The sequence below is a fragment of the Vitis vinifera genome, chromosome 18 (assembly GCF_030704535.1).
Source record: "Vitis vinifera cultivar Pinot Noir 40024 chromosome 18, ASM3070453v1".
In the NCBI taxonomy this organism is placed as follows: Eukaryota; Viridiplantae; Streptophyta; class Magnoliopsida; order Vitales; family Vitaceae; genus Vitis; species Vitis vinifera.
This window is the reverse complement of record NC_081822.1, coordinates 13,584,929-13,703,794: the sequence shown is the minus strand read 5'-3', so window position 1 is coordinate 13,703,794 and position 118,866 is coordinate 13,584,929. Positions and strand designations below refer to the sequence as shown.

The following is a 118,866-nucleotide window of genomic DNA, read 5'->3' as shown; positions in this document are numbered from 1 at the left end:
CTCTATCCAATAATTGGAATCAAAGCCAAGGTCATGAGTTTGAGCTTGCAGGATTGTTGGGAGCAACAATATTGTTCTTAAGCCCAATGGATGGTTCACCAAAATGATGGTGATCAAATGTCATAAAAGGCTTAGCCTACTATAGACCCACATTTTTCACATGTATCCCCACTTGACGACGAGACTCGCTTCTTACTATAAAAAATTAATTTTTGAAAAAAGTTAGAATCACCATGTATTTTTTCTATTTCTAAAAGAAAAAACAAAATAAGAAATAAAACTTTAAATGACTCATTTTGAAAAGAAAGGTATGTCTATGAAAATCGAGTCCAATTTCGAGGAGGAGGGTCAAGTTACTTATTAGAAAGGTACCATAGAATAATACCCCTCTAAGCCTTAAAAAGGTTTTTATTAAACAAGTATAGGAAATTAAGACAATTGCTTAATAAACCAATGGATATCAAGAAACAACAAAATGAATATAATCAACTAGGTAAGGTGAAAAACACTCAAAGTATGACATACATATCAAAGAAATCAAGTAAACAAGGAAGAAATGGAGCATACCACAAAAATGCCTAAAATAAGGCAATATGCTTACATAAGGAAAAAAAGGTTAGTTCACAAGCAAGATAAAAGATATGGTATCAAAACAAAGGCCTCCCAACATATACAACATATATACAAGTCAAATCAATGAATCAAAGATGACTAAACTAGGATCAAAATAAAGTAATATACACTAATCATGCACAAGGATCAAAACAAGTCCACAAACAGGTACACACAAAATAAATCCAAATAAAATAGTTAGAGGATGATCATGATATAGAGGAAGGCTTGGCTAACATGTAAAAGATTTTTATAATGGAAATCAAGAATCAAAGAAGGCTAGAAGTATGAAAAAGGAGGCTAAATTAGCAAGTTTATTTAAGAGATACGAAAGTTGGACGACAAACAAGTACTTATAAAATAAATCAAAATAAAATAGTTAACGATTAGATAAAATTAAAAAAAAAAATTACAATATGTTCAAAGCATCTAAAATACAATCCAAAATCCTAAAGTGCCTAAACATACACCAATTAATCCAAATTCAGCCAACCATAATGCTGCTTAAAAATAGGGTAAAACAACAAGTCATGCAAAGATTGAATTATTTGACAACCATAGAAGTAAGATAAAATAAAAATAAAAAAATTCACAACATATTAAAAGTGTTTAGATCCATGAAAAAATTTTATGAAGCTCAAACATGAACCAATTATCCTAGATTTCAAATAACAACTCACAACTCCAAATTCAAGTCAGCACAATAAGCAATGAAAGATAGAATTAATGTTCAAGCTTGGAAAATGATTTTTGAATGAAATCATAGTCCAAACCCTTATCTAAGAAGTCTAGTATACAAGTAAAATATAAAAAATAATTAAAAACCCACGAGCTAATACATATTTACAAAAACATTATAGAGGTTACAAAAAGGGTAGAATATGAACACTTGGAAAAACTTATTTATTCAACAAGCTTGGAGAAGGCTTTTTCAACAAACCAAAAATTCTTTGATATATGTGAGAAGTCTAAAACATCATCCAAGCCTCAAATATATTTTAGAATAAGATAAAATGTCCAAATTTAGAAAAACAATTTAGGGGTTAAAAACAAGTCAAGAAGTGAATGAATTTTAAAAATCAAAGAATGTGGGCATTACCAAAGTCCAAATTAATTTCCATGGATTAATCCACATCTTTAACCCTTTAATGATCATGGAAGGAAGCTCAAGAGGGTTGGAGATAATCCCTTTAAATTAATATTTGTAAGATTAGTTTATGTTTCTCATAAGTTAGAAAAATGGGTCATGTAGGCCAAAGGAGTGAGCCATGGACCAATCCACAGGGCATTCAATCCTCAACCCCTAAATAAGTATGGATTGAGCTCATAAGAGGCATGAAGGACCAAGTTAACACTCACACATGAAAATGAGAGCTAAAATGCATAAAGAACACCTAGAAATAAAGATGTTCTAATGTGAAAATCATGCATTGTGTACCAATGAACATGGTAGCCATTAATGACCAAAATCTCTAACCCTAATTAACCATGAAGAGAGGTTCAAAAGGGCTGACAATGGCTCATTAAGAATTAATTTGGAAAAAACATTTCAAAATCACATAAATCAAGAAAGCAACTATCTATTTTATCATGCATAAATGTAAAATCAAAGCCTATGATGAGAGACTTGATATTTGGCCACCAAAATGACCATTAAAGAATGCTTGAAATCTCAATCAAAGAGGGTTTGGAAATGGATTTTACAATCAAATTTGAAAAGAAAATCAAAAGATGCCAAAAATGGCCTCAAAATATATATTTTTTTAATGAAAAATCATTGGCAAATAAACAAACACTTGTGGCTCTCAAATTTTATTTCAAAATCAATCAAAAATATTTTCAAAATTGAATGAAATAAAGGGAAAAGTGAAATCCCTAAAAGAGAAAAATCAAAAGAAAACTAAGATTTCAAATCATAACAAAACCTTATCTCATGAGTGATTAATGGGCTTAAAAATTGGGAAAAATACCCAAAATATATTAAAATCAAATTACACAAAGCTCAAAAACCATTATACATCAAAATAAACTGATGATCAAGCAATCAATATGAATCAAAGAAAAAAAAAAAAGAATAACCATAGATCATGAACAACGAACCAATAATCAAATGTGTGGTCTCCAATATCCACACTGAATAAGCAAATAATCTTAAGATACAATTAAAGAAAAAGGATAAACAGTGAATGAGGATAAGACAATGCAATCAAAGTTACTTACCAAGTTATCTCTACACAAGTGAGTCACTTGCATTCTTGCAATCTCCAAATCTTCTTCCAAGGTAAGCCTTTTTTTTTTCTCTCTCTCCTTCTCCTTCTCTCTATAATTGGTAGAGTTTCTCCTCCTAAAATCCTTAGAGAATTCTTCAAAATCAAGCTCCCAAGGTTCTTTTTTTATAGGGTAAGGGATGGTGGAGATTAGACATTTGTCTTCGTCTCTTCCAAAGCTCAAAACATCTAAAACCTTCTTAAACTAAATTGAAGGGACCTCTAATCCCAAGCAAAGGTTCACAAAAACTAACCTAAAGCACTCTTGAGAACCTTAACAGACCAACAAAAAAGCGAGGTTCGAAAAGGATTCAAAATAGACCTAAAACACGCAAAACCCGATCAATCGATTGAACCAATTAACCTCAATCAATTTTATCCCAAAAAGATCCCAGGTCTCACAAAATAGTCTCAAACAAGCTCCAATAGCATCGAAAGTTTGAGGAAACCTAGGATGCCACTAAAGTTATGTGACGGATCCAAAAACTCCCTCCAAATAGAGCCTAAGAGGTAGTACCCAAGTCAAATACGTAACAAGTAGACCATTAAGGAGCGCAATGAATAGCTAAATAGAAGGAGATCCTATGCGCATACTATAAGAAAGCACAAGGTAAGGGTAATAAGTATGATGAATAACATATGTTGTGAGGACAAAATGGAGGGTCTACACCTACCCTTATTGGACATTAATTTGGCTTCAGGTGAGATGGTCAAAGTTCGATCCAAGAAACTACTTTATAGTAAAAAACTATACAAGAGATTTAGTTGTATAACCAAAAATTATGTGATAATATAATTTTTATTCTTGTTGTAATTATTATAGTTTATCAATTGTTTTATGTTTACATGATCACTTAAATTTAATTATTCATAATTTGAAATTATATAGAAAAATTAATAAATTAATAAATGTTAAAACTCATATAACTAAAAGTTATATAGAAAATGTTTTATTATAAACTTAAATTATATATACCCAAAGTTATATAATTATTATGTCCATAACCAAAGATTGTGAAGACAAAAATAATAATAATAATAATATTTGCAATATAGTCAAAAGATATGTCAAAGTTGTTCATATATATTTTCTTATAACTAAAAACTATAAAGAATAAATATAACCAAAAGTTATTAGAAAAATATTTTATAACTTAAAGCATATGCAATTATTATTTTTACATTTTGTTGTAATTATATAAAAATAGTTTATAGTTTGAAGTTATGCTAATAAACATGTAGATATTATTTACAATAAACATGTAGATAATATTTACACATTATCAAAGATGAGCATTTTGAATATCGAACTTTACCAAATAGGTAAGTGATTGATAATTTTTTTAATTCTTATAATTAGAAGTTATATAAAGTCACTAGTAGAAATGTTTGCACATAGAAGTTAAATTTGGATTACATGAAGGCATGATCTTTATACTTAGAACTCTTGTTTTAGAGTGATATTTAAATATTTATATTTTTAGTTGTTTAATATACAAGAATATTTTTATATTATATAACAATTAAAATTAATTTCAATCTTTTTTTTCCAATATTTGAGAGGATATGACAATGAAATATGTTTTCTATTCATATAGAAAGTTGGAATTTATGAATATTATGTATATTTATATAGTGAAAATTCTTGATAATATCTTGTTATTTGTATGTACACAATTTCAATTTTCAAATATTCTAAAAGCATGTATAAAAATTTCTCTTATGTTGAAAAAGTTTTAGGTTATATGTTGAGAATTTAATGCAAAAAATTCTATGTTGTAAATGTTGGAAACGATATGAAAAAAAAATAGTTTTCCTAACACATAATTTATTATAATAATTTTTTTTTATGGATCTTGTTTATCAAGAGTAGAAATAAATACTATATTTATATGGATATATTTTAAATTTTGTTTTATTTTTAAATACGTATTCATATTTTTTTTTTTACTTATTTAAAACTTGAACATATTTACTTGAATATAGAAATATATCCCTTGAATATCTTAGAAAATATGTGATATTTCATAAGATTTTATACATGAATATCAATGTTGAAATATTTCAAAATTTTTGGACATTTGAGATTGATAGAATAATATTATTTTTATGACTTGCAGCTATGAAGAATTTTTAAAACATAATGTATGTATTTTAATACCATGTTTGTTGAAAAATAAATATTTTGTTTTGATGTATTCAAAATATATGAAAACTTATATAAATATGTATAAAGTATATATTTGATTTATAATTGATTTTCTAGAGACATTTTTAAAATTTTTTATTATATAAATTTTCTATTTTGGATGTATATGATGTATTGATCTGAGTTTGATTTAGAGTTAGTTAATTTTTTTTTATTCTCTTGATAAAGATTAACAACTTGATTTAATGAAGGATTGGCAGTAGTGGAGTTTGTGTTCTTTTAGGAAACAAGCTAGCAACTTAGTTATGTGCTTGAGTAGGTGGTTGTAAATTTAATAGTTGGTGACTAATTTTCATTTGCTACCTTGAATTTCTTCCTAAAAGGGTTCATTAAAGGTGCAAGAAATTGGTTAAGTAAAGGACACTAAGATTGTTTTAATATTAAATGCCTGATAGTTTTAGTAAAATCAAAATGTGTGCACAACAAGACTTTCTTTGAAGAGGAAACTAAAGTTAAACTTACCAAATTGTTATTGAAAATATTGATTTAATTCCTTGTTTAAAGTTTGAGCTAATGTATTTGATATACTTGGTAATTGAAACAAGTTGTGATATACTCTATGTTGGTTGAAACATGCATTGTTCTTGTTGAAACTAACTTGTTGCAACTTTAGTAATATGGAAAAGTGTTAAAAGCATTAGTATAATTTAGGGAAAAGACACCAATAAGGGTGGCCTAAAAGAAAGCTAAAAGCACATGGGGCAATGGTCCCTTAGTGCAAATCCCTAAAGGAAGAAAGATAGAGAACCTTGGGATGAGATCCAAAACATCCCTAAGAGCCCCAAAATACTTTATGTACTACAATAATTGTTACAAGTTATGAAAATAAGTTCAAAAAAGGTATATGGTGTGATATCTATTGTTGGATGTGATTAACTTTGCATGTAAAGTGAAAATATGTGTTTATATAAATTGTTAATATGAGTTGTACAAGGTATTTTAAACAATCATATTATAAACTCTTTTATTTTATTAAACCATTTTCTATTGAGTTGTAGCTCTCCATCTTTTTTACTTAAAATCATTTTTTTTTCTAGACCAAGCTAAAAGGGTTAAGCATGAAGGAGGAGATGACTTTCGATGTTGCTAATAAGAGACCTTAAATGATGTGCTTTTGGAAGTATAGTTGTTTTTGTTAGCATTTTTTCTATAATATGTAGTCATTTATGATTATATTTGTATAATGGATTGATATATATTATTTAAGAATATCAATTGATAGGTAGGTAAATCAATTGATTCGACATCCAAGAGTCTTATGTATAGAAGACTACAATTATAAATGAAGAGTTAGAAAATTTCATTTCTATGAAAATATTATTACAACTTTTATAACCTCAATATTATGTGATTTAATTTTGTACATAAAGTTTTTGAGTAATGGATGAAGATGGAAAAATGTAACCTATGCAATTACATGAATGCATTCAAGTTGGTAACCCTTCATTATCCATGAATTTGTACATAACATTTGTAAATAATAAGTATAACTCTCATGTAGTCTTTAATGGGAAGATTAAGAGTTATAAATCTTTTTTATAAGATTAAGGTCCCAAGACACACTTTCATGCTTATTCTTGTAATCGTTTCACTTATAACAACATATACCACACAAGTGACCTATTCACTAGATGAGAGTAGTGAGTTGAAGATCTTGACCTAACAATTCATAAGGTGATTCAGGCTTATATCAGAAGTGTTATCAATATCATGGATCAAGGTAAGAATACAATCATTATTTTGTAATTTCTTTATTCCTTTTGTCTTTTATGTTTTATGCAACCAAATTGATTTTTTAAAATAATTATTTCGGCATAAGGTTTAGTTAACAATTTGTATCAGAGCCAACCAATTTTGGATCATAAAACATATTTTTAAATTTTGATTATTGTTTAATCTTATGGATAACTAAAATATATATGATGTGATGTATATGAATGATGTATTAACATACATTTTCAATGTTTCATAATTTTAATCATATCTATTACATAATTTTATGAAAGTTGCAAAAATATGATTAGTAATTTAAACATGTGATTATGGAGATCTTAAGAGATAGTTTTATCTAGTATGTATATTTACTTGTTTGTTTGTGGTTGAGCATGCTATATGTTGTTCAACTTATGAAACAAGTGTTAATCAACCCAACGGAGGATCATCACTATGCTTGATTATATGATAAGAGCTCAATAATAAAAGGTTAATTAAGTTTTCCCCCAATGGTATTAAACTTCTTTAGGTTTTAATACTTTTATTTTAATAGTTATGTCATATTTATATAATTTATAAATTATTATAATTCAACCTAATGGAAGGATTATAGTAATATACTTTTCGTATTATGTTATTGTAGTTCAGTCCAATGAAAGATTATGATATGATTAATGTGATATCAACTACTTTTTTTGTTATAGTTATATTATTGTAAAGTGTGGTGTTAAATATCGTCATGACATAGAAATAATTTTCTTTTTGAATTAAATTTTATTTTGCAACGATGAATCCTACTACTATTACAAGCTATTTGTCTGGTAATGAACAATAAATTGGGGATAACTTTAAAAATGGAAAGAACATATTAGAATTGTTCTTGGTTGTATGGATTTAGACTATGCTTTCAGAGAACCTACACCCATAAAGCCTATTTTTGAAAGTACTAATGAATAAAAGGTTTTCTATGAAAAGTGAAAGCACCTTAATTGCATGAGTCTAATGATTATGAAAAGTTCAATCATTCCTACAATTCATGAAACAATCCCAAATTTAGATAATGTAATGAACTATACTAAATTAGTTGAAGAACAATTCTAAGGAACCTCCAAGTACTCTTATGATCAAAATAATAACAATGAAATACGATAGTCATAGTAGTGTTCGTGAGCATATAATGAAAGTGAGTGATATGACTTCTCAATTTAAAGGAATAGACATGAAAATTTTTGAAGGTTTTCTTATTCAATTCATAATAATTTCCCTTCCTTCACAATTTATTCATTTCAAAATTAATTATAATATTGAAAAGCATAAGTGGAAAATGAATAAACTAATTTCCATGGGTATTCAAGAAGAAGGGAGGCTTAAAGTGGAAAAACATGATATGGCTCATCTCACTATTGTGAGTTCAAGTAAAAAGTCCTTTAAGACAAGTAAAGGTAAGAAAAGAAGCAAGGTAATGATGCATCTTATAATGGGCAAAAGGATGAAAATAATATACAATGTCATTTTTACCACAACAAAGGTCACAAAAGAAGAGATTGTTCTTGTTTTAAGGCTTGGTTGGAAAAGAAGGGTAAAACTCAATGCTTAGTTCTTATGAACCCTATGTAGTTGATATACCACCAAACTCTTAGTGGATTAATACCGGTGCAAGCATTCACATAATGAATTCATTACATGAATACCTTACAAGCAAAAGACTGAGTAAAGAAGAGCAAACCATTACTTTAAGAAATGGAATAAAAGTGGAAATTGAGGCTATTGACACTCTACATTTAATTTTAGATATAGTTTCATTATGGATATAGTAGACACAGTTTATGTTCCTACTTTTACTAAAAACCTAATTTCAGTTCCAAGACTTGATTTTTATGGTTATGAATTAAAGTTTAGAAATAATGGAGTTTCCTTATTCTATAATTCTTGTTTGGTTAGCTTTAACACTTTAATGGTAATCTTTATTCATTGAATTTAGATTGCAAATATTCAGTCTCTTTTATCTTATTGTGAACCCATATTTTTCACGTTCATTTCCACTCGATAGTAAGACTCGTTTTTTTAGTAAAAAAACTAATTTTTGTAAAAATTGGAGTCACCACTTATTTTTCTTTATTTTTTTAAAGGGAAAATAAACTAAAAAATAAAACCCTAAAAAAATGACTCTTTATTTGGAAAAACATATCTTTAAAAATCGAGTCAAAGTCCAAGGTTTAGGTTACCTATCGAGAAGGTACCATAAGGTTACCCCTCTAGTCCTAAATAAAGGTCTTTACTAATCAAGTTGAGGTAATTATGATAATTGATTTATAAATTAGTAAATACTACGAACAAGAATAGGGCAAAGGTGATAATAACAAAAGTATAGAAAAATACTACACTCACACAAAACATGCATATCAAGTGGAATCAAGCATATAAGAAAAGAGAAGGAACGTATCTCAATTGCAATTCAAAGCACTTCCATAAAATAATAGGGCTAGTTCAACAAGTATAACATAGCAAATGTCCCCTATAATACACATGACATGCATTCCACTCAAATCAAGAATCTAAGAAGTGATCAAGGCATAATAAGATGTAATCAAGCATGAGAATATATAAAAACAAGGCATACATGTCCATAAAATTAAGTAAACATGGGATAAAGAAAGCGTACCTTGATAGCATATAGAGCGTTTTCATAAGATCAATGGTGTTAGCGTAATCAATGAAATAGTGAATAAAATACCATAGACAAGGTCTCATATCATATACAATCAAATCCAAATTAAAGAACAAAGAAGTGAAGTAAATGAAATAATACACAACAATTAGATTTAAGAATTCAACCTAGATTCATTCAAAAATTAATTCCAAATAGTATGTCAAAAGAGGGATAGGGATATGAAAGAGAACTCATGTAATATATATATATATATATATATATATATATATATATATATAGCATATCTATTATGTATAACAAAAGTCAAAGTAACCTAAAAGAATGTCTAAGGAAGCTAAATTAAGAACAACAAACAAGACTTTCAACAACATGATAGAATATAGCATCCACAAAATATATCCTAAAAAAAAAATCTAAAAAATGAATTTCTTCATGAAATAAATTGAAAAATATCTCTTGTGTCTAGATTACAACCCAAAATGTCAAATTATTTAATTAGGTGTCAATCAATACCAAATTAATTCATACTTAGGACACTTTACAGAATAATCAATATACGACTAGAATAGATGAACTTGCAACACAAATCCTAAAAAATATATTTTAAAAAGGAATTTCATTATGAAAAAAAATCGGATAACATCCCCTATGATGTATTACAACCCAAAAGATCAAATTATTTAATTATGTCTTATTTAATACCAAATTTATTCATAATCACATTCGTCAGAAACAAAACAAATTTCAATAATATATCAAAATGAATTTATTTGACAAAAATAGAAGCATGATAAAATAAAAAATAAAAAATAAAATTATATAATACATTAAATATGTCTTTATGATAGAAAAAATGACAACATGTTAAATTATATAAAGAGCATATTTAAATTAAGCCAAATAGTCCCTAACTATAGAATAGGTTCAATATAGTAGGTATAGAAAGACAATTTTTTTTCTTCCACTTAAGGAATTGATTTTCAACAAAACAAGATTCTAAAATTAACTTTGAGAAGTGTAGATTAAGAAGAAAAAATGCCAAATAAAATTAAAGAACCTAAAAAATAATTTCATTATGCAAAATCAATTAGGGTATGTAGAAAATGGTCAAAATTGGACTTGTATAAAAACTTATTTAAATCTCACAATTGAAAAATGGACCCAAATTAAATTTATTTGACAAGTTTAGGAAGGTAGAAACATCATGAAAATATCAAAATATTTTATAAAAACTCTAAATGTCTTTATTTTGATTTTTCATCACAAAAGTCAGTGAGTCAAGCAAACTAGGAAAACTAAGAAAAATAATGAGTAAAATAAATCTTAAGCATTAATAATCAATCATCTTCAACAATCATCCAACCAATGAATGCCAACAATTTGTGTAACCTATGCATTCACACCAACCAAAGATACTTCTCATAACTAGACAAGATGGATGGAAAAAAGAGAGATAAAGAGATGATCATAATCAAGATAAACAGAAAATGAAAGAGAACATACCTTTCTTCCAAAAAAAAAAAATGAAAACTTGTTTATCCTTCTTACTTTCCTATGTCATGTTTCACATTCTTACCTCTCAAGACTTCAACTTTTTCTTTCAAGACTTCACATTTTCTCTCAAGACTTCATTTTTTTTAGGACTTCACTTTTTTTCCCTCAAGACTTCATATTTTCTTCTCTCTCAATTAGTGTCAATCATGTTCTCCCTTTTCAGTGGTGTCTATGGTAGTCATGCCCTCCCAAAAAAAAAATCCTCTATTCCTCAAAATTCCAAAACCACGAAATAAAGATGTCTCTTCTATCTCTCTATGGCAACCACAAATCTTCCTCAAAAAGAGTCCTATCCTCCTCAAAAAATCTCTAAGTCGTGCACCCAATCTTATTGGCAACCATGTCTATATCTAAGAATCCTCTTTAATCTCAAAAAAATTTCTTATGTTGTGTATCTCCAAATTCTCAATGATCCCTATGTGTGAATCCTTTTGAGACAAAAGTCAATATCATGAGTCTTTCTTTCTAAAGAGAATGTCATTTCCTATCTCTGACTCTCCAAAACCATGTACACCTACCTTTCAATCTCAATATGGCATGAATCCTCTCTCAAATCTCTTTTTTCTCTCAGGCTTCAATTTTTAGTTATTTTTTATATATTTAGTGGCAATCATATTCTTCCAATTTTCCTATCCAAGTCATGTGTATCAAAGAACCTTACCTTTCCAAATCTTCTCTCATTCTCCAAGATGTGTATACCAAAGAATCCTACATTTCCAAATCTCCCATCAATCTCCAAGTTGTGTATAGCCTAAAAAGATTGTTAGCATTTTTTTTTCCATAATGTGTGGTCATTCAGAATTATATTTGTGAAATTGATTGATATATATTATTTAAGAGTATCAATTGATATATAGGTGAATCAATTGATTGGGCATCCAAGAATCTTGTGTATAAAAGGCTAAAATTATAAATGGGAAGTTAGAGTTTTCATTTATATGAATATGGTGTTATAACTTTTGCAGCCTCATCATTATGTGATTTAATTTGTACGTAAAGTTGATGAGGTTCCATGAAACATAATTTTAACGTAAGATATGTCATTTTTGAGAAATTGCTATGGTCATATTATATTTTAATCTATTACAAATATAATTATGTAGGCCAAGTAAGAGATTGTAATTAGCATTTATATATATATATATATATATATATATATATATATATATATATATATATATATATATATATATGTATGTATGGTCTTTTATAATTTTATTTGTGTAATGGATTGATATATATGATTTAAGAGTATCAATTGATAAGTAGGTGAATTAATTGATTGGGCATTTAAGAGTCTTGTATATAGAAGAGTAAAATTATAAATGGGAAGTTAAAAAATTTTCATTTATATGAATATGATGTTACAACTTTTGTAGCCCTATCATTATGTGATTTAATTTGCATATAAAGTTTAATCAATGGAAGAAGATGAAAGAATGTAACTTATGTAATTACATGAAAGCATTCACATTGGTAACCCACCATTATCCATTAATTTTTGCATAATGTTTGTAAATAATGAGTATAACTCTCATATAATCCTTAATTGGAACACTAAGAGTTAAATTATTATTTTTTTATAAGGTTAAGGTCCCAAGCTACACTCTCATTCTTATGTTTTTAGTTGTTTTTCTTATAACAACGTCATACACCACACAAGTGACCCATCCACTATATGAGAGTAGTGTATTAAAGACCTTGACCTAATAATTCATAAGGTGACTTAGGCTTACATCAAAAGTAATATTAGTATTATGGATCAAGGCAAGAATATAATCATTATTTTTTCCTCTTTTATTCGTTACATCTATCATGCTTTATGCATCCAAATTCATTTTTGAAAATAATTATTTTTGCATAAAGTGTAGTTAACAATTTGATGTTAGAGAGTTTTGTAATATTAATAGAACCAAAAAACTAGAGTTGTATGTAATAGTTGTGCTTGTATATAAAAATTTAAATGGAATGTATAGGACTTTAACAGAATAAATAAGGTGTATATTTGATATTATAGGTTGAGATGGTTTGATGTTGTTTAAGTTTTTCTATCAATTGATTATGTTTCATGATTTTTCATTTTTGTAGAAAAATTCTCACGTGTTTATGGTTCTTTAATGGAGAGAAAAGATAACTTATTGTTAGAAAATTGGGTTAGTCTAACCTAAGATAATCACCTTAGGGGTAGGTGAATAGAGTGATGGTCTCTTTTTGCAAATTTAAATTATGTGAATGCAAGAGACAATTATACGTAAATATATAATAAAACAATATAAAGATAACATATAAAGTCAAAGAGTAGGGAAAAGAGAATGCAAACACAAGATTTTTATAGTGGTTCAACGTAACCCGACCTATGTCCACTCTCCTCTAGCTTCAATCCCAAGCTTGAGGTTCCACTAATTCAATGCTTCCAAACCAAGCCTTCAAGCAATACGATTGGATTATGGTTCCAATCCACTCTTTTGGACTTTAGGCTCCAAGCACCATTTGCAATCTTTAAGAGATACCTCACTCTTGAGAATCCCAAAGTGATACCTCACACTTAGACTTTTCTTCTCAAAGATTCATAAATGATGATAAGAAATATTCTCACAAAATCCTAGTATAAAACTTTAGGCTCAAATGTACAAGAAAACTAGGATTGAAATGTGCACTAATGATATGCAATTTTAGAATAATGGTGCACTAAAAAACACTCTGCCAAGGCTCAAATATATTGAAGAAAGGATTAGGAAAGTTAAGATTTAGAAACAATGAAGATTAAAGCTTTTTTATAAAGGAAATATGCTAAACTAGTCATTAAGGATTCATCTGGTCGAGCTTCGATTTGATCGGTACACTAGCTATTAGCATTTAATGCGTGATAGGTGACTGTTGGATCTCAACCGCCCATCAATCTGTTGAACAAGCATTTTGGAAGAAAAAGAACGTTTTTGCACCACTCGACCATTTGAGCTAAACTAGTCAACCGATTCCTCATTTGGTTCAATCGGTTGAGTCATTTTTGGCTCAACAACCATATTTTTCAACTTAAAACCTTTTAAACAAGTTTGAAAAACATTTAATACAAGGTTTTAGTTGAAAACATGAAATCATCCAATTTTAAAGGATTTAAAACAAAATTTACTTTTGGATGATTTTGGTGCATAAATTAATAATGTAATGCATGAAAGACCTAGTGCACCAACAACCTTATAAAGAGATCCTATGAAACTTAGATCTTAAAAAACACTTTTCTTTGAGGTCTTCTTCTTCTTATTGATTTTCCTTTGGCTTGATTTTGTCTTTGTGATTTCCACTTTGAAAATATTTTTTTCTAGTCACACTTGAAAGATAATCATTAATTTCAAATCTTATTTTGTCATCATCAAAATTGAGATTAACCAAACCTTGGTTTCACACTTATAGAACTTGGTCAAATACTGAAAAATATTGAATTTAAAATAAGGGAAGAAAAATTGTGTAGGTGGCTTGTGTTATTGTGCCCAAACCCAAGGTAAAAGAGGAGAAGGTGCATAGCTAGAGGTGTACAAAGTGTTTTAAACTAGAGAGATGAGTAGTTATGGTGTACAAGTTAAGTTAAAGTAGAAGAGGTGCACAATTTATAATTCATGTAAAGGTGTAAGTCAAGATGTGCAGAACTGGAAAGGTGCACAATTAGAGTTGGAAATGCACAAAATGATTCAAATATGAAGGTGTGCAATTTGAGTGGTTCACTAGTTAGGTATGGCACAATTAGCTCTGCACGATTTTACTCTCAACACTATATTTAAGTAAATGTAATATTTTATTATTTAATAATTTATATCTTAATTTGCTTTAAGTTGACAATGTAAATAATAAAATATCTAACACTATAACAAAAAAAAATGCTTTTTGAACTTAATTGTAGGTAAATAAAAATCTAAATTTCCAATGTTAGTTAACATTGATAGTTTTTACTGATTTTTATTATAAAAAAAAAAAAAAAAAAAGTTTGCCCAAAAGAAATTATCAAGGATAAAAAAAAATTAAAAATATTTTAAGTATCACCATATCACCAACATGAAAACAATAATATCCATCATTTTTTATTTTAAATTTTGAAACTTTTAAAAAGAACATATTTTCATATTTAATAGAATTTCGAAAACATGTAGGACATATTTTAAAAATCTTTGTTGGATCATGTTATCTACATTTTTAAAAGAAATAAAATTTTGAATTTGGAAAGTGTAAAATATAGTGTTGTGTTATTTCCATTATTTAAAAACATATATTTAGTTTTAAAAAAAAACTAGTTGTTATTTGAACAATTAAAATTTCTAAATATAAAAATAAATTATTAACATACTATATTATAAACATTATATAATTATCCTTTAATTCATATTTTTAATTTTATAATTATAGATTAACCTCTTTATATTAAAATTAAACCATAGTTTTATGATTCTGGGTGTGATATATGAAATATATCATGACTTGGTCATATAATTGACGTATTTGATTTTATGTCAATTTTCTTTAAGAAATGTTTTACATGTTTGAAAAAAAAAATTGAGTTAAATAACATATATTATTAATATTAAATTTTACAACATATGGTGTTTTTATCAATGCCATAAATTTATCATTTTATCATTAAAGAATAATTTTGAGAATTCATTAGGTTCATATGTTATTTTAAATATATTTATTATATTTTTTATATTATTTTTGGATAGATTCATGGTGTTTTAATTAAAAGTTTTAAGGTATGGACAAATTGCAAGATGTTTTAAATCATGACACATCTCCTTAAAATTTTCATCTATGAATCAATTTTTTATACTAAATTAAATCATAAAAATGCATGAATAAATATTATTAATGCATTATTGCAATTAGTTTGATTATGAAATAGATTTGAATTATTTCTTATATAAATTGCTCTACACTTACAAAATCAAATGTGTAATAGGGTTAAGTGATATCTTTTTTGGGTTTAATACATTTTAACCCCCCTCCCCCCAACCTTAGCATGTTTTGCACATTGCCTCATCAAGTTCAAAATCAAGCAATGTACCTTTCAACTTTTATAATTGTATGCAATGTGCATTTTTTAAGAGACGCCGTTAATTTTTTAATAGAAATGCATGTGTTCTCCATGTGATCGAAGGCAAAATAGTCAATTTTTTTTGTTTATTACATTTTACCCCCCAACATATAATATGTTTTGCACATTGACCCATTGAGTTTCAAAATCGAGTAATGTATCATTCATCCTCTATAATCGTATACAATGTGCATTTTTTGAGAGACGACGTTATTTATATATATATATATATATAGAAAGACATGTTTTTTTCACATGACTGGGGGCAAAAAGATCAATTTATAAAACCCTAACCAACCTTTTCTTCCTTCATTCTTCTTCTTCTCTCCACTTTTTCTTCTTTCTTTCTATTTCCACTATGGTCAATGCTAGATAAGCATTTGGACATCTATTTTTCACCTATAAAAAGATACCCACAAAGGAAAAGTTTTGGTTTCCTAAGATTTTTGTCAAAAAAAAAATTGTAGAATTGTGTGATGTGGGTCTTCCAGATTCTTGATTTGGGATTTTTTTTTTCAAAAAACTTGGTTTTTTTTTTTTTTTTTTTTTTTTTTATCTTTGGTTGTTATCGATAATCATACCAAATTGAAGTATTTTTTTCCTCTTTTAATTCTATCTTTTAGAGGGTTTAGAGCTTTAACATTAAAGTTGAATTTTCAACTCCTTATAATCATAAACTTGATTACATTGAATTGTGGGAGTTGTCGGTTTGAATAAAATGGAATATGGGTTTTTGTTGTTTTCATCACATCCTTTCTCAAAGCCCATCTTTGAATACTTACCCTAGTTAGGTTTTAAGGCTAAAATTTCAAGAGATGTAGTCATCAATTGAGGGAGGAGAGAGAAAGAGTGAAAAGAAAAGAAAAAGAAAGACAGACTAGTTAGGGTTTATAAATTAACCATTTTGCCCTCAATCACATAGAGACCACACATATTGATTCTCTTATGAGACTGAACAGTCAAAGGGGCAATAAGATTATCCTTAATCTTCTGATTAATCCTATCAACAAAAGCCTGGTTGATTTGGGTATTTTCCTGGAATTCCTTAGAAAATTCAAAGGACATAATTTTATCAGTGCTCTTAGTGTTATTAACACGCTTATAAGGATAATCTGGATAATCATCTTGTTTGAAGAGTTCAAACCAAATCCAGAACTTAATATTTTTCTTTTCCTGTCCTAAGTATGCATAGAATTCTTCTTGGTGAATGACTCTAATGACTTTAGGGATAGTGTTAAAGAACCAATCATTTCTTTGCTTATTGTCATCAGAATAGAAGTCTTTTCTTAAGAGATCCTTGTTGATCTCAAAGTCCTTATCACTTAGGCTTATTGTGTTAATTATCTGGGAATAGGTAGGAGACATTATAGGGGACTCATCCTGTTGGGATTCCTGAGTAGACTCATTTTCCTCAATGTAAAATGGTCTAGCCACATTGGTGTGACTTCTAACACCTGTTAGCTTAATATTCTTAAGATTTCCTGAGTTGGAACCTTCTTCTTCCCTAGTGGTTCTAACTGGGATGGAAGAGCTTGAAGCTCTAGAGGGTTCATAAACAGAAACTCTAGGGCTGCTAGAATGTCTGAAAGAGTTGGAGAAAACTAGTTCTCCTCCTCCATCAGGATATTGAACAATTTGTTCAATACTTTCAGATCGTTGTGCAATGGCTGGAACAGCATTAGCAAAATGCCAATTTTTAGGAAACTCAACATCTTTCCACAAGATCTTCTTGGGGATGATGAAATCTAACTTATCTAGCATATCTAAGTGAAAGTAAGTGGTCTCACCTTTAGGACTGGTGCAAAGAGCCCCAGATCCAACGATTGTGTTCATGCTCTTATAGGCAAACCTAGTTATGATTGAAACAGGACTGTTTCCTGGTTTGATCTTAAAGCCATAGGTCTTAATATGCAGGACAACGAAATCTAAGATGTCTGCATCTCTTATTCTAACTGTGAAGTTAGGATAGCACTGGAAATAAACTGGGCCATCATTCAGTCCAGCTTGGACTGCGCCTATAATAGAATCTCGATATTCGAGATGCCTATTATCTCTTAAACACATGACAATAGAGGTGTTTTAACCTAATCTTGTCAAGGGCTTAGCTGCTATTTGAATCATACCAAAGTGTATGAAATTATAGTCATCTCTCTTATGCTTTTCAATGGATCTGTTATCTAGAAGTCTTATGACTTAGTCGTCTTGTTCTAAGCTGACTGACATTTTAGAGGTCTTGATGGTATAATCAGTGAAGAACTTAAAGGTTCATTTCTTATAAATTTCTTGATTAGACACCTTGGGTAACTTCCAATCATCTAAATCATTTTGGATCTTAGGATAATTGATTTTTTCACTGTTTACAACAGTATCTTGAGAATCACTGGATCTCCTAGACATGGTTCTGAAAATTGAACTCATTTTAGGGTTTTGATCTAGAGCCTAATAGCATATTGACAAACCTTATGAGACGTTACCCCAACCCTCTTACAGCCTAACAAACGCCTATCCACGGCTAACAACGACTCAACCGGCAAGGCTCGCGCTCCTAGGCACACTGCTACATATCCTAGGATAGGTCAAAACACCCAAAACAAACCTAACTTCCCTTCCCGATGGCTCTGATATCATAGACACCCAGGACAAGGTCATATGCAATGAAAACAGGAATTATGCCATGATTCAAAACAAAGAAGAGGGTTAGAAATCAAACAAGATAAATAACCTAAGAAATTTAAAAAGAGAAGGAACCAAAAGCTTGTTTAGTTCATAAATATAAAACCATCCATGATAGGAGGTAAACTGGAAACATAAAACAAACCATCCATGATATGAGGTAAACTTAAAATAAACTTGAAAATTTACATAATTTAAAGACCATCCATCATAGGAGGTAAATCATAAAACATAGATACATAAAGAGAAATATCTTACAATGGGAGGAAAGCTTTAAAGAAAGCTTGGGGCTTGAAGGGCTTACATGATGAGAGAGAAAGAAGAGAGAAGGGAGAGCATAAGCTTGGGAGAGGTTTCAGATCTAAAATTATGAGTACTTACAAATGGAGATCAAGTCTCCTTAAATAGGCAAAAAGATGAATAGTAATCTCGTGTATGAATAGTGAATAGTGAATAGTAAAATTCACTTTTCCACCGAATTCCACCGAAAAACCTACTTTCGGCTGAGAAGACTTTTGACAGGCTGCTTTAGACTGTGTAGTCACATGCTTGTTGCTTTTGGTGCAGAAACTGCAAAGCTTGTAAAATATTCTTGATGGAAGACATAAGGCTGATGATTACTTAGATCTTCTTATTGGATAAAGGATTCCTTCATAGTCATCACCATTGTCTGGAAGGTAGCTTGTTGAATCATCAGACTCTGCATAAGAATTTTCTTGGGAGAAGCTTGAGCTTCCTTCTTCAAGGATTTTCTGGAAATCTTGAGGGGTCTTAGCTGCTGCGAGCATGACTTGTAACTGTTGCTTTTTGAGGAGAAATTGAAACATATCATCACTGGCTGAGACTTGTGTGGGGTTCTTGAGGAAATACTGCTTAATTGCATCAATAGATGCATCATTTTTCAAGGCATCCCACCATTTAGTTTTAAAATTCCTTCCTAGAGATGGAAAGGCTGCTGATTCATCTGTAATGATAATATAGTCCCACTGAACTATCCAAGCAAGGCCAAATTTGCTGAAAAAGAATAGTAAAGGGGGAAAAGCTAAAAGTTCTCTAGGGATATCAAAAGAACTTCTGAATAGCTCAAAGCCATCCAGGATGGGTTTAGGAAGAATCTTAATAGTCGGACCATAATAATTCCACCAACTGTAGAACCAAAATAGGAAAGAGGAAAGTTGATTCTTAGATGGAAAATAGAACATCCATGAATGATGGAAGTCCCTATTCTGGATCAGAAAAGCATTAAACCATGCTCTCTGATAATCCCAACAATTAAAAAACCTTGGCTTTGATGGTTCAGAAAATTCCCTTGAAAGATTAGGATTTCCACCCCACTACTTAACAGTAAGAATCTTATAGATATGGCAGGTGGAGAATGCCAAACCCATATTGCTGAATTTGTCAGCATTATGCTTAATTTTAACAGAACCAGTTTCTGTAAGGACTGCTTCATAAAACTCTCTTGTTTTTAAAATATCACCAGAGGGATAATGAAAATTTTCTTGAAAGGCTTTTGCAGCAATCTCTCTAGGGTTTTCAGAGAAAAATTCTCTTTCTATAACCAAAAGAGGTTGATTTAAATCATTTTTCCAATATCTTGATTTTGTTGAAAGAGGTGTGGGGTTGGCAGCCACCACAATTTGTTTGCTTGAAAAAGAGGAGCTTGATGTTAATTCCTTTTGAGAGGGATTAGCCTTAGTGACATGCTTGAAGGTTTGGGACCCTGAAATGGCTGGGTACTGGGTGGCCTTAACTGGATTAGTTGGATCAGAATGATCATAGTACAAGGTTATCATCTTGTTAGGCATAGGGTTAGAAGAATGAAGCCTTGCTTCTTCTTCTTCAACTTATTGGCTCCATAGCATTTTATAGGGAGAATGAGCTTGACTAGGTTGGGTTTTCTGGTTAGGAGCTTGGGTATTCTTTTTAGGGGCCACGGTCTTGTGAACCCTGCAAATTCCACGAGTTGAGTGATTAGGAATGGAACTTTCTCCTTTAATAAACTTAATTTGAAAATTAGGGTTTAAAATAATTCAATCAGTTAAATTATACTTAAAAGCTATATACTTAATTGTTTTCTCAGATGTGAAAACAACTTTTAAAATTCCTTGGTTCAAAATATCAGTTTGAAATTTTGAAATGCATAAAGGAATGCTTAAAGTATCATTTATAATGAGATTATGAATGAATTGGGTACCTAATATCTTAGGTGGATCATCTATTCTAACAAGATTAATTTCTTGATCACAAAGAGTGATGTTTTCAACAGGATTAGCAAATTCAAAAAGAATTTCCTTATCAAAAAACTTTGTTCTTATACCTTGGTTATCTACCCACAAGGGATAAATAAAGCTCAAGAAGGGTATTCTTAGAAGGGCTTTTTCCTTAAGATTCTTAACAAGGATAAAGGTTTGCTTAATACATATGTCATGGTTACGGATATGAACATCTGTTAATTTATACTTAATGGCAAGTCTTTTGCCATTGACTCCAAATAGAGACTGACTAGTCTCTTCACATAAAGGAATAGGTACAAGACCTTCTTGAAGGCAATTTTCAGCTGCTCTTGAATCAATCAAAGCAATAATATCAAGGACAAATTTATCTTTGACTACTATAGTAAGGGAGACTTCCCACCATAAACACCCAGGACAAGGTCATATGCAATGAAAATAGGAATTATGTCATGATTCAAAACAAAGAAGAGGGTTAGAAATCAAACAAGATAAATAACCAAAGAAATTTAAAAAGAGAAGGAACCAAAAGCTTGTTTAGTTCCTAAATATAAAACCATCCATGATAGGAGGTAAATTGGAAACATAAAACGAACCATCCATGATAGGAGGTAAACTTAAAATAAACTTGAAAATTTACATAATTTAAAGACCATCCATCATAGGAGGTAAATCATAAAACATAGATACATGATGAGAAAGAAAGAAGAGAGAAGGGAGAGCATAAGCTTGGGAGAGGTTTCAGATCTATATATATAACGTCTCTCAAAAAATGCACATTGCATATGATTATAAAGGATAGAAGGTACATTGCTCGATTTTGAAACTCAATGAGGCAATGTGCAAAACATGTTATATGTTAAGCGGTAAAGTGTAATAAACCCAAAAAATTATTCATTTTATCCTTAATCACATGGAGAACACATGTCTTTCTATTAAAAAAATTAACGTTGTCTCTCAAAAAATGCACATTGCATGCAATTATAAAGGTTGAGGGGGGTAAATTGCTCGATTTTGAATTCAATTGGGCAATATGTAAAACACACTATAGGTTGGGGGTAAGTGTATTAAACTCTTTTTTTTTACATATTTGTTTTTTATGTTATGTTATGTTATGTTATGTTACATATATATATATATATATATATATATATTGACTAGTATTTTTCTGTTGATTTTAACTCCCACTCTATAATAAGATTCTTCTAAGGTTTTTTATGGTATGCTTTATAAGGTGTCATTTTGATGAAACTCTTGTGTTATTAATTGTACAAACTTAATAAGAAATAATGTTAATACCATCTCAAGTAATGAAAACCTTATTAAAGAGTCCAAAAAAAGTCACACTACGTCATTAGTAACATTTGATTTCATGTAAATAATGTTTTCAATGTTGCTAAATCTAGAATAATCTTGTAAGATCAACTTGGCCCCCCGGGATAAACAATGATTCATTAAGTCATTACAAAGTCACACAACCATACATTATAATTTTGAAATTTTTACCTAGTGACTATCCCATTTATATACCTAAAAGATAGTATGACATGTTATACAAATTATTATAAGATGATTATTTTTCCGCAAAGGGGAGGAAAGCTAGCTCTAAAAGAATGGTATGAAATTATTTGAAATGCATCGATATTGTCTTATCTTGATCATCGTACTAATCACTATGAACTAAAATTTTAAAAGATTATTCATTTGAAAATATGTACTAATTAATATGAATTGAAAGTTCAAAAGATTATTCTTTTGCAAAAATATACACATCAATTACTATTAGATGCATTCACTAACGCAAAGAAATTGATGATGTCATATATACAAACTATGAATACCCCAATATGAATTGATACTCCTAAAGGATACTTAACTGATATTCTAAAGAATGCCCGAAGCATGGTAAACCTACCTACTCAAAATATTCAATTCCTCGAAAGAGGAAAACACAAGGAAAAACATAAAAAATAAAAAATAAAAAAATGACACTCTTAATAAAGTGATATCTAAAAATAAGTTATTAAAAAGTGATTGATTATTCCCAAGTAACCCCTGAAGAGGCACAAATTAAACAAATATATAACCCATGAAAAAATTGTATATTGAACAAGAAGCCACTAACGAGATGCAAATTGAACGAATAACATCAAAAAGGCATAAATACCTAAAAAGATCTCTATTAGTTATGTACATAACATTAAAAGGATGATATCAAAATAATGTTGTTATTAATAATATATTTATCTTATTTTTAGATGGTCATTGGCATCATAAAGAATGATAAAGATTCCAAATCATGAATTATTAAGAATATTGACATAGAAATAAATGATCAAAATGAAATATGCAATATAGACAAACTAGACTAGTGATGAAATGAGGAGAATATGGACATGTAGTCTAAATGTTGGAAGATGTCGAGCTTATTAAATATAAATGAGTTTAAAGTTTAATGTCTAAAAATGTAAAAATTGTTGGATACCAATGAGATATTGTACAAAAGTGTATTTAAAATGGAACACCACGGGTGCTTTAGTGGACTAGATATGATGCAAATCTCTCTTGCAAACCTAAGGAATGAAAATCATGAAGGTATGAGAGTGTTGAGATGTAGGAGAGGCATTATAATCCTTTTCTCAAATTTGCATCAACCACTTAAAATAGTTTTTAGGCATAGTATTAATATAGGTATGAACCCTAGTAGATAGAGATTTCACGTTTCAAAAAAAAAAAAACTAATTTTAAAACAAGGAAAGAATTAACATCACTAAAAAATTAGATTTTTTTTTTTTAAAAAAAAACAACCTATCATTTGTCAACAAAAATGAATCAAATTATCATTTTTCAAACTTCCTTAGATTCATTTGTGTCATTTTGATTGATCACACAATAATTTATAATATATACTAGAAAACTCCAAAACTAAGATAAAGAGAACAAAATTGTTAACTTAAATTAAGCAGCCTAAAACACTAAGGTCATGTTATGTTGACCAAATATAACATGGGATAGGATAAGAAGGAATATTATATCATATCTCATGTTCCTATGTTTAGACGGACATAAGATAGGATAAGTCGGGAGATATACACTACAAGAAAAGATAGATACAATGACATGGTTTTAGTTGAGGCCAACAAAATCCACTATCAAAGCAACATTATAGCTGGGGGGGGGGGGGGGGGGATAGGTGTTGCCACAAAATCTCTTATAGTTGGGAAAAAAAATAAGAGTTGCTATAAAAGCACTTATAGTTGATGGAAGAAATGGGTTATTGATCTAGGAGCTATTGTAGTTAAGAGAAGGAATGGGTCGCTACTATATATGGCCCAATAGAGCATGTACGCATATACCGACTATATTAACCATTGCCTTTCTCACTCAGTTTGGACTGGTAAGAACCCACTAAGAACCATTTCCTCACTTTGGATCGCCAAGCACCCATTAGTGAGAATCTTCAAACAACATTTTTCTTTGATTCACTCTTCTGAGCCCATAATGTTGATAATCGTTGTTGGTGATTGTCATTGAACTCTGCTCCCAAATCCATTAAATCTTAGGAATTGAGTATCCGACTAGATTGCTGGTATGGGGCAAGGGAGTTCTAGGTTTATCCTTGTAACAATGAAAAATAAGGGAAATAGGGGTGGTGGAAGCCATATGTTAGGTTTTCAAGAGTTTCATTTCCATACTAGATTCATTGTCCGGGATGATCTACAGTCTGTGTGGAGAAGAATCGTACTGGGAAGAAAAAATTTTCCCCTTGCTTGTCCTGAATTTCTATCCTCAAACGAGTTGTCATTTCCTTTCTCAATCATGTCATTTTTTTTCCTGGGACATTTATTTCCAACTTAATAATTGGAGGCTAATGAATTTGCTTTCTTTTTTCAGATCCTGAAGGAATATTAATTTTTTCTATGTTTTGTTGGCAATCAAACAGGAGGTTAGGTTTGCAATAATTAGAACAATATAATTACTAGAATTTTAAGCCTGATCAGATAATAGTTAGAGATGGCAATGGGGCGGGTTTTTTCGGGTACCCGTCCCGCCCCTAATGGGATGGAGTTCAATTTTAATAAACGGGTTTGGGATGGGTTTGGGATTTTTTTTGAAAACCCGAGCGCGTGTTCGAGTATTGCCCCTTTCCGCCATGTCCCGTTTAACTTTTTTTTGAATTTTAATTTTTTTTTTATAAAAAAATTACTTTTAAAATTTTTAATTACATTAAAATAAATGTATTTTATAAACAATCAAATTATTATATTTTTATGACTTATTTTATTAAAAATATTTTATTATTATCTATATATTAAAAATAGTAAAATAAAAATTAAATTAAATTAAATTAATTATAAAATGGGATAGGGATGGGAATTGTTTTGAATAAACGGGACGGGGTTAGGATGGGGGTGACCCATCCCGAACCAACCCCGTTGCCATTCCTAATAATAGTGATGTAACAAATATTGTTGAATTTGATTCATCATGTTGATTTGATCACATGGTTTTTTCCGATAAAACGTGTGAAAATGAAAGAAAATTTTTGAATCCAGGATTTCTTGTTGTTTCTCTTATAATTTCCTCTGCCATATAATTTTCTTACCAGATAAAGTGCAAGAAAATGGAACAATAATTTTTTGTTTTTAATCTAGGACTCATTTTCATTGTTTGGGACATAAGAACACTAAAGTTGCAATTTCTTAAGCTTTTTTAGACAAATCTATGAATTTAATTTTAGTTTTATCTCTAATTTCATAAAATTTCTCAATGATTAGAGGGATTGACTTATGTTGTGGATTGGAAGAATATAATTACTTGGATTTTAGATTTTTGCTTTTATTGATGGGATGATAACTATGTGATTGATGCTATTGATTAAATTTTTTTAGTTTTTATTTTCAGATGTGGTTTATTGGATACGATAATTATATTATCTTTCCTTTTCACTATTTTTCTCGACAACCAACCAACATGGTAGAGTTTTGTTAGCTTATATTGTCACATTTATAGTAATGTAATTACTAGAATTTTGGGTCTTGTCTTTGGTTGATTAGATAATAATAATCCCAAGGTATTATTGCCATCGGTATTTGATACATGTTCTTATCACATGAAGTTTCATACATTGTTTTCCTTTTTATGATTCGCAGCTAGATTGGGCATTAGAGTTATGATAAAACTAGGAACTTCGGATCTCTCATCCGTTATGTTTTGAGTTTAACACTTCCTAGGTCTTATTCGTGAATGATGACTATGTGGTATTGAAGTATGAAAAATGTTGTCTTAAATCGATATTAATGATTGACTTGGAATGTCTTGATTTTTTTTTTCACTCATAAACCCTATATTTGTGATATTGATTTTGTGTTAATGATCTTGATTTGTATTTTATGCTATCAATTTTGGTCTCTTTGCTTTTTCAATCAAAGATCGACTCCTCTTATGATAGCATGTTTACAAGGTACCTCATTATTATTATTTTATTAGGATTTTGGTTTTGTACTATGATGCATCTTTTTTTAGGCACTTTTTATATAATTTCTCCTTTTTTTCCTATCAAAAAATTATGATTTTTGTTCTTCTTGGGCTTGTCCCTAGGATTCATTGCTTATTGGGGAATATTAAGCAAAATCCAATAGAATATTGAGATATTAAGAATGGAGTATGTGGACTTAGTTGGAAACAACCCAATGAGTCCATAAATAGAAAAATCATCATCTAGAGAGGAAAGTAGAAGATATAGAAGGAAATTGTGGGTGAAAAATGGAACATTGGAGTTTATAAGGACACCAATGCAAGAACCGGTTTGAAATATTAATTAATTGAGCTAAGAAATAGTATCATTCTGACATGTAGCTTTGAATGATATGATGTTTGCCAAAGCAAAATAGTATTCAAATGTTTCTTTTATATTTGATTTTAATCTTAATATATCATTTGGATCCTATGGAAATTAACCTCCTCTATTTCGTTTCATAGCACTTGAAAGAATAATGCATTATTTAGACATAAAAAAACTATCATAAAAATTAATCTTAAGAATTTATTCAAGGGTAACATTGACTTGATTACTTGAGGCTCATAACCTTTCAATATTTATCTTATAATACATATAAGCTCTGACAAGTAAGGTAAGGAAAAAATATTAGATCACCTACTTCTTCACTATTCCAAATCTTAAGTATTCTATTTTTTTTTTTTAATTTACCTTTTGATCTATATAATGTCATTTTGTAAATCTAAAGAGTTTGTTGTCAGTTGGGTTGTCTAGCATAGCATCTTGTAATTATGATCTCATGAATGTAGTACATGGGAAGAAGATTGAATATTTTGTGCATCGGCCATGGTGGAGGAAGCCTACTGCTATTTTTTGGTCAGTAAAATTAAAGGTTGGTGAACTTCAGTTTTCTTAAATCACAATTCACTCATTTCTCATTTGGAAATCATCAAGCATTCTTTGTCTTGCTATGCATGTTTTGATCATTGTTATATATAATAGAACATTGATTTGTGGTGTGTAAGAATGTTTTCATTATTGTTTTTATGTAATTGCACTATTGAATTGGAATTTGGCACAATGATTCTTTCGCATCTTGAAATATGGGGTGTCAAAATCCCAAGAAGAGATGATTTTGTATGAAGCATTTCATTGAGCTTGTATTAAGTGTTTTGGGTGTATGTTAGAAGCAACCTTCTGTGGAATCCAAATATTAGATTAGTAAAGTTTATGTAATGTCCCACATCGGATAAGGGAGAAAGTTCATGGCACTATATATGTAGAGGCTCCTCTTAACCAAGTAAACGCGTTTTAAAACCGTAAGGGCCCCTTTGGGTTCGAAGCAGACAATATCTACACGGTTGGGAGTGGGTCGTCATAGTTTATGTTTCAATTTTTTCACAATTGTGAATCAAATAGTCTAGTCTACAAACTGAAAAAGGATTTATTTATTTTCAAAACTAGAATCCTTGAAATGATTTTAGGATCTGATAATTTTTTTTTGGACACTCTTGAGATTAAAGCTTTCTGAAATACATAAGTTTATGGTTTAATGTTATTTAGCATTAACCCCATCTTTGATAATAAACTACCTTTTTTCATGAACTATAAGATAATCATAACATCTAGAAACCACAACCTGGAAGCACTCAATTTAATTGATACATGTTGAGATGTTTCTCATTTTTTGCTGCATACTAATGTTGGTTTATCAATGTGGTTTTGAAAAATGCTATTAATTTATTTGAATTGATTTGGTTTTTTAAATTATAGTTGCATTATAGCCTGACTCATAATTTCATGCTCCTTTCAGGTGTTGTTGTTCATGTAGTTGAAATTGACCATCTTGTTATCTCAGCCTCAACTCAAGCAATGGTGTTCTTGTAATTCTCAGTCATGAGCCCGTCAAGTGTGCGTGTTCTCTCAAAACTTGAACTAATTAGTAAAGTTTAACAACCTTTCTTGAGATTCCTAATAACTCAAACTAGAAATAAAATAGGAATTTTTAATAAAGTTTGGAACTTTTAACTAAACCCAAATAAGAAAAAACATGTATGAGCTGCTTCTGACCCCAGATACCAACTATCTTGACATTTAATGTTACAAACTCACTTTTTTTTTTCTTTTTCTTTTTTAACAATCTTGTTTGTAATCCATTGCAAGTATTTTCTTTAACATGTAAGAACAAAGGGTTTTTATTAGGAGTTTCCTTGATGATATGTATTTTCCAATGCATTTTCTTCCCTTGATAATTATATTTTTGCTTTCTTCCTTTCTTGTTTCCTTTTGGGATCCACATATATACTTTGAATCCTTTATCCACTTCAAACCCTTCTATAGTCATGCTTTTGAGCAGTTAAAAAGATACTACTTTATTTGTTGGATGCTTATGAATACTTTTTTTTTTCACAAAATAGTTTTGTGGATATATAAGATTTTTTTTTTTTCCCAAATTTTGAGGGTATTAAGTTTCGATGCATTTTGCAGGAAAGCTACAACATGGTCTTATATATTTGAGAAGCCCAATAGGTACTCTTGTTGTATTTTGGAGTTTCAGTGCTAAGGTAGGGAAATGCTAAAAAAAAAAATGCTTACACACACACACACACACACACACACATATATATATATATATGTATGTATGTATAAATTCATTTGAGCAGGCCTTTATAATGGTGGTTGATTTCCATATTGGTTTCCTTTTCAAATGATTAATTTGTATTTCTACAATCTCTCTTCTAGGTCTCCAACACATCACTTCTCTTGTAGTGTTATTCATCAAATTGCCCTAAGCTCGGGTTCTTCTGCCAAAAATAGGGTTGCCTCCAAAATCCTCAATGCTTGAAATTCTTAAACAAAGGTACCTAAATGAGAAACAATAATATAGATCCAAGACTGTGCACATACCCTATGTTTAACTACATCACTTGTTGGTTTATATGAGTTGGAATTGGATTCTACTTTCCTTACTCAACAATAGAAGCAGATACCAATTTTCCCTTCTTTTTTCAACTAGGTATGCCTACCTAATCACAAATACACAGCTCTCAAACATATCTAAAAGTTAATATGCATCATCCTTTCTAACACAATATTAGTATGGCCAATTTAATTGTTTTTTAGTTTCCCTCTAAATTTTTCATCGATGATTTCATTGGAAGTGAATTTTGATCACAATTATGTATTAGTTTTCTCTTGAGCTTTGTTCCTTATACAACTCTTTTTTCCTCTGTCCTATGATCATCCTATCCTACTTTCCAAATCCTATCTACAATATGCATATATTTTATATACAATTTTCTGGGATGAAAGATATTTGGGTGACATCATCTTTATAAAGTTCAAGCACAATTTATGATCATTTTCCACAAAACAAATGTTGATGTGCTTAGTAAAATCTAGTAAGATTTTTTTTATTGAGTTTCTCCAAAGTAATTATTCTTTTTATTTACACAATAATAAGTAGTGCCTAGTTACGTATTTTAATTGCATAAAATCCACCTTTATTGTTTTTAATTTCTACCATTCACAAAATTGCTTGGAAATTTTGAACACTAAAGGTATGTGGTGGTTAACACAAACTAAGCTCCTTTTGACAATATCATTGATTGTCTATCATTGGCCCATGCCTTTGTGCTTAAGAAAGTATTCTAGCACAATATCAGAATTGCATTAAAAAATGATAATTACATTAATATGTTTGGTGTTGTAAGTATTGATTTTTCGTTAAGGAGCCATTTTGGAGTTTGTGCTCTTAACCTTGTGTGTGGGATTTCCTCTATGCTGAAGAGTTTTGCTTTGGTTGGTTAAGAGTTTCATAATATAAGCTTGCCTAAAGGCCTCCTGTTAAATTTAATGCAACCTTACGTTTTTTTCTTGGATTGGGAATGATTATGTGAGAAAATACAACAAAGTGCAAAGTGAATGGGGAGTGATTTCCCATAGGGAAGATTGAGAACAAATATAATTTAGTAAAATCAATGATGATTTGCTCACAATAGAATGTAATGGGTTCAGGTATGAGATGGTTAGGGTAATTCAATTTGGTAAATGGCTTTGAAGATCCATTGTAAGCTTAGGTAGTGGGCTAATAATATATATGAAGCTTATTTAGGCTTAAGCTCTAATAGAACCATGGAGGAAGATGAAGTGGAGGTTATTTGTTGAATGTATAGAAAGGCTTTGGAAATTTTATTCAAAACCTTGATAAACACATGACACACAAAGTTAGGGTGATGATAGCATGTTTAGATTTTGGTTAGGTGTTCTGCTTAGCAATAGGACTCTAAATGGGAGCCTATCCAAATGCAGTGAAATTTTTCTTAAAGTGCAGGCTTGAGCTAGAAATTTTTCTAAGCCTATCCCAATGCTTAGAAATTTTTCTTGGTTGGAAAGTTTCCTTAAAGGAAGTTACCATGCAATAGAAGAAGTAGCTCATAATGCTCTTGTTTGTAATCCACTCTTTTTTTTTTTCCTTTTTTTCCCTATTGTATTGTTTTATTTCCCTATAGTATATATATATATATATATATATATATAATTTTATTGGATTAGTTTTCAGTTGGCTGCTACTTGATGACACTTCACATTTAGGCTAATATGACCATAGGGTACTTGCAATTGCATGTCATAAAGGAGTCTTCCTACTTGTATCATTGACATATTTTCAGTTAATGTTTAAATCACTACATCTTGGAAATAAGCACGGTTGAATTTCAATGATAAATACTAAAAGGTTATGAGATAGCATGGATATCAATATCGTGTACAAGAAACTTTTGTGAAAAACTTAGGGAATTTCACTGAGTATATACATATTTATAACAGATTTATACTCACTATTCTTGGAAGTGTTTTTTTATTATAGTAAGTGTAAACCCTCCATTTTGTCTTCTTAGCACATGTCCTATGAGGTATTTGTCTCATATTTTACAGTAATTCCCTAGTGGCCCATTACCACTCGTGTAGCCTATCTTTTCTAAGCCACCTTGGAGACTTTGGTTGAGGGATTTATCTATCCCCATTATGACTCTTGGTAGCCCTAATTTAGACTGAGGTTCACTTAGACATCTTAGTCTCACTTAGGCACCTTAGGTCCACTTAGGCACCTTAGGTTCACTTAGACACCTCAGTCCCATTAGGCACTACCCTAGGCCCATTTAGGCACACTTGGCCCATTAGGATGCATTTGGGCTCATTTAGGCACATTTCAACTTTTTTTAGGCCCATTTAGGCATGACTAGCCCACTTAGTTTTACCAGCCTTGCTTAGGTCACCTTTCAAGTAGGGTTACATGGCTTGTATGACTAGCATGTGCTTGATTTTCTTATTTTATTTTATTTTATTTACTTATTTATTTATTAACTTATTAGTTTTATTCATTTACTTATTCATTTTTTAGGAAAAATTGCATGAGAATTTAAATTTTAGTTTTTTTCTAGTTGCATGAATTGATATCTCATATATATTCATATATTTACTTTACTTTATTCATCTATTTATTTTTGTAGGAAATTGCTTGAGCTTCATATTTTAATTCTTTTAATGTGTTTGATATCTTAGTTTTAATTGCATAATTTTAATTTTAAATTTTAAATTTTCAACTACATGATTTTTTTTATTTTACTATTTACTTTCTATTTCACAGGGGATGAGGAAATATTTTCTCCTAACGACGTTGTTGAAGGTATTTTTATCATACGGGACGACATGAAGCAGAGTCGTGGTTGTGGATTTGTTAAGCTTCCTAATAGAGATATGGTAGTGGCAGCAATCAGCAATCAATGCACTAAGTGGAAATTACGTGATAAGGGTTGTGATTTCTAATTTTTTTAGAATCGGAGAATCAGTCCAGAGCATAGCGTCATTCATTTTTCCTTCTAAAAGGAAAATTACCATGGCTGATTTTGGGAAGTTAAAGGAGATGGGTGCAACGTGTATGTGAACGAAAAAGGGGTTGTGTTCCAATGGTTGTTGGCTGGTTTTCTTTGGGAAGGGAAGACGATTTGAGGAAGAGTTTTACGGAAAGAGGAGGCTATCGTTTTGGATGAGGGAGAGAGAGTTTTACACCGTGAGAAGTTGTTGTTTGAAGGGATCGAGAGAGAAAGAGTTTTAAGAGCCTAAGATGGGCTATTAGAGGGGATAAAAAAAGAAGAGTTTTGAGAGCGTGAGAAGGACTGTTTGAAGGAATTGAAAGAGAGAGTTTTGAGAGCGTAAGAGAGGCTGTTTGAAGGGATCGAGAAAGAAGAGTTTTGAGAGCTTGAGAAGGGTTGTTCGAAGGCATCGATGCAAGTATTTTTTTAGAGCGGAGAGAGGTTGTTGGAAAGGATTGGTAATAAGAGTTTTTCATAACGGAAGGGTGTCATTTTGAAGGCATCGGTAAGAAAAGTTTTTTAGAGCAAAAGGGTGCCATTTTGAAGGCATCAGTAAGAAGAGTTTTTCAGAGCGGAAGGGTGCCATTTTGAAGGCATCGGTAAGAAGAGTTTTTCAGAGTGGAAGGGTGTCATTTTGAAGGCATTTGTAAGAAGACTTTTTCAGAGCAGAAAGGTGTCATTTAAAGGGATCGAAAAGGAGTTTTTTTCAGAGCGGAGGAGGTTGCCATAAAGAAAGAAAGAAAATGAGGAGTGGACTATTGTTGTTTTTATTTTCATCATCAGACTGTTGTTGCTTCTATTTAGATCAAGGGACTGCTGTTGCTTCCAAAGATCATCACGAGCGAGAAAGACTATTTGAATGGGATCAGTGCAAGGAGATATGAGAGCAGAAAGGCGACTATTTGAACTCACTGACGGAACCATCTAGATAATAGCCCATCCATCTACGCATCCTTGAAAACATATTGGCTGAGGAACCAAAAATTCGATCATTTCCCATCAACCAGCATGCCATCGTTCCCGAGCATCATTGGAGAAGTGAAAGCAGCTACACACCACCAAGTTGTTTGGTAAGCAGGCTAGCTGAGTCATTCATTTTTTTAAATGCATGGGTTTTTAGTAAAGTCAAAAGTTTGATTAGTTTTTTTCAAGTGGAATTATTATTATATTGGATGGTTTGACTTATATTATTGGCTCCAGCATGTACTCGTTTTAATGTGGCAGCATAATCTCACTTTTTGTTTAACTTTTGATTTATTACATTAAATATTAGAGTTGTGTTTAGGTTTAGTTTTGGTATATTATATTAAATTCATACAATACAATTTTATTTAGTGTTACTTTTGAAAAAAAAATAATATAGTTTGATCTTTATTTAGTTTAGTTGCGATTCATTTAATTATTAGTTGTTTATTTATTTATTTGCTACTAATTTAATGCTTTGTAACTTATTTATTTATTTATTAATGAGATTGAACCTATGGGTTAAATATATATATATGTTGTAGGTGGTTTGAATTGGTTTTAGGTTTAATTAAAATTTTAGTTTGTTGAAATGATTGATTTTTATGTGTTAAGTATTAGATTTTAAACTTGCCTTAATTAGTGTTAAAAATGTTTGTTAAGCTTAAATTTTATTTTAGTAACGTAAGTCTATTAAAAAAAAATTAATTCCATGAGTTCATATTTCGTTTCATTCATACTTTATTTCATTCATATTTATATCTTATCAACTTATCCATTTGATTATGAGTTTAATTTTATAGGTTAGAAATTTAGTTTTAAAATTTGTTTTGGGTAGTTTTATAATTTAATTTTTGGTTAAGGTAAAATTTTAGTTTGTTGAAATAATTGATCTTAGGTGTTAAATATTTTGATTTTTGAATTTGCCTTAGTTAGTGTTTAATTCATTTTGAGCTTAGATTTCAATTTAATAATGTATATTCATTTAGGAAGCTGATTCCATGAACTCATATTTTGTTTTAGCTTGCTTCCATTTCACTTGATTCATTTTAATTGTTTTAGGTGTTTTTATATAATTCTAAGTTATTAATAAAATCCATATTTAGAAGGTGCCTTGCTTAGTTTACTCTGATTTTCACTCATCTATTCAGTTCAAGTATTTTCTGTAATATTAGCTCACTAATAAAATTAATTCTATGATTGACAATTCATATTTGCCCTAATTTAATTTGGTTCATTTTAATCAGTCTTGATGCGTTGGTGTGTTTAATCAATCACGTGCTAATTCGTTATTAATACTCTTAATTGATATATTTCTTGAATATTAGTCATTATTTTAATTGATTTAAGGTTGAATAGTTTATTTCTTAGGTAGTCTCTAGTAAATTTTACTTTTTAGAGGCCATCAAAAAATAATGAAGATTGGCCTTCATTCACACCATTTCAATTTGCTTAGTTGCCAAGAATTTTAGTTTATGGTTTTGTTTCCATTTGTTTTGTTTGGTATATGTTTCTCATACATTTTATTGTTCTCAAATTAATTTCACTTATTTTAAAATATAACACTTTTCTCAAAATATCCCTTTAAAAATCTATTTCAAAAACTCATTTAGAGTCATTAGAATCAAAATCTTATTTTCTTAAATAATATGCAACCATCTTTTGACCAGTTCACATCTTTCTCTATGTTCAATGAAAATTTTGGTTTTTAACAAAACACGAATCAAAGCTTGTGTTCTCAAATAAATGGGATGATTCTAGGTTATATTTGTGAATACCAACTGGGGAATTGGTAAAACCCCTACATAAGAAAATTTTTCAAAACTCTTCATTACTACTAGTTTTTACTCAGTCACTAACCCTTTAGATTTAAAATTAGTTTTAGCAACTTTAGAATGTTTTTAAAAATTTTCCAAAACTTGTATGAATTTTCTCACTTCTTCAACTTGAATTTAAAGTTTCATTTGAGTTAGAAAGTCATTCTGGAATAGAAGATATAAACGAGTCTTTAGGGGGGCTCCGTTTTTACCCAGTTCTGGATACCCGAGATCTTTTTGAAAAAATAAAATACCAATCAACTTTTTAAATTTGATTTAATATTTTTCTTCAAGTCTAGGCTTCTTGAAATTGATCTTAGATACATAAAATATTATAAAATATTCCTTTTTTAGGGAGATATGATTTTTTAAAGTATTACCTATTGTGCATAATGGAATCTGGACATCTGATGAGTTGAAGAGTCTTAAAAATATATTTGAGTATTACCCAACCCTGAATTTATTTTTATTGTGATATAGACACCTAGAATGATGTATTTGATTTTTTTGTACGAATTTATGTGATGTCTTATTATTTTTAAAAAAAAAAAATTATGCATGTCACTATTTCTTATCTAATCTGGACTTTGTAGAATCCTTAGGTGTTTTTGCTGCAATCTGTTTATTGAATGAGTGTTTAGCTTTTGGTATCTTGTTTTAGACGTGTAGGAGTTGTTTTTTGAAATTTTTTTTGTGATTAAATTTCAATCCAAGACATTTTTTTATAAATTGTTTTCTGATGCTCTCTTTACTAATTGCACGCTTATGATTTTGTATTTTGCCTAAATTTGTTATTTATTTTTGGGGCCATTTGACTTATCTTGGTTTGGTTTTGGTTTTAGTACTGCATATTAGACACTATGAATAGGTTATATAATTCATACTTGTCCTAACCATTCTAACATTTTTAGAGGAATTTTATAAATTATGCATGTTATCCAGGTACGATCTTTATCACTTACTTTTTCGGAATTTTACGAACATTCATGTTGTTGTAAGTCATATCTATGTTTGATTCTATCCTTGGGTGTTTAGATGTATGTTAGATTTGTTTGGAAAAAATAGATGTTGTGTACTATATTTCTATTCTAACTTTGATGTTTTATGATAGCGCTTGAGAAATAGTCCAGGTACACACTTTGACTCTCTTTTGTGATCATGATTTAACTTTTTTTTGCTTGGCATGTTAATTCTAAAATCACCTTAGTCTACCAAGGTAACTTCAATTAATTAATTAATTGTCACATTCCCCTCAACTTAGTCGGTAGAGACCTCTTTAGGGCTTAGAGGGGTGTTACCTTTTTAAAGGTACCTTTCCAATAGGTAACCTGATCCCTGGACCTAGACTTGGATTTTTCAACGACACACTTTTCCAAAAACTATAGAGTCATTTTTTTTAGGGTTTTTTTCTTGTTTTATTTTTCCCTTTTAAAATAAAATAAAATAAGTGGCGACTCTAACTTTTTCTAAAAACAAAATTTTTCACCAAATAAAAAGTCAGTCTCGCCGATCGAGTGGGAGCACACATGAAAAATGTGGTTCCACAAATTAGCGACTCCACTGGGGATTTTGAAGATCAAGCTTGAACACTAGTTTAGGAAAATGTGGCGTTTAATTGGTCAATAAGAGGATACCTCACTTGTTTTAGGCAAAGGTGATTCGATTTGCTTACTTGTTTAGTTTTCTATCTTAACATGCTTGATATCCTTGCATGATCGCTTGATTGCTTGCTCACTTCAGCATGATACATTCTCACATATGTTAGATAGGACTTTATTTGTATAATACTTATATGCTTGGTATGACTACTTGTTGCATGACAACCCTTGCTCGTGCATGATTGTATGATTGTTTGTCTCTGTTCACTATCTCACTTTAGATCTTAGGTTTTTCGAATACACCCACATCCTTCACACTGCACTTTAGATTATCCCTAAGTGTTAAGAGATGGGAGAGCCTTCACCGTTAGAAAACCCCTTGGGAACGCGAGAAAGTGCATGTGTGGAGGTGATGACCACCTTGCATGGAAGCACCTTGTCTCCTTGGAGGCGTGCAGAGGGTTGCATACCACCATAGGGTACGATCACTTCTGCTAGGGATCCTTTAACCCACCCATTTTATCTTATAGAGCCACCTCTACCTTGTAGGTTAGCCTAGACCCAATTAGAATTTCATTCCTACACGTGGGTGCATCTGTGGACCTTCAGAGTTGCCTTGGTCACAGTTGGGTTCAATTACCCTCTCCATAGTCTCATTTTAGTATGATCAAATACGAGTATCAGTTTGAGTATACATGGGTTATATGCTTGATTACCTTTTAGTTGATTCCTATAGAGCTACCCTTGTATAACGTCTCATCTAGTGTTTCCGTGTTTGTAGGAGTATTTTTTGTGCCTAGTCTGGATTCGCCTTCATGGACTAGATTTAGAGGCAGGTTGACCAAAGAATCAGACCAGCCAGACCAGAGAGTAAATCAAAGAGATATGGACTCCCAAGTAGTCACTATTGACCAGTTTTCGCAGCCATGGCTTCAATTCAAGAGGTTATAGCTGGCCTTGGCCAGAGGATAGATGGGCAGCAGGCCCCGCCTTAGGATAGTGCACATTATGACTCTGTGGCACCACCACCCCCTCCACTCAGTCAGTCGGTTCCACACCTTGCACCATATGTTTTACATAGTCAGGCTGATGCTACCCCGCTTGCCGTAACACCCATTCAGGCCTCAAAGGATGTACATGCTCGTATGAATAGACTTAAGCAGAGGATGAGATAGACGAGGGTTTAAGATGGAGCTATTAGTTGGGATGACTTTGATGGAGCACTAGTGGCCAGTTTACCGACCCATTTCATGATGCCAGAGATTGAGAGGTATACGAGCATAGGTTGCCCAAAGATTCATTTGAAGCTATACAGTAGTGTGATGAGGGACCATAGGTTGAATGAGGCCCACTTGATTATGTTTTTTCCCATGTCCTTGAGTAGTGTAGCACAACGTTGGTTTGCTTCTTTAGATGTTTCACGCCATAGGACTTGAGATGATTTGGCCTAAGAGTTTTTGAGACAATTTGCTTTTAACACTGTCATTGACGTCTCGATGAGAGAGCTAGAGGCCTTGAGAAAAAAACCAGAGGAGTCAGTGACTTCGTTTATCTCCCGATGGAGGGAGAAGATTGCATAGATTGTTGTTGATCGTCCTTCAGAGAAGAACCACATTAGTATGATTTTGAAGAGCTTACAACCCATATTCGCTAGACATTTGATGGGATTTCCTCATATGGATTTTGGGTCCTTGGTACAAGCTCTGTATAGTATAAAGGAAGGCATTGCTAGAGGATTGTGGCCCGAGTCTTCCCCTTCTGACTCAAAGGGGAAGAAGCCCTTAGGAGGACGGAGACCTAGAGATGTGAGTGTTATCAGTTCAGTAGGATCGAGATCTCCCAAGCGCTATCAGACATTTGGGCAAACTTCAGGAGCCTATTACCCACAACATTATGTTTAGTATAGACCGCCCAAGCCCATGACTCCTACATACCTACATCCGACCCTAGAGCCTGTTTTTGCTGCACAGGTCTTAGAGAGACCTCCTACCTTATACCCTCGGCCCCAAGCCCCATAGACTATTATTCCTCGTGCATAGAGGTTGATACGACAATTCTCTCACCTAGGTATGCCCTTGAGTCGAGCTTTCTAGAAGCTCATGGAAGGTGGTTTGCTGACTCAGTTAGCTCCTAGGCTTATAACCTATCTCGTGCCACCTCAGTTTAGGATGGACCCTCACCGTGCTTACCATCAGGGTCTAGGACATGACATTGATCGTTGCTCTGCTCTAAGACATGCTATATAGGACTTGATAGACCAAGGTTTGGTTAACTTGGGGTAGCCAAGTGTAACCATGAACCCTCTACTGGCTCACTCTATGCATGCACTACCACCACCCTCGGGCGGTATCCATCATATAGATTTTGTAGAGGATGATAGTATACACATGCTGAGTTAGGATGATGGATTACCAAAGCCGATTGTTTTGGATGATGGTTATGAGGTTGACATAGTGGGTTCTCAGACTTCAATACCATTCAGTTTGATTTCAAATTGGGTACCGTTTGAGTTGACTCCTACTGCACCGTCGGCTACGACATGTTAGGGCCCGTCCATCCCATTTATCCTACGGCCAAATGATGATGATTTGGAGGGGAGAGATGTATAGATTGTGACCCGTAGTGGGAGAGTAGCTTAGCCCCCACCTCTAGTAGCCAGGCCATTTGATGGTGCAATCTCTCATAAGGAGGTCAGGAGAGAGGATGATGAAATACTAAGGCAGTTACAGAGTACACAAGCTCGCATATCTATCTGGAGTTTGCTAGCATCTTCTAGTACTCATAGAGATGCATTGATTAAGGCTTTGAGCCAGATCAGCATGGAGACCACCACTACCCTGGAGGGGTTGATTCATATGATGACGGCCGACAAGGCCACATGTATTGTGTTTTCAAATGATGACTTGCCACCAGAGGGTTCAAACCATACGGCGCCTCTATATATTACAATTGGTTGTTCAGGCCATAGAGTTCCATCTATCATGTTAGACAATGGCTCGGCCTTGAACATTTACCCATTGGCTACTACTATCGCCCTTGGTTATGCACCTTCAGAATTTGGTCCCTCTACACAGACAGTCAAAGCATATGATAATACTAAGAGGGAGGTCATGGGTACTTTGATGATAGAGTTGTTAATTGGTCTGACTACATTCCCTATACTATTCCAAGTTTTGAGGATTTCCACATCTTTTAACCTACTTCTAGGCCAACCTTAGATTCATAGGGTCGGGGGTATTCCATTTTCCTTTCGTCAGAAGGTGAAGTTTATACATGACAGGCAAGTCATCACAGTACAGTCTCCTAGAGATATGTTTCCCTCCTCCGAGCCAGTGCTTTAGATCAGTCATAGTGAGGATAACCAATTTTTGACCGGGTTTACATTTGATGAGGTGAAGACTCTCGAGGTTGGGGACTTCTGAAAAGATCTCATAGATATGTCATTTGATCAGCATAGCATTATGGTGGTACTCGACATGATGAGGGGTACGTCTTTTATGCCTGGCATGGGGTTGGGACGACATCAGCATGGACCCATAGTGTTTGTGGCTACTATCGATCATGATACATCATTGGGGCTTGAGTTTGTTCCTACAGAGGCTGACTATAAGTATAGGGCGTATCTGTACCGGGAGAGAGTAAGAGCCCGTCTGACTTGCACACCATTCGATTATCTTATTTGTCCTTATAGGATGCGCTTGCCAGACTATTTCGTCATAGGATCAGAGGTTCATCCTCATATGGGGGATTTTAGCGTTATGACTGATATAGAAAGGGTGGATGAGCTTCAGCATCAGGTTCACCATTTACAGTTAGGAGATGAGACTTCTGGTGCACCAATTTCAGTGATGATTGCTCATTTGTCACCAGATTGAGCCAACTTCTTATATTTGTGCTTTCCATAGGAGACTATTGATTTTGGAGTAGACGTTGAGCCTACTGGGGTGATTGGTGGAGTTGTTCGTCGTGACGAGTATAGGATTGAGATGCATATGATGAGTATGAGTCAGATTGCCGAGATGGTTCAGTTTGAGTCTGCTTTACCGTTCAATCTATTCGGGGTGTCTGCTATCCAGGTTGCCGAGGATATCCAAACAATTCTTGCTCTAGAGCTTATGGAAGATGTTACAGTTAGTGCTGATGAGTTTGAGGACACTTTTGGCTTCATTGAGGGAACGTCCGACTTTGTGGACCCACCTCTTTCATTTGATATTTTATCGGGATTCATTTCCCGCTCTGACGATGTTTATGATTCCGTATCTATGGATTTGAGTATTTTCAAGTATTTGTCTGTCTCTTGTAATAGTATTTATATATTTGAACCCTACTCACTCACTCCACAGATACTTGATATAGATGGTGAGATCACGCAACCTAATTCAAATAGAGACTCTTCTAATCATGACTCAAATCCCATAGATGAGAGTTTCACCTGCTATAGGGGATGTTGAGACTATTAATTTTGGCACAGATGATCAGCCTAGAGAGCTGAAGATTTGTTCACCCCTATCTACATACGAGAATGATAGAATTATTCATTTACTCAAGTCATACTTGGATGTTTTTGCATGATCTTATGAGGATATGTCAGGTCTGGATCCCTCTATATTCCAGCACCATCTGCCTATCTTGCCACATGTCAAACCCGTTAAGCAAAAACTGAGGCGATTGCACCCACGTTGGAGTCTACAGGTGAAAGATAAAATTCAGAAACAACTCAGTGTTGGATTTATATCAGTGGTTGAGTATCCAGAGTGGTTGGTTAATGTCGTCCTTGTTCCCAAAAAAGATGGCAAAGTTAGAGTTTGTGTTGATTTCAGAGACCTTAATAAAGCTAGCTCTAAGGATGATTTTCCTTTCCCACACATTGATTTGTTAGTTGATAGCACTGTAGGTCATTTGATGTTGTCCTTCATGGATGGATTTTCAGGGTATAATCAGATTATGATGGCTCTAGATGATATGGAGAAAACAACCTTTATTACCGAGTAGGGTACCTACTGTTACAGAGTTATGCCATTTGGGTTGAAGAATGCAGGAACCACTTATCAAAGAGACGCTACCACTTTGTTTCATGACATGATGCATAGGGATGTGGAAGTTTATGTGGATAATATGATTGTGAAATCCCGAAGTAGAGCAGATCACCTAGTGGCTCTAAAGAGATTCTTTTAGAGGATTCGAAAATTCAGGTTGAGGCTAAACCCTAAGAAATGCACCTTTGGAGTGACTTCTGGGAAATTATTGGGGCATATGGTCAGTGAGCGAGGTATAGAGGTTAACCCAGATTAGATCAAAGCCATACTTGACACGCTTGTACTAAGGACTGAGAAATAGATCAGGGGTTTTCTAGGCAAGTTACAGTACATCAATCGTTTCATAGCCTGATTGACCAGCCAACAGTCTAGAATGATGATTGCCAGATTGCATTTGAGAATATCAAGGAGTACTTGTTTTCTCCTCCTGTTTTAGTGTCTCCTATGTCGGGACGTCCACTTCTTTCGTATTTGTCAGTTTCAGACATGACCTTGGGATGTATGCTAGCTCAGCTTGATGACTCAGGGAATGAGCGAGTTATTTACTATCTGAGTAAGAGGATGCTAAAGTATGAGATGAGATATGTTATGATTGAGCGTCTCTACTTAGCGTTAGTTCGGGCCACCAGGAAATTGAGGCATTACATGACTGAGTATTCAGTGTGTTTGATTTCTCAACTAGATCCGTTGAGGTATTTGTTTGACAGACCCGCATTGACCGGTAGATTGATGAGATGGATCGTACTTTTGTCAGAGTTTGATATTCAGTATGTTTCTCAGAAGTTTATTAAGGGAAACATTGTCGCCGATCATTTAGCCTTATTGTCGATATCTAAGGGTAGACCAATTGACGATGATTTTCCAGATGAGGAGTTTGTTGCCATGACTAGCTTATCAGGTTGGCGCATGTACTTTGATGGTGCAGCCAACCAATCAGGGTTTGGGATAGACGTTTTGTTAATATCCTCCCAAGGTGATCATATTCTGAGGTCAGTTCGCTTGGCATTTTCAGATCGACATCCCGCCACGAACAACATAGTTGATATGAAACTTGTATACTTGGTCTAGAGACAGCATTGGAGCTTGGCATTAGACAGATGGAGGTATTCGATGACTCCAATTTGGTACTTAGACAGATTCAGGGTAATTGGAGGACTAGGGATGTAAAGCTTAGGTCGTATCATGCTTATTTAGAGTTACTAGTTGGGAGATTTGATGATTTAAGATACACTCATCTACCTAGAGCACAAAACTAGTTTGCTAATGCCTTAGCTTCTTCCATAAACATTCCGACTGATGTGGTTATACGTCCATTGTTGATTGAGTCGAGGTTTGCACCCGTTTACTATTGTCTGATTGGAGAGACGGAGGCCCAGCATGATCTACCTTGGTATCATGACATTCATCAGCTCCTTAGATCTGGCACATACCTAAAGGCTACCACAGCCAAGTTATAAGCATGCACTCATTTTGAACTAATTGATATGAGGAAAACTTTGGTTTTATATATATATATTGATTGTAAATTGATATGTAGGAACTTTGTTACTAGTATAAAATGCATTAAAATCTACAAATTAAACTCATTTTAATTTGAAATAAGGCAAATTAAAAAGATTAGGGTAATTTGACTTTTTTATTGATACTTACTACTTTTTTTAGAGAAATTCTCTCCCTTATACTTTCATTATCTTTTCAATAATTAAGTTTTATTTCCTGTTAAAAATTAATGAGGTTTTACTTATTTATTTTATACACACCCAATCTTACTACTAGAAATGGGAATAGTTCACAATAATTCATTAATTATGCAATTAACACTCAAGTGTTACACATCATTTTGTCTTAGTTCTAGATTTTTCCTAAATTAATGGCCTATTGGTTATTATTTTTATTATTATTACTATAGGTGTTTGTCATAGTATATTATGAGTATTTTTATTTAGTGAGGTTAGTTAGTAACATATTTAGACAATTAAGTTAAAGTTTGAAGTTTTAATTAGTAGTTTAATGGTTATCTATAGGAGAACAAGTTACTTGAGTTTATATTTATCACATTTCGCACTTTCGTGGAAAATACAAAAGTTGAATGGTTTGTTACATTGTATAAGAAAGAAATAAGAAAATGGGAGTTCTTTAATTTTTGAAAAAATTTTGTTCATAAAATTGGGTAATTAGTATCTTAAGAAAACACTCGCATATCTTTAACCTAAGTTATACTTCATGTATGACTACATAACTATTTTGGAGAAACAGACCTTGTTATGCTTTCAAACTAAGAGGATCATACATAACAACTCATGTTTTTTTTTTTTTTACTCTCTCACCCTATTTGTGTCTTTCTTATAGTTGTAGCATACTATAAATCTTTATGAAAGTTCAATCCTTTTTGTTTTGAATATATAGAACTGCTAGTTAGTGATTGTGGTTATTTGGTTTGTGTATTGTTATTAAAAATTCAACTCTAATAAGAAGACTTCATTGAACTCTTACCAACAAGGAATAGAGGTTAATTAATAAATTGTTGATGTCATGAATGTCACAGGAATCGTTGCACATTTTGGAAAGTGGATTTTGTCTATCTTGCAAAATGAAGAGCAGTAAATCTTCATGAGATATTAGCAAAATTATGTTTTTTGTTTATAGACCATATTTCTATATTTAGGACATGTTCTATTGTAATTACAAATCACAAAAAGTGGAATAAATTGAAATTTAGCATCGAAAATACGTTATATATGTTAGCTTACAAGAATTTTCTATGTTTTCTTGTTTTTCTTCCTTAATGCATTGATATATTTTTATTTCATTATGCTATACTTTTTTGTTAATATTCAAAGCCAGCATAAAAATATATATCACATTTAGTAATAGGTCTCCAACATTACAACAAGTCCTTAACATTAAAACAAGTCCTTAACATTACAATGGTATACCATTCTTTAATTAAAATCTCAATATTTGATGACATGATTTCTTGGTCAATATTAACAAATTTAAGTAATAAAAAAATACAATAATTAGTAAATATGACCATTTACATCAATCATTGTTCAATTACAATAATTGAGAAAATAGGTCATTAGTACGTTGACTGAAAAACATTCATCACCAAAGAAAGATTACAATGAAAAGTAGTTACCATTAATAAAAATTGACTAAGAAAAATAGTCATTAATGACTTGCTAAAATAGCCATCAAAACACCCTTGACTACAAAGATGACTTTTCTAAGAATGGTCATCTTTTACAAAGATGACTATTTTTTACTGTAATCTACTTCTTTTCTTTTTATAGTATTTTAGGATATGTATTTCCTTTTTAATGAAATATGATATCATAAAATATACATATCTTATCTATTTTATCCTATCATCGTCAAACAAATATAAACTACGAGGAATAATAATAGATCCCAAAGGAAATGAAAAGAGGTCCCCTTATACCTCAACCAAGGCACATCCAGCTGATTGGCTAGATGAAACTTCAGGTTTCATTGGATTCAGGTCCAACTTCCAAGTGGTCAATATGCAAGTCCTTGGAACTGTTACATGCCCATGGCACCTTGCCCAAATGAGAAGTAAAGCACACAGGTTTCCTGGGGAATTGACTAGATATGCAAACAATAAAATTTCCAATTTAATTAACTACATGCATCTGAAATCTTCTTCTATGGACGACGAGTGTCGAGTACGGGAAAGAATGCCTTTTTCTTCCCGTGAGCGTATGATTTCTTCTGCTGACTTGACCTAATTTCTACTCTCTTTTCCAATCCAAAAACTTGGAATTGTGAGTCATGCAGTACCCATACTCATACGCCTACATGAATAGAAAAAATCCCTGTATATCTACATGCAAATGTATCTAAAACTGAGTAACATTCTCTAATCTTTCAGAAAATGGGGAATGATTTTGTGATTACCATTCTTGTCAGGCTGCTGCTAGTACATGGTTTTACGACCATGTCATGCTCTGTGATTTGTTCCAGCGCCACAAACCCTACTGATCAAGAGGCTTTGCTCGCCTTTAAATCCCAGATCACCTTCAAATCCGATGACCCATTGGTTAGTAACTGGACCACAGAGGCCTCCTTCTGTACCTGGGTTGGGGTCTCTTGCAGTTCTCATCGGCAAAGAGTCACTGCCTTGAATCTTTCTTTCATGGGTTTTCAAGGCACTATATCACCATGCATCGGGAACCTCTCCTTTCTCACAGTTCTGGACCTCAGCAACAACAGTATTCATGGTCAGCTTCCAGAGACTGTAGGTCATCTGCGCCGTTTAAGAGTCATCAACTTGAGATCCAACAACCTGGAGGGAAAAATTCCATCAAGCTTGTCACAGTGTCGAAGGCTTCAATGGCTGCTCCTCCGCTCAAACCGATTCCAAGGGAACATCCCCAAGGAGATAGCCCATCTCTCCCATCTGGAAGAACTAGACTTAAGTGAGAACTATCTAACAGGTACAATTCCGTCAACTATATTCAACATGTCCACCCTCAAATATATTGATCTCGTAGTAAACAACCTCTCTGGCGGCATCCCCACAACTATTTGTCACAAACTTCCAGACCTTGAAGTGTTGTATCTATCTGTCAATCCACTAGGCGGTCCATTTCCAGCCAGTTTATGCAATTGTACTAGTATTCGGAGTATCTCCTTTAACAGAAATGGCTTCATTGGAAGCATACCAGCAGACATAGGATGCTTATCCAAACTAGAGGGTCTGGGTTTAGCAATGAACAGACTAACAGGCACCATTCCACTGTCCTTAGGTAATCTTTCCAGGTTGGAAATCCTTGATTTCATGTATAACTATTTGGACGGTGGGATCCCTCAACAAGTAGCACAGCTATCTAGGATGAGAAGACTTCGAATCGCCTATAACAATCTTTCTGGTGGGATACCTGAAGCAATCTTCAATCTTACATCAGCTTATGCAATTAGTTTCATGGGTAATCGCCTATCAGGAAGCATTCCAGAGCTGACCAGCCTTGGCCTTCCAAAGCTTAATGAGCTCAACCTGCGAGACAATCGACTCAATGGTAAAATCCCAAATTCTATCTCGAATGCTTCGAGGCTCACTTTCTTAGAGCTATCAAACAATCTCTTAAATGGCCCAGTTCCCATGAGTTTGGGCAGTTTACGATTCCTTCGGACGCTCAATTTGCAGCGAAATCAACTCAGCAACGACCCATCTGAGAGGGAACTCCATTTCTTATCATCTTTGACAGGGTGTAGAGATTTGATCAATTTGGTTATTGGGAAGAATCCCATAAATGGAGTACTACCAAAATCTATTGGAAATCTATCGAGCTCACTAGAACTCTTCAGTGCAGATGCAACCCAGATCAAAGGCAGCCTTCCAATCAAAATGGGTAACTTGAGCAACTTGCTGGCACTCGAACTAGCTGGCAATGACTTGATTGGGACCTTGCCGTCTTCTCTTGGAAGCTTAAGTCGACTTCAGAGATTGCGTCTTTTCATCAACAAAATAGAAGGACCAATTCCCGATGAACTCTGTAACTTAAGATATTTGGGAGAACTGCTTTTGCATGAGAATAAGCTCTCAGGTCCAATACCAACCTGCATAGGGAATCTCAGTACAATGCAAGTAATCTCCCTATCTTCTAATGCGCTGAAATCAATACCTCCGGGCATGTGGAACCTCAACAATCTTTGGTTTCTCAATCTGTCCCTTAATTCTATAACTGGGTATCTTCCTCCACAGATTGAAAATCTGAAGATGGCAGAAACATTTGATCTATCCAAGAACCAACTATCTGGAAACATTCCCGGCAAAATATCAAATCTGAAGATGTTAAGGCGTCTCAACTTGTCTGACAATGCATTCCAAGGTAGTATTCCTGATGGTATCAGTGAGTTGGCTAGCTTAGAATCTTTGGATCTCTCTTCCAACAAACTATCAGGCATCATTCCAGAGTCGATGGAGAAGCTTCGCTATCTCAAATATCTGAATCTTTCTCTCAACATGCTAAGTGGCAAAGTTCCAACTGGAGGCCCCTTTGGAAACTTCACTGATCGATCTTTCGTGGGGAACGGTGAACTGTGTGGTGTTTCGAAACTCAAACTCCGAGCTTGCCCAACAGATTCTGGCCCGAAATCTAGGAAGGTAACATTTTGGCTCAAATATGTCGGCCTTCCCATTGCTTCAGTAGTAGTATTGGTTGCTTTCCTGATTATCATTATAAAGCGTCGAGGGAAGAAGAAGCAGGAAGCCCCCTCTTGGGTTCAATTCTCAGATGGTGTAGCGCCCAGATTGATTCCATATCATGAGCTCCTTTCTGCTACCAACAACTTTTGTGAAGCAAACCTGCTTGGAGTTGGGAGTTTTGGGTCTGTATACAAAGGAACTCTCTCAGACAATACAATTGCTGCCGTGAAAATTTTGGATTTGCAGGTGGAGGGGGCATTGAAATCTTTCGACGCGGAATGTGAAGTTCTGAGGAATGTTAGACATAGAAATCTCGTAAAAATCATAAGCTCTTGCAGTAATCTTGATTTTAGAGCTTTGGTTCTTCAGTACATGCCTAATGGGAGCCTAGAGAGGATGCTGTATTCTTACAACTACTTCTTAGATCTCACCCAGAGGCTCAACATCATGATAGACGTGGCAACAGCAGTTGAGTATCTTCACCATGGTTATTCAGAGACTGTAGTGCACTGCGATTTGAAGCCAAGCAATGTCCTTCTCGACGAAGAAATGGTCGCACATGTGAATGACTTTGGCATCGCAAAAATTTTCGCCAAATACAAATCCATGACACAAACAGCAACCGTGGGCACAATGGGCTACATTGCACCAGGTCAGTTAAAACTCTTACCAGTTCTTCGTTAGTAAGCTTTCCATTCTTGTTATATATATATATATATATATATATATATATATATATATATATAATATTTGCAAATAGTTACGAATAGTATCAAATCAATCCCCCATCATATCCCCGTCCCAAAGATTGGAGTCGGGATCTAGTCGTAACATTATATATATACAAGCTCATGGACCCAAGACGGACAATACTTAAACTATTGGGAGAGCGTGGTTACAATTCTTGCCTTTTGATTTGTGCAAAACAGAGTATGGTTCTGAAGGAAGAGTGTCAACGAAGGGAGATGTCTATAGCTACGGTATCATGCTGATGGAAACATTCACCAGAAAGAAACCAACTCATGAAATGTTTGTAGGAGGATTAAGCTTGAGGCAATGGGTGGATTCTTCTTTTCCTGATCTGATAATGGAGGTTGTCGATGCTAACCTGTTGGCACGAGACCAAAATAACACAAATGGGAATCTCCAAACTTGTCTCCTTTCCATAATGGGTTTGGGCTTGCAGTGTTCCTTGGATTCACCGGAGCAAAGGCTCGATATGAAAGAAGTTGTGGTTAGACTATCAAAGATCAGACAACAGTATATCAGCCAGACGTAATTAAATTGTGGATGTATTCAACTTATATTAGCATATGTACCGTGTTGTAATGTAGCGTGTCTTTTGGAATACCCATCTCATTCCTAATTGCATGGATTTGAGAATAAAATAAATGTATTCAAGACAGGTTTGAGATTTTTTTTAAAGCAAGACAAATTCATGAATTGTCTTACGATCCCTCAATTATATATATTAAACTAATTTTAAAAATAATTTTATTCAAATTTTTATTTTCTCATTTTTAATATATAAAATAATAAAAAAATATTTTTTAATAAATTAATTTACAAAAATTATAACATTTTATTTATTTATAAAATGTATTTATTTTTAATGTAATTAAAAAATATTAAAAAAATTAACCGGACAAGGCCCATGGGCTTACCTAATATTCCATGACAATTTGTGCGGTATTGACAAAAGTTAACAATGTTATTAAATATTGATTATCATCTATCAAATGTTTACATGACTAAAACAAGTAAAAATTTGGTTTGTATAATTTAATGACTCAACATTGATTTTTTTTAAGCTTAACATAACATTTGTCAGTTATTTTTTATCATTTTCACTTATTTTTTAAAAATTATGTTAAGAAATAATTATACAAATATGTCAAATAATTAAAAATAAAACATTAGATATAAAAATTATTTTTAAAACATACTTAAAAATATTAAAAATCGGTTAAAAATATTTTAGATTTTTAAACAAACTTTTATTTTATAAAAGTTATAGAACAATTTTTAAAAATTGTTCTCAAAATCTATTTTTTTAAATTATTTTTTAAAATAATTTCCAAACAAACCTTTAAATTTTACATCCATTATTTTTACTATCTATAAACTTTTTAAAATTAAGACATCGAAAAGAAAAATCATCCCAATTATGGCTTAATTCACTGAATACATTAAATAAGTCTTAAACTTCATTTGAAAGTGAAATTCTTGAACTTTCTTTGGAAAATGAAATTCAAGGTGTTTTTAAAAACTAATTTATAATAGTCTTTAAAACAAAATTTTGTTTGAAGTTTAAAATACTTTAACTTATTTTTATTTTTAACATATATTTTTAAAATAATTTTTATAAAAAAAATTATTTTTAATTATTTTTTATATTTATATAGTTATTTTTAAAATTGTCTTTAGAATATAATTGAACACTATTGTATGAAAACATTCTTTTTTTCTTTTTTCTTTTTTCTTTTTTTTTTTGGAAGGAAAAGAAAAATGTTTTCAGAAACGGTTACCTGAATTACCATTTTGTCACTCCCCGGGTCGAGTCGGTGGCTTCCAAGCAACCCATTGGCAAAGGCAAGGAGATGAAGCCATTTTTGATAACGTATTAAAGAAGATACGGTGTTATTCAATGTATAAATGGCCTACATTTGAGTATAAGACAAAAGGAAATACATTAAATTCACAGGGCTTTCCCCCTTGACCGTTTGTTCAGGTGTGTTCTCTGTTCCACCACTAAACGCAGCCCTTACATTCAATGGAGAGAGAGAGAGAGGGGGGGGTGGGGGTGGGAAGCGAGGATGATGAGATAGGGCCAAATGCATGTACATAGCACAGAAATAGCAGCAATTGGATGAATACATAATGATGGCATCCATAGAAATAGAGCTGAGGTCTCATTTGATGAGCTACTCCGCAGTATATTATCATTGCACACAGTCAAACAAGATGTTTCTTCCATTACAAGTAGTTTCTAGACTCGACTTTTAGGACGCACCACTCGGACCTCTGTGTGTTTGAGGAAACAGGAGTCATGGGTAGCTTAGGAGAGGAAGAGCTGGTTCAGATGGTCAGAGACTTCATTGAATCAGAATCACCCTCACCCTTTTCCCTTCCCTCTTCTCCCTCCAACTCTGTAAATCATGACAACTCAACAACTCTCACTTTACAGGTATGTTATCTGCTTCTTTTTTTCTTTATTTTTTGGTGAATTGCTTTGCATTGATCAACCTTTGTTTTCTGGGTCTAATTCTTGTGATCTGGTATTTCATGTTTGCTTGGTTAATTTACAGGAGATTCTTTGGAGGGTCACAGGCGATGAGGTTGAAGTTCTTGATAAAATCTTGATGTATGTGAGCAGTGTGGGAAATGCGGGGGATGCTGCTACCAATCTGCAGAAGTGGGTGGTCATGAGATTGAAAATGGATGGTTTTGAAGCTTCCCTTTGTAAAACTTCACGGAGGACTGCCACTGGAGGTATTTTTCCATGTTTCCAGTTCTCTTGAATACCCATTTTTGACTCTAATTGTTTTCTTTTCCCCAATCTGTGTGTGCTGTTTGTGTGTGTTAGGTTTTCAATTTGCAGGTGGGTATGAGTATATTGAAGTAATGTTAAAGGCCGCCATTAATGGTGTCAAAGCAACAAGGCTGATAGTTGATATGGACTTCAGGTCTCAGTTTGAGTTGGCTAGGCCTACACCAACATACACAGACCTCATCAACACACTCCCGTCCATCTTTGTTGGGAACGAAGAGAAGCTCAACAAGATAATCTCTCTCCTATGCGCAGCTGCAAAACAATCACTGAAAGAGAGGGGCCTCCACATCCCACCATGGAGAAAAGCCAACCACATGCAATCAAAGTGGCTCTCTGAAAATTGCAAGAAGGTCCCCATATTCCCTGCACCCAAATCCAACACAGAAGTTGGTGGCATGGACAAATGGGAATCCAAAGCCCCACAGTGCTCCTCCAAATTTAGCAAATGGGTACCTCCAGTTGTGAAGCCTAGGACAAGGGGCATGGATGGGGGTGGGTCTGCTTTGTCTAGTCAATTCTCTAACATGGGTATCAACTGCTGCTAGATTTGGAAGAGGGCTCCAAATTTCAACTTTTTGTCAGTTGACTGACGCCTTTCTCCTCATGTTTTGGTTATCATTTTGGTAACAAATGGCAATCATAGTCTTTGTGTTCATTCATCCCTTTTTGTATTTTGGTTAAGGAGTCGGCAAATATATGAATCTATGTTTTCGGAAGTGGCCCCTTTTCCACAAAATTCAAACTTGGAGTTTGGACTGAGAACTGATGTGGGAAATGATGATCAATCTGGGGGACTTGTCAAATCTTCAACATTATGGCAATCTTCCCTCATGAAAATTATTATAAGAGTGTATTTTCACGGACTCAGCAATCTTCACTCCACCCTGCTTCAGCCCTCAGACAACTACAATAATGAAAAGATTAGTAAAAGGATGTGCTGCTCGAGGCAAATTCTTTGTCAGAGAGGAGAGAGAGAGAGAGAGAGAGACTTGGGTACCAAGTCAGAATATTCATGAGATCAGTTTGCCAGCTACAGTGAAACATCCTATCACCTATGTCGAACCAAATTCAACCAAAAAAGAAAGAAAAAATTTTAAAAAAAAATGAAAATGGAAATTAGTGATGAGGCAAAAGGACAGGATCCCACCCAATCAGTCCAAAGCTGATATTGTGTTCATAACTTCCTATCAACCCTGAAGTTTCTCCGGTGGGTTTAGCTGTTGTATTAAAAAGTAATTTTCATGGAAACGGGAAAATTGTGTAGTTAATAAAAAACAATTCCGTGGTACAAACAAGTCTTGGGTTTTAATCTTTAGACTGTACATGACAAACAACAGAGTAAGAATATGCTTTTTAATTTATAGGCGTTTTTTAAAAAATATTTTTGAAATAATTATTTATCAAATAAATTAAAATTAAATGATTGGAATTTTTCTATTTGAAATCCTATTAGTTTTAATTTCTATTATTTTGATTAAATATTCACCATAACTTACTTTCAAATCTTAGGATTAATTTTTAAGAATGTGTCTCAAAGTTTTTAGTTGAAATATTTAAATTAAAATATATTTTTATAATTTTCTCAACCGAGTGCAACTCTAAATTTAATGCAGCTTTGTTTGAAGCCTGCTTCATTCATCAAACAAGATTACATGCATGTGGAGGGTAAAGGCATTGACAGACAGATCAACAGCCTTAGACCACCATGCATTCATGCATGCATGCATCGGTTGTTTGAGTCTCCCCAATATACATGCATGTACGAAATCCAAAAAAGAAGCACAACAACTCATTAATGGGAGAAGTGACAAGGGTGAAATGATTAAAGATATCCGGTGAGATTTGTTGGGATCATTGTTATTAAAAGACAGATGTAGAGGGTGTGATCAGAAGTCATTATGATTATTGGCCACTCTCCGCCGTGTACCATCGATTACGGATTACCCATCAGCAGCCGCTGAATTTTCAATTTTCTTCCAAGGGAAAAATCGATTTCAATGGTCAGTCCGGCGACGTACTTGAGGGGGTTTAATAACGAAAACAGTCTCGAATCCCTGGTGTCTGGACTCTAGACGCCTATGGAAAGAGGAAGATGATGAGCGAATCTCGAAGTTGCCACAAATAGGAACCTTTTTGGCCTTTTGGCCTTTTGGCCTTTTGGTACAGATTACAGGGGACGGGGGATTTTTCTGCCTCCTGTGAGAAGACAGATTATATATTAGGCTTCATCATTTGACGCGTAGGATTTATAGGATTACAGCTTTACTCCGTCGCCTTTATACTTTCATCTTGCTTATCCATATTGGGATCCCGTCATTTTTTATTCTCCCCGCCTTTTGTTTTTTTTGGGGTCTTTTCAATCAGTCAGGTAGGTAAGACTGGTAGATTTCCTTGACCAAATGTGCAATTCGAAGTGTTTGAGTCAAGAAGTGAAGAAATTCTCATGAAACATTTCCCAGTTATTTATGATCTTTTTCAGACAAAATTACAACTAATGAAATAAAAGTTTGAAGTAAAACCCTAGGTGTGGCAATGGGTTGGGTTAGCTTAGGCTGGGTCCTGAATAGGAAGTAGCCCTGAGCCATCAAATCTCACCACCCATTCTGATTTATGAGTCATGACCCAACCTGATTTATGAGTCATGAACCCATCAAACAAACCTAATCAGTCTTAATATTAAACCCTGCAAGAACAGGAGTAATAAATTTCATGTAATAGCAATTACTTCGCCACGTCTTGAGTAATTGCTCACAGACAACCGTTTTATTCGAGGGCTATACGATGAATATAACCAAGAAGAGTATTTCATGGACTTGGCTTGACCCAAGGGACCTTGCCATACCCTGAACTACAAATATATAAATTAATTTCCCTTCATGTGAGCATTTTATTTTCTTTTCACTGATCACATGGGATCTGTAGTGAATGAATCGGAGCTCGTACCACAGGATAGTTTCCACACGCCACATAAAAATAAGTAAATGTCCGCAAAAAGTTATGACCTCCATGCCTAAAACAAATGCTGTTAGAACTTTCACCAACATGCTCTAACCACATGAAATTCCAAAGTTAAAATATAAAAGAAAAAAAGTTTAAAAATTGTAAAAATAAAAATCTTCAACATTGATTACTTGTAATGGTTTTTTCTCAAAAGTGGTAATAATCATGATAATATAACTACAAAGATGGAAAGATAAAATAAAATAAAATAATAAAAAATGAAAAAAGACAAAGAATAGGGGTTTTCTTGATATATGAAATTACAGTTCCTTCTTTCATCACACAGAAACAGACTTTTATGAACTGAAGGATACCTGGCTTCACAATACAAGAAATTAGTAGTCATGATTTTTCTTTAAGATACAATCCTCCATGATGGCTTTAGGGCTTTTAGATCTTCCTCCTCAAAATCTATTTCACCTTTATCCTCTCTGTAAATCCATAAATGTCAACTCCATTTCATGATGGTATAGGCTGATTCTGATGGATCTATGTTATGGAGTTGCTGCTCAAAATCCCGTATTGACTCACAAAAAACCTATTTACATGGCTTTAAGATGCCAAGTATGACCACAAGTCAACTTCAAACCACATTGGTGCTGGTGCGTGCTATCCTCTGAGCTTCTTCCAGGTCCTTCAGAAACCTGCACTTCCAGCATATGTTTTAAAATGATCAAGTTAACTACACTTGTTCAATTGGCTAAACTACTATTCAGTAACTAAAGTTAGGTGGTGGGATAGCTTTGTGTAAGGTATAAATCATAGAATGCAATGGCGGACATCAACCACACTCTTCAATTGCCTAAACTACCCTTTAAGTACCAAAATCCTTCCAAACATACAAACATAAAACTGAGGAAACAATTTGAAAAAAAATTTATGAGGCAATATTGTGTCAAAGATTAACAATTTAACATGAGAAAAAGGAATGAAAAACGAACTTTTTTATGGAAACATTCTGGGAATCAAAGAGGAAATGTTGTGTGAGTGCAGCGAAAAAGCAATGGGTCAGAACCCCCAAGAATAAAGCAGTTCTGCAAGTGCCAACCTAACCCACAGCAAGCCCTCCACACCCATGTAACCATTGCAAGGAAGATGAGGACTCTATTGAGTTAGCAATGATATACTGTTCAATGCAAAGAGCAGAGACACATGCACCCTCTATAAACCACGCATCTCTGTGTAAATCATGAATATGACTACAAATATACCTCTTAGAATTGAGAACCACAGATCCACCAAGTATAAAACGAATCCCAGAATTGCTGGCATTTTGTAGAGCAATGGAACGTGACTCTTCATATGTTGTCCCACCAACGATGAAAATCACCACATCTTGCGGCCTGTTCAAAAAGGAAGAGCTATTTAAAAAGTGTGACCCAAGTCCTTGTAAAATGTTCTGTTCCTGTACATGTTTGTGTGAGGAAGTATTGTTACAAAACCCTTATGAAGGTTCTTAAATTCGAGTAACCTCTGATCCAGTAACATACGTCTTCATTAAAGGTCTTTTGTTTATTCATTTGTTATCTATTTATTTATTTATTTATTTATTATTATTATTATTATTATAATGTGGAAACCCACTAACCCTGCTTCACAGGATCAGGGCATACACGACCCCACCCCAAGAACAGGTAAGTCCAGACTTGAACCTGAGACCTCTCATATAGGAGTGAGAGCATCTACCAGTTCAGCAGCCGACCATTAAAAATAGGATGAGAGATGAAAATAGAGCAAATGAGCAACTTGCATACACAGTGAGAGGTCAAGAGAGCAGTTGGTCACAGGCATGGGTCCAAAAGAAATATTATCTAACTCTGAAGTAATTGTCAGGGGCATTATGAAAACAATATGGCACATTTGAGGATCAACAGCAAGGTATCTTAGCACCAATCCAATCTGCAAGTACACAACTACTGTGAGCTGCTGGAGCTGCAGACAGTTGGTATCAATGATCTTTATAGATGGCAGAGGACTCTCCTCCCTGTCAAGGAAGACCAAGAGGGGAGGAGGTAAATACTGCCTTCAATGAATCAATAAGCCCCTATTCCATCCACCAAACAAAGATCCACAACCCACCCAGGAATGTATGGAGACGGAACAGAGATAAACTGCAGACAGGTTCTAGTTTTGTGTAATGCAGTCCGGCTACTGCTCCAAGCACAATGCCGAAGGTCAAGCATCAAGAAGCAGCACCTTAGCTGACGAAGCACCTCAAGGTCAAATTCTTGAAAACTTCTCAGAACACTGTCTATCGCAGTGTGGCTGTCTAGGAATGGACCATATATACAGAATTTCATGTAGCCTTTCCTCCATTATCAAAAAGACAGGGAGACTGACATCATTTTTCTGCTCTAGTTATCATAAAACTTGAGACACATTAAAATTGAAATGAAGAGGTTGCTTCTTCTTCATAAACTATTCTAGTTCCTCAGCTCAACCAAAAATTATTATTATTCCCATTTTATTATTGATTTAGGTTTTTCTGAAGATTATTTGCATTTTCCAGCATCCAGTCATTCAAATACTAGGCTCAAAAGGTAAAGTATAGCAAGTTTGAGTGCAGCAGATGCCTCAAAACTTGTGCATTCAGAAAGAGGCCATTCAATCCAAAACTGCAACTAAGAGATAAGCTGCCAAACCTTCAAAGACAAATAAGTTAAAGCAACAAACCTGCCCTGCTGAAAGTGATTTCCAATGAAGGGGTAGTCCACATCTCTTAACCGCCCTTTGTTGATGCTTTCCATAGTTTGGAATAGAAGAGGCTGGTGTTGGGTGTACACATTCTCAACCCCCTGCAATAAGCATGAGAAAGCCCAACATTAGGCATCTAGACCTGTGCTTCAAGTACAAATATATTTATCATGACAAACCTTCAGCCCACGAGCCATGTTACGAGCAATATTTAAGAGATCTCGATTTCCATATAGATCCCCAATTCGCTTATCAACACCTGCTTGCTTCAAGAGGAATTGGACAAGCTGCCATTCCATGATGACCAACATACTAAAAATGGTTAGATTCCTTATGTAGCCAAGAGGAGGAACACAGCAGCCAACAACATATTTGCTGGTCAGCTTGAGCCAAATAGAGAAGGCTAAAACTTGACCATAAATTAGAAACCAGAACTGGGACAGCTGAGTGTATACACACACATGCATGTGTGTGTGTGTGTGTGTGTGTGTAGAACTTTCAATAGAGAAGCTTCTAAGATAAGAAAGGCTAGATCTTGAAAATAATAAATTGTTCGTTTGGATACACTTTCTATTTCCTATTTTTAAAATCAGAAAATAGTAATAACTTTTATATAAGATACAAAAACTCTTAAGAGGCTTAAAAAAAATTAAGATGCCAAAAAAGTTTTACTACCTTTAATTTTAAATTTTTTTAAAGTAATTTTGAAAGTTATAAGGTAAATTTATACATTTTGTACAGGATGTTCTAATTTTATAAAAAAAAAGTTTCTAATTTTAAAAACAAAACACAGGAAGTATATCCAAATGGACACTAAGTTTCAATCATCTTGAAAATAATAAACTGACACTTTCACTGTTAAAGGAGAAAAAATCCAGGTTAACATAATCAGAGGTAATTTCTTATCATCATTACTGAAAACTGAATTGTAAAAGGGGACAACCCCCTTGAACACACGAATGCACCGCTGCACAGGCACGTGCAGGCAAAGACAGAAGGAAAATAAAATACAAAACAGCTCAAGCCATTGAGTCAGACTAATGAATGTGGAATGACAAAGCTAGTTTGGTCTTTTTTTTTTTTTTTTTTTGATGATTAAAGCAAAGGAATATTTTAAACAAAAAAAAAGCCAACAAGGCACCCCGAAGTACACAGAAAGTATACAATGAACGCCTAAAGATGCCTCCAAAAGAAAAGGGGGGGCAACAAGAAACAGCGCCCCCCTCAAACTGAGCCCAACCAATCAACAAAAAGCTAGTTTGGTTATATTACCCCAGGCTTGTATTTTGCAGACCGGGATGCCAACTTGTTGAAAAGCTGCATCAGTTGAACAGGGCTTTCCTTCTCATAGCGCAAAGCATACAACATCACTAGGCGTAAGCGATCAACATCAGAAACTCTTTCATCATTTAAGAGATTTGTCACAGCCTGCAAAGGAGAATAGTACAATAAAGGAGGTCATGGCTCGACATTTGAGGATTGATTTCAGGTTGTCCATATGCTCCATTTGGATTCTTAGAATGTACAAGGGAAAGAAAAAGAAAATACTGAAAATAGCTTGAGCAAGGAATTCATTTCTAAGTAGTTTTATAATCTTTCTCCCCTTTCCCTCAATTTTTTTGAGAACCAAAAGAATCCTTACGGTTTTAATTTCAACTAATATATCTATGTGAATGAATATCAATAGATATCAACAGTAATAGTTTGGATGGAAGAAGTTACAATCATCTTTACACTAGTAACATGAAGACCACATAACACAGTTAATTCTTGAAGCAAAACCTGGAGATTGTTTCTTGGCCCACCACTGGAGAGTATGGCTAGGAGTTTAACTTTAGCAATTTGAAGGCTACATAACTTAATTTCAATTGGACAAGCAAATGCCGGCAGTCATTTGTTACGCCATTATTGGGGATTGAACCGAGGGCATTATGATCATCTGATGAGAAAGTTTCAAGATAGGATGGCATCCAGGGTGGGTCCTTCAGATGGAGAGCTACATCAGCTCATCAGGATGTTAATGGGCTGGCCAATTGAGGGACCACTTGATTTAGTGGACACTTCCTCCCTGAGAATCTTCCCAGGGGATGGGGTTGTCTTGTACTTTCATTTCTTGTTTCCTCTGCTTTGCTTTTGAAAAATATCTCACCCCTTTGGCGCACTCCCATTGTTCAGTCTTAATAATTGTTAAAAAGAGGATCGTATCATAAGTTGGAATGTTGTTCATGCAGGATTGACTTTAATAACCCAATCAAGATATTGGATTTAATTTTTGTTCAGGAATTCATCTTCTTGAGTTTCCTCACATATTATAATAATAATAAAACAAAGACCTCCATCATACTTTATGTGGGGACTTTTAAGTTGCTGATTCCTTTCCTACCAACCTCTCTCAATCCCTTAATTCTCTTTTCTTTCTTAATTTGTGAATATCACAGAATAATGGTAGCAAACAGCCTTTTTTTTTTATTGCCCACAAAGTTTTCTTGTGTCTGATCTCCACCTTAGTTTTTAATATTAAAAGTTCATTATGAATCTCTCATGTTCTCTTACTATTTTGTCAAATTCTCTATCATGTTATGCTTTATGTGTTTTTACATTTTCCCCCCATTCTAAGGGTAAGGCAACAAAATTCTTGATGTCTATCACAATAGGGCTATACCTCAAATGCGGCCACTTGCCCACCATTGCAAGCCAAATCTTGTTCCGTTTGTGAAACTAACATAAGCTTTCGCTCTTCAACTATCTTGCTCATTTCTGTGACCATAGTAACATGCTTTGAAACATTGCCATGCATTTTTTTGTACTCGGGATAATTGTCAACAAATTTAGCCATATCTTCTGCAGAAAACCAAAGCAATTAAGGATTTAATGGTAAGTCAGTTATTCAACATCTTATCCAAGTAATAATAGTAACTATAATAAAGATCCCATGAAAAGGAGTTCACGAATATGCCTCTCACGAACCTACTGTCTGAATATTCTGGTTACTTTTTGAAATTTGCTGAAACTCATCCACCATTCTTTTGATATTCATTCCAATATCTCCAAAGTTCTCATACATGTTAGCTTTAAAAAATGCATCTTGTTCAGACGACAGGACAACCTCCTGGAAGCATGGGTAACACAGTTACAAATCACTCCTACCACAAAATATTGAACAAAGAATATGCAAAGGAAAAAGCCAACCCAACCTGCTGATCTTTAGGAAACTTGCCAATGTTTGTCAGGTCTACTTTATTATCTTGGATACCTATTAACTCATGAACCATTGCCTACAGAAATTAGTGTAATGAATGAGTTTCATTTCAACCATTATGCACCAACAACACAGCATAGGAATTCCCTGTATATAGGAACTATGTAAGTGACAATGCTATAGTCATGCAAGTACCTGATATGTCCATTGATTGAGAAGTGGAGTGACAGGGTCATCCCTCCTATCAACTACCAGCAATAATGGAGATACTTCCGTTCGTCTGAAGTCAAAAAGACCACTTTCCTGCTGGTACATCAGTTTCTGATACACCCCAAAATAATAAATTAATTAATTAATTAAGAAAAGAGAATGATCACCTCCTTAAAACAGTAAAGAGAAGCAAAGCCTGCCACCCAGGATCCAGAACTAAAATCCCCATTGATAAGTTAAACATGATATATATGAATATCATACATGGGAATGGAAAGTAAATATAGGAAAGAAAAAAAGAAGAAATATCCAAACCTGTAAACCAAATAAAGCAAAACATAATCTATAAATCTTTATCAGCAATAAACAAGTACTTTTTAGCATAATTGTTAACTTGTAAAATGTATCATGTATTGTTTTCTTATTTTTCTACATCGTATATCATATCCTATCGTGTATTGTAAGTTTTTTTATATAGTGAAAAATAAATAGAAAACATATTGTAAGTGTGCTTACCCATTGAAGGTATGAAGTATAGAGTAATATATAACCAATTTCATGAAATATGGTATAATCTAAAGAGTTAAATTATATCATATGATATAAAAACATTGAAAATCAAAGCTTTGATAAGTTCAAATTAACAAAATATGACTTTAATTACATAATCCACAAAAATAAAGCTATTCAATTTTTAGCTATGATTTTTAGTTCCAAATTCTAATTAGGCATATTGATATGCATATGGCTTTATGAATCATCTTCAAAATTCCAACCTTTTAGGTTGATCATCATTCCTTCCCCACTAAGAAAGAAATTTAAAAAAAAAAAAAACTAACGCCATCATTGAACAAAGTTCCAACTTTTCAAGTTCATCATCATTCCTTCCCCACCAAAAAAGAAATTGAAAAAAAAAAAGCTAATATATAAAGTAAAACTTTTATTTATTAATCATCATCATTTTCAAGGTCAATATTCAAATCATTTAAATGAAAATTCTCCAATATTTATTGTAAAAATAAACTTATTTTAACTTCTAATATAAAATTTGACAACAAGAATATAGTTTTTCATACAAGATCATTTTACCTATTTCTCTTTTTATTGATCGATTTTTAATCTTTTAGTACCTTTTAAACAATTAATATAAAAAATTCTTTAAACCAAAAAAAATTGATTTGATTTTTCTTAAAAATTCTGGGAAATAGTTGAAAATGTATGTACAGTTATATCATTAAATCAAATCATGTATTGTAAGTTTTTAAAAACTATGTTTTTTAGTGGTAGGGGCAAGAAATTATTAATCTGCAAGCAATATCCCTGCAAGTTTTAAAGTTCAAAATTCTGCTCACCGCTGTTTCCTGTGCAATTCTTTTTGCAATATCAGAGGTTCGTTGATATCGAATAACAGGCCGTCGTTTTAAAGCCAAGAAAATTGCCCCAATGCCATCAACAACTCGATCACAGTAGTGCTGCAAACCTGAAGGATCTACAACTGCTGGGAGCATATAAATGTGATTCGATGGCATGTTCAAAGTAAAATGGAAAGGATCTATTGCAACAAAGTCTGCATAGAACTCCTGTAAAATCAAGACCGCAATCATATTTCTGCTCAATAAAAAAGAAACAATCATATCTAATGCCTGATTTAAAATCTTGATTAATATCAAAAAGTTAAATTGTCATAACCATGTGAATAACAGTTTATCAACAAGCAGGACCATTTACATTCGTATACCATAGCATAAGTTTGACAAACTTCATGCTTTGTGACTCAACACACCAACTATTAAAGAACCTCTTTATATTTCTTGATAAAATCCAGCATGTTGTTCTCTGTTGAAAATCTTCTTCCTTTTTACATAGTCTTGGGAGTACCAATGTTAAAACAATAGATAATAATTAAGCTTCTTTAGCTTTCCTTTTGTTTATGCAAAACAAAAATTAATTGACACAAAGCATCTTGCACATCTGATCAGTTTCACTATGCTAACTTTACACATTTTAGGCTTCTTGGCCTCCAGTTTAATTAGTATTAACTCTTTCACACACTAGTATGCTAATGTATTAACTACAAAGTACCTTCTACTCCAAACACTTGGAACTACAGCAATTATCCCCCTACAACAACATCCATCTAAACATGCTGCATCAAAGAGTCCAAGAGTCCAAGAACAATCTTCATTCCACATAAAAACAGGTCAAAGCCTTTGAGAGTACCATAAGCACCAATTCAATGATATTGCTCAACAGTTGGCTGCTTCCATGGTCACTCCAAGCATCCAATTAGATGCCTTCACCAGAAAGACCACACAAGCAACAAAAACAACCCTGACAATAACCCTTCCTTATTCACATCAGACACAAATAGCCCCACAAATGCATTGTGCTGGTCCACTGGTGCTATTAATATACAAGACCATCAAGTTATATAACAGAAAGAGAATTTAACAAAAAGGGTGAATTGATGGTTGTAAAACCAATTTCAGTGATGCACAAATGACAGTGTCTCTCTTTCCTAAATACTCTAGGATTCTTAGCATTGTATCTGCCGCAAAACATGAAAGATCCAAGAAGGCATACTTAGAAGCACTGGGAGTGTTGCCATTCAATTTCACAAGGAAAAGAAAGTATTGTATAAATTGATTAACTCAAATAGTGTCCTACAGCATATGGAATTCTTTACCCAAAAAAAATGCTACTGAAAATTTAAAATGTCACAACCAGAGGTTGCTAAATAAATCCTACACCATATTGATGATGGTTCCCATTTTCTTCAATGGTGCCCCATTCAATTTTCATGGCATATCAGAATTTTCTTATATCAACTGGTAGCAAGAACAACAGCTGCTCCATGATGTTACAAATTCGTAATAGATCTCTTCTATAAATATTAATTCTAAAAATGTTGCACCTAAACTTAAATATGCATGAAATTTTAAGCTACTCCTAGAAACATAATTTGACGTTGAAAAAACTATAGACCACCAAAATAAAACATAGGAAACAAAGGAAATGTTCTATTAAACAATACAAAATTGATGAATGCAAGTTACCTGAACTTGCTGGACAACCTCCTGCTCATCCGAATCAGCTAAAATATGAATCTGAGTATCCTTTAAAATGTTGGAAAAAACTGTAGAGCAATATTAAGCACCAAAAAAGAGCTTCAAATCCAAGTTTTGGATAATTCTAAAAAGTTTGGAACACATTACAAGTTCTCTCAAAAATCACTTATTAGAACTTACACAGGTGATACTCTCCAAATCTAGGACTAGCAAACTGCCGTCGTAAATGCTGAATATTCTCCGAGGTTGGCCTGAGGAAATAGACAGCTTTGAGATGCGACATGGATTCCTTCGACATGGAAATGGAATCCACCAATTCTACAAGAAACACTTCTTTCTGAAGAAGCTCTGATTGAGAATAAACAACACTCACAATACTAACCTGCATATCTCAACAAAAAAATAACACACCAATAATTAAGCCCACATTTTTGTTTTCCCAGTCAACTCCATAACCCAATTCAAAATTCTTTAATTTTTAATAATTTAGGGCCTAACAAAATAGAGAGCTCCACACAACCCTCATATAAAACCCATCACACTAAGAAACAAAATGTTTCCTCTCCTCTCTTTTCTCTTCCTGCGTTTTCTCAGCATCCAAATGGAGAATAACTAAAAACTAAATTCGCGACAACTAAATTCGCGGCTAAGTTAATAAAATTAACTATAGACTGAAACATGACGATTGCAATAAAAACTTTAGAGTTGGGAGTGTACCGTTTGAGAATCGAGGATAAGAACCTTCATGCCCGAGATGTCCTGCAACATCCGGGACATATAATCACGTACGGCCGATATCAGCACCATTTCTGATCCACAGATACTAGCCGTTCAGATCTAGACCTCCGATCTTACTCTCCTTCGTCGTCGTGGTCGCCGTCGTCTCGTCTTCTTCTGATTCTGATGGGTTGAACAAAAAACTAAGATCTGAAACATATTAAAACGACGCGTTTTGGGTCACCCAAACAAAACGGGACTTCTGCAGCCAAATTACTCCGTTTCTGTAAGGCACGCTCTAAACGTCGTCGTTTTTTGCATTTCCAGCCTCGTTCCCATTATATTCGAGTAAAAATTATACAAAAGGCGAGTGACGTGTCAATAACTTGGTTTTAATTTAAATATTGTATATTTTATTTATGAATACTATAGTAATCAAGTATACTTTTGTAAACTTGGAAATGTTATCACTAATGACACATAGTCGCATCCATGGATGAAAGTTCCCATTTTTTTCGCCGAAATTTCCGGTTTCGGTGGCCGACGATACGAAAGAGGGGGGTGAAATGTCGACGGGAGAATTTCGTCAAATTTCGGTTAAAATCGGCGAAAAATCGGCTGCATGCGAAAAATCAGCGAAATCTTCAAAAAAATCGCCTCGGCCAAATTTCGGTTTGTATCGCCGATTTTTTACCGATTTTTCGGGAAATTTCCCGATATTTCCTACCAGTCCAGTCCGCGCACAGGATACAAAATCTGTCCAATTTTTTTATAAAAAAAAAAAACATAAGATGTTATTTGGTAATCTGATCATGATTTGCAGGCAAAGGTCGTGTTTTTGAGCCTGGCTCAAAAATCGTGGATTTAGGGTTTGTGAAATTTAAATCCAATGGCACAAAAGCAAAGCGACCCTAGAACAGATCCAGAAAACACAGGGAGCAAAAAAAAAAGGGAACTTTTTTGGTTTTCATCGGGGGTTTTGCATGGATTTTCTCTGAAATCAAACGACGAAGAATTTTCCCGGAAATCAAATGGGGGATGGATTTTCTTGGGAATCAAACGGGGGTTGCAAAAAAAATAATAATAACATGATTAGATTAGTACCTGCGAGGATTGAGAGTGGAAGAGGAAATAGGGCCTTTTTAGGGATTCTCTCGTCTAGAGGGCAACTTGCTTCTTGACGCCAGAGTGAGAGAAGTGGGTTGGGTGGCAATTTTGATTTTTTGATTTAGTAGAGATAAAAAATAAATAAAATTTAAAAAAAAAAAAAAAAAAAAAAAAAAAAAAAAAAGAAACAAATCATGACAACAATTTTCCTCTCTCTTTATAAATAATTATTAATTATCCATCTTTATTTTGATTAAATCACTACCATTAAAATTTCGGTTTTTATGCATGATATTTTATAAATTAAAATTAATTTAATAAAATAAATTATTAATAATTTTAATTATTTAAATAAATAAATATTAATAGAAAAAATTGTTACCACATATTTTAAATAAAATTTTAGAAATTAAATTTCAAATAAAATATTTTATATAAATTAATTTAATTTTTTATTTAAAATATAATAAGACATTTTTTAATAAAAGTATTTTAAAAATTTTTAAATAAATATTATCTTCAACAAGATGGACTCCTTTCATCTAAAAATATAATGAAACCACATTCATCTTCATTTTGATATTAAAGATTATTACAATGTCATATGTATTATATTTATGTATAAATTGTTTTTATTAAATAAATCTAATATTTCTTAATTCAATTCTAACTTTATACATTTCCAAAATTCATATTTATTATTCTTAAAATTCAAATATCGAATCTACCGATATATCTCTATCTACTGATGTTTTTCTTCTTAACCATATATATGTCAATTATACTTACACAATAACTTTAAAATGTGTATTCTTGCTTATTTTATCATTTTTTTTAGAGTTTTTCCAAACATTCCTATGAATTTTAAATAATTTTCGCCCCATCGATATTTTTTCGATATTTTCAATATCTGTAAAATCAAAGTATCGATATATCCGTAAAATCGAAATACCGATATATCTGTAATTACCAATATTTTCATCATTGGTCACATCTTGTAACTCATGCTCAATGCTCTTTGTGTCTAACTCACATTCAATGCTTTATGTCCATGTTTATCTGATTGTACCATATATAAAATCATATAACTTTGTATATTGACCTCATCTCATTATATTTTGATTTTCATTTGTTTAATAACTAAAATTCATTGTATACTAATAACAACCGATATTCAAAGTTCAATAGGTACTGATTTGGTATCTTAATATTTTCCACAATATTACTATCATTACTTTTTACCATGTATTTCTTGTCAGTCTATAATAATGTCACTCTTAAGTTTCAAAATGGGTAACCAAAATAACAATAGTCGAATATTATAAAAAATTGACTTGCTTTCTATGAATATCAATTGGTTTTCAGATGAGATAGTCAAAGCCTCTAATTCAAGAATCGGTATTAGAGTCAAGGTCATGTTGGAAGATGGATTATTAATGTACAACAACATCACTCTTAAACCTAAAGATTGCTCACTTAATGATGGTGATCAAATGTCATAAAAGGCTTACGTTGGGCATCAATTTATTTTTAGATAAGATGATGAAAACCTAACCCAAAAATTACATAACAAGCCATGATCAATGCAAAAGTTTTATGATATTGAATTATTACCCATGCATGTGGTAAATAAAATAAAATTAAACTTTGGCACAAATCATTTTAAGTGGAAAAATTCTATTTAATCCTCAAGGGAAGAAAGCTTTATCTTCTTATCTATTTCTATTAAAACATAATAAAAATATGATTGAAATTATTTAAAAAAAAACTTAAAAACTAAATATATAAAAGTAAATGATGTTTTTGATCCAACAGTTGGGATAAATAAGAATTTCTTTGGTCATAGTCTCATAGACAATAGAAGACAACAAGTAAATTGATCTTTTTGATGCTGAATATGATACTCAATATTTTCTACACCATAATCAAAATAATCATTCAGAACAAAACCTTTCAAAATTTCCAAGAACAAAACCTTGAAGACCATATCCTTTGAGAACTTTCAAAATTTGTTGTTTCTAAATCAGAGAATCATTGTGGTTTAACTTATAGTGGGAACACAGTTGCTAAATGTAAGAATCTGATTTGTAGAAGATAAAAGTGGAAAAAATAAAATAAAAAAGTAGAATTTGGAGAGGCTCATTAATGATCCTTTAGAAAGTTAAACAACCTTGAATAATGATCCTTTACAAAGTTTAAAAACTTTGATGAGAGAAGAAAATAAGATGCCAAAAAATCATGAGAACATTTGGAAATTCTTGAAGAGAATGATAGAAAATTGATGAATAATAATTAACTTTTATTAATGATGAAATATAAAAAATGTTAAGGATCAAGATTCCATTGATATTCCCATACTTGGCTTTGTTTGTTTTGTGATACATCTATGATTTAATGATTACACCCATCTAAATGAAAAGTATATTCATTAAATACTTTTAGGTTTCCATTTTTAAAAAAGTATCCTTTTAATGGGAGACAGGTCGCTTGAGTGTCAAAACAAAGTGGTGGAATAAAAACCTTGGCTTATCGAATATGCCCATTCCTCCTTTGATGACTCTCTGTAGATAAAATCTAAATTTTCTTATATGGATTGAAAGGAAATTGAACCACAAAAAATATGAAGGTGAACCACAATGAGAAACATACTTGCCCCATTAGCATGCATATAACTGAGCAATTAGCCCCCTTCAATATATCTCATAACGTGTTCAACGCTATCGAAAGCTAAATCCACATGAGATGTGTATTTTTCATCATTCACTATGCATTAGGAATATCCAAATGGGTCTAGCAAACTAGCAACTCATGCATAAAGAAAATAGTTAACTTTTTACGACATGAAGAAGTAGATTGATAAGATTTTGGCATAATTAATTTTACATATTTGGGACACTTCCAATCTCATATTTTGTTATGCTCCGATCAAAGCATCCTTAGGATCCATCGATTTTTAGTTTCTATTTCTTATTAGTTTCTATTTAATTTAGGGCATAAAGGATCTTCACAACTAGTTTATATTTCTATTTAATTTCTATTTAGTTTAGGGAATAAACGATCGTTATGATTAGTTTCTATTTTATTTAATTTTTATTTTTATTTAATAACCTATATAAAATAGGAAAAGTGTAATTGGAAATACATGGAAAAAAAAAATCTCAATAAGAACAATTATTCTCTCAATTTTACATCTTCTCTTTGGGCCATAAAATATTTAGCATCTTAAGATTACCCTAATCCCAACCAATAACATAACCAAAGATAAAAAAAAACATTGAAAATATCGTAAAAGAAATAAAAATAATTATTCAACCTAAAAACATTAAATCTTTAAAAATTGTGCTAAACTGAACAATCTAAATTTGAGTTTTTTATAGGTTTAACAAAGCAAAATAAACCCTAAGAACCTAATTCAAAGTCGTAGATTAAAGATAACAAGTTCCTAAGATTAATAAAACTCAAGGAAATCTTTATAAATTTGCTTAATGAGAAAATTGGTTTGTGTTACCACTCTCTTCAATTGTGATAAAAGATGTTTTAATAGGTCATTTTCAAACCCTAGGTCTATAAGATGAGATTTTGGGTTTTTAAAATTGTGCTTAGGCCTCCTCCAGTCAAGCATAAGTGCATCCATTCCATTAGCTTCAACAATTTTTTCAAATTTTACTTTAACTTGTGTGACTTTTTTAGTAGGGTAAATGATCTCAAACTTAATGATTATGTTTAATTCTCATAAAATACTAAGAAAAGAAAAAAAATGATTATCACAAAGGAAAATGATTTTCACATGTTTGTTATCCTATAAAAAATAACAAAGAAAATAAAATATAATTAAAACTAGTTAAAAACTTATATATTTTAAAATTATTTAATCTTTATATCAATGAATTAAAATAAATAAAATAAGTTTGAAGTAGCAAATAAAAATAATTTATCGATTTTTAATTTATTTTTTATTTTTCCCATATTTTCTCTCAAATTTTTCGGAGATCAAACATAGCCAATTATTTTTAGCATATATGCAAAAAAGGAGTTTAGATTTTTTTTAAAATTTTAATTACTCAATTTGACACTTCTCTAAAATTAATTGCAAACTCCACATTGATCAAAATTGGGTTCAAGGGTTCTTGTTTCCAAACCTGTGTCTAATCTTGTGGACTTTGGAATATCATCCCAATGCTCAAAAATCAAAATTATCTTCTTAAATCATCCTTTTTTGAGATCTTGAAGGGTTAATATCTACAAAATATCACATAAAATTTGAAAATTGTGAGAACATTATGTATAAGGAGATAACGCAAGTTTGGCTATTTAAGGGTCATGATGTCAATTAAATTATTTCAAAATATGTGAAAACATTAATAATAGCGATTAGCAAACAATTTATCGTGTTCATAAATATTTATCAATGCAAATTTTAATTTTAATTTTTTTTTAAAAAAACTATGTATTGCATTTTATTTTTTTATTTTTTTTATACTTGATCCTCTTTATCTATCTTGATTTCATTTTTTTTACCCTTATTCATTATTTTACATTTCATAATTACATTCTACAACCAAAACTAAGAGTTTAGTATGTTTACTATAACATTTTTCTCAAAAGAAGAAGAAGAAGATTGAGTAGGATAATTTATGTCTTGAGGTAAAAGTTTTGTTTGTATCTTTTTTAGGGTTAGGTTAAATAATTCATTGAGGCTGGTTTTATGTTGTTGTTAGATTTTATGCCTTGGTAAGACTCTTCATAAGGTGCAATGACTTGTTTTTGTATATTCTCACTTTCTTAATTTTTTTGTTGCATTGTATAGTTCGTGTGTACTTTTAAAATTGATGTCATCTTCATTTACTTATCAAAATAATAATAATAACAATAATAAAAAATAATCCCCTAAATATTTGTATCCCATTTATTTGAATGATATTTTTAAAATTTTATTCGTAAGTGCTCGAAACACGTACATGGTAATTTTTCGATATTTTTCTCTCATATTAATATATTTAAAAGCGAGGACATCATTTTCAAATCTTATTAGACAATGATTTAAATATTATTCATACTATCCTTTATCCTATTAAACAAATGTGACGTACACATTTTAGATAGTGGTCCATGATGTACACATTTTAGACTTAGCCAACTTTTCAACCAATTATGATTAAGTTGTTATCACTCCACGTCGTCTCCACGTTCACCACCATGAAGGGGTGATCCTGAAGTGGTCCAGCACCCACGTCCTCCACCATGATCCTACTTTTCCGCTGCGTTTAAGGAAGGTGTGGCAAGTCTGCAGAAACGTGGTATGATGGGAGGCCACGGTTATATATTTCTCATGGTCCCGAACTCGATATCTGCCGTCTTCATTATTCAGTAAAACACCATCCATAGGAGATTATCAGAGTTTGGAAACCAAAAGCTTGAACCGATTACAACAACTTGATCCGATGGCTGGAGGTAAGTGGACTACCCTAAGTCTTTTATAGATTTAATTCATGTTGCAAGTGTTCATTGAATTGAATATATCATGTATAAATTTCTACATATTGGTATCAGAGCCTTGCAATCTTGCCTCTGCCTTGGTGTTAGTTGCTTAGATAATTGTTTCCTTTCTGGAAATAAAATCAAATAGAACCAGAAATTGGGTGAAATGGTTCAGCTTTTGTGGTTTACTTCCACCTACAGCCATGCCACCCATTCAACTACAACGTCTTTTATCTAGATTTTTTCTTCACCATAAAAACCCATATCTTTCTCTCTCTACATACATTTATATATATTTCCAGCTACAGAAAAGTTTTTCATCTGGAAACTACTAATTTAATTTTTGAATTATCATTTAAAATCACTCCATAAGTCTTCACCTCCAGTCAACCAAAGGTGGCCATTAACAGTCCATCAGCTCTCTGCCCACTACGCACAGCACCAACCCTACCACCCACGCACAGGCCTTCATGGTATTATTATCGGGGTGGAGGGGCTCACGGGTGGACTGCTTGTGGAGCCAAGCGTTGACTCGGGGATGAAGAGTCAGGGACTGCACTCCAGCGGAACCACCCCATCCCTTTTGTGGTGGCCATTGACGCCATCATGGCCAGCCATGTTGTTCTGGCCGAAGTGTATAAAGGCTATTCTAGCCTAGTGTTGCAGGCGACTGCATGGCACAGTGATGGTTATTCCCGCCTAATGGAGGCGACTTTAAAGCTTGGAGTGTTGTAGGTGTTGTAAGGCTGCCACGCTGAAGTTTCGTGTGGTGCAGTCGGTGTCGATGCAGTACATGGGGTCGTGGCATGCATGGCATTGCCGGTGTTGGTGCAGTTCATGCGAATGGCATCAAATTAGGATCTTGGAGATTTTAGTTAAGTGATATTAAAAATAAAAAAATAATAAATAAAAAAAAAAAAAAAAATCCTAGAGAGAAAGATTGGGTCCCACCATTATTTGGGCCTTGACATAAGTGGCTTTTTAACCCATTAAGCTCAATGCATGGCAGTGACCCATTTTTACAAATTAAGGGGCTTTAAGTGTTAGCCATGGATAATTGTTAAATTTGGGCCAATTTAAGCACTGGTGGCCCATTTGAAATAATTTTATTGGGTTTAGGTACCCGATGATAATCTGAAGCCTTTTAAATTATTTTATAAATTTTCATGTAATTTTTTATACAAGCAATATAAATTATTCTATTCTAATTTATATGTTTATATGTATGAAAATGTAGCCTAAATTAAAAGTTGTAGCTTTTGATGCATGAAATTGTTACCTGAATTTGAGTTTGATATATTAAAATTATATCATATAGTTTTAATGTCCGGTGAATCCATATGATTTTTTAAATAATTAAGGAATAGCCACAGCATCCTTAATTATATAAAAAATTATATATTAATAAGGATCACATTATGGACATCAATTGTAATTAACTATATAAATATGATGTTTTACCCCACAGGGTTTTCATTATGTTTATATAATTAATTAGGATAAAATATTAAAATTAATTTTTCCTAATTTACCCACAGGAGTTAGGAATAATTAATTTAATAGGTTTATCATAAAGATTATAGACAGAAAATATCAAACTATATTTAGAATAAATTTCATGATTTAATAAAATAGTTTGATAAAGTCTATCATAAAGATAATGAATCTTATTGAATTAAAGATTTAGCCCACAGGCAATTTTTAATAAAATTAGATTCAATTTTAAGCATGTTCTACATTGGTAAAGCATGAATTTATATTAAAGCCTCAAATTTTTAATAAGCTTCTAATCCTTTTGTGCAGTTTTACCTAGCATATCTGATATTCGTTGTGAGGTTCCCGAACTTAAAGGAGATAACTTTAAGATATGGAAGGAGAGAATTCTTCTTCAATTAGGGTGCATGGACATAGATTATGCTATAAGGAAAGATGAACCGCATAAGATCACAGATACCAGCACACCTGAACAAATTTTATTGTACGAACGCTGGGAGAAATCTAATCGCCTTAGCGTGATGTACATTAAGACAAAAATCAGTGCTGGTATACGTGGTTCAATCGAGCAACATGAGAATGTCCGTGAATTGCTAAAGGCTATTGACGAGCAATTCGTCACTTCAGATAAAGCCTTGGCAAGCACCCTAATTATGAAGTTCACATCCCTGAAGCTCACCGGTGTAAGAGGTGTGCGTGAACATATCATGGAGATGAGGGACATTGTGGCTCAATTGAAGAAACTCGAGGTAGAAATGTCTGAATCTTTCTTGGTGCACTTTATTCTTAACACTCTTCCACCTCAGTATGGACCTTTCAAAATCTCTTACAACACACATAAGGATAAGTGGTCTATCAATGAATTGATGACCATGTGTGTTCAAGAGGAAGGAAGGTTATTGATGGAACAAGGAGAAAGTGCCATGCTGGTGACGCAAAGGAAAGGAAAGAAAGGAAAATCTCAAGCCAGTCAGAAAGGGAAGCAACAAATTTCTCCTAAATCTGACATTAAGAAAGACGAAAAGTGTTTTTTCTGTAAAAAGAAAGGGCACGTGAAGAAGAAATGTCTGAAATTTCAGAATTGGCTTGAGAAGAAAGGTAACCCTACCTCATTTGTTTGTTATGAATCTAATATGGTTAATGTAAACACTAACACATGGTGGATTGATTCTGGATCTACAATCCACATTTCAAATTCCTTGCAGGGTATGCAAAACCTAAGGAAGCCAGTGACAAGTGAGCAATTCATCTTATCCGGAAACAAGATGGGCTCGCATGTGGAAGCAATAGGGACATGTTATTTAACTTTAAATAGTGGTTTTGTTTTAGAATTGCAAAAGACTTTTTATGTACCAAGTTTCTCACGAAACTTGATTTCAGTTTCTAGACTTGTACCGTTTGGATATTCCTTTCATTTTTCAGAAACATCTTTCAGTTTGATTTATAAATCTGAATGTGTTGGGAATGGTATCTTGTCTGATGGTCTTTATTGTATATTCTTACAAAATGATACTGCTCATAATTCATTGCATGTCCAAACTGGCATTAAGAGATGTGTTGTAAAAGAGGATTCCTCTACATTGTGGCACCGGAGATTAGGTCATATCTCCATAGATAGAATCAAAAGATTGGTGAATGATGGGGTACTTAGTACTCTAGATTTTACTGACTTTGAGACTTGTGTGGACTGCATTAAGGGAAAGCAGACCAACAAGTCAAAGAAAGGTGCTACTAGGAGTTCCACCATACTAGAGATCATACATACTGATATATGTAGTCTTGACATGGACTCTCATGGTCAGAAATACTTCATCTCTTTCATAGATGATTTCTCACGATACATGTATCTCTACATACTTCATAATAAAAATGAAGCTTTAGATGCTTTTAAAGTCTTCAAGGCAGAAGTAGAGAAACAATATGGTAAACAAATTAAGATTGTGAGATCAGATAGAGGTGGAGAATATTATGGTAGATACTTGGAAGATGGACAATCACCTGGGCCATTTGCGAAGTTTCTTCAAGAGCATGGGATTGTTGCCCAATACACCATGCCTGGTTCTCCAGACCAAAATGGTGTAGCAGAAAGAAGAAACCGAACTTTATTGGACATGGTGAGGAGTATGCTTAGCAGCTCAAAACTTCCTAAATTCTTGTGGACTGAAGCACTTAAGACAGCTGTGTATATATTAAACCGAGTTCCAACCAAGGTTGTCCCAAAGACGCCATTTGAGTTATTGAAAGGTTGGAAACCGAGTTTGCGACATATGCGCGTTTGGGGATGCTCGTCTGAAGTGAGAATTTATAATCCACAGGAGAAGAAACTGGACCCAAGGACTATTAGTGGGTATTTCATTGGATATGCTGAAAAGTCTAAGGGGTACAGATTTTACTGTCCATCTCACAGCACTAGGATTGTGGAATCGAGAAATGCTAAATTTCTTGAATATGACTTGGTCAGTGGGAGCGATCAATTTAGAAACATAGTTTCTGATATTGATCATACAGAGTCTCAACCTTCCACTTCAAGTGATAGATTGTTTATTGTTCATAACACCCCTCAAGTACAAACGGGTGTTGAACGAACAATCGATGAAGTTCAACCAGTCATTGAAGTTCCACAAGTTGTTGACAACATTCCAGTAGACCAAGTTGATCAGGAGTTGCCTAACACTTCTGAACAACAAGTTGAACCTCATACTTCCTTGGAAGATATTGGTACAACCTTAAGAAGGTCTGCTCGAACTAAGAGGTCAGCAATTCCTAGTGATTATGTAGTGTATCTACAAGAATCTGACTATAATATAGGAGCCGAAAATGATCCCGAATCATTTTCACAAGCCATGAGTTGTAAAGAATCAGAATTGTGGTACAATGCCATGAAGGATGAGATGAGTTCCATGAAGTGCAACGATGTTTGGGACCTTGTTGAGTTGCCTAATGGTGTGAAAACCATTGGTTGTAAATGGGTTTTTAAGACAAAGAAAGACTCATTAGGCAACATTGAGAGATACAAGGCCAGACTTGTTGCAAAGGGGTTCACTCAGAAAGAAGGAATCGATTACACGGAAACCTTTTCTCCTGTATCTAAGAAAGATTCCTTGCGCATTATATTGGCATTAGTAGCCCACTTTGATTTAGAATTGCAACAAATGGATGTGAAAACTGCATTTCTTAATGGAGAGCTAGAGGAGGAGGTTTACATGAAACAACCTGAAGGATTCCCCTCTAGTGATGGTGAGCAATTGGTTTGTAAGCTTAAGAAATCCATATACGGTTTAAAACAAGCATCCCGCCAATGGTATTTAAAATTCCATAACATAATTTCTTCATTTGGTTTTGTTGAAAATGTTATGGATCAATGCATATACCTTAAGGTCAGTGGGAGTAAAGTTTGTTTTCTTGTTTTATACGTGGATGACATCTTACTTGCAACCAATGATAAGGGTTTACTTCATGAGGTAAAACAATTCCTCTCTAAAAATTTCGACATGAAGGATATGGGCGAGGCATCTTATGTCATTGGCATTAAGATCCATAGAGACAGATTTAAAGGTATCTTAGGTTTGTCTCAAGAAACCTATATCAATAAAGTTTTAGAGAGATTTCGGATGAAGAATTGTTCACCTAGTGTTTCTCCTATAGTGAAAGGTGATAGGTTCAATCTGGACCAATGCCCGAAAAACGATCTTGAGAGGGAACAAATGAAGAACATTCCATATGCTTCTGCAGTCGGAAGTTTGATGTATGCTCAGGTCTGCACAAGGCCTGACATTGCATTTGCTGTTGGAATGTTAGGACGATATCAGAGTAACCCAGGTATAGACCACTGGAAAGCTGCAAAGAAAGTGATGAGATATCTTCAAGGAACCAAAGATTACAAGCTTATGTACAGACGAACAAGCAATTTAGAGGTAGTTGGCTACTCAGATTCAGACTTTGCTGGCTGTGTTGATTCACGTAAATCAACATCTGGATACATTTTTATATTGGCCGGTGGAGCTATATCTTGGAGGAGCGTTAAGCAGACCATGACTGCTACTTCTACTATGGAAGCTGAGTTCATTTCTTGTTTTGAGGCTACTTCACATGGTGTATGGCTTAAGAGTTTCATTTCCGGGCTTAGAGTTATGGATTCAATATCTAGGCCATTGAGTATATATTGCGACAATTCAGCTGCAGTCTTTATGGCAAAGAACAATAAAAGTGGAAGTCGAAGCAAACACATCGACATTAAGTATCTAGCCATAAGAGAACGTGTTAAAGAAAATAAAGTGGTTATTGAGCACATTAGCACTGAATTGATGATCGCTGATCCTTTGACTAAGGGCATGCCACCATTGAAATTCAAGGATCATGTAATGAACATGGGACTTAGTTCCCTTATGTAGTTTCTATTGTACAAACTCTTATTATGATGTTTTCTCATATTGATGCGCATTTTTTATTTAATTTTGAGAAAATTCAACTTCATTGGACCAAGAATGAACATAGGGTTTATTCATTAAGTAATATTGCCACATAAAGTATAATGTTAAGAAATGAGTACACTGTAATACATGGAAGGTAACACTCGTTAAATAGAGGACTTATCGCCATGATTCATGTATTTGTTACTTAATACTGATAATTGATGGATTAAGATAGGACATTAAGTTAAAAGTGTGGACCAAGTGGGAGAATGTTATCACTCCACGTCGTCTCCACGTTCACCACCATGAAGGGGTGATCCTGAAGTGGTCCAGCACCCACGTCCTCCACCATGATCCTACTTTTCCGCTGCGTTTAAGGAAGGTGTGGCAAGTCTGCAGAAACGTGGTATGATGGGAGGCCACGGTTATATATTTCTCATGGTCCCGAACTCGATATCTGCCGTCTTCATTATTCAGTAAAACACCATCCATAGGAGATTATCAGAGTTTGGAAACCAAAAGCTTGAACCGATTACAACAACTTGATCCGATGGCTGGAGGTAAGTGGACTACCCTAAGTCTTTTATAGATTTAATTCATGTTGCAAGTGTTCATTGAATTGAATATATCATGTATAAATTTCTACATAAGTTACATTGTCTTCATATTTTTTAACAAGGGTTAGTAATAGTTGAACCACCCAAATAAAGAATTGAGAAAATTGAAGTATTAGTTGAACCACCATGGGCTCAAAATAACAAGTGCTTCAATCATGATTCATTTGGAGAATATGCAAGGAGAAGTGGGGGAAGCATTAGGAGGATACCTTCCTTTTGTACTTATGCAAATAAAAGGTCAAATGATCTTGATTTAAGCAAATTACAAGGGGCCAATGGAAATTTAAACCCTAAGATTCTTGCAAATAAGCATTCACATCTATTTAAGGTCTAAATTCTTGTGATACACGAGAAAGGAAGGACTAAGACACTGATTTTTGGCGTGAAACATGCTCAACCGATCCCCAAAATTCAAACTTGTATCATAGAAAATAAGTATAAATATGTCATTTTGACTTAGAGTCAAAATATCCAAAAATGATATTCCACTTTAAAAATCCATTATAGTAAAAAATAAAAAAGGTGAGTTTATTAATATTATCCTTTTGCTTGTTTTTAAATTAAAGAAAATAATTTCATTCACTTTTTTCGAAGTTAAATACATGTAACCCTCGTAAATTTGAAATTTTATCAAATATATTTTTAATTTTTTATTTTCGTTCGTCTCCCTTTCTTAAAATATGATAAATATATGATAAAATTTTAAATTTATAAGAATTAGATGTATTTAGTTAAAATCTTATAAGAGGTGAATGAAATTAGCCCTAAATTAATGTTTCGAAAAAAGAGAAATATAAATGGGTTTTAGAAAGTGATTATATGACCCCAAATCATTAAGAGCTGTTTTTTTTTTTTTTTTTTGTTCAAATATGATTTCTTTGGTCACTGCAGATCTAACAACATCAAGTGGATGTTGGGCAATGAGCCCACAACTATTAAATACAGATTCTCCTCAAGAAAAAAGGTTAATCAAACTTGGTCCCCCAAGCCCTTTATAATTGACCTGTAAAACCTCCATGTGATCATCCCACCCAAGTGTAAAATTTGGATTTCATGGGAAGATTCTGAAAAGTAGCCAAAACAAAAGTTAGCTATTATTGTGTTTATTAGTCATGCTTCATTAACTTAAAAATCTAAACAAAAATGTAACTCAAAATAATAACAATGAAAATAAAAATAAAAATTTAAAGAGAGAAATTGACAAAGCATTCTTCTGCCTTCTCAGTTCTTACATTGACTCTGACCTTTTTCTACTACTTAACTGCCCATTTACTCGGTGGAAAACAAACCTATTTCCACAATCACAATCTCCCAACCAAAACCCTGCTTTCTGGTTTAGGTATTGTGAGGGAATCTCTCTGTGTTTCCAAATTGTTATGTTCTATATCTGGTCTTCTGAGATTGTTTATTTTTGACTTTGAAGTTGTTTTGTTTCTTGGGTTTTAGATCAGATGAAGCCTTCCTCATGCCGCTACTGAATCAAGATGAGAGGACCCTCCCCTAGCCCTTTAGAGACTCGCCTCCGACTGTCTGCTTCTGGGTTAGTTCCTATCTTGCTCTTTCTCTCTCTTTGAAAACGACTTTGTTTAGACATATATGTGTATTGTAAATTTGTAATAATGATTGTTGTGGGTGAGTTCAATGTTTAGCTAAATTAGTATAGAATAGAGCTTATTAATGCGAATGCCACCGGTTTTACATTTATTATGGTAGAATTGGATGTGGGATTTTGCTGTGTTGTAAAGATTAGTTCAATTGGTTATAATTAGATTTACAACTTTAGTTCATTATAAGCGCTTTAGTGTTTGCTATTGGGTATTAATTCAAGCTGAGATAATGAGAAGTTTCTGGTGTTTGGATATGGGAATTGACTAGGCTAGTTGGGGTTCTTTGGATCACGAAAAGTGATCTGGCTATGATATGGATGTTCTTGAATTGGCAGGAGTGTTTGGATGTCAAACTTTGACAAATGGTATGCTGCATTATTGTTTGATTGTAGTTATATGAGATGGGTTTTTGTGTTTGGTTGTGATGGGTGAGCTGAGGTTCCTCTATGTTCTTGGTGTTCATGAATGATTCAACCAGAACAAATAGCCTGTTTAATGGGTGTTGCTAAGGTTGAGGAAAGTTTGAAGGACTGGTGGAGAGTTATCAGATTTGGTTTTTGGAAGATCGTGGGTATACTATATGAAATTTCCAGCCTGCCATTTGGTTTTCTGGTTTTTAGCTGTGTGCATCTTTGTTAGGTCACAAGGGTAGCTTCTATAGTTTTTTTGGGCTGCTGAATTCCCTAGGGCTCGATATTGTTATAAAGCCTCAAGAAATTAAACAAGTTAACTGTAAAGGAAAGAGGGGCTGGTCTTGTGAGAGTTGCAGGCACTCATGACATGCTGCATAGTGTCAAGCTGAACCATATCTCAGCCTGCACACTGCCCTGTCCATAGTTAGCTGTGTGCATGTTGAGGAGGCAGAGTGAGGTCATTAGAACCAAGGCTAGGAAAGTAGAAATAGGGTACGCACTATGTAACAACCTGCTCCCTCCCATTAGATATTGTTTGCTTTGGGTCCAATGGACTCTCATGGCTTTAAAACACATCTATATAGTTAAGAGATGTTCATACATATATAGTGTCAATTCCCCAAGCAGACACAACAAAAACAAATAAACATCTTTTGCGAGACCAAACAAACTCTTACATCACAATCAAGGATCGACTCTAATACCATTTGTAATGACCTACTCACAACTGAATGGATGTCGTTTGCTTTAAGTCCAATGAACCCTCTTGGCTAAAAAACATGTTTACATGGTTAAGAGAAGTTCATACATATAGTGTCAGAAACTTTTTCCCTTATCCGATGTGAGATCTCACATATTATGTGTAGAAAGAAGCAATATGGAAAAGACCTTAAAGAAGTGCAAGCTCTACTTGGAAGAACTCATTGTGAAACTAATTCATGAACCGGGTCCTCAAATGGTGTGGCTGCTTCAACAAAGTCATATGTGCAGTATGGATTTATGATCCAGTTCCAAACAGTTTTTTGCTTTTATATGCATGCATATCCTGAACTTGCTCTTTTACCCCAAATCAACTTAAATTCTCTGGCTCCATGGATTCAAAATTTTCTCTTTCTAAAACCGAGAATCCTTTGAATTCTCCTACATCATCGTAGTTGCTAAAGACCATTAGATTCTACAACTGTGTGTCTTATATGGTTTGAAGCATCCTTTCCATGCTGAAACATACTCAAACATGAAAAAGAGGTGATTTTTGAATTCATAAAATGAAATGTGTGGTTACCTAATTTTGCTAGGAGTTAGGAATTATCATCTGGCTTTCCTCTTTTTGCTTTTTGCTCTTTTTCCTTTTCATAGTTTGGCTCCTGAGTGCAGATCTATTGAAAAACTAATGTATCTTTGTTGTTTTCTTGGTTATTGCAACTTTATGACACATAGACATTCACCTTGTTGCTACTTCTCATTTCGTATTTGTCCCTGTTACTTGAATTGCCCACTCATGCCACCTGCAGGATGAATTCTGGTGTGTTAGTGCAATTCAAGCGACTATTGGGTCTACTGTAATGTTGAACTATGGTTGCAGGAGACCATAATGACGCATTATTTGGATTCTACATTATTTAGGAAAATGTAGTGAAGTGTGGAAGCCAGGGGCAATTATAATTTGGCATGAATTTGGGAATAAGTTGGAAAATTTCAAGAATGCACTTACAGTTTAAAAGAACTGAAAGTCGAGTTGGATCTCCAAATTTTTAGGCTTTTTTCTTGCAATGGTTTTTGCTTACCCAAATTTTTGCTGGTGATCTGAACCTGTGGGAAATTATATTGTAATGTACTAAATGTTTCTCTCCCAGTTGGTGGGGATGCACAATTATTCTTTTGAGTTTATTTTTCTATACACATTAACACACTGCTTTGGTTCAGTGAGGAGGGAAGCAAGAGAAGGCTCCAAAGAAGTAAAGACTCTAAAGATGTTGAGAAGGCCTCTCATGTTCCCATTCAAGAAAGAAATTCAAATTGCAAATTTCCTACGTTGAAACTTGTACTTGTTATTATTATCTGTGGAACTTTCGTGACATTGCTCCACTCTCCAGCGGTCCATAATACAGATGGTCCATCTGATTCTTTATCTCGGTATGTCTTATTGCTATCTGTTTGCTTTCCCTTGTCATTATTAGTGCATATTTACTTTTCAATGTGTGTGTGTGTGTGCCTTTTTTGTATCAATCTTTTTCCTGATATTATTTTTTTGTGTCCCTTCCTTGATGAAACACTGAATATTCTGCTATGAGAAAAGTCCCCTGAACACATTGATATTCTGCTTTTTGCTTGGCTAGCCCGAGAAGTGAAGGGAATTGGGTTTTTGTTTTTTTCTCACTTCACTGTCTTAAAGCAAAGTTTATTGCCTGCAGGAAAAGTTTTGTAGACAGATGGATAAGGGATGCTGATGATCCACGCTATACTTCATCATTGCAAATTAACTGGGACCAAATCTCCAAAGTCATTGAGAAATTGGATGACAGGAATGAATATCAGGGAGTAGGCTTGTTAAACTTCAATGACAAAGAAAATGATGATTGGAAGCAACTGTTACCAGATGCCGAGCATATTGTTCTGCATCTGGACCATGTCTTGAACAACATTACTTGGGAATCTCTATACCCTGAATGGATAGATGAGGAGGAAGAATTTGAGGTTCCCAGTTGTCCTTCTCTGCCTAGACTTCCGGTCCCTGGAAAGCCACGGATAGATCTCATTGCTGTTAAGCTTCCCTGCAACAAGTCTGGAGACTGGGCAAGAGATGTGGCCCGTCTGCACTTGCAGCTTGCAGCGGCAAGGCTTGCTGCCACTGCTAAAAGTTATCATCCAGTCCGTGTACTTTTGGTGACCGAGTGCTTCCCAATCCCAAACCTCTTCACTTGCAAGGAACTTGTTGCACGTGAAGGAAATATATGGCTGTACGAACCCAACCTGAATACGATGAGGGGAAAGCTTCAGCTTCCAGTTGGATCCTGTGAACTTTCAGTTCCTCTCCAGGCTAAAGGTCAGTTTCATGCCTGATTACATTTTTTTCATTTGTTTCCAGAATTTGCTTAATGTCGTGTTTTTTATGCAATTAAAACCAGCCAGTCCAATCCCTTCTCCCTGAACTTTAAATTTTTTTGTGCCTCCTAGAATTTTTGGAATCAGTGGGGTAAGGCCTTCTTAATTAAGTTGAATACTATGGTAGTTAATCCTTCCATATGTAAATCCATACTTGGACAATTTACAAGAAACTAGTAGGGTTATACAATCTGTTCAACATTTTGTTGTGAAGCCCCTCTTGCTTTAAATGTATGCCACTATTTGAAAATTTCAGTCTAATGACTTTGCAAATCAAGTTGATTTTCCCATTGAAGGCTACTAAAAAAAAACTAATCATACATGTTTTAGTAGATCGGTTTTACTCAGCATCTGCACACCGAGAAGCATATGCAACAATCCTACATTCTGCACATGTATATGTCTGTGGGGCCATTGCTGCAGCTCAGAGCATCCGCATGGCAGGTTCAACACGGGATCTTGTAATTCTTGTTGATAAAACAATCAGTGAGTATCATAGAGGAGGCTTAGAAGCGGCAGGTTGGAAAATTCATACTATTGAAAGAATTAGGAATCCAAAAGCTGAACGTGATGCCTACAATGAATGGAACTACAGCAAATTCCGTCTCTGGCAGTTGACAGACTATGATAAGATCATTTTCATTGATGCTGACCTGCTTATACTTAGGAATATTGACTTCCTATTTGAGATGCCAGAAATATCTGCGATAGGAAACAACGCCACCCTGTTCAACTCAGGTGTGATGGTGATTGAGCCATCAAATTGCACATTCCAGTTGTTGATGGATCACATCAATGAGATAGAGTCTTACAATGGTGGGGACCAGGGGTATCTGAACGAGATCTTCACATGGTGGCACCGGATTCCAAAACACATGAACTTTTTGAAGCACTTCTGGGAAGGTGACGAGGAGGAGAAGAAAGAGATGAAAACTCGTCTCTTTGGAGCTGATCCTCCAGTTCTTTATGTCCTCCACTACCTGGGTTTGAAGCCATGGCTGTGCTTTCGGGACTACGACTGCAACTGGAATGTGGACATATTGCAGGAGTTTGCAAGTAATGTTGCGCATAAAAGGTGGTGGAAGATTCACGATGCCATGCCAGAAAACCTGCAAAAGTTCTGCTTGCTTAGGTCCAAGCAGAAGGCGGCATTGGAATGGGATCGAAGACAAGCAGAGAAGGGCAATTACACAGATGGGCATTGGAAAATTAAGATAAAAGATCCACGCTTACAGACATGCTTCGAAGATTTCTGCTTCTGGGAGAGCATGTTATGGCACTGGGGTGAAACAAATTGGACGGATAATGCAACTGCTACTCTGCCACCGCCTACAACGACCACGGCATCTCTCCCTTCTTTATAATTCATAGTTTTTTTTTTTTCTCAATACTAGCAATTTTCTGAGTCTTACAGATGACAGGAGTTGAATACAGTTTGAGTTTGAGCTAATGCTATTGAAAGAAAAAAAATGTATCTTCTTGAACTCTTTGATGTACCCAGCTTGATAACCTCCACATAATTTATTTTCATGGTTCTGCAATCTGCTTTTCTGCTTTTGAGGGTGTATGCCGCTGTGTCATGATTATTTGTTGTCTTGACAATGGTACACTCCTTGTTAACACTACTGTAATTTTAGATCGAAAGTTTCTCCTTGTTCTTATGAAATCAATACCACTCGCTTGGGAAGGAAATTACCAGCGACTCTTTTGCATCTTTGAGAGACGGGCCCAAAATGATGAACACCAAGAGTGACAAAAATTCTCATTGTAATTGGAAGCTTGATAGACACTGACTTGGTACCTTGATATTTTATTATGGGATTCAAACCTTGGGGTGTTGACCGTGTAACAATGGGTATCAGGTAAATTATAACAATTAATACCGGGTAAATTCAAGGTATCTTCGGTAGTAAAATTCAAACCCATGACCATGCATCATTTATTGGGATCATATTGTCAAATGTTTGCCCTAACCAATTGGGCAACCCTGGTGGATTATACTGAGTATCTATCTATTCATTCTATGAATGAAATATAAAACTACACCTGAAATTTATTTGCAAAATCATTTTTATAAAAATGGCAAAATATTAATTTTGATATTGAATAAAAAATTTCAACCATGAAAAAACTTTAGAGTAGATAAATATCTAAAAATTTTATTTAACAACTAAAAATGATTTTAATAAAATATGTTCATTGTCTCTATTTTTTCAAATAAGCTTTAGAACAAAATAAATCTAAAATGTGAGTTAAAATTTTATAATTTTAATGAAATTTATTAAAGTAAAATGATTATTCAGTTTATAAGTCCAGTGCAAAATATTGATTAATTTGTTATTTATTTATTTATATATTATATTATATTATTTTATTTAGCGGTAGTATAATTTTTGAATTTTATATATTAATTATAAAATAATATATTAAACACAAAATTAATAGCATAAATGGCCGTACAAAAGATTGTTTAATTTTATCCTTTATTTTTTTATTTTTTGGGTTACAAAGGGGAAAACCACAGTATTTGGAAACTCCTAAGTGGTTTATTTTCAAGGGTTCGTCTATCTCGGTTTGTGAAGTAATAGCAGTCTCTCAGAAACAACTCACGCACTCTTCTTTTTTTCTCTGGGACTCCAGGTGAGCTTTTTTCTTCTCATTCTCTTAATTTATCTCTCTTCTCATATGCCATTTCAATTTGGGTTTTCCTTCTTCTATTCTTTAATGCTTTGCCTTCTTGCACACTTCTATGATTTCCCAGATTCGACTTCCATTTCTATGATGCTTTCGGTTAATTTTTCTGTTTTTTTCTTTCCCCTTCCTGGACGTTCTGTTTGGTTCCTGGGAAAATTGAGAGAATGGGAAAAAAATTGTCCCCAAAAGGATGTTTTTATTTTTATTTATTTTTTTTATGGGGTTCTGTTTGGATCTCGGGGAGTGCGAGGGAAAGAGGGGGAAAAATGTTGGAACTAGTTTGAGGAAGTTGAGTCCGTTGCAAAGGGTTGTTTCGGAGATCCTAGCGGAGCCTGGCCTTTAAGTTTCGTTGTTTTTAGGAACCAAGCAGAGGGTAAATTCCTGTTTCTGGTTGCTATTGCTGCTGGTTGTTGTGGCTCGTCTTTAGTTCCTTTCCACGGAGAATTCACTTTTCTGCTGCTTGGCTTGGTTAAAACTTTCTCTTCTGCTGCTTGAATTGGTTGAAAGTTTCTTCTGATTTTTTTAGGGTTTGCATGTAAATTTGTTGCGACGAAGTTTCTGTTTGTGATTGTGAATTTAAGTGTCAGATTGTCAATATGTACAGCTACTTAGAGTTGCATAAATATGCGCTCTCCTGAGCATTTTTTGTATTTAAACCTCAAAATTTTAAATATTTGTGTTTTTAATTGCTGCCTTAGTTGTATATATGGAGAATTTGAAATTTTAGATCGAGTGAGAAAGCACTTGGTATCACACCTATGCATAGAATCTATTGACTTGGGGATCGTAATATAAATATTATATTGTAGATAATTTCTAATAAACATCAATTGATTGGTTTATTTAAAATGTTATGATTAACTCGCAATGATTGCTGATCTTGAAAATCAAATTTTAGAATCAAAATTGACAAGAGTCTCTCCTTCTAATTATGAAATGGAGGGCTTCAAGTAATCAAACCTTCATGACCATTTTTTTTTCACCCATCTTGGATTCGGTATCAATTGCTATTGCAATGATATGTGAGAGGCGATGCATCTAATGTGACTGTGGGTTTATAATTGGGGTTGTGATTTATATTTTGGTGAAATTCTTTATGAATTTAGTTGGAATTTACCATTTATACAAATAATAGTCATATGATGTGTATTTCTCTTTTTTTGTCTTTTGCATGTGTAGATGGCTGCCTTTTCTTGGGTCCCTTGATATGGTCTCTTCAAAACAAATGGCATCATCTTGTTCAATCACTCCCAACAAACAAAACCCATTACAGTGTTCCATATTTTCTTTAAGGTGCCCCATTCCCTCATATTATCCAACTATGGGAAGTTGCACACCTTTTTCAAGGTGGCTGATATCAAGCACATTGGGCAGCTAGCACAGTATATCTCTTACCTCCTGAGGAGTTTGGGCTCTAGTATCTCTTAGCCCCTTCAACATTTGCATTTCATACCCTGATATTTTATGCCTTGCTTGGAGCTTAGAACAACGCCTAGAGCACTTTGAATTAATTTGATTGCCATGGTGAATGCCCCTTCAACATTGCACCATCATAATTACATTTGAGGGTTTCGCAGTCAGATACTTGACATGTGTGATGGGAGGGAGTTGACTTCCTCCATCTACTCCCATGCAGCTTACAAAATAGCACAACTGATTCCAGTTTCATATAATTCAACGAACTTTGAATTCCAAATTACCCTTTTCCCCACTTCCACAACATTTTTTTTTCCCTCTTGTTTTTTTGCTTGGAAGAATAGATAATATATTAGAAGTGCTTGAAAAGGGGTGCACTAAAGTATGCATGATGTGTGCAAATAGTGCTAACAAGAGAGCAAAAGGAAAGAGAGCGTATAAAAACAACTTCCCCTTCCTTAGCTGGAACTTAATCAATCTACAAAGCCTATCATGGTTGTAGAAGGAATCATCTATGTACACTCTAGTCCAATCCAAAAAGATAAACATAAAAGAGGATTTAATTGTTTGATCCGATTGCCCTACATTTTTTGAAAGTCCTCCTAGTTCTTTCCTTCCATTGAGCTTTCTTTCATTTCTCCCCTAAAAAAGAGCCATGCTAACTTAGGAGAGTTCCTCTTTCAGAGGCATCCCAGGCTACTCTAAACAGAGAAAAAACACGCTGCCACTGAATTCTCGTTTTAGAACAGTGAAGGAGCGTATTATCAATTGACTTTTCTTTTCATATACACATGTAACATCTATTCGGGTTATTGCAGCCCCTCTCGATTAAGGGTTAAAATCCTCCTCCAGATAGCTTTCCAAGAGAAGGGACCTACCTTATCTGATACCGTGTGTTCATACTATGCTTGTGGGGAAAGGCTTGCTATTTCCCTAGGCTAAGGATTGTAGGATTTGACAGCAAACTTACCACTCTTACATTCCTTCCAACCCAATCTATTCTCTTCATCCCTTTTAATTAAGCTTGTTTGCAAACTTTGAAAGAAGGCCTTCACTCTCTCCAATTCCCAATCATGGAATTGTCCATGAAAGTAGGGACTTCACTTGCCTCCCTCCCTAACCTGCTCTCACGTTTTTGTTGCCCATTTAACAACGGCTATAGAAAATAACTTTGGGAATGACTCTTTGAAACAACTATTGCCACACCATCTATCTTTCTAGAATTTTACTCTTTCGCCATTATCCATAATGAAACAAGATGTGCCTCTAAAGTCCTCCCACGTGGATCTAATAGTCTTCTACAAGCCCATGCCATTGTCATCTCTCAACACCCTCACGCACCAGTCCCCTTTAATCGCTCCAACTTCCCATCTATGACTTGTTTCCAAAGGGTCTTCCTCTCAATAGTGAATCCTCAACCCCATTTGCCAAGTTGGGCCTTGTTAAGGGTATGAAAACTTTTGATGCCAATACTTCCATTTTTTTTGTCTAGATGGACAATGGGCAAATGAATCAAATGATATTTTTTTCTCAAGCACCACCCCAAAGGAAATTCTTTTGAATATACTTTAGCCTTAGTCTCACCCTTCTAGAAATAACGAGAAGAGACATAAATAAATAGGCAGGTTTGACAATGTGCTCTTGATCAAGGTGAGTTTCCCTCCTTGTGAAAGGTATCCCTTCATTCAAAAGGGAAGTTTTCTCTAGATTTCTCCTTCATCGATTCCCATAACCTCACAAATTTGTGAGAAGCTCTTGAAGGAAGGCTCAACTATGTGGTGGGTGGATTCCCTTCCTTGCAATCCAACACCAAAGTTAGATCCCCCACATTTGTGACTTTCACTTTTCTCCATGTTTGTCTTTATACTAAATATTGGCTTGAGCCACATGGAGGTCTAACTTAGATGCTCCAAATGCACTTATTAGCATAAGAGAAAACAAGTGTGTCATTGACAAACAACAAATGAGACACTTCCATCCCCTCCCCACCTCTTCTTCCCACTTTGAAGCTTGAGATTATGGTGATAATAGTTCGTGTCGTGTTGGGGTAAGAAATAGTGAAAATTTGAAGAACCCAAATAGGACCCGTTATTAATCATGTCAAAATGACATGGCATGAACATGAGCTATTTATTACATGGATAACACATCATAGCTTATTAATAAATGAGTTTAGTTGGATTGTGTAAAAAAAATGACATGAATAACCCATTGACTCAATTCCAATCCATTAACACGATTTTAGCCTGTTTAACCTAACACAATTTTATTGTAATAAATTTGTTAACGTGATTATAATTCGTTTAGCTTAAAATTTTAAATTTATAAATGTATTATTTTAAAATATTTTTTAGTTGCTTTTGTTTTCGGTTTTAATTTTTTCTAAAATTTTAATTGATTCAATTGTTTAATTTTAATTATAATATGTTGTTAACCTAAAAAGTAAACTAAAATTTTAATTTTAATCTTGTTTATTATTTTGTTTAATGTTTTAATTATAAAATATTTTTAATCTTTATGATAAAATATATAAAATTTTACTTGGTTATTTGATTTGTTTTAACTATATGATATTTATATTTTATTTTATTTTTTATTTTATAAAATCAATAAAGTTATATAGGTCAAATGAGTCATAAATGGGTCAATTTGACATGATTAAGTAAATGAGTTAAATAAGTCATAAACAGGTTAGTCGGGTTGAGCAGTCAAACACAAATACAACTTGTTTATTATTGGAATACATGATATATATATATATATTATGGGCCTAAATCCTATAAACTTAACCTTTTAGGAAAATTGGTTGTCTAACATGGTTTCAAAGCCACATTTGGCACGAGGTCATGTGTTCAAACCTCATCGTGTGTTTATTTATCCGCTTTATTAAGCCTAAAGGAGGTTGTTTGCAATTTATTTATTTGCATACCTATGGGTGCTTATGTGTTGTTGCATGTGTGGGTATGGGGTTGCATGTGAAAGGTGTTAACAGTGTATGATATATGTTGTGAGTCTAAATCTTATAAGCTTAAACTTTTAGGAAAATTGGTTGTCTAACAATTATTGAAAATGTTGACATGATTATGATATGAATACAATTACACTCAACCCAAACTCACTAAAATTCGTGTTAATTTTGATTCATGTTGTGGTGTTGTGTCAAAATTGTTGCCCTACCTAAGATAAAGCTGCTTTCTCTAGCTTGCTATAGAATCAAGCTCAGAGCCTCCATTGGTGATATGAAAAGGTGGTGGGAAAGAGGGTCTCCTTGCCTCAAACTTTGAGCTTTGAAAAAGGTTGGATTGGGCTTGATCCATCTCACCCACTTGTGGGTAGAGCCAATTTTATCCAAACTTGCTAACAAAAAGTCCTAAATAACATGCTCATTTGCCTTTCCAATATCCAGCTTGCAGGTAACCCTACATTTGAACTCTTTAGCTAATCTAAGGCTTCACTAGCAATGAGAGCTACATTCATAATTTGTCTACCTTCCATTAAAGCATGCTGGTAAATCCACCATCCTTTTAAGGCTATTATCCAAGACTTTTGCCAAGAGCTTATACACCCCATAGACTAAGCTAATAGGTTTGAAATCTTTCAGGTTCACAACTCCACAGCATCTTTATCTATTAGTATACATAAATGTTCAAAAATGTTTATGGTTGCCTCTTAACTATGTTGGCCATCTTGCCAAATGAGTTTCTTCTTATCATCTTATGCATAAAAATATACCTACTTCTTATATTCACCCAACCTTTTGCATGATCAATTTTCAAAAACTCCTTGACATCATAAGAAAATCTTGTCTTCTAGCTATTCTTGTACTTTTTTTTTGATAAGTAAAAACACAGAGAAAGAAATATATTAGAAAAAGCGCACCTTAAGGCTGACCCAAAAGCATACAGAGGGTATACAAGAGGCGCCAAAAGGCACAAACAAAAGAAGAGGGGATACAAAAATCACCAACCCTCATCTAGAACCCCACCAGTCAACAAAACTAAATAAAGGAAGAGGACCTTCATTTACAACCGACTTAGTCCAAAGCCAAAGATTACAAACAAAAGAAATTTTCAACCTATGAATCGAGAGCTCCTCATTCTCATAAGCAATCCTATTTCTTTCCTTCCTAATCGCCCAAAAAAGACACAAAGGGGCTGCCTTCCACACTTTTCTACGCTTCTTGCCCATATTAAACCCACGCAACCAAGAAGGGTATCTCTAACCGAAAGAGGAAGAACCCAATTAACTCTAAAAATAGCAAACAATAACTCCCATAAAACTCTTGCCTTAGTGCAATGAATAAGGATATGATCAATAGACTCTTCTTCCACACAACAAAGAAAGCATCTGTTAGCTAAATTCCATCCCCTCTTCTTAAGTTGATCCAAAGCTAACACCTTACCCCAAGAGGCTTCTCATGCAAAAAAACCCACTTTGGTAGGAACACAAGGACTCCAAATAATGCTATTAGGAAACTGAACAACAACTCTAGCTATTCTTGTACTTTTGACGAAGCTATTTCCACAAAATATCACTAACTTTAAGCATCCATGTCCTCTTCTTCCAATAGCTTTATAGGTTTTTCCCAGCCCTTCCACTTATTTGAATGAGCACCAAACCTCTCCCCCTTAAAGGGAGCAAAAAGAAAAAAAAAGGAGTAAACATGGGTGCATACTCCTGAAGGAGTGGGATTTGGAGGAGTGGAAGTGGGTTTTGTTGGAAGAGGAGAGGGGAAAAAACTCGGTTGAAGAAGCCTTTTGTAGATTGGAAGAGATTTTGTGGTGCTACAAAATTTGGAATTTTGGCCGAGGGACTGGGGACTGAAGCAAACAATTTTTTTCATCAAGTTTAAATGCTTGTTAGTTAGGATGATATGCCCTCATCTAACTAACTTCTCAATGGTTAAGATTTTAGCCCAATCTCTTATTCACACAAAATTACCACCTTAAATAGAATATTAAGGTCATATTTGGTTCATAGAATCCCAAAATAAGAACAGGAATGTAATTCCTATTGCTAGCATTCCTGCATGTGGTTCACACATGTCCACTTGTGGTTATTTTTTCATGTCCTTTGATAACCCGCAAAATTGTAGATTATGGAATCCCAAGTGAGGTAGTGGGATTTCTATTCCTGTGTTTTCGAATTAGAATTAAAATAACTTAAGAGTTACTAACAGACTATCCTAAAAATAAAAATTGTAGTAATAAACCAAATCTAATGTTTTAAAGATTTCCTTTTTATTTTTTATCATTTGAAAATTTCTTTTTGTCTATCATCATTGAATAATTATTTGAAAAAAAAAATTATTTCACATCCATTGTGATCCTAAACTATTTTAAATTTGAAATAAACATTTTCAATCTAAAAGCTTTTTTGGATGAATATCATTTTTGGTGCTCAAAAGTATTGGTAGTTAAAAGTGAAAAATCAACAAAAATTTTAAAATTTGTTGAAATTTTATTTTTTCAAGAAAAGAAAAATGTAAGTATAAAAATTCCTTTTCTATTATCTAAAAATTAATTAAAGTCCAGTTTTTGTACAAACCAAACATCGAAGTAGTAATAGGAATGATTTTGTAATTTGGATTCCTCAGGTTTCTAGACATTAGAATAGGAGTAAATGATTTGAGTCTTGTTGTTTCCAAACATTAAAATAAGAATAATGAATTCCCTAGCATATCAATTCTGGCTATTTAGGTCCAAGGTGTTCTATTCCCATTCCCTGGTCTTAATTGAGCCCTTTTTTTTTCTTTGGGTTGGAAATTTGTACTGTCTCTCCTTTTCACTCATCTTTGTTGAAATATTTAACTTGCAATTTTTCTTCTAGTCAACATTTGTTGTAAGGTTCTTGCTTGCTCTAACATGCATACGCCACCATGAACGACATTCAAAAAGTGACATGGATCATCTAGTTCCAAATGAAATATCTAATATGGGGGGTAGTATGGGATCCGTAGTAGGTGAGAAAATTACCCGTTTGATCGAATATGCCACCAATGAATTTCTACCTCTTATTCTAGTGCGTTCTTTCGGAGGAGCACATATGCAAGAAGGAAGTTTGAGCTTGATGCAAATGGCTAAAATATCTTCCGCTTTATATGATTATCAATCAAATAAAAAGTTATTTTATGTATCAATCCTTACTTCTCCTACTACTAGCGGGGTGATAGCAAGTTTTGGTATGTTGGGAGATATCATTATTGCCAAACCCAATTTCTTACATTGCATTTGCGGGTAAAAGGGTAGTTGAACAAACATTGAAAAAGACAATACCTGAAGGTTCACAAGTGGCTGAATATTTATTCCATAAGGGCTTATTCGATCCAATCGTACCACGTAATACTTTAAAGGGTGTTCTGAGTGGGTTATTTCAGCTTCACGCTTTCTTTCCTTTGAATAAAAAAAAAAAATCAAGTAGAGCCTTAAGTTCAATTATTTATTTGTGTCAAACAAGTAATTATTTTATCGGAATTAAAGTAAAAATCAGAAAAATGGAGTTTTCTTTAGTGACATAAGATCGAATTGTAGAAAGAATAAAAGGTTGCGAATAGAGATCTCATACTCCATTGACCACTGCACCCCTTGGGACTCCACTAGTTGGCCAGACCGGCATCCTTATCAGCCGCAGTCCTGAAAAAGTTTTGAAATCTACCCTTAACAAGCCTTTCCTGCACCATACATTTTGTGAAAATGAAATTTGTTGTCTTCTCCCACCTGGAACCAGCAGTAACCTAGGAATTTCACTCACCCTCAGGTGGTTCCTTCTCATAACTTGTACCCCTACCCTAAAAGGGCCTTTTGTTACTTTGGTGTACTGGCATCACTCCTTCCCAGCATTTGCTGGCAACACTTGTCTCTCAGAACAGTAAATCTAGAGCAAACATATATAGAAGACTCCTATTCATCACTTGTAGTTCTATAGTACAGAATCTACCACCCTCTTTAGTTCAACAAACTATCCTTCAGGCTTAAAGTTTAGTAATTCGGTATTCTTTCCCTCACTTACTCCTCCCCAAAGTCCCTCTCAAGTTTTTTAAGTCTTGTACTAACTGAGCTAGGGCTGACAAAAGTAAACTTAATGGTTAGGCATACTCAAGTAGGCGTGAAATGCATAGGCATATTCCAAAGTAGGTGCAAAATGCATAGTTTTACTTGCCAATGAGTTTAAATCTATGTTGCATGGGTTCAGGTATGAGTGTTGGATGCGGGTATGTGTCTAGGTGTTTGATCCTTCATAATTCAAAATTTAGAATATGAGGACTTAGCTAAAAAGGATCTAAAAAATAGGCGCAGATATTGGGATACGACATAATAAAAGAGAAATCAATTAAAAATGAATTGGAAGCAAAGACAATGGTGGAGCCAGAAAAGAAGCTGAGGGGGGCAAGATATGAAAAATATATATATTTTTTTTGTGGGGTGGCGGCGCGAATGATACCAAATTGTTTGCATAGCCTAATGGCCATTTTTCTCAAAACTTCAGGTCAAGGGATCAAATCCCATTTCCTATTCCTAATTTTTTTCCCAAAATTTCAGGGGTGGTATTTGCCCCTCTTGAGCACAATGTGGCTCTGCTGCTGAGTGAAGATATCCTTTTAGAAGCTCCCATCTTTTCTCTGTAATATTTTTTTCCCTCTCTTTATCACTAAATATTCTTGAAAAAATTCACTTTTTAGTTAACTCCCCTTTTTTTACCCCTAATGTGATTGTCATTGAGAAAGTTGAAATAATAAAAGGATATCAATAAAAAAATTAAACAGTCACACCTAATGTAAAATAGGAGTGTTTGACAAGGATCCCATACCCACACCCATATCATGTCGTGTTGACATGGGTACATGGGTGAAATTGAATGTCACAGGTAAATTTGGTGAAATTGGAGGATCTGGGCATCATAAGTTTAAATACTGTCTTTTGTTGCTAGCCAGCCACCTTCCAACCTACCTAATAACTGGATCCCACATTGACGTTTCTTTAGAAGGAGCATCAATAGGGAGGCTCATGTAGGTAGAGTTTGAAGAAGTCTGGAAAGCCCGCTTCATAGTTAGTTAGGCACTGGAACTAAAATTCTAACATCCTTCCCTATTTTGATTGGGTTTGTCTCACTTTTCTCAAGTTAACTTATGAAGTTAGTCCTCCTCAAAACTAAGAACACATTAAAGATTCCTAGCTTGCTTTTGGCACTAGAAAAACCATGGTGTTATTAGTATATAAAAGACGAGAAGGGGCACAGAAAAAGCACCTGCCTGTACCCTAATTTTCCCACTCCTTACTGTCCCTTATCAGTAAGATGCTGCCTGCAGGACCATAAGCTTCCATAATAGCCTAAAAGAAAGGTTTGGCGGGCAGCTCCTCTCTGTTTATTTTGGACAATTTGGAAGGAAAGAAATAGGATAGTCTTCGATAACGAGGCTTTGTCGACTCAAAGATTGAAAAACTCATTTGTTTGTAATCTCTTATCCTGGGCTAATTTTTCTATAGTTGTAGGCCCTTTATCTTTGTTTAACTTTGTGGATTGGTTGGGTTCTTGTTGAGGGCCGGTGAGTGCTTATGTTTTTGTTGCTTGTTTTAGGTGTCTCTTGTATACTCCCTGTATGCTCTGGGTTGCCTTTCAAGCTCCCTTTCTCTAATATATCTTTGTGCTTTTGCCTATCAAAAAAAAAAAAAGCTTCCATAATAGCCTACTTAACCAATCTGCCAATTCTAGCACTTATAAAATCCTCCTGTTCCTACCCCCTATTCCCTAATCAGGTTGGGTGTCATTGCTTCCATTTCTTGGCACACATTCTCCGGGTCACACCCCTTTACCACCAACTTAATCACCACCATCTCACTAAGATCCTCCAAGCATGGATATTCCTGGAAAGAATTGTAAGCTTCACCATACTACTATGATTTTTCTCCTGCTATGGTACTACTACTGCCCCAACCATCATGATTAACAGAAGAGTGTAGTTTGGAAGCTCATGGCTCTTGAACTTGAACTGACTCTTTTTCTGGGAGCTTCCCCTAGATCTACATCATCCTCTTCTTTTAATAGCCGGTGAACAAGTTCATAGCTTCCTCTTCCCAGTCCTCAAATGAGAACCACAAAATTTTTCTGAATCTCCAAGCTCTTCCAAGCACCCAATGTGACACATGCACCTGACCGCATCCTCCCTGTCCCTTCTTTCACTCTTACAGTTCTCAAACAGTCTAACAGATTGGGCTGGCTCCAACTCTGCTGAGGTCAGCACCAACTACACACCCTCCGCTTTTGTACCCTCAGGACTCTACTCCTCATTAAGCATCCTATTCAACCCCTTCTAGAAGAGACCATGCATCTGCCCTCTGATTCCATCAAAATTTCTGTGTCCTTGGTACTGGTGATATTGCCAACTACCTGTTCCTTTCATCTGCAAGCCGCATACCCAACATAATAAAGCCTTGCTTCCTTCTCTGTATTGGTCATGACTGTTGTATTATATGTCTTCTCTTTCCTCAAATATCTTCCTGCCTCGGCTTCTCTTTCCCCATATTTTTAATCCTCAATTTGAACGATGTCAAGCACAGATACCATGCAAGGAAGGGCTTGTTGAGAACTCTAATTTGTTGATTTCAAACTTGATGTAATTCAAGTTTTGGTGGAGGCACAGCTTATTTCTTTATGTCATTTGGAAGAAACATATTCTATTGCTTAACCTGAGAATTGAACCAAACTAACCTAACCTTCACAAGAATTTGTATGGTTCATTTCTAGTCTCTTATCAGTTACATTCTAGGTTTGCTTTTTGATAATTGACCTTAGATTGGTTAACTTCTGTGTTGGCCTGAGCCAAAATGGACTGCCTCTCACTTCTTTTTTATTTGTTTGTATGGTCTACTTTTATATAAGAGTGGAACACTAGGTTTTTAAGTAGAATGCCCCAATGGTTCAAAGAATCAACAGAATTATTGCTATAAGACTGGTGAATTTGGTATTGATGTAATTGAATAAACCCCATTTCAACACTTGTGCCTTCAGGCTGAAGCTAGGAGTTTGTTCAACAGGTTACTGGATCAGGGAAGAGTCTAGATGGAGGCTGGGAGAGAGGGGGAAGACTGTTTTGATGGATCTTGGGAGGTGATAGGTTTGTGGTAAAGACATTTTAACTTTCCAGGCTTCCTGCTGAGAAAGGCGTAGTATCTGAAGAAGAGCATCAAACAGAAAAATGATCCTATGGCTATAGGAATGCTGGTCTTTGAAAGTTGTAACTTGCTCTTTGTTGGGGATTGGTTGTAATGAATTTTCTCGAGGGTTTTGCCTGGAGTCTGCTGTATCCTTTCAATATAAGCCCAGATTTTGGAAGGATTTGCGCATTTCCCTGGTGGGGTGGGGGGAAGGGCTGGCTCAATGTAGAAGTCACTCCTTTTTTCTGAGGACTGGCAAAGGAGTGGATAAGATGATAATGCACTCATTTCCATAAGAAACATCAAGGAGTGGAAGATGGAGAAGTTTGTCAACCTTCTTGCTTGCTTCTCTTTAAGATGGAGAAGTTAAGCAAGAGTTTAAGGGCAAGTGCTGTTTGGTTCCTTGTGGTGGTGGAAAATTTTATTAGATCATCACAACATAAATAATTTATATTTGGCTGGAATCTCTGTTATTAAAAAACAGAGAGAGTGGCAATTCCAATTGGGGGGCTTGGTCAGTCAACCTAAAGAATACTGTCAAGATCCATCAGAGGGGTTGTAAATGGGTTGATAAGATTTTTATGTGGGGAGTCATTTGGTGTAACTGAAAATTTGCTACATTTTCCTGTTCTCTTCTTAAGGATCTGTTATCCTTCCTTGTTATTGTTCTCTGTTTTCTTTTATTAGTCATATTACTTTCTGTTATTATCAAATAGAAATAGAAATAATACATATCTGTGGGACTGGTGATGGATTTTGTCTTGAGTTTTTGTTGATTCATAAGTGTTCAACTTGGATCCAGATCCTCTAACCATTTTTTTTCCCTTAAGAAATAGTTCCTATGATATTATAATTGTTAAGTGTGCTTAAATATGTTAAAAAAATAACATGAAATTGGAGCAGGTTTAAATCAGACTGGCCAGCTTTGGTATGTCTGCATTTTAAAGATGCCCAAATGTTCTCTGGAATTGTTTAGTTAACTTATAGATGTAATCTATCCCTTTATTTGGATTTAGTGTTAATTTGTGAGGGCATTCTCTTCTGCAGCTTGTTCTACACACTCACACAGATCAAGCATTAAACAGAAACAAAGATAATTTATTTAGTTTGTCTTTAATATTTTCTATCTTGTTTCCTTTTTCTCTTGGATTATACTGCATCGTTGGTTGAGAGCAAATAAGTATTGCAGGTATTTCTTTACGAGAGTTCACAATGAGTGGAAGCGTCAGGAAACGCAAATCTAAATGGGACTTGAAAGAAGAGAGTCAGTTTGCTAAAATCAGTTCAAACAATGTAAAGGCAGGTGATTCCAATCTAGATGATTGGTCTGATTTGGAAGCCAACGATGGGTTAAAATCTAATGATAACTTTGAATTGGACTCTTGGGAACCCTTGTCTGGTAATGGTGGTGCCCAGAAGGATGTTCGTGACAATAGAGAATTCAATGAGGTTTCAGAAACCATGCGGGGGTGGGTTGCAGATAACAGCTACAGCATGAGGACATCTCCTAGTTTTGATGGACGGGTACAAAAAAGATATGGCCGCTCCCCAAGAAACAATTGGAGACAGTCAAACAGGTTACTGCTCCAAATCTTAGTCATCCGTATGCTTAACTATATCTTGACTGCTATGAGTAATATGTTTTGTTAGATGTCTTTGTATTCAAAGAATGTCTAAAACTAAGAAATTTACCTTAACAGAAACCAATTACATTCTGCATCATCATTGCACAGATTTTTTCTTTTTAGATTTTAAAAACTAAGAGTTTAGTTACTTGTATTGAGATGGTTGAAGCAACTTCTGTAAATCTGGAGCAGAGTAGCTCCCTCTCTCTCTCTCTCTCTCTCTCTCTCTCCCCTTTTTTTTTGGGTTGTAGGGGGTTGATGATGGGTTTTGGTTTGGAAATGAAAATTAATTTGAACATTGAGTTTGTGTCATTATGTGATTGGTGTCTATAAAAGCAATTTTACAATTTTTGATTACTCTTCTTGATTTTTATATAGGCTCTGGTTTGCAGTTAGGTTTGAAGTTGGAAGGTCTGGTTTTGGCCCTTTGTTGTTTTCTATGTTCTTGTTGTTTCTAGTTTTTTTTGTCTCTATCCTCCACATGCACATGGGTTTTGGCTCCTTTTCATGTTTAGTGACATTAAGGCTGCAATTTGGGCAGGTTGGGTGGATTACAATGTTAATCCATGCCAAATCCACCTATCAACATGTCCAACCCATGCCAAATTGAACTTGAGGTTGGATTGGGAATTCCTAGTCGATGCTAAACCTAGAGGCAACTCAAGTTCCCATGGGTTATCAAGCAAAACGCCTAAAATGGAGTCTTTTAATAAATAAAACAGTTATTTCAAAGTTATAAAATATAAACCATATGATGGAGTAAGAGGTTAAAAGCTAAATATGTCTCAAAATCTAAATTGTATCATTAATTACTAATTTACATAAATGGCATTACCCATGCTCAAGTTTAGCATTCAAAGATACTCTAACAACTAAAAAAATGATAAGCATATATAAATAAAAAGTGATAAAGGTTAGAGTTCTTTCCTAATCCTACTTATATTTTTTATATTTTAAATAAAACAATGAATATTAAAAAAATAATAAAGAGATGTTAATACGTAGGTTTGGCTTTTGGCAGGTTGCCCACACCTTTAACCTGTGGATTGGTATTTTTTCAATTTGAGCCCAACCCTATCTCATTTAAATCTTGCTTAATGCTAACCTGAACCACAAGTTGGGTGTGTTGGACTGGCCCTGGTTGCAACCCTAAGTGACATACATGTCTATTAAAGAAAAATATGTCTGATGATTTTTTTAATTGTAATTACATGGATGCTGGCAGAATTGCCTAATTGTTTATGTTATTATGTCTGTTGGATGTTATATGCAGGGGTCGAAGCAGAAGCAGAAGCAGGAGCCGGGGCCGGAGCAAGACCTTGGGTAGAAGTGTGAGTAGCAGCCGAAGTTGGAGCAGGAGCCGGAGCCGGAGCCGGAGCCGGAGTCTGAGTCGGAGCCCACATGTTGACTTTAAACGGGATTCGTATGGATTTAGTGAAAGAAGTAGAAATGGATCTGGAGTGTCATCTCAACGATGTCGAGATTTTGTTGCAGGGAGGTGCAGTAGAGGCAGTCAATGCAGGTTTCTTCATCAGGATAACCTCAATTACAGGGATGGTGGCCGCTCAGAAATTGACCAAGCAGAAAGCTGGGAAAGCAGACAGGAACACAGGAGAGCTTCAAGGTATGCTGATGCTGAAGGGCCTATAGATTACCCACGGGATAAGGTTGCTCGTGGTGGGTATGGGAATCAGTATGATGGGGAAAAGGATGTTCCTGTGAGGAACAACAGCAGATCTAATGTTCGTTGTAATGACTTTCTGAAAGGTAAGTGTCATAGGGGATCTTCATGCAAATTTTCCCATCATGGTGCTTCTGGTGATAGATATGATAGACATGATAGGGATCATGAGCGTAAGCGTGAACCACACAGAGTTGGTGGCATCCTGTGCAAGTATTTTGCAATGGGAAAATGCTTTAATGGTGATCGTTGCAGGTTTTCTCATGATGATCCACCTTGTGACAGTCCTGAAGGCAGGCCACGGGATGGTAAATGGGGTCATAATTTGGATGATGAGAACAAACCATGGGAGGATACAAAATGGAATGGTGCAGCTGCCTTAGACATTGCAAAGTCCTCTGAGTGGGGTAGCAATGATAATGGAAACAAGAATTTTACAGATTCAATGGTTGCAGACAAATCTATTGGTAATAGCTGGGGTCAGAGTTTGGATAATGAAAATAAACCATGGGCCACTTCAGCATCTAAAGACAAAGCTTCTGAGGGAGATTCATGGGGATCCTCTCATTGGAGAGCTAGAAGTAATATTGCAAACACGGGCATTCCAGAATTAATGAGTAGTGCTAAATTGTCTGTTAAAGAAGAGCCTCTTCTTACTCCCCTTGGTTCACAAGCACAAACCCTGAATGGAATCTCCAGGCCTGCTCATGAACAGAATATAATGCAAGATACTTCAAGCCTGCAGCTTGCAACTTCTTTTATGCGTCCAACAGTATCTGGAGATTCTTATGTTCAGCAGCATCTTGGTAAGAGTGGGGATAATACTGCAATGGTAGACGGTTCCTCACATGACAGGGTAAATTTCTCTGTACATACACTTCATGTGCCTCGACAAAGCTTCAATAAAGATGGTGATAATTTAGGTTCTCAACCTCCTTTGAGTTTTAACGAAACTAGTCAAAGCCAACATATGTGCAATTTAAATCCCTTAAATGGACATACAATCGACTTGAATGGACCAGTGGAACGGATAAACTCTCCTTTGAATCTGCAAAGCCAGACTCAGTTTTGTCAGGGGGAATCTGTTGAGACACCAGAAATGATGGAATGCAAAGTGCCTCAAGTAATCTCTGGAACCCCTAGGAATTTTATTACCAATAATCCAGTTGGTCAAATGTCTAGTCTTTCAGAATCTTTGGCTCAGGTATTTGGAAATGGGCAGCAACTTCTTCAGCCATATGCTGTGCTGAACACCCCCAATTCTATGGATTTGGTGTCTTCCCATTCTAATACTGCAGGTCTTGTTCCATCCATTACATCAATGACTGTTCAGCCTAATGCAGCTACATGTTTCCAGGAGCAGTATCAAGCTGAAAGCTTAGAGCCCAGTAAGCCTGGAAGCAGTAGCCAACCCCATGGGTATTCGTTAAATCCCAGTGAGCAGAAAACTCTTGTGCCGTCAAAAGGTTTCTCTCTATCAATGATGTCTGCTAGTGCTGGGACCAATTCTGCCGAAATGATCAAGATTGGCAATTCCGAGGATGAACATTGCAAGAGTCCAAAGATGAAGCAACAGGAGCCAGTTGCTAATTCAGAAGTGAAGGGAAATATCAAAGAAGTGGCTGAAGAATGCAGGCAAGAGCTAGAAAAGGGTCATCCAGAGAATCTAGATGCAGATGGTGGGGTTGATGAGGGCAATAGAATCAAGGATGAGAAGGGGATGCGGATCTTCAAAAATGCACTGGTGGAGTTTGTGAAGGAGATTCTAAAGCCCACCTGGAAGGAAGGGCAGATGAGCAGGGAGGTTCACAAAACCATAGTGAAGAAAGTGGTGGATAAAGTGACTGGTACTATTCAAGGAGAGCATGTCCCAAAGACACAAGAAAAAATTGACCAGTATCTATCATATTCTAAACCCAAGCTTACCAAACTTGTACAGGTGAGTCCTCATTTTCTGTTGCATCTGTTTTTATGGAAGTTAATTTCCTGGCAGAAGTTAAATGTTTTCTGTTGGCTAACTCCTTGCACAAATGGTTCTATAGTCCTTGTAAATCAACATTTTGCTTGATTAGTAACAATTTTCCATAACATGTGGTTTGATCATTATAAGGAAAGTTCCACCTGGTAGATTGGATGGAAAATATTTCCATGGTTTGGTCATTTTTTCCTTGTGGGAACATGCATCAACTTTGCATTTATTCTCACTAATATCTTTTCAATGAGTAAGTGAGTTGCATGGAAATCTTTAACTTGCTCTTGTTTATTTCAATGTGGAATTCTGGTTGTGGTACTATAACCTGACATTTCCTTGGCTGGCTGCAGGCATATGTGGAGAAATTTCTGAAGAGTTAGGTTGTTGCTTGAAACAGTCAGTGTTCAAGTTTATCTTTATACCAGACATGGGAAAGTTATTGTACATTTACCCTTTCTAGGATTTGTGGATCATAGGGATGTTATTGTTCCTCAAATTTTCCTCCTGCCTTTTGTACTTTCTGATCTGCTGTGGGTTAAGGTGTTGCCTTTTCCTGCCTATTTGTGGATATAATTTATGAGATGAGAATCTTTGTGACTTTAATGGCTTCTTAGTGGTTCTGCCCTCTCAATGATGATTTTAACTCTCTTTCATTTATTGAATGTTGTTTCTCTAAATAGGATGGGATTATTTCCTTGGCATACTTGATCCTGAGGTGGCAGTCTATATCCTTTACAACAAAATACCAATTTGCAAATGAATGATGGCCTTTGCTTTCCTTGTATGTCTTGTGGAATTTTTATTTCCTGCTCCTGTTTCTTGGAGGCTTATTTCTATCTGGAGTTGTGGGATATGGTTAAATTGCAGCGTTTGTTTTCGAGATCTTCTGATATTCTTCAATCAGATCCCATTGCAGAGGTACCATGGTAGTGTGCTTGTGGTTTCTTTGGTGCCTGTTGTACGAGAAGATGAACTGTTGCAATTGGGTTATAGAAATTTAATTGTGATTAGAGTTGGTATTGGGGTTCTTCATCTGTTACTTCTTGTAAGCCACTTGGTTCTGTCCTTGAGTTAGAGCGGTTAGTAGAACAGCCTCTTTTTCCAAGTTAATTGAATTGCAACGATGATGGTTTTTTACGAAAATATAAAAACCATGGTGGCAAATTGATACCTGTTAAATTTTTAGTCTGCATCATTTGAAAAATATTAGGAAATTTAAGCTGTTGAATGAGGGGACAGAGACATGAAACCATAAGTAATAAGATCATATGAGGCTAAGTATACAGCAATGGGATTTATGCAGCACGCATAATCCTATCTAATTGGTGGTGTGTCTTTTTAGTGGCTATTGAAAAAATGCGGTTGATCGAAGACAATCTTCATCCTCTTTTCCTGATAAAAAAGGAACATATGATTGATTAGCGTAATTTTGCTGTGTGAGCCAAGTCTCGGTTGAGGCTGCGACCCAGATAAACGTACCCATCCTTCTCTTCTCTCCCGAGTCTCTCCTCAATCCACGCTCCAGACACACGGTTTCAGAAAATTGGTTTCAATTTCTCATCCGAATCCTCTTCACCATTTCCATTCCCGTTCATATCCCTGATTCCCTATTGCCCCAGAATATTTTGAAAAATCATAAATTAAAATAAAGGAAGAAAATGGATTTAATTACAACTTGGAATACGAGAGCCTCTGCAATTTCATTTTCTGCACTCAGGAGTAGGAGTAGCTTCCACAATCCTTCCCGCCAAAACCATAACCTTTTATTCCCATTTTGGCCCTACCCTCTTCCTCGTATTTCATACAAGTCCTTCACTGCCCATGCTAAGAAGAGAAGCTCACAGTCTCAACCACTTGTGAAACAGACCATAGTTGAACAAATCTCTACCAGTCAACAACAAGATGACCTTCTTTTGGATGACTTTGAGGATGGTAATCACTACCCGTTTTCTTCCTTTCTTTTCGGTTTTTTATTTGTTGTTTATTTTTTAAAATTTTTTATATTGATTTTCTTTATCTGTTTGGTTCTCGGGGAAAAAAAATGAAGATGATCTTGTTTCTGAAGCATTCCTTTTGTTCCCTTATTATTAAATGGAGATAAATGTATACTCTTTGATCGCAAGTATTTTGAGTTCCATTTTTTTTTTCTAGCTAGTTAGTTTCCACTTCATCTTTTATTTGTTGGTAAATTCGTGCAACTTTTGAGGCTTCTATATATTTTTTTTTATTCATTTTACTTCCATTGTTGCAGTGTGCACTGTAATTTTCTCGCAGCTAGCTCTTCCTTAACCCTAATTTATTCCTAAAACCCTAAGCTTTAATCATAAACCCTAAATCTACTTTTATATCCACTGTCTTAATTTCAGGTAGGAAAGTTAACGTTTATTTCATCCTTAAGCCTAATTCCATCTTCTCCTCTTTGTACCCTAAAATCGAAAGCCCTACCAACTGTTATTTGATTGTGGGTGGTTATTTTAAAGGCTGTCCTACATAGTCTACTATGGCAGGCTTCTATAAGCTAATTCCAGAAGCTACTGAAGTTGGATAAAAGTGAATACTTCCGATATGTGTTACTACCATTACCTTCCAGTCTTTCACTTCTGTAGCTGATTGATGTTCAATCACAAGCTCAAGTTTTAGTCCTTAGTTCTTTATTGCCTCCTCTATAGGCTGATACACCCTACAACTAAACTAATGTGTAATTGCTATTATACTACTGTTGGTATTTCTTGGGTCTTATTCGTGATTTTATTGATTTATCCATTAGTCATTGGGTTTGGTTATTTGTGAAGGCCATGTAGTGCTTCTGTATTTGAAAGATGATTTTGGTTCCTAGAGTTAAAAATATCCTTTTTCATGTCCTTCAGGAATTTGTTTTGATTAGCCATTCATTTTTAGCTCCCCTGTTTTTGAAGGTTTGGACTGATTTTGCTTTGCTTTTCAATGTGCTTTCATGATGGAATGTTTATGAGCCAATCAATCACCCACTCAATTGCTTTTGAGGTTGTCATGGAGATTTGATATGTTTGTTTTGCTTTTGGTCTTCCTGTACTGTAAAAAGGTGATTGGTGACTGTTGTTTTGCCAACATAAAGTCTTGAAAGCTTCTCCATATTATCATGCAAATTTGGAGTTGACATTGTGGCCCAAGTGTAACATCTAGTTTTTATTTTTTATTTTTTTATCCCAAAGCAATTAGCAGTAGATAAGAATTAGGGATTTACTTAGACTGAACCAATGACTGGAATTATTCCTGTGGACAATTGTGCCATGGGCTCCTACTTTTTTTGCTTGTCTTTCTTTTTTATTTGTATCTTCCTTCTTACTTTGATTTAAAAAAAGAAGAAGAAAAAGTTCCCTTGTCCTGATGTGTACTTTCCCATTTAAAAATATTTAGCACAGAATTTACAAAGGGATCTTGAGTTCTTCTATGAATTTTATTTATTTATTTTTTAAATTTATATTTTATCATGGGATTTTATTTTTTTGATAACCGAGGAACCTTCCATGGCTAAGCCGTTAAGGCCTGACTCAAGTAGTAAAGGGATGGGGAGGGTTTGTGGGAGGTTCCAGGTTCAAGTCCCAATGGAGACAAAAAATTTACCTATCAAAAAAAGGAAAAAAAAAACCGCTAGGGTAGCCTAATTGGTTGAGTCCTTAAAAAATTAGTCTGCTGACCCTTTTTCAGTTAGAAATGTGGCAGCAGAATAAAATAGGTATCTAAGATATCCATTGCTGCAAAGCAATATGTGCAAACCCTTCAGTGAAGATGCTTGATGGAAAATGGACCTCCACGTTATGCTTTGAACAGTATCTCCAATAGCCAACACCATCTCAGGATGATGCACACATGACAAGGAAGAACCATAGTTCCTAAACCATGCCTAAGCCTGAGGATAGGTAAGGAGAATTCTAGGTCTTTCATGGATGCAATTGGGACTTGGTTTGGATCTTATGGTTGCAACAGTATCAAAATGGAGGAAATAGGAAAGTGCCTAGTTTAATGGTTTGTAATGATTTTATATTTCTGTCTCATATGTAATTAGAAAAATCCTACAAGATACCAAATCTCCCATGTCTGATATGTAATTAGAAAAATCCTACAAGATACTGAATCTCCCATGGCAATCCAAGGTATCCTGTACTGGACTCATGGGAACAACTGTAATATCATGTTAGGGATAGAATACATTTTGACTATCTGAACCTATAAACAAAGTCCATCTTCCTTAGTGAAAAGGAAGATGAATTCCTGTAGCTCTTTGAGGCTCACTCTTTCCTCCTCTTCCCCCACTGCACCTGATTGCCAAATCAGTTCTTCCTAAAATCACCTGCATCTACTGTTACCTGCTTTATGCCAACTTATTCCATCCTTTCTATAACCAGTGCCACAATTCTTTTATCTGATCAGGCTCTTGGTTAGTAGCAATCCACCAAACATGAGCCAGTCTGCATAATTTTGGACAAGCCTTATCAAGATGGGTCCTTTAACCAGAGTAATTTCTGTCATGACCTTTTTACGCCTTGAAGAGCAATTAAACCCCTATAGCTTAGCAGCGTAGAAGAATAATCAATCACATAAAGTAGAAAGCTCATATATGTTTTGCTTTCTAGTAAGCATTTTAATAAAATTGCACTGGATGGTTTAGTTATAAATACTTGTTGTGTGTACATTGATATTCTTTGATGACCATCTCAGCGAGACCACTGTGGTGGAGCTCTACTTTCTTGTTTACTAAATTCAGGTAGTAAAGTGATTCTCAAAATTTTTGGTGTTTTGATTATTAAATTTTAAAATCCCATGTTTAAATAAGTTTCTTTCTTGGTTAGAGGCATTAATGGATGATGATGATGATAACGACGATGAGGATTGGGAGGATGAGTATCTGGCTGACGATGCTGAAGTCTATGTAAGAATGGACACGAAAATAATTTTTTTGTTTTTTGTTTCTTGTTTCCTGATAAAATTTCTGAACAAAATGTTCCCTTTTATCCTTTTGAAAGGTTGGGGATGGAGGTGAAGGTGGTGGAATTTCGCTTGCAGGGACATGGTGGGATAAAGAAGCTTTATTAATGGCTGAAGAGGTTTCTATGTCATTTGAAGGCGACTTGAAAATATATGCCTTTAAGACATTGGCAAATTCTACTATTCAAGTGCGCATTGAGAAGCTTTCAAATAAGTAAGCATCCCTTGGCACTATATTATGAGAAATGAGACTAGAAACTATATTATTGATGAATGATGCATGTGGAATTTCTCTAATTCACTCCATAGTACTCCATATGTCATAATATTAATACATAGTGTCTGGTCTTTGCTCCAGATCAGTCGTTGACACCATTAAATGGAAGAAAATAGAATTAGTTCTTGTTTTCTTTATAAGAGATCTCCTCAAAAGTTTCCCATATCAAAACCCTAGGCATCTCCAGAAAAATTGAAGTTTGACTATAACATGTGAGTTGTTTAAACTCTATGCTTTCAATAAACTGGTAGTCTCATCAAGCTAGATGGGATGCATTTATGAGGGAGCTTTCTGTGAAAACAGTATCTCTTTTTGTTAAGAAGTTTCCCTTTTAATGTGTTAGTAATCAAAATATAAATAAATAAATAAAAGTTTATTTTGGAAAAAGTTGTTTTTATTTTTATCATCCAATTCCTGTACATATAAAAGTATGTGTGTCTATACATATATATATATATATATATATGTATGTATGTATGTATGTATGTATGTATGTATGTGTACTTACACACATTTTGGGTGGGGGCTTGGATTAAGTTTTAACATACTCTAGAAAAATGGCTTTCTATAAAAGAAAAAAAAATAATCAAAGATTTTATGCAGCTAGTAATAAGATGTCAAGGAGCCCTAAGCTACCAAAATGTAGTTAAGCATGTGCTAGCAAATGTTTTTTACAGCCAAATGCAGCCATTTCAGGTTTTATTATATATATTCTTTTGTACATGATTTCTTTATTGTTTGAGATGATTTGCTTCTTTCCATGTGTTAAAAAATATGTATTAAATTTGTATTACCTATCCATTTTTCAAAGAATTCCTCTTAAATTCTGATACATGATGATATCCTCAGGTCTGGATCTCCAAGTATGACTGATATAGAAGCTTTCTCATCGATCTACAGAGCAAAGTTGGACGAAGCTGAGATTGCTGGATCTGTACCTGAGAACCTATCCCTGGAGGTGTGTGTGTTTTCAATTACTATTTACCTGTTCTTTCTTCTTTCTCTTTTATAATAGGGGGTGCAGAGGGTTGAGCATGCCCCCTTGTCTGTCAGGCATTTGATAACTTAAAAGCTTGGAGTGAGGCACATATATTGTGCTGGTTTTAGACCAATTGATGTTAGCAATGGTTGGTTGCTTTGATACTAAAAGCTGTATTTATTGGTAGATTCTATAATCAATGCCATAATCAAAATTTTAAACTCAAGACTTGAATTAGGTGCACTCTCATATCTCATTGCATTTTGGGGCTGAACAAATGTATTTTTTTTAGGTGTCATCTCCTGGTGTTGAACGGGTAGTTCAAATTCCACAAGAGCTTGATCGGTTTAAGGAGCGGCCTATGTATGTGAAATATGTTACTGAGGGAGTTGCTCCTGGTTCAACAATAGAAAGTGATGGCATTTTCAGGCTTGTTTCTTTTGATTTGGAAACAAATTGTTGCACTTGGGGTTTAGCAGATGTGAGGATAAATAGAGCGAAGGCAGGGAAAGGAAGGCCACTTAGCAAAAAGCAACGAGAATGGCGGTTGAATACACCCTTTGATTCCTTATGTTTAGTCCGGTTGTATTCTGAAATTTGAATATTTAGTTTCCCCCTTCCTTTCTATCCTGCATGTATCTGTCCTGAAGGTATTACTTACCCAGTTGAGTGGATAGAAATATCAATACAACAAATCCAGTCATCTTTCTTAATTTTTGATATACCCCTCTCCTTCTATGTTACAAATCATGACTGTTAAAAATCTTATTACTGTATATAAATAAATTCTGCTCATTTGATCAATAAATGTAGTTGTCACAAAGAAAAGGAAAATGATAGAGATTTATAGGCTTCTGAAAGCATGGCTCAATTTTTTTACTTATATAGAATCTGATATGAAGGTGCTAGCTAGCTTAATAGGTAAAATATCTGTGGGTTGATATAGGTGTTGGTTTAAATCTCCCCCTGAGCTAGAACAACCTCTTGATTTCCTTGCCTGACCTTGGTAAAGATGAATAAAATGTGGGCTTCTGAATCTAAAAATTGTTTGTCCTTGTACAGGTTTAAGAATAAGCAGGAAGTTATTTTGCCTGATGCACAATGTCCGAGTGTTCCGAGGTCCATTTCATTCTCTTTGGTAAAAGCATTTTCAAACCAACTCTATACAAAAGGTCATTCTTTTATAACCTAGTTGGAAACAATGGTATGACTTCTCTATTTAGAATTTTAGTTTCCTTTTTTTTTTGTGTTAGTATGCATAAATGATATCTTTCTTAAGAAGTTGCAATCTTTGGTTGCCAAATGCTGTACCCAAAGATATATTGTTATCTTTGACTTGGAATTAAAACCTTATGACATGAACTTCAAAGTACATACACACCCCATCTCTCTTTGGCTTTCTTTCTCTTTTATTGCATTCATAGTCTGTCTTTAGACTGTTGGACAAATAATGAGGCAAAATTGGGGTCTGGCATCTTTATCAGATGCTATGGTCCCTGATAGTTGTTGCTTTCTGATCATATATATATATATAGCCATATTTTTTTAGTGGTTGTGGTCACCCCACTGGCTTTCTTTCTATTCTGTCGTGTTATTATCCTACCTTGACCGTTGTAGAAATAATGACAAAGCTGTGGTCTACCATAAGTGCTGGAATTCATGATCTACCGACCCTTTCTTTCAAACCAAACGATTTCTTATTCTTGTCATTTTTTGAGCTTGTATATATTCTCCTCTCTTCTCATTTCCCCTTCTAGTCATGCTTCGACTGTTTCCCAAATAACAAATACAAAATTATAGTCTAACGTCACCTTGAGATCATGTCGTCTTTAATGGTTGTTTCTGTTGGACGTAGTGACATACCATGAATTATTCCTGTTATTTTTTTAGCTCCTACGGTCTCACTTCATACATCATTTATTGAGTAGGAATCTTCCAACTCTAATGAACATATTTCATTCACTACCAGTAAGTGGGTTAGATGAGTGAGGGGAAGGCCAAGTTCTAATATTCCCCAACTCAAAAAAATCTGCAGAATGATAGGGGACCATTTTCTGGTGGATCCTGTAGATGCCTTATAATGTACCTAACAGAACTTTGGATGTATCCGTAACGTTTGTTTTTCTCCAAAATGGAGAAAAGTAAAAGGTTTTATTTTCTGGTCATTCAATTTGAAATGTCATACAGCCTCCAACATTGACTAATGCCATAACACACAACCCCCACAGGCCCCACAAGCCCCACTAGCCACCATCTGTGGCTGTCGTTGTGGTGCCTTCACCTACCACTTTTCTCCTAGGGACCCTTTTATATTTCTGGGCCACAGTCAAAATATGTACTTAGAGAGCAGTGCAGGTTGTAGTTGTTCCTAAGCTTTGGATTCCCAAAACGTTTGTTGGTTGATTCAGGCATTCCGCCTTCTCATTATTTTTCATGACTAATGTCAGAGACTTGTGAAGAGACTCTTGGAAGCACACACATAATTTGTTTGTCTGTCTTTGGTTTCTCTAATGGATACATGATTCATTATGGTGATTGATAAGAGTGATAACAAGTGGGGAGGAGGAACCTTTGCATAGTGATGCCGACGACCCCACCTGGATTTTTGATAAAAGTACAACAGTTTTAAAAAATATTTCCTAAATTACCATTGTAGGAAAAATAATTTCAAATCTATTGTAATTTTGTTCAAGTAGGAAAAATGAAATAAAGTAGAAGTGAAAAATTGTTTCTTTAAAAAACGATTTTAAAAAAAATATAAAAATAAATGAAATGAGAAATTATCTCTTGAAGAGACGATTTAAAAAAATAAAATAAAATAAAAATTAAGAAGTGAGAAATTGTCTCTACAAGAGAGATTCCCACAAAAAAATTATATATATGTGAGAAATCGTCTTAAAAAAAAAAAATCAAGTAAGAAATCATCTCTTGAGGAGACAATTTCTACATGACAAATCCTAAAAAAAACAAAAAGCAAAGTGGGCAGCACAAAAGTGAAAAGTTCTCACTTAAAAAAAAAACAAAAAAACAAAAACAAAACCTTAAAAAATATACTTTTTTTCATTCTTTATTCTATTTATACAATAATACAATTATTAAAAATATATATTATAAAATTAATTAATTTTATTTACTAAATTTAATATATAAATAATATACTAAATTTAATATAAGATAAATAATATTTATATATTATTTTTTTCTTTCACTTTGAATTTTTTTAAAAAAACTATTATTAATAAAAAAACAAAAACGTTAGAAATTGTGTCTTCAAGAGACGATTTAAAAAAAAAAAAACTTTAAAAATCCATTTTTCCATTCCTTATTATACTTATACAATAATACAATTATTAAAAATATATATTATAAAATTAATTAATTTTATTTACTAAATTTAATTTATAAATAGTATACTAAATTTAATATAAGATAAATAATATTTATCAATTATTTTTTCTTTCACTTTGGAATAAAAAAATAAAAAAAACTACTATCAATTTTATGTGAAAAATGAGTTTTAAAAACAAATTTTTTATTAATTTATTAAATAATTATTTATAAAATAAATAAATTTGTTTTGTTTAATTTTTAAATTAATTTTATTATATAAATTTTAAGATTAAAAATATTAATCTTTAAGTTAAAATTTCACTGTAAAATGAATAAAATCTAAAAAAATAAGTTAAATAATTTTATTTTTTTTGGTGAAAATCGTCTCTTGAATAAACGGTTTCCTATTGCTTTAATTTTTTTTTTGGTGGTGAAAATTGTCTCTTGAAGAGACAATTTCCATTGCTTAACTTTTTTTTTTTTTTGGGAAATCGTCTCTTTAATTCAATGTATGTGCTAATCCTTTGAATCTGATTATTCTCCCATTCACTTAAGAGACGATTTTTAATTGTTTATTTTATTTTTTATTTTTGTGAAAATTATCTCTTGAAGAGACAATTTTCAATTGTTTAATATTTTTTTGCTGGAAATCATTTCTTCAAGAGACGATTTTTGATTGCTTATTTTTTTTATTTTATATAAATATAAATATATATATATATATATATTTTGTGGAAATCGTCTTTTTAAGAGATGATTTCTCATTTTTAATAATTTGGAAAAACAATTTTTTTTTAAAAAGGTCATAAATGGTAAGATGATTTTAAAAAACAAATATAATTTTCTTCTATTTGATAAAAACTACCATAAATTTGGAATTATTTTTTCTATTATGATAATTTAAGAATTATTTTTTAAATTACCGTACTTTTATAAAAAATGGGACCCTTCCTTCCTTCTTATCCATATCCCTTTTTAACCCACCATGCCCCACATTTCACGTTCAAAATTCTCCATCATGTTCTCAATCTCAATACAATTTCCAATATTGTCTTACTAGGCGTGGCCCCGTGGGCCTTCTCCCCCGTGCCATCAATCATCTAAACATTGACCCAAAAATAATTTAAAAGAAAAAAATTATTATTATTATTATTTTCGAACGACTCTTTGCAAGAATATCATTTCATTTTTTTATTTTTTATTTTTAATTTGCACAACAATTAATTTTATGTTTATTAAATACTCAATTACATGATATAGTTTGTTCAAAAAGAAAGAAAGAAAAGTTTTTATATAAGCTTCTAGAAAAGGAGATTAAACAAGCATTTCTGGGGACTCGCATCTTAGCAAATCGTGGGGTCCACGCGTACCATCATCCACGTTGTGATTGGGCAGCGTCGTACAATCTCTTAAAGTGCGAGTGGTTGACGTTGTGTACAAAAATATGATAACGAAACGGCTAATAAAAGCAAAAGAAGGTGCCTGTATAGTTTTTGACTTGTTGACTCTCAGCGCCTCGTTGTAGATGAAAACGGAAGTGATGCGTTTCCTCCTGTTCAAAAGGGTCCAGTAAATCACTCACTTTTGACTCCTATATTTTTTATTTATTTATTATATATACATATTTATTTATTCGGAACACAAAATTCCTCTGCACTCTCCTGTACAAAGTAATTCCTTTCTCAAAAGAAAAAAAAAAAAAGGCCAATGGTGGAATCTTGCCAGCTGGCGAAAAAGGATAAGGAAAAATGAGTCATATAGTACATAACCGTAGACTTCGGAACAGGAGAACGGCCGGCTTTTGGAAAATGCCGAATGGATGGAACCTCTTCCCATCATTCCCATGTCATGCCGGTGAAGCTTCTGAGTTCTGACCCTCACTAACGTCTCTTTTTCCAAATTTGGTACATGCTACAGCTTCCAAAAATTTTCACCAAAAAAAACAAAACAAAAAACACCGTTGAACCAACCAATCCTCTCGCCTTCACCACAAAAGCCTGCGCATTTCATAACGTCTCTGAGTCTCTCTCTCTCAACTGTGCATTTCTGTATGCCTATATTTAGGAAATTGTTTGAAAATCAGGCCTTTTCGTTAAAGTGATCCCAGGATTCACGTGCCCCTTGCAATAGAATTGATTTACCAGTATTATATTTTCTTTATTATTTTTACACACTTCTTTTATACTTCACCTTTTGTTTGTTATATATTTTATACCTATAATTCTGAAGGAATGGATAGAAGAGTGGTTTCCCAGTGAGGGTGAGTGAGTTTGGTGAGATGGGTAGGTGGTGGTTTTGGGCATTGTTTGGTGTGGTGTTGGTGCTTTCTGTAAATGGGTATCCTGAAGAGGATCTGGTAGTGAGGTTGCCTGGTCAGCCAGAGGTTGGTTTCAGGCAGTTTGCTGGGTATGTTGATGTGGATGTCAAAGCTGGGAGGAGTTTGTTTTACTACTTTGTTGAAGCTGAGGACGACCCTGATACAAAGGCCCTCACTCTTTGGCTCAATGGAGGTTAGTTTTTCTGCTTTCTACTGACTTGAATCTCTGATAGGTACAATTCAGAAAATGTATTCATGATTAATTTCTCTCCACCGGGTGTGTGTGTTTTCCATGTATCTTAAGTGGGTTCCCATTCTATTTGGAACTGATGTTTAGTTGATGTTTCCTTCTATTTTGTTTCCACAACAAACTTTTAGCATTTTTGTTTTTTCTTTTTCTTTTGTACTTGCATTTTTGTTTTTTCTTTCTCTTTTTCTCTAACAATTAGTTTTCAAGTATTCTCTTGGCTCTCCTGTAGAAGTTTGTTCTACATGCATACGGTTTTATTTTTTTCTTATATTTCCTTGTTTTTTGTCATCTTGCCTATTTCCTTCCTAAACCCATCCTCCTACTTGTTTGAGACAAGAGATTAATGCACATCCAGATGAATCTGTAATTCCAATGGCATCAGAAATGTAGCCCCATTAATTATTTGTGTGCATGAATTTGTTAAACTTGGCCTAGTGGATGGAATTTGTTCTTCTGTGGTTTCTTGTAGTATGAACCAGTGATCCATTTGAATATTCATGGAATTCTTCTGTCATTCCAAAACATTCAAAACTTGCTTGAATAGAAAATTCTGCTCTATTCGAGATCTGACATGAATTCATCATCTTTTGAAAGCTTCTTCAGTATGAATGACATGTTTTGATTAATTATTCTTTGCATTTCTAGTTACAGGAAATCCCTGGCCTAAAATTCCTTGTTATGTCCTTAATTGAGGTTGTTAAACATTGAATTACTAACAGCAACTTCCCATCTTCAGGCCCTGGATGCTCCTCGATGGGTGGGGGTGCCTTTACAGAGTTGGGTCCATTTTTTCCCTCCGGCGATGGTCGGGGCCTAAGAAGAAATTCAAAATCTTGGAATAAAGGTGTATTACATAGGATGTTTTGATCTGTTTAAATTATCTTAATTTTTGTGTATTTAATTTGAATTTTTCTTAATTTTTTCGCAGCATCAAATCTCCTCTTTGTTGAGTCTCCTGCTGGGGTGGGATGGTCATACTCAAATACAACTTCAGATTACACTTGTGGGGATGCCTCCACTGGTAAAGAAAACTCCTCAACCTTGATTTTACACTTGTGCTTACTTATTACATTATGACTCTTAAGAAAAAATACATTAAATTATCAGAAGCCTTCTGTACTTTGATTTGATCCAAGCTTGATCTGTTGTTTCTGGCGCAGCAAGGGACATGCGTGTATTCATGATGAAATGGCTTGAAAAATTTCCAGCATTTAAATCCAGAGCACTGTTCCTCACTGGGGAAAGCTATGCAGGTAGTTGAAATCTGATTCTTAGAGAAAAATTTTGGTTTTTACTTTGCCTGGGGGCAACAACTTAAACATATTGAACTATTAGCGACTTTGATCAATACTGTAGTATTGGTATTAGTATATTGCTTACTTGTCTTAATGGTGATGATATAGGGCATTATATACCACAGTTGGCTGTTGCCCTTCTGGACTACAATTCACATTCAACTGGTTTCAAGTTTAACCTTAAAGGAGTGGCTGTAAGATGGCATTCATTCTCTGTTATTAGCAGCTATTTGTACATTTCATTTATTCTCTCACTGATTTTTTTTTTGTCCCGTTTCCTGATTAGATTGGGAATCCACTTCTCAGACTTGATCGGGATAGTGCTGCAACATATGAATTCTTTTGGTCACACGGAATGATTTCTGATGAAATTGGGCTCACTATCACAAAAGAGTGTGATTTCGATGATTATGTCTATGCAAGTCCTCACAATGTATCATTTTCATGCAACCAAGCTTTATCAGAAGCGAATAGCATTGTTGGTGAATATATAAACAATTATGATGTAATTCTTGACGTATGTTATCCAGCTATAGTGGAACAAGAGCTACGGCTGCGGAGAATGGTACTTTCTTAGTTTCCCCCTTGAATTTCTTTTCCTCTTTCCAATCCGTTCTTGTGCTATTACGCTGAACCATCTTTAAACAAAACTCACCAATTTCAGGCCACTAAGATGAGTGTTGGGATCGATGTGTGTATGACCTATGAAAGATCTTTCTATTTCAACCTTCCTGAGGTTCAGAAGGCTCTTCATGCAAATCGAACTGGTTTGAATTATAGGTGGACTATGTGCAGTGGGTATGCAACACTCTTATCTAACTCAAATCTAAAGTATGAAGCATTTGATTTTATCCAAAAAACACTAAGGCTTGTCGTAGATCTCTTATGGAACATCTACCAAATCATTGATAAGAGTAGAAGGCTTGTATTTAAAACTGCTCATTATGAACTTAGTTGTGTCAAGCATACTATACTGATTTTCACATTTTGTTTATTGGGCAGTGTTCTGAATTATAGCGAAACTGATGGTAACATCGACATCCTCCCCTTGCTTAAAAGGATTGTTCAGAATAGCATTCCTGTTTGGGTTTTCAGGTAATTTACTTCATTGTAAAAAGAGAGTTAAAAAAATAAAAAAAAATGCTAATTTCAAGAATGATATGGTGATTACTTTCCTCAATTATAGCGGGGATCAAGATTCAGTTGTACCACTGCTGGGCTCCCGGACACTCATCCGTGAACTAGCTCAAGAGATGAAGTTCAAGATCACAGTTCCATTTGGAGCTTGGTTTCACAAAGGCCAGGTGACTCGTGATGCTCGCCGCTGGTTTCCATCCTTTTTCTGTTGGCACCTATTTGGATATTACATAACATCTGCTATGGTGTTTGTTTCTGAGTAGGTGGGAGGATGGGCAACTGAGTATGGAAATTTATTGACCTTTGCAACTGTAAGGGGTGCTGCTCATATGGTGCCTTATGCACAGCCGTCCAGAGCTTTGCACCTGTTCAGTTCATTTGTTCGAGGGCGGAGATTGCCAAACACAACCCGTCCATCCATTGATGATTAAGAGGGGTTATGCTTCATACTTGTTAGATTCCCTTCTGCTGCAAGCAATAAAACAGTGATTTCCTTCTCTCAGTTAGTAAGGAGAACGAAAATGGAGCATTTCAAAACATGCTCTTACTAGCACTGTAATGGGGAATAAGGGAATTTTTGTGTTGGAATCAGTATTCTTTTCTCTTAGTGGCAGTGTGAAGTCAACACAATTATGTTAATAACTTAATACTATTATAACCCGTTAAATTTGTTAACACTATTAAAACTCATTTAATCTATTTTGAATTTTAAATTTATAAATAAATTATTTTAAAATACTTTTTTATTTGGTCGAACTTTTTAAAATTTTAATTAATTTGCTTATTTGATTTTGATTACAATATGTTTATAATATAAAAAATAAATTAAAATTTTAATTGTACATTTATCTATTGTTTTAATTATAAAATATTTTTAATCTCTATGGTGAAAATACACAAAAATTTACTAGGTTATTATTTAATTTTGTTAATTATATGATATTTATAATAAAAATAAATATTTTTAATTTTTAATTTTAAACATATAAAATTAATAAATTTATACGAGTCATAAATAGGTTGGGCCATGGATCTGTTTAGTAGAGTAGTTGATCAATAAAATATGTACACGACTCATTTATTAAATTGATTAAACATTTTGAAATGATTATGACATAAATACTATTAAACTTGATTGGAAAGTCACTAAAATTTGTATTATTTTTTAGTTTTGTTGTTCTATAATGTCAAAATTGTCACCCTTGATTTCCCTCCTGCAAATTGGAGTACATGCTTATGGGTCTTACAACAATACTACTTTTTCAGTGGACGATAAAACCAGTTGCCTCTCTACCATATGATACAAAATCCCCCAAACTCAAAGCCCAGAGCCCAACAAAAGGCAACCCAAATACCAAAATTAAACTCTATATCAAAAGTTTACACAAACTAAAAACATTATCCAACCTAAACACCATATGGTTTTTTCTTAAACTTTCATCATTTATTTAAAAGCATAAAAGTAAAAATGTATCTCTCATATTTCATTCTAATACGGGTTGAAAAAAATACGGGTTGAATTGTTTCAAAAATAAAAACCAAATAGTTATTTAAATGTTAATACAAAATCAGGATGAAAAGAACAAACACAACACACTTGATGGATAGAGTGTATTGGCTATACTTATTATGGGAGTGTACCACTGTTGGGTTCCTGGACACTCATCCGTGAACTAGCTCAAGATCACAATTCCATATGGAGCTTGGTTTCACAAAGACCAAGTGACTGATGATGTTGGCCACTGGTTTCGTCCTTTTGCTATTAGCAGTCATTTGGATATTACATAACATCTGCTATGGTGCCTATTTATAAATTATTGTTTTTTTTGAGTGGGTGGGATGCTGGGCGACTGAGTATGGAAATTTATTAGACCTTTGTGACTGTATGGGGTGTTGCTCATATGGTGCCTAATGCACAACCTTCTAGAGCTTTGCACTTGTTCAGTTCATTTGTTCGCGGAGATTGCCAAACACAACACCTCCCTCCATCCCCCGATGGAGCTAGCTAAAAAATTAAAATTGCAATAGGGTTTTGAACCCTTACCTTATGCTTAAAGGGAAAGATTGTTTTCCACTCTCTTTTTTACCATTTGAAATAATTCCTATATTTATACCTTCCCAGAGCACATTCCTA

At 34.0% G+C, this 118,866-nt stretch overlaps 8 protein-coding genes across 22 annotated transcripts; 7 read left to right on the top strand and 1 right to left on the bottom strand.

The window, feature by feature from the left end:
• The first annotated feature begins 45,698 nt into the window (after positions 1-45,698).
• On the top strand, positions 45,699-49,279 carry LOC100255798 (probable LRR receptor-like serine/threonine-protein kinase At3g47570). Its single transcript, XM_010666662.3, has 2 exons — positions 45,699-48,624; positions 48,902-49,279. The coding sequence occupies exons 1-2, from the start codon at positions 45,699-45,701 to the stop codon at positions 49,249-49,251; spliced, it is 3,276 nt and encodes a 1,091-aa protein (XP_010664964.3). The 3' UTR covers positions 49,252-49,279.
• Positions 49,280-50,683: 1,404 nt separating this feature from the next.
• Positions 50,684-52,249, top strand: LOC104882622 (uncharacterized). The gene is made up of 3 exons (XM_010666661.3): positions 50,684-51,159; positions 51,281-51,464; positions 51,559-52,249. Exons 1-3 carry the CDS (start codon positions 51,022-51,024, stop codon positions 52,068-52,070), a joined length of 834 nt encoding a protein of 277 aa, XP_010664963.1. The 5' UTR covers positions 50,684-51,021; the 3' UTR covers positions 52,071-52,249.
• Positions 52,250-54,624: 2,375 nt separating this feature from the next.
• LOC100243832 (vacuolar protein sorting-associated protein 45 homolog) lies at positions 54,625-65,621 on the bottom strand. 4 transcript variants are annotated; one of them, XM_010666587.3, is made up of 14 exons: positions 65,518-65,621; positions 64,414-64,596; positions 63,877-64,078; positions 63,685-63,764; positions 61,981-62,208; positions 60,614-60,739; positions 60,414-60,494; positions 60,187-60,328; positions 59,882-60,060; positions 58,492-58,647; positions 57,399-57,506; positions 57,199-57,320; positions 55,737-55,868; positions 54,625-55,169 (listed from the first exon to the last, which is right to left on the bottom strand). In XM_010666587.3, exons 2-14 carry the CDS (start codon positions 64,501-64,503, stop codon positions 55,109-55,111), a joined length of 1,707 nt encoding a protein of 568 aa, XP_010664889.1. In that variant the 5' UTR covers positions 64,504-64,596; positions 65,518-65,621; the 3' UTR covers positions 54,625-55,108. The 4 variants fall into 4 exon arrangements, with proteins under 4 accessions (XP_010664889.1, XP_010664888.1, XP_059590644.1 ...); XM_010666586.3 differs by having other exon boundaries at positions 64,414-64,623; positions 65,518-65,615; XM_059734661.1 differs by having other exon boundaries at positions 64,414-65,169; positions 65,518-65,606.
• A 7,181-nt stretch (positions 65,622-72,802) lies between these two features.
• Positions 72,803-74,158, top strand: LOC132253223 (uncharacterized). The gene is made up of 2 exons (XM_059734857.1): positions 72,803-73,590; positions 73,698-74,158. Exons 1-2 carry the CDS (start codon positions 72,900-72,902, stop codon positions 73,730-73,732), a joined length of 726 nt encoding a protein of 241 aa, XP_059590840.1. The 5' UTR covers positions 72,803-72,899; the 3' UTR covers positions 73,733-74,158.
• A 4,480-nt stretch (positions 74,159-78,638) lies between these two features.
• LOC100245489 (putative UDP-glucuronate:xylan alpha-glucuronosyltransferase 3) lies at positions 78,639-84,184 on the top strand. Of its 5 annotated transcripts, none has more exons than XM_010666585.3 (5): positions 78,639-78,860; positions 78,968-79,061; positions 81,465-81,674; positions 81,953-82,584; positions 82,977-84,184. In XM_010666585.3, exons 2-5 carry the CDS (start codon positions 79,006-79,008, stop codon positions 84,005-84,007), a joined length of 1,929 nt encoding a protein of 642 aa, XP_010664887.1. In that variant the 5' UTR covers positions 78,639-78,860; positions 78,968-79,005; the 3' UTR covers positions 84,008-84,184. The 5 variants fall into 5 exon arrangements, with proteins under 5 accessions (XP_010664887.1, XP_010664886.1, XP_019072353.1 ...); XM_010666584.3 differs by having other exon boundaries at positions 78,711-78,860; positions 82,974-84,184; XM_019216808.2 differs by having other exon boundaries at positions 78,711-78,860; positions 78,945-79,061; positions 82,974-84,184.
• A 950-nt stretch (positions 84,185-85,134) lies between these two features.
• On the top strand, positions 85,135-102,785 carry LOC100267803 (zinc finger CCCH domain-containing protein 55). Of its 6 annotated transcripts, XM_010666583.3 has the most exons (5): positions 85,175-85,283; positions 86,517-86,719; positions 98,094-98,481; positions 99,803-102,149; positions 102,533-102,785. In XM_010666583.3, exons 3-5 carry the CDS (start codon positions 98,117-98,119, stop codon positions 102,560-102,562), a joined length of 2,742 nt encoding a protein of 913 aa, XP_010664885.1. In that variant the 5' UTR covers positions 85,175-85,283; positions 86,517-86,719; positions 98,094-98,116; the 3' UTR covers positions 102,563-102,785. The 6 variants fall into 6 exon arrangements, with proteins under 6 accessions (XP_002278177.1, XP_059590952.1, XP_010664885.1 ...); XM_002278141.4 differs by lacking the exon at positions 86,517-86,719 and having other exon boundaries at positions 85,135-85,283; XM_059734970.1 differs by lacking the exon at positions 102,533-102,785 and having other exon boundaries at positions 99,803-102,310.
• Positions 102,786-103,566: 781 nt separating this feature from the next.
• Positions 103,567-109,116, top strand: LOC100266148 (uncharacterized). Of its 2 annotated transcripts, none has more exons than XM_002263967.4 (5): positions 103,567-104,114; positions 107,012-107,091; positions 107,186-107,361; positions 108,274-108,382; positions 108,696-109,116. In XM_002263967.4, the coding sequence occupies exons 1-5, from the start codon at positions 103,841-103,843 to the stop codon at positions 109,002-109,004; spliced, it is 948 nt and encodes a 315-aa protein (XP_002264003.1). In that variant the 5' UTR covers positions 103,567-103,840; the 3' UTR covers positions 109,005-109,116. The 2 variants fall into 2 exon arrangements, with proteins under 2 accessions (XP_002264003.1, XP_059590956.1); XM_059734973.1 differs by lacking the exon at positions 103,567-104,114 and adding an exon at positions 104,135-106,926.
• Positions 109,117-113,535: 4,419 nt separating this feature from the next.
• On the top strand, positions 113,536-117,339 carry LOC100262647 (serine carboxypeptidase-like 42). Of its 2 annotated transcripts, none has more exons than XM_002278157.4 (10): positions 113,536-114,243; positions 115,037-115,144; positions 115,229-115,321; positions 115,461-115,553; positions 115,704-115,789; positions 115,882-116,160; positions 116,260-116,393; positions 116,598-116,690; positions 116,782-116,899; positions 116,996-117,339. In XM_002278157.4, the coding sequence occupies exons 1-10, from the start codon at positions 114,012-114,014 to the stop codon at positions 117,161-117,163; spliced, it is 1,404 nt and encodes a 467-aa protein (XP_002278193.1). In that variant the 5' UTR covers positions 113,536-114,011; the 3' UTR covers positions 117,164-117,339. The 2 variants fall into 2 exon arrangements, with proteins under 2 accessions (XP_002278193.1, XP_010664883.1); XM_010666581.3 differs by lacking the exon at positions 113,536-114,243 and adding an exon at positions 114,526-114,902.
• The last annotated feature ends 1,527 nt before the right edge of the window (positions 117,340-118,866 follow it).

Coding starts and splice junctions, on each gene's coding strand:
- LOC100255798 (XM_010666662.3), top strand. CDS start 45,699: ATGGGGAATGATTTTGTGATTACCATTCTTGTCAGGCTGCTGCTAGTA. Junction 48,625..48,901: donor AATGGGCTACATTGCACCAG/GTCAGTTAAAAC, acceptor TGTGCAAAACAG/AGTATGGTTCTGAAGGAAGA.
- LOC104882622 (XM_010666661.3), top strand. CDS start 51,022: ATGGGTAGCTTAGGAGAGGAAGAGCTGGTTCAGATGGTCAGAGACTTC. Junction 51,160..51,280: donor CAACAACTCTCACTTTACAG/GTATGTTATCTG, acceptor GTTAATTTACAG/GAGATTCTTTGGAGGGTCAC. Junction 51,465..51,558: donor ACGGAGGACTGCCACTGGAG/GTATTTTTCCAT, acceptor TGTGTGTGTTAG/GTTTTCAATTTGCAGGTGGG.
- LOC100243832 (XM_010666587.3), bottom strand. CDS start 64,503: ATGGTGCTGATATCGGCCGTACGTGATTATATGTCCCGGATGTTGCAG. Junction 60,740..61,980: donor GAATTGCACAGGAAACAGCG/GTGAGCAGAATT, acceptor GGGGTGTATCAG/AAACTGATGTACCAGCAGGA. Junction 55,869..57,198: donor AATCACTTTCAGCAGGGCAG/GTTTGTTGCTTT, acceptor CTTTTTGAACAG/GCCGCAAGATGTGGTGATTT.
- LOC132253223 (XM_059734857.1), top strand. CDS start 72,900: ATGGACATAGATTATGCTATAAGGAAAGATGAACCGCATAAGATCACA. Junction 73,591..73,697: donor GAATTGGCTTGAGAAGAAAG/GTAACCCTACCT, acceptor AATTCCTTGCAG/GGTATGCAAAACCTAAGGAA.
- LOC100245489 (XM_010666584.3), top strand. CDS start 79,006: ATGAGAGGACCCTCCCCTAGCCCTTTAGAGACTCGCCTCCGACTGTCT. Junction 81,675..81,952: donor CCATCTGATTCTTTATCTCG/GTATGTCTTATT, acceptor TATTGCCTGCAG/GAAAAGTTTTGTAGACAGAT. Junction 82,585..82,973: donor AGTTCCTCTCCAGGCTAAAG/GTCAGTTTCATG, acceptor TACATGTTTTAG/TAGATCGGTTTTACTCAGCA.
- LOC100267803 (XM_059734969.1), top strand. CDS start 98,117: ATGAGTGGAAGCGTCAGGAAACGCAAATCTAAATGGGACTTGAAAGAA. Junction 98,482..99,802: donor AATTGGAGACAGTCAAACAG/GTTACTGCTCCA, acceptor TGTTATATGCAG/GGGTCGAAGCAGAAGCAGAA.
- LOC100266148 (XM_002263967.4), top strand. CDS start 103,841: ATGGATTTAATTACAACTTGGAATACGAGAGCCTCTGCAATTTCATTT. Junction 107,092..107,185: donor CTGACGATGCTGAAGTCTAT/GTAAGAATGGAC, acceptor TCCTTTTGAAAG/GTTGGGGATGGAGGTGAAGG. Junction 107,362..108,273: donor ATTGAGAAGCTTTCAAATAA/GTAAGCATCCCT, acceptor TGATATCCTCAG/GTCTGGATCTCCAAGTATGA.
- LOC100262647 (XM_002278157.4), top strand. CDS start 114,012: ATGGGTAGGTGGTGGTTTTGGGCATTGTTTGGTGTGGTGTTGGTGCTT. Junction 115,322..115,460: donor TTGTGGGGATGCCTCCACTG/GTAAAGAAAACT, acceptor TTTCTGGCGCAG/CAAGGGACATGCGTGTATTC. Junction 116,691..116,781: donor ATTCCTGTTTGGGTTTTCAG/GTAATTTACTTC, acceptor CCTCAATTATAG/CGGGGATCAAGATTCAGTTG.